The sequence below is a fragment of the Heloderma suspectum genome, chromosome 1 (genome assembly GCF_057233095.1).
Source record: "Heloderma suspectum isolate Gila_16-S chromosome 1, 16-S_ref, whole genome shotgun sequence".
In the NCBI taxonomy this organism is placed as follows: domain Eukaryota; kingdom Metazoa; phylum Chordata; class Lepidosauria; order Squamata; family Helodermatidae; genus Heloderma; species Heloderma suspectum.
Window position 1 is genome coordinate 288,083,634 of NC_139458.1, and position 144,179 is coordinate 288,227,812.

General features: G+C 44.1%; 1 protein-coding gene across 3 annotated transcripts; it reads right to left on the reverse strand.

Moving 5' to 3' along the window:
- Window positions 1-8,247: 8,247 nt before the first annotated feature.
- On the reverse strand, window positions 8,248-113,684 carry HMGCLL1 (3-hydroxy-3-methylglutaryl-CoA lyase like 1). Of its 3 annotated transcripts, none has more exons than XM_084830996.1 (9): window positions 113,266-113,684; window positions 92,488-92,565; window positions 86,739-86,846; window positions 82,654-82,749; window positions 77,766-77,914; window positions 63,202-63,265; window positions 58,335-58,523; window positions 16,892-17,017; window positions 8,248-9,053 (listed from the first exon to the last, which is right to left on the reverse strand). In XM_084830996.1, exons 1-9 carry the CDS (start codon window positions 113,383-113,385, stop codon window positions 8,952-8,954), a joined length of 1,032 nt encoding a protein of 343 aa, XP_084687122.1. In that variant the 5' UTR covers window positions 113,386-113,684; the 3' UTR covers window positions 8,248-8,951. The 3 variants fall into 3 exon arrangements, with proteins under 3 accessions (XP_084687122.1, XP_084687131.1, XP_084687140.1); XM_084831005.1 differs by lacking the exons at window positions 8,248-9,053; window positions 16,892-17,017 and adding exons at window positions 55,168-55,515; window positions 58,230-58,259; XM_084831014.1 differs by lacking the exons at window positions 8,248-9,053; window positions 16,892-17,017 and adding an exon at window positions 55,168-55,515.
- Between the last annotated feature and the right edge of the window lie 30,495 nt (window positions 113,685-144,179).

Here is a 144,179-nt window from a genome sequence, read left to right on the forward strand (position 1 = left end):
TGACATTATTTTTCCAGTGAAAATGCAGCATTGCTCATTCCAGCACCACAAGGTAATTCAAGGAGCCCATGAACACACATGTGGGATGTGGCAGAAACCCTTGCTGCAACTTCCCTCTGCTAACCCAGTTTCCCAAGAGCTGATGCTGGCATGTAGAGGAGACTCAGCATGGGCTCCTTCCTTGTGGCCTGGGTCATCTTCTCACATGGACCCCAGTGGCATAGGAAAGATTGGTACTACAATGGTTTCCAGCCTGCCAGGGTAATTTGAATATTGATCTTTAGCAGTTCATTTGATGTGTAATTTAAAGGACTCATAAGAAGAGCCATGCTGGATCAGACCAAGGGTTCAGCATTCTCTTCACACAATGGCCAACCAGCTGCTCTTGGGAAACCCACAAGCAGGACATGCATGCAACAGCACCCCCCTGTTATAATGTTGTATGAATTAATTTGATAAAGGCCTCTTGTGGGAGTGCTGGATCCTATCGAGTTGATGAATGGTAGATTAAGACAAGGACTAGAAAAAACACACCCTCTGTTGCTCCATTAGCTCAACACAACAAGGGAAAGCAGCATAAGGAGAGAAAAGCAGGGCAGCACCATGAAGTGAAAAAAAGCAATCATCTTATGGCGAAGCAGCCTTATGATCTTCCACAGATCATAGGAGGGCATAAGAGACTTTATAGTCTCTATCCTGATAACAGCAACTCGAAAAGTTTATTTGAAGGATTTTATAACGAAATAAGATCACATCAGACATAGACTCTTTTGTTCCCTGAGGAAAATAATTATCAAATTCTGTTGGGCATATCACATGTTCCATTTATTATTATTATTATTATTATTATTATTCCTGAGTAAAACCAGTCTGAGGTTTTTCTTCTCCTTTTTTGGAAACACACATGGGCCTCTAATAATTCACATGCACATTTTCCACTGCTGGGTTGGGATTCAGCATCAATTTAATATCAATTTCTCCCTCCCATTTAAATCAGCAATCACACAAACACAAATCAATATTTATCTGTTTATAGGCTCTGGCCCTGGGCAGGAATGCTGCTGTTTCCAGTTGACCCTCTTTTTTCCCCCAAGTTTAATTTCATTGCTCTTTACTGACAACTGAAACAAAGTCAAGAAGCATTTAAAGTGGAAAATATGTTGTCAGTTGTTCAGAATGTTATTTCAGATTTCTATCTATTCTGCACAACACTGCTTCCCCCCTCAACACTGCTTCCCCCCATCACACAGACAGTAGCCCGGATAATGATGCACTATTCTCGTAAATCAATGTATACACCTTAGAAAATGAATACATAAGAAACTTTATACTCTGCCCTTAAGAGTTTATAGGCTAAATAATCAAAGAGACAGACAAAATTTTCTAGAAAATAACTAACCATTGCATATTTAGTTCACTTGTCTGGATTTTCAAATTGTACATGGATCTCTGTTTTAATTGTCACCATTATTTAGCTGATTTGTGTGATTGCAGCAAAAATCAGTCACTGCTCTGAAGCAGGTAGTCAACCTGTTCTAGCAAAGTAGTCTAGAACCCTGTTAGCACTTGATGCAGACATAGTTACTATATGAGTAGGTTTCTCCATTCACTTCAGTTAGAAAGTGCACAGCTCTGAGTTTGCATCCATTTTTGTTCACACAGCTGCCCTGTCCACTGAAATAAATGGGGAAGTTACAGGCTGAAGTAGTCTGTGTTGCTGATTGAACTCCTGGTACCTGCAAGAGTTTGAAGGATCAAAATATATACAGTTTTTCTCTGTCACTTTAGTAGGATGGTCCATGAATAACTCTAGTATGTGGAAATCCAGGCCTCTGAAAAGTATGTGCAGCACCCATTTGGTTATAAGACTGAATCTATAAAAGTCAATTTCCCCCTTAATTTTAATTCACGTGTAATCCTATGTATGTTTACTCAGAAGTCTGTCTCAATTTATTTAATGGGATTTATTCACAGGTCAGTATGCATAAGATTTCAGCTCTAGAAATCTTGTTTCTAGTGATAAGTGTTATTGGTGGCTTTTGGGCAGATAAACCCGAGGTGGGAAAACAAATGTAAGAACTTGGAAGACTGCAAGTCTGAGCAGGCCCAGGCCAAAATGGACTTGGTGGAGCCCCTCCTACCTTGATGACACTGGGTGGGCAGCAGCAACAGACTGAGTCAGAGCTGACTGCCATTTTAACTCCCCACAATGCCTGGGCCTTATGTAGCATCCCTTCAGGGCATTGTGGGAAGTTAAAATGGTGTCTCCAAGCCACTGGCACAGGGGGATCAGGGCAGACATCAGCATAGTGGTGCCCCCTCACATGGTGCTATAGCCCCCGCAGTTGCCCAAAGATGCCAAGTCTGCTGCGAGCTTTTTCTAAAGCAGGTTTGGTTACCCTAACTTGAACAGACTAAGACAACAGAGAGAAGAAATCAGTCTCCGCTGTTACTCAAAAGAGATTGATCAATTATGAGCCATTACCAATAAAGGGCCAATTGGAACACTGATTTTTTTTTTACAGGAATCAGAGCTAAATGTGCCCACTCACTATGGATTGTTACAGCCCACTAATGTCAACACTGGATGAAAAGACAGCTGATAATTACTACTGCTTTATGTATAGATTGGTCACCTGTAGCACTCTGTGACATATCAGGCTCTATCCTTATGTTCTTTTTGATACTTAAGGTAAACACTACATACTGGTGACTGAAAGCAAATAACAGATGCATTCAATGAAACCAGATCAGTTATATGCTACAGTATTCCAGTGAATTATTCAAAGGATCATATTTATAATGGTTCATAGCTTCATTTTTTTGTTTTTGCACTGCTTCTTGTAACAAAGAAGTATGCAGGAGAAGGGAACAAAATACTTAAAAATCATAATTGAAATATTTAGTATTAATGAAGGTAAACTAATAACATGAAGATTCTGTTTTTATTTATATTTCATTATAAGATACACTAAAATTATAGACATTTCTAAAATAAGTGTTCTTTTTGACAATTTCAAAACATTCCACAGATCTTAACAACCTTTAGCTTTCTAGGCCTATTCCCACTACAGATGTAAAGTGACTTTAAACCATTTTACCTCTCATGGTTGTGTTGTCTGTTGAACCTTGACTATTAAATACAGGTTCCACACAGGTTTTGGTAATGTAAAAGGTTTATTAAACAGGATTATATAGATACAGCTCCATGATAGGGATCTAAGACACAGGACTGTAGCATTGTCCAAGAGAAGAGAGGGCAGGGATGTTTGACAAATTTGTTTCAGTTCATTTTTGAACAGGACTTACTGAGTTTGCACCTGGCCAGATACGGACCCGGCCGCCATCTGCAGCTAAAGTCTGTACATTTCCAAGTGACTGACTCTTGGACTGCCAAAACATTAACTAACAGCATGCATCCTTTTGAAAAATGTGCATGAAAAAATCTGTACTTTTCAAAAATGCACACAAATATACTTTAATCAATGGGAGAAGAATGAGTACATTACAAAGATATGCACAACTGATGGATACATTTGGGAAAATACGCACAGAAATACACATGGATTTTCATGTGAAAATCGAGATGGAATTCAGAGAACTTTGGCATGATCAAGTTTTGCTGATTCACACAGACTTGGGAAAGGGGGAGTCTGGGTTGTACTTAAGGGTTATACAGCTAATTCAGTAGGGCTGAACCAACTTTCCCTCAGTCTCCTTAGAGGTTGTTGGTGAGTGGGTTTTGGAGGCATTCAGGAAGGTGGTGAAGATCCACTAACTTTTGGGTGAGGACAGTAGTACTTACAGTTTAAATTATGAGATGTTACAACATGAGGAAGGCCATCTTTTCTCCATGTAATACTCTGGGAACAAGACAACGTCAGCATGGAGCATCTTCCCAGGGGCATTTGTGGCCCCATTTTGAAGCCATATGGGATCTATGATGCTGGCGGGCACTCGGCTGAACCATAGTTGTGTTTTTAAAGTACTACTGCCTCCCTCTGCCCATGAGCTTTGCCCCCTCATCTTTGGAAAGGTTTTTGCCCTTCATATGACCTCTCAAAATGTGGAAAAATGGGTGTGTGTGTCAGATTATTTGGATCAGCCCTACCCATGGTGCCTTTCCTTCTACTTATTGGTGGCTTCAAAAAACATATATTGAATTTGCACCATTGCACCATTCACCTTGGCAATTTCACGCATTAATTCCTTCTTAGTAGAAGCTAAGCCTGGTTACTTCACAATTCCACATTCTACACAGAGGTTTTCTCCATACCTTCTCGATCAAATTTACAGATGTGTACAGGTGCAATCACTTAATTTTTGTGAACCGCCCAGAGAGCTTTGGCTATTGGGTGGTATAGAAATGGAATGAATGAATGAATGAATGAATGAATGGGGTGGCCACTTATGCATCACCCCAAAAGAAGTAATGCATCACCAAATAAGAGGACACCAATTTGCATAACATGCGCACATGCAAATATATATATATATATATGCATAGGTACAAATTTAGAAAGAATTACTATTCTTAGATAGAAATACAAGACACCTCACCATAGCGTAGAAAACTGATGAGGTCTGTCTTGCTCAGTCTGCTGTCCACATGCTAAGTGTTGATGGGCAACTTCAAGGCCCCTGCTGCTCTCCCTCCTTAGAGAGCTTTGACTTTAAATCAAACTTGGACTAGACAGTCCATCAAATAGAGGAGGTCTTCAAATGAGGACTGTCCTCTGCTAGCTCTCCAGATTGGAGCACTGTCCTCTGTAAAGTGTGCAAATTCACGATTATGACAAAAAATAAAGATACAACCCCAAATCCACATTTCCAGGAGGAGGAAGTATTATGCACAACAGAATCAAAAGAGTTGATCCAGGAGGACTGTGAAGATAGCTGAAGTGATACGTGACAACACTGTTGGTCTGGACACACCTTTGGGCCACCAAGGAGGGAAGTGTGTGATTAAAGTTTATTTCACATGTTACTGGCAGCAGAATCTGGAGAAAGGCTGAACCTTGGCCCAGGGAACGTATTGCATGCGTTATGCTCATTGGCTTTAACATAAAGAAAATAAATATGGCCACAATGCAGACAAAAAAATAGCCATGATGACAAAGTCCTACTGAAAAGAATGGTACAGGTCAGCTGCCTTTCCATCCATGTTGCAAGCTTGACTGGAAACAAGGGATGGGCTCCTGAGGCTCAGAAAAGGCACCAATATCAATCAGGAACTCATGAGGGATGGCACCAACATTCCGGCAGCTAGAGGAAAGCGATAATCCAAAACCTCATGGATGACAAAACACATCCTGTTTGTTCCCACCTTCTATTTTCCTTCATGCCAGCCTTTTATTTCCTTTATCTCACTGGCTTAACTTCTCAGATTGCTCAGCGAAAGGAAGAAAACCAAAAAGTTCCATCCTCTGTTTTAGCATCCTGTTCACTGAAGGTTCTATGCTGTAAGGTACTACATGGCCATGGCACAGAGATTTCACATACCCATAGGGCAAATTTTGGCCTTGCACACCTTTCCCCCACTATGCACAAAGCTTTCATTGTGAATCTGCACCTACATGTATAAATGCCTATGCAAATAAGCCCCATTCACATGATCTGTCCACTCACTGCTTTTTCATAGCCAGTTAATCACCCACTCCACTGGTGCTTATGCAATAAGCCCCAATTCCCACTGAAAATTCTCCAGGCATCTGGAAGGGGTGAGAAAAGCTTGCCTCTGTACCCCATGGTGTATAAAACATGGACACTGTGTGTGAGCTGGACTTAACTTTCTGTGTTGAACAGATTGATTTCAGGGGTGGGGGGTGGGGACATTGAGAAAACACTTCTAGTGATTTGTGAACAAAAGTCTGCCCTGTAATAGTACTGGCATTTTGAACTTCAAAAGTATTAAAACATTTCCCATTGCTGATCTGACTAGGTTGTATAAATACAGAAGCTATAATTTCTTCAAACACGTTTTGCTGATTTAAACAGGACAGTGCCGCTGATTTGATTGCACTCACTGTAACCTTATCTGAAAACAATTCCATAAAAGGGAGATACCAGGAATACTTCCACTTCAGGTAGTTAAGAGGCACTTTCCTGACCCGCCATTGCAATGATAGGTGTATGTCAGGTAAAAAATTATAATGTGGATATACAGATTTATATGGGAGAATATTGTCCAAGTTTACTCATGTTACCCAAAAGCACTGCAGGGACATTGGGGGGAAGGGCTGATAAATAGCAGACGTGTGTGTGTGGGCAGGGGTGTGGGTGTGTGTGAAATCCAGATTAGGACCATGGTGGGAGGAAACTTTTTAGATCCCTTCCCACACATCACAGTCCCAATCCAGAGTGCGGCTGCTATTTACTAAGAAACAACAGCACAACAGCAACCCCAAAACACACAGTTACTAATTGCATGGATAAGGACACATCTAGTTTGACCTGAACTGTGTAAGGGAGTGATCCAAGAAACATTTCTACTGTGCATCTTTTGTTCTTTCAATAACTGCACAGCAGTCTTCCACTCCCTTACTGAAAAACATAGAAACTGTATAGCAGCAATGCTAAGTGGCATTTTCCCTAATGCTGCTGCTCAATTTTTGTTTTGTTTTGTTTTAAACAGATGGGATAAAAGTAGATTACAATGAATTTAATGTACGTAACAACTATAGGAGGGCGCCATAAGTTTGCAAAACATGGCAGGCTGCCATTTCTTACAAATTCTTGGAACAAGATAAAGTCATTCATATTCTTAACAGATGTCAACCATAGTAGGCCATTATAAAAATGCTACTCATAGCAAATCTTGGCTTGGCTTCCTTTTCATAGCATAATTGACTTGGCAAATGAAAAGAGGTAATCTGAAGTAATAAAACATAGAATAGCAAGGCCACACACAGTGATGGACCTCATAGACTGCTACAAATATTTATATGACACTAAAAGTCAGCTTGATTAAGAAATAACAATGTACTTACTGTCTTTAGAACTCTGCAGTCGATTGTGTTCAAACTGGCTTAAAATACCAGTTAAAGATATAGTCATAAGACCCCTTTGAACTAGACCCACAGAACTTGTGACCCACCAATCCAAATGCAACCAACCAACCTCCTTGTTTTTGCAGTACAAGGAAGGCAACAAAAATTAAGGTTATGTTCAACATGTGTCCAAAGTTATTTAAAATGTGTGGCCTACCACACATGGTTGGTGGGCTGGCATTCAGCTTTAGACTTATGGAGTACTAGGGATGTCAGAGAATTCTGCGACGGATCTCGGTGAGGCCAAATGCCAGCGCATTCGACCCCCCCAAAATCCATCGTGGAACAGCCTGCCCCCCCGCGGATCCCCCTGCGACGAGACTTACCTAGGGTGGATGTTCCGGATGGCGGCGGCTCCAGTGGCGGCTTCGGCGGCGGCTGGTCTTCCGACTGGCTGCTGCCGCCGCCATTTGCAGTCTGTGGTTTGTTTGTTTGTTTGTTTTCCATAGACGTGATAGGCTACGTTAAGACTTACGTAGCCTATCACGTCTGGGTAAAAAAAAAAAAAAACGCGTACACAAATGGCGTAAGATTAAGACGAAGAAAAGAAAGAGGAACGCAAATAGCTTCCACTACGCTATTTGCGTTCCCCTTTCTTTTCTTCGTCTTAGTCTACGTAAATATTGATGTAGACTAAGATGAAGAAAAATAAGGAACGCAAATGGCAGCGGCCGTAGCCGCCACCATCTGCGTACGCGTTTTTGTTTTTTGTTTTACCCAGAGCCCTCCACGGCCGGAAATCCGGCTGCGGACGGCCCTGGCCAGCTGCTCCGCGGAGCTGCCGCGGAGCACAGCCAGCTGTCGAGGATTCCGGGGGGGAGGACTGGATTGCCTCCCCCCCCTTCAGGGATTCCAGGGGGAGGGACGGAACACTTCCCCCCCCCACCATGAACAGAATCCACGGAAAGGTAAGTGACTTTCATACATCCCTATGGAGTACACACTTTTGCACAGAAGGTCATTCTGTTTCTTACTCGCTGTGATTTGGTGTGTCTCAACCCCGATTCTCAGATACAATTTCAACATAGCAAAGTCACCATAATGTGCCCCTTTCCCCATGTCACTTTAGTGTAGTAAATATTGATTCCGAAGTATGATCCTTACACCTTGAGAGCTGCGATTAATCATGTCTCAGAAAAGCTTTTGTAAATCTTGAGTGGAGACAGATTATGTTGTTTGTTTGTTTATTTATTTATTTCACGTTTGATACCAGGGTGGAGATTCTTTCTTGGTCAGGATCTATGTTTTATAAATAGGTCAGCAGACTGCACCAGAAAGCACACACATTCATGTTTCCAGAGGAGGAGCAGAAGGGAAGCAAAGTGCATCTTAAAAGACTAACAATTATATTATGACATAAGCTTTCATGGGCTACAGCCTACTTCAGCTGACGCATACGTACTTCTATGGCAAAATCTCATATTGAGGTATGTTCAGTTAAATACATGGGCATGGTGAGTACTTTCTCTGCCTGAAACATACATTTTCTTTCTCACACCGTAAGCAAGCATGCATGTACTCTTATCTGCACACTTAAACACAGCTACACTCCCTTGAAGAGTCCCATGGGCATAGTGTTTAGAATGAGATCAGAAGCCAGATGGGGCCCAGTTAACAGAGGCCATGGTTGGTTGCAGGATGGCAATCTCCACGGGCCCAGAGGAAAGGGGGAGAGAGTTTCATTTGGCAACCAGGCCCGAGGGTATCCACTCTGATTTTATAATACACTGCTGCCATTGGCATATCAAATATTGACTATGCTGCCACTTCCCCCTCTGCTGAAATGATTTCTTTTTTTCTTTTCTTTTTTGCAATAGGTTTGCCTTATGCAGCTATAAATAGGCAGAGCATATTGATGGACAAATATTTAACTTCTAAAAACAGCACTACTTGTCTTGCAGCTCAACCACTGAATGAAGCTTGCGCAACTTTAGAATTAGTTTTCTTGTTCAAGGCTGTGCAAATGAAGTTACCTGCTTCCATAACCTTGCAAATATTCACACCCTAAAATTGAAAGAAAGAGGGAAAGAGATGTTATTTTTATATCTCTTCAAATCATTCAAGTTATTCAATGTCAGACAGAAACTTCATTAGAATCCTGATCAACATACCCTGTAATCATTTAATATCTCCATATAATGTGTCACATTCATTCATTAATTCATTCATTTATTACATTTGTAATGTAATAATTTGTAATGTAATATTATATTTTAATATTATAAGAACATAAGAAGAGCCATGCTGGATCAGACCAAGGGTCCACCTAGTTCAGCATTCTGTTCACACAGTGGCTGACCAGCTGTTGATGGGAAACCCTTCGACAGGACATAAGTGCAACAGCACCCTCCATCCATGTTCCCCAGCAACTATGTACAACAGGTGTACATAGGCTTACTGCCTCTGGTACTGGCGGTAGCGCATAGCCATCAGGACTAGTAGCCATTGATAGCCTCCTCTTCCAGAAATTTGTCTAACCCCCTTATAAAGCCATCTAAATTGGTAGCCATCGCTACGTCTTGTGGTACCGAATTCCATGTTTGACTCTGTGCTGTGTGAAGAAGTATTTCCTTTTATCTGTCCAGAATATCCCACCAGTCCGCTTCATGGGATGACCCCAGGTTCTAGTATCATGAGAGAGGGAGAAAAATGTCGCCCTATCCAGTTTCTCCACACCATCCGTCTGTGAGTCTGCCTATCTCCCATATTTCCTGTGCTGTGGGGTCCCACAGTCTTACATTTTGTCCCCTGTGCTTTGTAACATCTACATGAAATTGCTGAGGTTATCCAGATGTTTGGAGTGAGTTGTCATCAATACTCAGCTAACATTCATGTCTATGTCTCTTGTTTATGCAATTAAGATGAGTTGGGGATAGTGCTAACCTAAGACCTGGGTACTGTAATGGACTGAATGAAGGCCAGTACACTGAAGTTCAATCCAGAAAAGATGGCAGTCTGGTTGGCGCATTGCTCATCGGCCTGAGTTACTGGTGTTCACATGGCGCTAAGCAGGATTAAACTCCCACTAGAGGAACACGTTTGCAGAGGGAGGCTGCTCACTAATTCATCTTTGCCATTGGAGACACAAGTTGCCTCTATGGCCTGTAGCATCTTCCGCCAGCTTAGGTTGTGTGTGAGTTGCAACCCCACCTACAGACAGATAGCCTGGCCTCGGTGTTCCAGCTTAGATTACTGCAATGTATTGTACATGGGGCTGCCTTTGAAGATGGTTTTTAAAATGAATTAGTCCAAAATACAGCTGCAAAGCTGTTAACTGGGGCTGGGCACTCTGATTACATTATGCCTGTGCTTTGCCAACTGCACTGCTTGACTTCCCAGTTTGTTTTGGGGCTTAATTCAAATTACTGGGTTTGAACTTAAAGGCTTTTCACTACTTCAGACCAGGATCCCTTGCCTCAGCGTGTGCCTGTCCATACACTAAAACAGCCTTCCCCAACCTGGTGCTCTCTGGTTGTTTTGGACTACAATTCTATCATCCCTGATTACTGGCCATATTGGCTGGGGCTGATAGGAAATATAGTCCAAAACTTCTAGAGGGCACCAAGTTGGGGAAGGTTGTCTTAGTGTATGGAAAGGCACATGTTGAGGACAGAGAAGTATTTTGCAGGGGAAGCAAGGTCCAAGGGAAGGGAAGCTGTGGCAGAACCCACTTGGAGCCTAGGCAAGGAAGAGGAAGCAAAGGCAGCAAGGCAGCAAGGCCTGAGAAAAATAGTCAAATGATACAGTAGACATATGCAAGTGAGTTAACAGAAGGAAGGCAACAGAAGAAACCAGCATAAGAGAATAGAACTAAAGGAAGCCATTAGATAGCTTTTAGCTATGATAGTTATAGGAATCTCCAGGATCAGAGGCATTAAGCCACTGCATGGAGATCAACAGTAGGAGAAGGCTATTCCATTCCAATCCTGCTTTGGGTTTCCCAGGGGCCTCTGGTAGGCCACTTCAGGAGGAAGTATGCTGGATGTGATGGACCTTTGGTCTGGTCCTGCAGTGGTCAAGGGAAAGGAACATGGGGGTCTGGGCTAGATGGGAACAAAAATGAGCATTTATTCAGCTATAGCCTATTTTATTGTGGCCACGTAATCTTGCCCATTTACTGGCCATCCCACTGGTTATGGAACCAAGGATGTTAGTTGTAAATGACCAAGATGTCTGATCCTAGAGGTGCCTTGCCCAACCTGGAGCCGTCTAGATGTTTTGGATTTAAACTCGCAGCATGTGACCATGCTCGCTGGCCCTGATGAGAGCTGAAGTTCAAAACATCTGGAAGGCACCAGGTTGCCTAGCCCTGTCCTAGAGAGTGAACTACGTGCTGAGAGAAACTGAATGGCATAAAGAAGGCTAGAGCATGACGGAAAGGGATGCTTCTTTTCAGGAAATATTTTCAGAGGGTAGCAGCAGAAAGTATTGGGACAGTGGGAGAAGGAAGGGAGGTTGACACTAAGTAGGAAACATACAGAAAAACTGAGAGACTTGCTGGTGATAGGAATGTATGGTGGAACTCTTGCACTAAGGCCAGTCTAATAGGCAGGAACTTTGTTCAATATCAGAATGCCTAGCATCAGGCATAAGAAGAGTCCTCCTACCACGCCACCACAGTTGGTGGCCCTGGGATTTAGATTTCTAATACTTCATCTCATCTTCTGTCTCTGGCGTTAGCAAAAGAAGATAGGATAATATAGAGCACATGCCCATAGTACTGCAGGAGCTTGTGAATAGTACTCCGAGGATTCCCTAAAATAGTCACTCCCAAACTCTGCATCAGAGAACCCAAACATGCCAAGCGCCTTGAGAAATAAATAATTAAAGCTCCAGTGAGACTGAAATATTCTGCTGTCCCTCTGCATGATTCACTGTGCTGCTTTTCCTCCTTCTAATCAGCCTTCAGTAAGGACAGGTCATTCTGCCCTATCTCTTCATCAAATTTCCAGACAAGCAATAGCTCAGTGGTAGATCACATGCTCTGCATGCAGAAGGTCACAGGTTCAATCCCAGGCAATCTCCAGTTAAAAGGGTCAGGTAGCTGATGATGGGAACCTGCCTGAGATCCCAGAGAACCAGTGCCCATCAGGGTAGATCATTCTGGGCAAGGTCAACAAATAGTCTGACCTGGTAGAAGGCAGCTTCCTATTTTACAAAGCATTCTTCAATTTTAATTTGGAAAAGTCCATTTAGGAAAAGCTGCCTTGAATCTAAGATGGATCAACTATTCAGAAAAGCCAAGTCAAGTACCTACCTACTTTGAATACAAGCTCAGATCTCATGCACATTTATGCTTGGAAGTAAATTTTATTGAATGTACACTGAGGCATGGGATACATTCTTTAGTAATCAGATGGAGATACTTCTAGGCAAATATGTTTGAGTCTGAAGTGTAACAGTACTGAATAGTTACTATTTTAGGATTCCAAAACCCCACTGATTTTGGCACACAAATTCTGTAAACAAACAACGACGACATATGCACTTTACACCCTATTCTTGTCTCTTGACAAACTTTCACAGTTGTTGTAGACCTGTGATACCAAGATGCCCTTTGCAGCACTGTATGCTATATCTGTAGATGGCTCAAGTTCAGCTTTCTTTCAGTTAATTAACAATTTGACTAACCATTCTGAACACTGTTTTCAAAGAGGCATTAAGAGCACAGCCCATCTGACAGATACTCAAAAACCATTTCATCCATTGTGTCCCCCTTTAAGCGACTTCAGTCAACAAAGCAAGAACATGAACTTGGAGCTGAAAGGAAGCCAGGAGACAGTTCAGACCAAATGTAAACATTAGGCAATGTTTAATGTTAGTAAGTGGTACCTGATATCAATAGAGAAACACTAGCAAACAGGAAAATAAACTCTAAGCCCTTTAATGGAGGGGGGCGGGTCTTGTTTTAAGCATGTATATTCCCATCCTGGGAGTACTGGTTCAGTGTATGTGCAAATTCACATCTTTATATGCATGAGAATTAAATACAATATTATTCATTAAAGAAATTAAATAATCCAACCATATGAGTAAGAGTTGCTTGCATATACACTTTTCCATGGAAATGGCACTACTCTGGGAGGAAGGTTCCATGAGAAAGACCCATGTGATTGGCCATGCCTGCACAGTTGAGTCATACCAGCTTTGAGATCAGTGGCCAAAGCTTTGACGCCTGCCAGTGAGAACAAACAGGCTGGCGAGCACTAAGGAGCTTTGTATAGTCTCCAGATAAAACTCTACAGGAAGAACAGGGAAGGACACTGTGACTATGTATGTTGAAGAGTATCAAACGAACTAGAAACTCAAATAGGGCAGGCACCTGTAGTGGAAACGCAGAAAACAACTGTTATTCAAGGAGTTCGTTGTGTACAACAATTGCTCCTTCTGTGCCTAGACTTCCGGTTGGTCTTTTGCTTTTAGTCGTTAGCTATGTTTCTTCTTCCTAGGGTCAGTTACTGTTTGAGACTGAACAACTTGAGAGACTAGTAGATATGCCTTAGGGATGGATGGGCTCATCCACACCTGGCTTTGTCAGGCGCTCACCGAGCCACTGCCGCCACCCTCTCCTGCTCGCGGTGCTGTGTGAGCTTCGTCACTGCCCAGCAAGCACCTGACAAAGCCAGAGGGCTGTCTGTCCTCCTAGCGACCTGCCATTGTGCACAGCAATGGCGGTTCAGGAGCTTCTGGGTAGGTAATGTTATGTAATTGGTGGCTGTAAAGGGCCAATTGATGCAACATTACAGGTGTGAATGCTCAATTCATGCTTATATTGTTGCGTAAATGGGCCTTTTACATCTGCCAATTATGCAACATTACTCACCCAGGAGTTCCCAAGCTGCCATTGTTGCGCACAATGGCAGCTCGCCAGGAGGACAGGGCAGCTGCTGGGTGCTCATCAAGCCACAGAGTGCTCACCGAACGGGTCCATGAGTGCCCCACGGTTCAGTGAGTGGGGTCTGGGAGGGCAGGCGAGGGGGACTCCATTGGATCCCCCCCCCCACAGACTCTCATGACATCTCTAATAAGCCTCTGGTGAGATCTCAAGGTTATCCACAGTAGATGGGATGGAGTTATCTATGCTGGCTTACTGCCAAACATTCCCCAAATCATTAGAGTATGGCCAGGACAGGAGATGGGTTAATATGAGAATAATAGTATATATGAATCCCTGAGACACTCCCAGGGTGGGATGTCAATGCAGGCCAATCCGGAAAAGGGCTGCTTAAGAGAAGGACATTACTGGAGTTACATCTGTTGCCATATTGCGATGGGATTCCTAGCAACTGTAGGGATATAAGCCTTACAATCTTGCTTTGTAGTTGCTTGATGCAATCATTGCATTGCAGTGCTCTTCTAGAATTACTCTGTTAATTTGTTCTTGCTTAATAAAATCCTTAGCCTTCACCCATTAGTGTATTTCCTATTTCTGAATCCTAAAAAGAACCATTGCCTCTTGGCAACACAGCACCTCCATATAAACTCGGTAGGTAACAATACCAGGTGCCCAAGATAATACTGGGACACATGCTGTTGTCCCTCCTGACCAAAATGCTCAGGGTGACCTTGAAATGGAGAATGAAAACAGGGAAGCATCCAAAGGAGAAAGTGTAACAGTAATGGGTGACTTCAATGACTGTCACAAAGTCTGGATAAATGCAGCCTACCTCGTACAGACTGGGTATGGCCAAAACAAAGAGGTAACATTTCTAGATATGCTAAATAATTTTGCCCTAGAACAGGAGCTAATCAGAATGGAGGTGACCCTGGACTTAACTGGAAGTGACTCCCAGGTCCTAGTGCAAGATGTAGGTGTTGCTGAACTGATTGGAAACAGTAGCCACCTTGCTATCAAATCCAGTGTATATATAATGGGAAATTGCCATTTGACTTCAAAAGAGGAATATATATAAAAATGAGGAGATTGGTAAAAAGAAAGCGAATGTCAAGAAGGTGAAATCTCTTCAGAATGCTTGGGATTACTCAAAGCCACAGTAACAGAAGCTCATCTAGCAGGTCAGGAAAGGTACCACCAAGGCTAAGAGGTCACCAGCATGGTTAACAAGCATGGTAAAGGAAGCTATTAGAGAAAAGCTATTAGAGGTTTCCTTCAAAAAATAGAAGTCTTGCCCGAATGAGAACAAAATAGAACACAAACTTGCACAAAGGAAATGCAAGCAGACAATAAGAGATGCAAAAAAAAGCATTTTGAGGAGCATATTGCTAATAACATCAAGGATAGCAATAAAGAATTCTTTAAATATATCAGGAACAGGAAACCAGCTAGGGAGGCAGTTGGACCATTGGATGACAACGGGGTTAAAAGAATTCTAGAGGAGGATAAGGAGATTGCAGAGAAGCTGAATGGCTGACCAAGACAGGGATCTTGGGGTTGTGGTGGGTAGCCCAATTAAAACACCTCCTCAGTGTGCAGCTACTGTGAAAATGGCAATTGCATGCTGGGAATCTTTCAGAAAGAACTAAAAAATAAAACTGCCAATATTATAATCCCTTTACATAACTCTTTGGTTTGACCATTTCAAACACAGTTTGAAATACGGTGTAAAGTTGTGGTCACCACAGCTCAAAAACAATATTGTAGAGCTGGAAACATGCAGAAAAGAGCAACCAAAGTTAGCAAGGAGCTGGAGGAACTCCTCTATGAGAAAAAGTTCAATGTTTGGGGCTTTTTAGCTTAAAGTCAAGTAAGGAGGGAGAAATTATAGAGGTGTACAAAATTATACATGGTGTGGAGAAAGTGATTAGGGAGAACTTTTTCTTCCTCTCTCATAATACTAAAACCCAGGGTCATCCATTGAAGCTGAATGGTCAGAAGTTCAGGACAAGCAAAGGGAAGCATTTCTTCACACTACACGTAATTAAATTATGTAATTCCCTGTCACAAGTTTAAGTGATGGTCACTAACTTGGATGGCTTTAAAAGGGGATTAGACAAATTCATGGAGGATAAGGCTATCCATGGCTACTAGTCATGATGGCTAGTAGCAGTAGCAGTATGCCTCTGAATACCACTTGATGGGAAACATGAGTGGGAGGTTGCTATTGCACTGCTTGTGGGCTTCCCACAGACAGCTGGTTGGCCCATGTGGCAACAGAATGCTGGAATACATAGGCCATCAGACTGATCCAGCAAGGCTTCTCTTATGTTCCTAATTATATGGGGACCAGATGAGGATCAGCCCCGTTAGCTATTGTTTTAGAAGCTACAGGGTGGCATGATTAATCTAGAATCAATTTCCCCTTTTCTCCTATAATGCCCAGTGCATGCAGGTAGCAGGACTCAGAAAGACATCTGCTTGAAACCTTACATTGCCAGATGAAACAGTCAATACAGAAATACATAAACCAGTATTATGGTTTTCCCCCATACATAGACATGTCCAATGGGGTTTTTCATGCACATGTCTTATGAATGTGAAGCCCAAATGGTCTGTGCACACCAATTGCTAGAATAGAGGGCATCAAACGACTTACAGACAGAATACAATTGTACAATTGCTCCTTGGAAAGTCTTCTGTTGGTAACAATGAATTTCCAATCAAGTTTATTTTTTTGTAACAAATGCCTACAAGGTCAGCCTTCTGACAAGATCAAGCATGCTAAATAGTCTAACACTTCCCCACAGTGTCCATCTAGAATGTATCAGTGTATAATGATTCATAGCTACATGTCTTGTTAGTTGCAATGAATTATATAGATACAGATATATGCATATTATGTATTTTATATCAACATTTTTTCGCCACTCTCTAATTTAATTTTAGGAAATGTGCAAAACCTGATAGGCACATTTTTTAAAAACAAAAACAAAAAACAGCTTACCGTATTGATTCCTAAGCCATTAAGCATGTATATCACATCTTCTGTGGCTACGTTTCCTGTGGCACCTTTTGCATAGGGGCAACCTCCTAAACCAGCAACTGCAGAATCCACAATATGAACTCCCATCTAGAAAGCAATCACAGCAAAGCCTAGTGTTTTTCATCAAAGTGACTATTCTCAGTTAAAATGCTCATTAGTGCAGGGCATATTTTTTTGAAAAAAGGCTAACATGAGCTGAGAACATTTTCTGTATTCTGTACAACTAGGCAAGTTTCTTTAAATTATTCAGATGTCATTTCTCTTCATCTGCTATTGTACCTTTAACCCCGTGCTTTGTGCGGCTTATTTTAAAATATCATTGACCATATTCAAAGCGGCATCTTAAAGTCTCACAAGTGCGGAAAAGCCACCCACTGAAATGGCTGGGACTTGAGCGTTCATAAACGTGTTCTGAATTGTGGCCACAGACACAACATAGGATTCTTGGTTTTGATCTTTTCAAGTGTTCCTAAAACAGCATCCTAATCAGCTGCATCTATCTGCTCATGCATTTGGCAAGTTTCTCCCACTTGTAATCAAAGGAAATTGATTTCTTGGCACTCACAATTGATTGTGTGGGCTCCTTCAAATGTCTGTAGACAGTACATTTGGCAGCTTCACTGGAAACTTACACTTATACACAAACTGTCTACCTGGGTCTCCACAGCTTACGACTCTGTATTGGCCTCCCATATGTTTAGTAACCTCCTTGTTTTCACAGTGGAATGAAGAAGAGTTAGGTGAAGTGCTTGCTCTTAAATAAAGATTAGAAACTTGAAAACTATTATTTCACTGGCCACTTGGTGGCACTAGTGCCTTAAAATGTGTCATTTTTTGTTTGATTGACCTAAATCTGAGAACAATCAAGGGCTTTTTATTCAAGATCTTCAAGTCTAGATGTTCGCGCTTGCAAAGAAAAAGGGTGCCACAAGCTGTGTGTTAATATGATACCTTCATAATATTTTACATATGCCTTCCATGCAAGCCGCTGCTGTTTACAAAACAGAATGTTGTGGTTGCATTAGCAAAAAGGTTGCTTTCATGAAATAGGCACAGAACTGATTCACAAGCATCAATGTTACACATTTTGAGATGTATGTCTACATCTAAAAATGTAAGTTGTGATGATTAAGTTAGTTTTTAAGTTAACATTAAGTTAGTTTTTAAGTCCCATGTTATATCTGCTCCAGAAAAATACCATGCAAGGCCAGAACCAGGTATACAGGGACCCTTGCCAAAGCGCCATCCTGTAGGCTCTTCTTCTGCAGGTGGCTCTGCCCCCTGATGCATTCCCTGGGCCCAGTTTCTTAAATAAAACCCCTTTTTTTCTGGCATGCCAATACTGACCAGCTATGGGCTGCCATCTTAAGTTTGACAACAATGTCCTGGATGTTAAGTTGTCTGGAGCCCTGAGGGGGTTGGGGGAGCAGTAGATGGCCATTACCATTTTTCTGTGGATAAAGATGGCCGCCACCCAAAAACATGGCTGCCTCTTTTTCTTTTTTCTTTTGCAGCAGTCATCTTTTCCCCTCAAAAACACAATGGTGTCAATCTCCCGCATGCACATTAACTTTAAGGGCATTGGGGGCAAATTCAAGATGGCAGCTGGAAGCTGCTTAGTGCCAGAGCACATACAAAAAACATTTTTAAACATTAAAAACGAGGACGTGGACAGTCATCAGGTGTTTCAGCCCTAACAGCTGCCCAAGTAAGGCTCACAGTGTGGCTAGGCTTGGTTTTTAGGATTCTTTCATTCCAGAATTCATTAAATTTATCCACTACAAGTGAGATGTGCAAGTTATCACTTCACATACTTCTTTTGCCACATGTATAGTGCCATGCCACTTTGGTTTGCTGTTGTACTGTTGATATACATATGTGATGCGGAGATACTCCTGGTTCCTTGAAGATAATGGCCCAAACTACATGTTGTGTGGGAGTTCTGTGATAGCCCTTTCCCCTGCACTGTGGCCTCCATCTAAATCAGATCCCCACAGATGCTTTTTGAGACAGAGAAAATGTGGGGGCTTTCATTTACAACCCCCCATGTGTAGTTTGGCCCTATCTACATTGCTAGGAATCTGTACAGGTTTCAAGGCCATCCAACATTAAGTTAGTTTTTAAGTCCCATTGTTTTCAGTGGGAGAAATTTAAGAATGAGATTAAAACCAATAGGGCTTGGAAGTGCTTAAACTTTGGCTAGATTTGGGAAAAAACTAGTTTTTTGGCCAAAAAGCAATGTATGTCCACATTTGCAAAATTGTCCATAGCTGAAAAAACCTGCAAAAGAGATATTATGCACTTCTAGTCTATTCAAATAAATATTAAACTGAAAGTGTGCAGACCAACCTTCACTCATATCTCATCTCAGATGAGGATTCATTAAATGGCCTAGGGTGGTACCCCATCTGTGAAATGGTAATAACTGTGGCTCACCTCATGGGGTTGTTATAAGCCCATTTAGGGTACAATCCTATGCAGATAGGCGGCCACCTCCAAATTCGGAAGCGACCGCCTATCCAATGCAGGGCAGGAGAAGCACAGAGGGGATCATTCCCTCCACGCTTCTCCTGCCCTGCATTTGCAGGTAGACAGCCGTTTTCGGCTGTCTAGCCACGGGAGGACAGAGCGGGGGAGGAGGCTGCCAGACGACACATAGGATGTGTCGTATCAGCATTTCCACCCTCCCCACTCCGGAACGCCCCATTTTGGCCACTCCATGCTCCATTTGCAAGCGCAGAGGACGGAGCTTTTCCACGCTGCCTGTGAGGCAGCACGGAAGCAGGGGAAGGTCGGTTCTCCGGGAACCAACCTCAGACCGCAGGCTCTGAGGTCGGTTCCCGGAAAACCAGATATCCTATGGCCATCTAGCTGCTGACTAGTGGCCATAGGATTGCTCCCTCCAATGCTTAAACAGTTCTAAAAATACAAAGGGAACAACTCTTCCAAAATTTAAGCTCATTTAAATCCCATTCAGTTCAAAGAGGGAGTTAAGGATGTGCTTAATCCCCACTGAAATCAGTGGGGCTTAAAGTGCTTAACTTCAGCTGGATAGTAACCCAGAACACTTTTAAAAGCCCAGCTTCTTCACAGCAAGGCCCGAAAAACAAAGCAAAACATAGGTGCAGCATCGTAACCACCCCCAATACTTGTTTACATGTTTTTCCTCTAAAGGCCAAAGTTTTACCCAAAACAATTCTCCCTAAAGGTAGGGATGTCAGAGAATTCTGCGACGGATCTCGGTGAGGCCAAATGCCAGTGCATTTGGCCCCCTGAAATACATTGCAGAATGGCCTGCCACCCCCCCACCCCCCGCGGATCCCCCCCGGGATTAGACTTACCTGGGGCGGATGTTCCGGACGGCGGCGGCTCCAGCGGCGGCTTCAGAAGTGGCGGCGGCTGGTCTCCCGAACGGCTGCCGCCGCTGCCATTTGCAGTCTGTGTCTCGCCCCCCCATAGACGTGATAGGCTTTACGTAAGGTGTAAAGACTTACGTAGCCTATCACGTCTGGGTTTAAAAAAAAAAATGCGTACGCAAATGGCGGCACCTACAGCCGCCGCCATTTGCATTTCTTATTTTTCGCCGTCTTAGTCTACGTCAATATTTACGTAGACTAAGACAAAGAAAAGAAAGGGGAACGCAAATAGCATAGTGGGCACTATTTGCGTTGCCCTTTTCTTCGTCTTAGTCTACGTAAATATTGACGTAGACTAAGACGGTGAAAAATAAGAAATGCAAATGGTGGCGGCCATAGCCGCTGCCATCTGCGTACACGTTTGTTGTTGTTGTTGTTGTTGTTAACCAGAGCCCTCCGCGGCTGGAAATCCGGCTGCGGACGGCCCTGGCCTGGGCCTGGCCAGCTGCTCCGCGGAGCCGCCGCGGAGCACAGCCGGCCATCAAGGATTCCGGGGGGGAGGACTAGATCACCTCCCCCCCCGTCGAGGATTCCGGGGGGAGGGACGGAATGCCTCCCCCCCACCATGAACAGAATCCGCGAAAAGGTAAGTCACTTTCGTACATCCCTACCTAAAGGCCAAAAGATAGGTATATTGTTGGCATTCGTTTTCTGAAGGCTCCTTTCCAATGCGTCAAGGCTATGGCTGAAAAGGCAGAAAAGCTGAAAATTCCTATTCTTAGGAATATCTGGATATGCAACATTTCCCAGAAGATTTTCCTGTCTCAGTTCCAGGTGTTTAGACAAGGCCACCTTCAAAAACACGATTTTAACATACTAAAAGTTTGGCTGTTTCTCAGGATTATTTGTCTTATATTAAAAAAAAAAAATGTGCCAAAGACTCTTCAAAACATTCTGGTAAAGCCTGCTGAAATATCCACTGTGGAACAGATGTTATAACAATACAAGATTGACCCTGAACATCCCAGCTAATCCATGAATTCATCATGTTCGCTTCTTTTCTATTTGCTTCTATTCTTCCTATTGGAAAGATGTCAACAAAATGCAAGCTGAATTTTATGATTTTCTTCTTTCCTTATCCCATGGTAGTATTCAGATCATTTTTATTCTGCATATTGTATGATTTGCAAATGCAATGTACGGTACAGACATTCAGGGGCGTGTACCAACTGGTGGCTTTGCCTTAGCAGAAAGCTCTTCTGCTCATGCAAGTCAGGGCACACAATTTTCATCAATTCATCCTTCCTTCTGCAGCCCTCCATGCCATATCCCATTCTTTTATGAGGGTCCCCAACCCTCTGGAGCTGCTTTTCAAATGAGTAGGGGGGTGGCAAAAATCAAGTGACCCAACTAGCATGAGTGGAAGCGCTTTCCACTATTAAGGCAAAGCCGCCATCAGATAAAACCCAAGGGAGTTTATCTAAGTGCTCTATCATTTCCATTTTCATTCAAGGCAAGGCTAAACAAAGAAAAGGATGATAAATGCCATTCCAGATAGTAAAGCATCAAACAGAAACCCTTCAACAAAACATCCTCCTGCCGCAGTTGTAATTACAACATCCTGCTGCTATAGTTGTTTACTATGCGCATTCAAAGTTTCCACCACCTCAAACCCCCAAGAACTTCTTCATTATATCAGTGAAGGAGGAACCCAGCCTACACATGCAAACTGAATAGAGCAGCCAACACATGCAAGAGATCTGTATTCAGGTCTGGCATACTGGGATCACTGGGCTGGTACATGCATTTGCACATGCATGTCTCTGTTGCTCCTTTCTATTTTAAATTTAAACATAATTAGGTGTTAATTTAAAAATGAAACATCACATTATTTGAAAAAATTGTTGTTTGGATGAATCCTTTCTATATTACCTAATAATCTTCTGTATAACTTATCCCCATTCCAACAGATAAGAGGATGACATCTTGCTTCCCTTTCATTTTTTAATGGAAGTGAAAATGGCTGGGATTTTTCTATAGTAGCATTTCCTTATTTGAGCTCCCTGTCGAGAAAGATCTGCCAGCCTACTTCCTTCCTCTGCTTTTGCCAGCAGGTGAACATTCTCCTATTTTCAAAACTCATTCTTAACGATGATCATTATCAGTCTAACTATTTAAAAATAAAGAACTTCCTCTGAGGGCAAAACAAGATTAAATGCAATTCATGAAATTGTCAAAGTAAACTGTGCATATCCCCCCCCCATATGGATTGGGACCCTAGCATGGGGGGGAGGGGCTTTAATCTATCCCCCCCCAAGGCAGTCTCAATCTGGATCAGGCCTTCCATGCCTATTTTCATGGGGGGGGGTTCCATTTAGTTCAATGGAAGTCCCCCCCCCCGGGAAATAGCAGCTATAAGGGAACAAAGAGTTAAAATCCTATCGACACACAAGCATCACTTTCTGAAACTGAGCCCCATACCTGTAATTTTCTTTTTAAAAAGCCATTCACTCAATTGAACAGCATCCAGTTTGGCCCTGAATCACTTTGTAGGCTTTATGTAGAGAAGTATAAAAGTCACGAATATCTGACTATGTAATTATAATTTTAAACCCTTCTCCAAATTTATATTTTATTTAACAACTCCTTGAATGGCTGCACCTGCAAAATATTACACATTCCAGCTTACCCATCCACTGAAATCCTCTATAGAGGCTGTCCTCCACATCCCACCAACATCTGAGTTGTTCTTGGTTGGGACATGGAAGAGGGCCTTCTCTGTGACCACACCTAGACTTTGGAAACCTCTGCCAAGGGAGGCCCACTTCTCTCCTTCTCTGATGGCCTTCCATGTCTCCGCAAAGTCATTTCTTTTCTGGCATTCAGCCTGCTGAGATGTTAATTTTAGTCTCCCAGAGGTGTGAATAGAAGTGCTTAGATTGTAAACCACCCTGACGATTAAAAAAAATAGAAACGCAAGGTTAAAATACTTCCAATCATTAACTAATTACACTGTAATCCTATTAATGGATACTCAAAAGTGAGTCCCAATGAGGCTTACTCCCAGCAAAGAGAGTATAGGATGGTGTCCTCAATCAATTCAATAATGTCGGTTCAGAAGACACAAACTTTTGCAAACAATATTATGCAATTTTCTTTTTTAAAAAAAGATAAATTAGTTGACCAAATATATCGTCAAATTAAAAGCATCTCCTGTCATTTATTACACCAGGAGAGTTACGCAGGTGCATGCCCATCTGCAGCTATATTTGGAAAATGGAGCCGGTATTCTTCTTTTCAGTGCCATTAACTTATTTACAGCTGGACTAGGGACATTCTATTTATCATCACAAAGTACAAAGCCAAATGTACTTTCCTCCCCCCCCCTTTTTTTTTTTCAGGAGCACCACAGATTAACAGGTTAGAATGTTTTCCACATGTCCATTTTTACTGTCAAGAGAATATTAAAAACGTTTTCCAGCTTCCGCAGCTGAGCCAGATGTCCGTGGATCCCACGGTGAGAGCAAAATTGGTAAAGTAGCCTTCTCATGACCCCAGCATTGTTTTATCAGGGATCGGTTTAAAAGCATAAAGGGCCATTGCTTGCTGAGATCTGTAATGTTTTTCAGCCCTTTCCCCTGCAATTACACAAAAGTGCTGACTTTGTTGAACTACTGATATGCAGTAGTATTTTTTAGGACTCCTCTCACACTGTGCCGTAATTGCTGTTTGTGTTGGCACAAGAAAGGCACCAGGTCTTGTTTCCACTGTACATTTCCGGACTCTGGTTTCAGTAACATCAGTGTAGGATATTGTACTGGGCATATGTTTTGTTGTGTAAACATTAGCCGGTCATTTACCCTGTCAATCTCCACAGAGTGGCCTCTAATTACTGGGAACCTCCGATGGACAATTTCTAAAATATTTTCTGTAGCTACCCCAGTTGGTGTTCCCTTCACTGATGTACTGTGTTCAGAAAGGGAGAGCTCCTAATGTATTTATGACAGAATTCTTTATTTAGATTTGGGCCACATTTTATTTTGATATTGAGCCCAGGGGGTGGGGGTCGGAACCCCGCTATTTCATAATATTCTGTGCTGCATTAAACTATTGACTCACAATACCTAGGTGGACTTTCATTGTGCTTCTTATTTTAAAATTACTCACTTGTTTCTCTTATACAATAATATAATTATGCCATCAGTGTACAATTGCATGCATAGAGACCTCTTTTTCAAGCTAGCACATCTGCTTTGATTTAGGATGTAACCAGGTTCAGAACTCCAAAACCCCACTGATTTCAGTGGGAGAGGGGAGAATCAATGTGAGTAATAGTGCAAACCAAACACGTCTGCTCAGAAGTAAGCTTTATTGAGTTCAGCTGGATCAACTCCTTGGTAAGTGTGCATGCGATTGCAGACTTAAAAGTGTAACCTTAAGTGTAATTGTAAAAGTGTAATTAAGTGTAATTAAAACCTTGGTTAATTGCTCCTTTTCAGAAGCACTCCCCTAAATATCTACTCAAGAAATAAGTCCCATTGAGTTTAATGGGGCTTACTCCCAAGTAAGTGGATATATGATTTCAACCTAAATAAGACTTTCTCTGTCATGGCTGAGGTTGAAGGCTGAAGGGGGTGAGACCCTGGCATAAGAAGGGGAAGAACTGGAAGCAGTGACAGATTTTATTTTCTTGAGCTCCAAGATCACCGCAGACGGTGACTGTAGCCATGAAATTAAAAGACGCTTGCTCCTTGGGAGGAAAGCTATGGCAAACCTAGACAGCATAGTAAGAAGCAGAGACATCACCTTGCCGACAAAGGTTCATATAATCAAAGCTATGGTTTTCCATAGCGACGTATTCCATAGCGATGTATGGCTGTGAGAGCTGGACTCTAAGGAAGGCTGAGCGCCGAAGAATCGATGCTTTCGAACTGTGGTGCTGGAGAAGACTCTTACGAGTCCCCTGGACTGCAAGGAGGTCAAATCAGTCCATCCTAAAGGAAATCAACCTTGACTGCTTATTGGAAGAACAGATACTGAAGCTGAAGCTCAAATATTTTGGCCACCTAATGCAAAGAGAAAACTCCCTGGAAAAGACCTTGATGCTGGGAAAGATTGAAGGCAAAAGGAGAAGGGGACAGCAGAGGATGAGATGGCTAGATAGCAATGAATATGAACTTGAGCACGCTCCAGGAGAGAGCGGAGGACAGGAAGGCCTGGCATGCTATGGTCCATGGGGTCACGAAGAGTCGGACGTGACTTAACGACTGAATAACAACAACAACAACAACAAAGTCTAACATAATGTAATGGGATTTTATTCTAGTATCCCAGGGCAGGGGGTGGTCTTTGTTATATACCCCATGCCTTTTGGGATGGGGTTGGTTATATAAACTTTAAAAACAATTAAATCAATTCAATATTTTTATGAACAACATTCTAATTATTTATTGCTCTGAATTATACTATCCTGAATTATCATTATAGTGCTGCAGCTCGGCAAATCATACATTTCTTTCAAATTTTAGTGAACACTACTCATGTATCTTATTCAGATTTGTTGAGGTGTGCTTTCCATTCGTTTGGGGAAGTTCTGAGTAGTAGCTCAAATGTTCTATAATGTTTTTTTGCCCCATGAAAGCCTATGGCAGCAACTGCTGGCAAAGTTATGTCAGGCATACTTGAGGTCGATCTACATCGCAATGAATTCAGTGTCCCGTCAGGTTAAATGCTCTCGCATTAAAACGTGATTATTCACACTCACCCATTTTCCCCGTTGCAGTGCTTCATCAAATGTGCGAGCTCGGTTCACACTCGAGTGCTGTGCTGTGTTCCTGCTGTTTTCCTGCACGCGCTTGTCTGATCTCGGATGCTAAGCGGGATCGGCCCCAGGCAGTAGTTGGATGCGCGACCACCTGGGAATCAGGCTTCCTGCATTGAGCAGGGGGTTGTTGTATCCCCTCAAAGGAGACTAAGTTTTACCCCCTCCTATCCCCCGCTCTGGATGTTTTTTTTAAAATTCAGGCATTATCCTCACAGAATCGGGGCTTCTCCGCAATTTTTTTTTTCTAATTGAGGCATGATCTTTGAAGCTTGGAAGTTGTGAAGCATGTTCTCTTGTCTTCTTCCCGCTACTAATTGCATAGCTTCCTCAGCAGCCTGTTTCCTCAGCAACAAGCAAAGGGCTGGATGTGCGTGTGCTTGTCTGATCTTGGCAGCTAAGCAGGGTCGGTCCTCGTCAGTGCTTGGATGGGCGACCTCCTGGCAATCAGGCTTCCTGCACTGAGCGCAGGGGGTTGTTGTATCCCTTCAAATGAGATTAAGTTTTACCCCCTCCTATCCCCCGCTCTGGATGTTTTTTAAAAAAAATTCAGGCATTATCCTCACTTTACAACTTTGAAGCTTCGAAGATCATACCTCAATTAGAAAAAAAAACATCGCAGAGAAGCCCCAATTCTGCAAAGATAACGCCTGAATTTTTTTTAAAAAAACATCCAGAGCGGGGGATAGGAGGGGATTTGAAGGGATACAACAACCCCCTGCTCAGTGCAGGAAGCCTGATTCCCAGGCAGTCTCCATCCAAGCACTGACGAGGACCGACCCTGCTTAGCTGCCAAGATCAGACAAGCACACGCACATCCAGCCCTTTGCTTGTTGCTGAGGAAACAGGCTGCTGAGGAAGCTATGCAATTAGTAGCGGGAAGAAGACAAGAGAACATGCTTCACAACTTCCAAGCTTCAAAGATCATGCCTCAATTAGAAAAAAAAAATTGCGGAGAAGCCCCGATTCTGTGAGGATAATGCCTGAATTTTAAAAAAAACATCCAGAAAAACACTGCTTAGCTTCCGAGATCAGACAAGCGCGTGCTTGTAGGGATGTATGAAAGTCACTTACTGTTTCGCGGATTCATTCGTGGGGGGGGAGGCGCTCTGTCCCTTCCCCCGGAATCCTCGACGGGGGGGGAGGCACTCTGGTCACCCCCCCGGAATCCTGCCCGGTCGACTCCACTCCGCAGTGATTCTGCGGAGCTGCCAGCAGGCTCCACCCGTGGCCGGACATCCAGCCACTGGGCAGCAGGGATGCAAATGGCAGCGGCCACAGCCACCGCCACTTGTGTCCCTGTAGTGAGCCATGATAGGCTATGTAAGTATTTATGTAGCCTATCACGGCAGGCTTAAAAAATAAAAAAAAAACACGTACGCAAATGGCAGCGGCTACGGGGGCCGCCATTTGCGTTCTGTATTTTTCGCCGTTTTAGCCTACGTAAATATTTACGTAGGCTATTACGGCGAAATAAAGGGGAACGCAAATGACGTAGTGGGTGCCATTTGCGTTCCTTTTTTGGCCATAATAGCCTACGTAAATATTTACGTAGGCTAAAACGGCAAAAAATACAGAACGCAAATGGTGGCTGCCGTAGCCGTCGCCATTTGCCTACGCCTTTTCTTTTTTTTTAAGCCTGCCGTGATAGGCTATGTAAATGCATACGTAGCCTATCACGGCCTCCGCAGGGACGCAAAAGGCATCCCTGCGTTAGCCATGATAGGCTACGTATGTATTTACATAGCCTATCACGGCCGTGAAGAAGCAAATGGCGGCCACAGGGCGGCCGCCATTCGCAAGTCGGCGCCAACAGGAGCAGGTAAGTGCTCCGTTTCGCGCAACTTTCGTGGGTTGGGGGGGTGGAGGCTTCGTTCCATGATGGATTTCGGGGGTGCATGATGGATTTCAGGGGTGCATGATGGATTTCGGGGGTGCAAGTGCATTCGGCCTCACCGAGATTCGTTGTGGAATTCTCTGACATCCCTATTTGCTTGTTGCTGAGGAAACAGGGGCTGCTGAGGAAGCTATGTGCTCAGTAGCTGGAAGAAGACATGGGGCCATCAAGAGCTGTGATTGGACAGGAAGGAAATACAAACACCGCCGCGTATGGACAGGCGGGGGAGGGGACTACGACTGGACATGGTAGCGAAGGCGGAAAACCAGAGCACATTAAGGGGAGATACCAGGATATTAGGGTATTGAAAGCAGGAGCACGGAAGTGGGAAATTCCGGTTCCAATTCGAGGCGGCTACTACATAGTGTGAAAGGCAGGCGGTGAAACCTCATTGGAATTGAAAAAAGGCAGTAAGTGTGGATCCAGCCATGATTACCATTAGTTAAGTTTTTATAATCCCATTTACCATATAGGTAAACTTGCAAGAAAGCATATTCAAATACATTGGGGAGAGAGTAGGATTGCCAACACTGTAATTATACATTTCCTTTTTAAAAAAAACAGGGAAAGGCAATGATTTTTTTTTAAAAAAATCCTGGTGGTTTAAGACCAGAGTTAAGGTTAACTCATGTTGGTTCAAACTCCACAAAGACAGGACATTGGAAGCTAAGGCTCATGCCTTAACTGACGTGCCCTATGATCAGTGATGATGTTGTGCAATGTCACAAATTGTGCTTGCTTACAGCTTGCCCTCCACGCACCCACACTCTTCCTTGGTCAGCAAAGATGCCCTACATTGTCTTAATCCTATATTGCCTTATGAAGCATCTAGCCTTCCTTCTAGAAGAGGGCTCCCTCTCACTGTTAACCCATCCTACCATGTAAGTAACAAACTGGCTGGGGTCAACACACAGGAAGATGCCTCTAGCAAAACAGTAAGGTTGAGATCCTTCATAAAGCACTTCAGAACAGGAGGCAGAATCCAACAGGGTAGTTATGCCCCTACCGATTCTCCTGTGCCCCACAGATTCTGTTGTGCAAGCAGTGGGCCCTGCCAATTCCGTCGCACAAGTGGGACCCACCACTTGCACAACAGAGATTTAGCTAGGGATGTACGAAAGTCACTTACCTTGAACGAAATTTGATTCGCGGTGGGGGAGAGGCGCTCCGTCCCTCCCCTGAAATTCTGGTGGGGGGGAGGCGCTCCGTCCCTCCCCCCTGAAATTCTGGCCGGAGGGGAGGCTCTCTGTCCCCCCCCCCAAAATTCTGGCTGGGGGGGAGGCGCTCCGTCCCTCCACCCCCGAATCCTGGCCGGCCGGGCCGCAAATGGCGGCAGCTGTAGCCACCGCCGTTTGCGTCCCTGCAGTCAGCCCTGATAGGCTATGTAAATGTTTACGTAGCCTATCACGGCTGAGTTAAAAAAACACAAAAATGCGCGTATGCAAATGGCAGCACCCATGGGCGCCGCCATTTGCATTCCTTATTTTGGCACGTCTAGTCTACGTAAACATTTACGTAGACTACGGCGAAAATAAGGGGAACGCAAATAGCATAGATGCTACGCTATTTGCGTTCCCCTTATTTTCGCCGTAGTCTACGTAAACGTTTACATAAACTAGACGTGCCAAAATAAGGAATGCAAATGGCGGCACCCATGGGCGCCGCCATTTGCGTACGCACGCTTTTTTTGTGTTTTTTTTACTCAGCCGTGATAGGCTACGTAAACATTTACGTAGCCTATCACAGTATTTTTTTAAAATCTAGCCGTGATAGGCTACGTAAATCTTTATGTAGCCTATCATGTTTTTTTGGTTTTGTTTTGTTTTTTACTGGAAATGGCGGCGGCGGCAGCCGGTCAGAAGACCGGCCGCCGCTGCCGAACCGCTGCCAGAGCCACCGCCGCCAGGAGGATTCACCCAAGGTAAGTCCCATCCCGGGGGGGGGGCGGGGGGGCAGACTGTTTCGCCACCAATTTCGGGGGCCGAATGCGCTGGCATTCGGCCCCCCCGAGATTCGTGGCGAAATTCTCTGACATCCCTAGATTTAGCAGTTCTCAGAGGAAGCACTGAAATGAGCAGAAATGCTTGTTTCTCTGTTGGGACTGGTCTGCAGAGCTCCCTCACGTGAACTCTGCCAACCTGCCCCCTTCCAGAAACAAGCATTTTCACTCATTTCCAGTCGCCCTGGAAAGGCAAAATCTTCATTCTGCAAGCGGTGGGTGCCACTTGCGATGGGAATTGGTGAGGTGCAGGAGAATCGGCAGAAGTGGAAGCGCCCCATTGGATTCTGCCCCAGGACAATGAGGGGCATCTTTGTTGGTCCCATCCACTCCATTCTCCCCATCTGGATTTGGGCCTGAAAAACCAAGGAGTGTTTCCTACCATATTTACTTACCTAGACTTTAAGGCAAGTGTGGGCAACTTGTGGCCCTCCAGATGTTGTAGGGCCCCCATCAGCCCTAGCCAGCATAGCCAGTAGTAATGGGTGAGGGGAGTTGCAGTCCAACAACATCTGGAGGGCTACAAGCTGCTCATCCCTACTTTAAGGGCTTTGTCTGAGGCCCTTCTCCCAAATCTCCCCTGCCAAATAAGGCTCCAAGAGAGAGGACCCTTTCACTGTTGGGGACCCGGCTTGTGGAATGCGCCTATGTTATGGTCTTTTTACCACCAGGTTTAAGTGCTTTCAGATCTTTGCAGTATCCATTCTTATTTTGCATTTTTTGTTTTTCATCTGTTTGTATACTGCCCAGATAACAAACAAATGTAGTAGGATGCCAACAAGCTTTCACTCAGTTCTGAAAGTACTGGTATTCCAGTTCTTTGCAGGTGCCCAGAGGATGGGGCTGCTGAAGCAATTTTGCAAAAAAAAAAAACAACCTTATTTATTCTGCATGTAATGCTTCATCTATTAGATGAGCAGAAGAGTGTCAGTTGACCACTACTGTTATTCACTGGCACCGACATTGTGAGGTTTTCTACACAAGGCTGTTAATCTGCCATAACTATTTCTAGTTTCATTGCAGAATTGAGACTTGAGCTCTACAAAAATCGCTTTTCCTTCTCTGCTTTGTTGCTACAGAACCCCTTGGCAGCGCTGTGCTATAGCAGAATAATGCTGTGATACAAGTAGGAAAATACATTTTCTTTTCCTTTCAGAAATAATACTCCATTTTCCCCACTCTAAAAAACCCCTCACAACAAGAAAAACAAAGCTGGAGGGTCACAATGTAAACAACCGTGAGTAAGGAACAATGAGCACACAATAAATGCTTCATGTAGAAAAGCTCTGTGAATAACTTTAAAAAACAAAAACGAATTGCAATTACCTTTTTAACTTAAAAGAAGCACCACAGAATGTGATCCTGTAAATCTATGAAAATATCAGAGAAAAGCTGTATTCTATTTACAGCATTTGGAAGCAATTTGCTTCTTGTCCAGTAAATGAATATCTGTTTCTGACACACACACACAAAGGCCTGGATTATTGCCCAGTCCACTTGAGAACTGGATGATACTGACTCTTAATATAGTCATTTAAATAGTCAAGTTAAACAAGGCACAGTTAGATGATAAAAGGAGATCTATAAAGAGGAGACTGCTGCGATTGTGTAGGAGTATGACTATTAAAATAGTGTCTAGGGGCCCTTTCCAGACAACAAAAACCCTTCCCCTTTCTTTCAGTGCTACAGTCACACTAGTGTGAATCCAGCATTAGTAGCATAAGGCTCCCACTTATCAGATAAGGTCAGCCTTGTAGGGGAAAGAGTCCTACTGCAGGAGTACCTCTTCTTGTTCTTGATATATAATAATCCAGCACTTGGAAACAAAAAGCCTTACAAGTAAAAGAGGAGTGCAAAGCTGCCACCATATGTGGAGACATTGCTAGGGGAAGAGAGTAGTCTTGCTGATGGTAGCCATTTGTTTGGTTGATTTTTAAAGGGCTCATTGAGCATTCCTGTATCGGAGTAGAAATGCAAGGGAGTGTCCCAGTCCTTAACAGTACAATCCTAGGCATGTCTACTCAGTCTGATTGAGTTCAATGGGTCTTACTTACACGTGAGTGAGTACAGGATTGCAGCCTAAAGTGTTTAAAATATATCTTGTAAAAAACACGTTAAAACTTTCAATAAAATCTTTAAATAAATGTGCAAGCTTTTGGGGATGCGGCTAGGTTTCAACACTCTTCACCAGTAATGTTGTAGGTGATACCTAATAGATGGTCATGACACTCACACAACCATATTTCACACAGCACTTTCAATATTAATGAATGTGCTGAAGAGGCTGGCAGGGATGGATGGGTGACCTGCATTTCCCCAGAAATAAGATTGTGACTGGAGCGCTCTAAAGTTTTGGTACTCTCCCTCAACTGGCGCTTTACCCTGGGAAAAGATATCTGGAGCCTGTGTCATGTAAGGATAACAACTGTATGTTCACTGTATATGCATACACACAAAATCATTCAGAAAGGTGCTAGGAGAAGAGCGAAGGAGAGTAAATTCACTGTAGCTGAATGTCATGTAAAAAGCATGGAGGAAGAGAGGCATCTGTTTGTTATATTTTCCACTTTCCCATGGAGCTACCAGCCTAATCCTCACTCCACTTATGTATTAAAGTAGTCAACATTAAGCAAAAGGGGGGATTTGAGGTGGGGGATTTGAAAGTAGAAAACATGATAATGCATGCATAAATGAAGGCTTAACAATTCATCCTGTATGGCACGGATCCTACTGAAAGATTTTCACAGCAGAGCTGTGGTTCAGCTTGATGGGGCACTGTATTAAGTTTTTATCACCATTTAAAAATATGTCTCAGGCAAACTGAAGAGAATCCAGAAGCAAACAGCTGAGAAGTAGTTTGCTGTTGTTTTTAAAGTGTGTGTGTGAGTTACGATGCATGACATGCGAGAATGAAGGCTTTAAAAAACGGGAATGCTTTCCCCATTTCCCATGGGAATGCGGCCCACAGTGAACATTACTGGCCTAAAATTAGGGAGTATATGCTAACCATTTCCAATCTCATGAACAAAAGCGGAAATAGCTATATAGCATGATAGCGGAGGGACTCCTCATTGAAGCAACTGTTTCAAGTCGCACTTGGGTTGGGCTATCAAATAATAAGATTTCCTCATTATCGCAGCAATTGTCCAAGATGCTCAGCCCAGGAAGATGTAGAATCTCCTTCCCTTGAGGTTTGTAAAGGAAGAGAAGGGATGAGAAACTTTCACAGACTTTTTACAAGGTGGGAATTTTGCCAATGCAGGCTTAGACTCGGGACGTTAAAAAAAAAAACTTATAAAACAGTGGGGAAATTCTACACACCACCCACCAGCTCTCATGAATTCCTCACCAGTAAAATGCTCTTTTCAATTTACTCCCACCTCTTTCTTCAACTGGAGACCCCGGGGCCCTTTCCTCCTAGGCCCATGTCAGACAGCCTGTGCCCCTTCTCAGTAAATGCAAATAAACTCCCCACACATACGATAACCGTTTTCACACTGCCGGGCCCCCTCCAAAATGTATTGTTCAGAGCACCACACAGACAGGGCTGTGATAATTGGGACACAGCAAGAAATAAAGCTGATTTTCCCATCTCTTTCCTAGCTTTGGGCAAAGTCTCTTTGCTCCTCTGCCTTTCTTGATTCTTGAATGTTGAATGTGATGAAAACCTGATGAAATATTAACTGCTGACTTGAATAAATTTCTATCTTAGAATAAGAAGTGTACAGAAAAATGTCTGGGAAAGCAGCAGTTCTACCTCCTGGTGGGTGACAGAGGGAAGAGTCCAACCCAACCTTGCTAAATACACAGCAAATAAGGGAGTAACTTGGAGGTCAAGGGGAAGAGAAGGAGAGAGTTTGCTTGCTTTCATCTACTTGGGGGAATTCCCATATATTGCACATCCCTTGAATCTTTGCCAACCCTCTTTTTTTCCTAGTCTACTAGGGTGGCCATGTGCCCTCTTTTACAGAGAACAGTCCTCTGTTTGAAGGGCTGCCAGAGGACAGTCCTCTATTTTGAAGGCTTCCTCTATTTCAAGGGCTGTCCAGTCCACATCAGGGGAGAGTCAGTTAAAGATAAAGAGCCATCAGAAAGAAGATCTGGGCCTTAAAGTTGTCCATCAGCCACACCTGAGCAAGGCACACAGCAGGTCACCAGGTCACAGTCTCCCATACTATGGTGAGATGGCCCATATGTACTTCTATTTAAATTATAATATTTATAAATTTGCATCAGTTACATATATATTAGCATATGCAAATTTTAAATCACTCTTTTGTCCTCTGTTTTAGTGATTCATAAGTGTCCACCCCATGTCTACAGCAGCTTTCTCCAACCTGGTGCTCTCCAGATGTTTTGGGCTACAGTTCCCAGGATCCATTACTATTAGCCCTGCTTGCTGGGTCTGAGAGCGGAAGTCCAAAACACCTGGCAGGGTACCAGCCAGGCTAAGGAAGGTTGGCCTACAGATTATGGAGTGGTCCAGTATGTATGCCAAACAGGTCTTAGCCCAGATCCCTTACTAAACAGGTTAGGCTGAAAGGTAAGGGTTTACTGGAATCCAAGAGCCAATCAGAGTGCAAGCAGGCAGGTCTCTGCACACTCTTCTAGTATCTGAGAGACAGGAAGGCCTAGGATGGAGTCTGAGTGGAAAGATTAAGTCTGTAGCTAAGCAGTCTAGGAGACCTCGATGAGGTATCTGCACAATGCTAAAAGAAAAGCCAAAAGGAAGCATATAGAAACACAACATGCTGCTGCAAATTGTCTTAAATTAACAAGTCTTTTTGCCAAGCCCTTTTCAGCTACTGTTGTTGCTACAACCATTGTTTTAGAAAAAGACAGTTTGGAAGTAAAAGAAGTTAAAAACAACAACAGGGGTCAGATGAAGTAGAGACTACTTGATCACAATGAGGACAAATCAGCCCCAACAAGAACTAGAATCACACAGCATCTGAAGAAAGATATATCAAAAACTCATTTGCAGCAGTGATGTACAAGAAAGGCAACCAATGCCATGTTAAGAATGGTGAAAAAGTTTGTACATGTTGCCTGTAAACTGTGTTGGGAATATATAGAAGCAGCAAAAAAAAAAAAAAAAGTACACAAGAGTGAATTGGACTGTTCCAGTTGCAAGTGGTGTAAGAACAGATGGAGAAGATTGTTTAAAAAACACAGTGAATCACCTTAAATCTGTTTCATAAAGCTGTGAAGATTCAAGAGAAAATGGAGTTGCAAAGGCAGTGATAAGCACGCATGGCTGAAAATACTGAATTCACAGCATGCAGAAAATGTCAAATTCCTGAGAACTTTGGCATATGATGCATGCAATGATTCTTTTGGAAATCTGGACATCTTAGTTAAGTGCTCAATTTCTTTAAAATACAATTGTCATAGTATTTTTTTACTATGTAAATTTTCTCTTTTTTAAGGTTAAAAGTGCCCCTTTTCATGGTTAAACTTTGAGTTCATCTTCCGCCCCACCAGTGAAAACTCCTTTTAAAAAACACTGTTTAGTATAGTTAACTCTCAAGATTTTCTTTGAATTCTGTGGCACAGGTGGCAGTCTATCAGAGGATATATTCTGGGGAAAGAGGGGCAAAAGTGTGTGTGGGGGTTCCCTTGAAATCAACAAGGTCATGTTGTACAAGTCTCATAACAGAAAGAAGGTAGGAAATCAGCAGCGAGTATAATGTACTGGTTAAGGGTATGAGCGATAACAAGAAGGCCCCTACCTTAAATATCAGCTCAGCCATTTACAAATTGAGTGGCTTTACACAGGTTAGCTGTCCTATTTTACATTGGACAGTCCTCTATTTGAAGGACTGCGACCAGGCTGCCTGCTCAGTCTGCAGTCCAGGTGCAAACTGTTCATGGGCAACTTCAAGGCCCCTTTCCTGCACTCCCTTCTTATGGTTCTTGATCTTTAAACCAGACTTGGACTGGACAGTCCTCTATTTGAAGGACTGTCCAGTCCAAGTCTGGTTTAAAGATCAAGAACCATAAGAAGGGAGTGCAGGAAAGGGGCCTTGAAGTTGCCCATGAACAGTTTGCACCTGGACTGCAGACTGAGCAGGCAGCCTGGTCGCAGTCTTCCCCCACTATGCTGAGATTGTTGCATTTCAATTTAAATTATAAGAAGTATGCCTAAATTTTAGGGCGGTCATGTGTCCTCTTTTGTAGAGGACAGATCTCTATTTAGAGGGCTGCCAGAGGACTGCCCTCTTTTGGGAAGGTGTCTTCTATTTGAAGCAGTGTCCAGCCCAAGTTCTGTTTCAAGATAAAGACCCATCAGAAGGAAGAACTGGGCCTTGATGCTGCCCATCAAGAGCACATTGACAGCAGACTGACCAAGGCACACTGGTCCCCTGGTCACAATCTTCCACATTATGGTGAGATGAACTGCATTTCTATTTAAATTATAACTATTTCTCAATTTGAATCTATACATATATATTAGTATATGCACATATTACACAACTTGGTGTCATTGTCTCTTTTTTGATAATGCATTTCCTCCTTTTTGGCAATACGCGAGTGGGCGCCCTGCAAATCACTCTCTCTTAGCATTCTCCATGACCCATAGCAATAATAGTGGCCTACCCTGCAGGTCTGTTTAAAATTGGGACACTAATGGCTTATGTTACAACCTTCATTGCTGTTTTTTTAATGTAGAAATGTGTCCTATTTTAGGAAAAGTGCTAAAGGGCCTTTCTTCCTTATGTCTTATCTAAGCAACCAGCTAGGTAGAAACCAAGGTGACTGATACAGTGCTGAGAGTTACAAATAAAACCTAATATATAAGACTATCGCTGACTACTTCTGAGGTATAAAATGCTCTCCCTCCCCCCAAAAAAACCTCCTGGGGCGGCTAAAGCAAACAATTATTTCTTATGCTAATGGAAAGCAGGCAATGATATATGTGACAGACGATGCCAGCTGGCTATTAGGAGCTGAAAAATGCACAGCAGAGGAGTTACATATTTAATTAGAAACTCTGAAATACAAATTACCTCCAGTAGAAAGCAATTTAACAAAGCCCAGAGGAAACCATGAGAGAAAGCGCCGTGTAAAGTGGTGGACCCAAATACACCCCTAGCATCAGCCCTTTTCCTTCAACAAAATTAAGGCTTCTGAACTTTAAACATTGTATAGATCTTATCCCAGGTTGACATGGCAACTCCCAATGGGGTATTTGATATATATTTGTGGAATTCTAAATTCCAAAAGAAAAAAACCCCTAAGGAAAGGCTGCTGAGTTTTTGAACTGAAGCCAGACTTCTTCCTAAAGCTCAAACCAAATGCTCGTAACTTAAGCAAGGCTTGGAATGCAGAATGATCTGTAGCTGCTGCCAGATCTCTGCAGCTGAATGGTATTGTGCTGAACTTAAGTATCTTGTCAGGACTGAGTTTAACTCTCTGCATAAATACCGCAACCCCTTTCCAGCTCATGCTTAGTGTCATACTATTGTCAAGTTCATACTACTTACCTGGTTTCCGTGCTCTGCCAACTTAGCCCTAAAAAGTGCCCTAATTTTAAAACAAACAAATGTTATTTGCCCTCTTATCAGATTATTATACCAGCATTTCCTTTCATTTAGGACTGTGCTGCCAGACCTTCTGAATCCATCTGCAAGGTACCAATCATGATCATAATAAAATTCACTTATCAATACTGGACTTGATATAGGGTTGGATCCAGAGTTTTTATTCCATCACTGGGCATCTCTGCAAGTAAAAGGACGGAGGAGCCCATTTTTGCCAATCTGCCCTCTCTCTGCAGCCCCTAAGGCCACCTTCCTCACAGATCTGGAATGTCCTGCAGAGACTGCAGGGAGAAGAGGGAGGGTATTGGTGAAGATCACCTCCTTCCCCTTTCAGCCAAGTGGAAAAGCTCAGCTGGATCAAAAGCCTCCTGTTGACCAAAGGATTCCTTCCATCCCCAGAAAGCTGCCTTTGCCTCCTCTTCTATTTCCTTTTGGTAATAAATCAATCAAAACTTCACAACATTGCCTATGTGTTGTGGAAATTGTTTAGCAAACAGTAGGAATAAATAATAGGGGAAACACTTTTTAAGGCGGAAGCAGCCCTAGAATCTAAGACTACAATCCTATGCACATCTGCTTGGGAGTTAGTCCCACTGAATTTAATGAGACATAATTCTCAGTAAACATGCATGGGATTGGGCTACTTAGGTATGCCTATTGGAAATTAGATACACTAAAATTAATGGGACTTTGTCCCACATATAGCCATAATCAAGAGAACTGCTTTACATGCAATACAAATGACTGTATGCATCAGAGCTTATCTGCCTATTTCCCTGAGATTAAAAAAAAAAAAAATGGTTTGGATGTCTGGCAAGGGAAACATCCCAGTAAGCACTACTAAGTACTGATCACTGGATTACAGATAAGAGCCTGAATCCATACAGGAGTCAGGCTGCATAAAAACAACGAAGAGTCTTGTGGCACCTTAAAGACTAACAAATGTATCCTGGATAAGCTTTCATGGAGACTGTCCACTTCATCAGATGCATGAAGTATTAACCTCAAATTGGCAGATTTATATACACATGCAGCAATGTGTATATAAATGTAAACCCTGCTAGTCAAGTGGAATGCAAAAAGGTCAGACTGTCATAATTACCTTAATAGTTGCCATTCACAAAACATTGCTGGGTCCTAACAGAAACATCACTGCAGTGGTAAGCAGATTTAACACGGTCATTGGCAGAATGTCTTGGGAGGTTGAAATGTTCCCACTCTGGTTTTTGAACATAGCCATTCCTGATGTCAGAATTTTGCTCATTTATTGTTTTGCACAGAGATTAGCCTGTTTGTCCTATGTAGAATGCAGTAGGGCATTGCTGGCAAATGGCATACATCACATTGGAAGATGAACAGATGTATGAGCCCCTGATGTTGTGGATGGCATTGTTAGGCCCTGTAATAGATAGGGGACAGAGTTGGCATTTGGGTCTGCCATAGCATCTGCTTCCTGTGTCTGTATCTGTTGTGAGATCTGTTGTTGCTGGTGAGTAACCTTTTTAGGTTGGGAGGCTGTAAGGAAGTACAGACCTACCACCCAAGCTTATGAGAGGGAAGTGTAATTGTCCAGGATGGGTTGTAGATCACTGATGATACCTTTGAATGGTCTTAGCTGGGAACTATATGTGACAAGAAGTGGCATTCTGTTGTTTTCTCTTCTGATTCTGTCCTTTAGTAGATTCTTCCTGGACAGATATTGTAGTCTCAAAAATGTCTAGTTTAGATCCTTAAACTGTGAATCTCTTTCTGATGAGTCTGAGCAGACATGGCTGTATCGTAGGGCTTGTCTGTCAATGATGGATTTTGTAATGTGTTCTGGGTGGAAGCATGTAAGCATGTGTAGTAGCCTGTAGGTTTCGGATATAGTGTGGTGCTTATATGTCCATTATGCAGTTGCACTGGCATGTCCAGAAAGTCAGCCTGTTGCATGGACTAGTCTAGGTGCCTGGTGGAACTCCTGTCCACAAGTCTAGATAATAAAGATGTCATCAAGGAATCTCAGGGAGGAGGCTTTTGGTGACAGGACCAGAGAAAGCATTGTTTCAAGTCAGCCATGAAGATGTTAGCATATTGTGGGGCATACGAGTACCCTTGGCAGTTCCATTGATCTGAAGATATATACTCTCTCCAAAGTTGAAGTAATTGTGAGTAAGTACAAAGTGGCAGTATGTAGTGGCTAGATGTGCTGTAGACTCATCTGGAATGATACTCCTGATGGCTTGTAGTCATGGACATGACTCTTGTTGTTTTTGCTGCAACAGACTAACATCGCTACCCCTCTGGAAACTTTTTTTTAAATGTTATTGACCTGGTTCGCATGACATGACAGCCCACCATGACTTAACTTACCTGCAGGGCTGTCCTGTTATGTTAGGTGCCTATGGGCGCCATTTTACATGGCGCCCAGCAGCAGGGGTTGTTTGAGGGTTAGACAACTCTCAGATAACCCTAAAACAATCCATGGGTTGTCTAACCCTCAAACGACCCCTGCTTCCTGGAGAGGTTATTAGGAACGTTAGAAGTAGGTCCTGTAGAATTGACATTATACCAGCCTAAGTATTCCAGGACAGTTTCTTTGAGTTTTGTACCTCAGGGCCAAACAACACATTGCATGGGAAATCCATGATTGGATCTCCTGACATTTTGATTTTTTCTTAAAAACTGCCTAAGGGGGGGGGGGACACACACCTCAAATTAGATCAGAGCAGCAGAGTTGTGGAAAGGGGTATCACATTTCCTCTTTGCCTGCGGGTCAGACCTCCATGCTCCAACAGTTTCTGCTTTCAAGTTAGTATTCGGCAGACACTAGTAGGGTTATGAACATCTTCCTTTTCATTAGGAACACCACATGGAAACCTATCCTCCTGGTAGCAAAACAAAGCAGCTTTTGAAGACTTCCACATACACCCCGAGAGATGGGACAAATGAGAGCCACTCTCAGTTGGATAAGGGTGGGCAACTTCTGGCCCTCCGGATGTTTTGCCTACACCTCCCATGATCCCTCACATTGACTATGCTGGCTAGGACTGATGGGAGTTGTAGGCCAAAACATCTGGAGGGCCACAAATTGCCCACCTCTGGACTAAACCGTATCAGGCAAGTATCAGAGGGGAAACCAGATTGTTCCATTACAGATACATTCAGTATACCATAAGGGCTGTTTAACCCTTTCCCTAGTGCCATTTTCCTGATTGAAATTACCCCAGTTGCTATTACCCTGATGGAGAAAAATAGACAGGTTCCCGAGCATGTGTGTGCCCCCCCCCCTAGAATTAATGAAAGAACTTCATGATTCATTTCTATACGTAGCATCATGCTAAGAACCATTGATATTGTTTTTCAGAAGGTGAACTACTGGGCTGAAAAACCTGTGTCTATTTATAAGACCTGTTACACTTACTGCTTTTTGCCAGAATTTGAGTTGCTTCCTGAAGTATATATTGGCCATATGAGTAATGGATATCCAGAAATATCTGGGCTCTATTGTTTCTTAGGCTATTCTACTTTCCCCTGTTAAGTAAATCGAGAACTGGAAATCTTGTCTTGAATTTCTACGGTTCTATAAGACATATGTTAAAGAAATAGAACCTGTGATCTGCAGACTGAATCTTCCACTACCTTGTTGGTATGATTTCCACAGCAGGATACATTCTTTTCCATTTGCAATTTCTATCTGTTTCAGCCACTCAGCAAAATTTGTGTCTGTTACTCATTTCGAAGCCTTAATATTAATTTCCAGCACAATGCTTTGAAAAATCAAAGTATATCATGTCCACAATGTAAGATGTATTTGGAAATGACTTCTCGGAAGGATAAAGACCAAGCCAGGTTGGATATTCATTCTGGATCTATGCTGATGTAACAATTTTTCATCTTAACCTTGACATCTGTAAACAACTCTTTTCCCTAAATTTGTTTTCTGAATGCTATTGAATCCCAAGCAATCAAGTTTTTATTTCATTATCAAATAATCCACTTCTATTTTATACATTAAATGCAACCTAAATTAAATTATAAATATGAATAAGATAGATTCTATTGCCTTGAGAAGACTGAGGGGAGATATGATGGCGCTCTTCAAGTACTTGAAAGGTTGTCACAGAGAAGAAGGCCAGGATCTCTTCTTGATCATCCCAGAGTGCAGGACACGGAATAATGGGCTCAAGTTACAGGAAACTGGATTCCGGCTGAACATCAGGAAAAACGTCCTGACTGTTAGAGCAATACGACAATGGAACCAATTACCTAGGGAGGTGGTGGGCTCTCCCACACTGGAGGCGTTCAAGACGAGGCTGGACAGCCATCTGTCAGGGATGCTCTGACTTGGATTCCTGCACTGAGCAGAGGGTTGGACTTGATGGCCTTGTAGGCCCCTTCCAACCCTACTACTATTCTACTATTCTATTAAAAGGTGTCAGGCATCACTCGACATGTATCCATTTTAGATATTTCTCTATAGATACATCTATATCTATATAGCTGTCTCAGTGTAGTGGTAAACTTTGAATTGCAGGAGCTCATTGTCACAGGGTAAACTTACACACACCAGAGAGCAGCAGTACATAGTATAATACTACAAACAACAGTAAAATCTGAAAACCTTCTTATCAGCTCATTCACTTGCCAGAGCATGGGGAGTCTGTCAATTACTTTGACACTTCAGCAGAAGGTGTCACTTAACAGTTGTAGGACTTCATAAAATCTTTTTTTCTGTCTAACTAAACATAGGATAGTGCCCTAAAAATGTTTAGCATCAGGGCAGCAGACGCAAATTCCATTTTATTCCTATAGTCATGAGGATGCTTTAAGCGAGTTTAAATGAAAATGCACGGGCTCGGAGTATTTATTTTTTTTATCAGGGTTAGCAAACAGTTTGCTTACTCTAATACATGAAGAATGTAGAAGCAGTTGGAAAGCATGGAATGGCAGGGGGGAGTGGAACAGAAATTATAGTTGTGTGCTTCACAACTGAGGTAATTCCATGGTAAAGTGTGTGGGGGTGGGGAGAGGGAAAGGGAAAGGGATGGGGGGAGAGGGAGAGGGAGACGTAAGACCATTAAGTCCAGGATCTAAACTGACCTAGCTGTACCACTGGTCAAAGCCAAATATAACGTTGAGTTGTGGTAGCAGTAGTACTTGTGGTGGCAGCAATAACTAGTATCAACAAAGCATCTTACTGATTCAGGCCAAACCAAGCCATAATGTACCCGCCCTAGCACAGGTTGTTAAAGAGCAGGTATTGCAGAAACCATGAGCATGTCTACACCAGGCTAAAATCTTGCAACTTTACCAGGGCTTTCTACTTCCATTTTAAATGCAGGATCACGACAGGCTCCCTTTATGTGTGCTTCCCTCCTCTCCTTTCCCCCTTATCTGCATGTTCTATATGTTTCATTATACAGCCACTAGATGGTACTGTGGTCTAGGTCCTCTTATAGCTAGATTTCATCTTTTCAGGAGGGAACTCAACGTGTGGCAATTTGATAGCTCATTATCTCCAGTCTTTTAAAAAAAACGGAATAAAGGTCATTTAGCACGGGAGACGCTCTGGAGGGTAATGATGTTATGTAAAGGACCCACAAACTTCTGTGAGTAGCCAATCTCAATAGAAGTATAAAAGCTCCATGTGAAGAAGCCACATGTTATGTAAATTGGATGAAGCTCTCATGTCGGAGGATGGAACACCGTTAGAGAAGTTCTGAATAGTCTGTCAAACATCAAAACAGCCTATAATCAAGAATATGTATTTCATATTCAAATATAACATTAGCATTAAAAAGTGTTAGTTGAATACACTACATTTTAAAAAAATGTGTTTTGCAGCCCTCTATAAAAAGCACTACCTGTTCTGTAAACTGAATTCTACTCCAAGCAATGTCAAGCTAAAATAAATCCCCAGCAGTTCATATTCTAACCTTGCAGAGACCGCCCCCCCCCCTTATATAAAAATTTCCTGATCAGCCTTTTCCTTCTTCTTTGGAGGTCTGTAACAGTTTCCTATAATGGTTTGTCATTTCTTTCAGCTAAATACAGCCTTTGTCATGCTATCCAGCCTACACAAGCAGTGTTACTCAAGACACTCTATTTACTTAAGCAGGCAGCCACGCCTCCTCCTTTTCTGCTGACTTTGTCACTTCTATAAATTCTATAGTCTGATATTTTAATATCCCCATTTGTGGGTTCAGCCAAGTTTCAATCACCAGGCAAACCCTCAGCCATTCTTCTGTTTAAAATCTTATTGTTTTGAAATATTACTTCATATGTTTCTTACATTTGCACCAAAACACACATTGTAGACAGAAATTATATTCCAACAATGTTCTATATTATTCCCTTCAATAGCATCAACAATTTGTTCGATCCTTAAACCGCCTACCCTGGAGGATTTTTTTTTTTCTGTTTATTTCAGCAAAGCCTCTTCAGAATAAATGGCTTGGGCCTTGTAATCTTAACCTTTGAATGTTTTCGCTAAGCAGTCTGCCATCTTTCACTACCTACTCTTTTGTTAAAATAACACATATAAAACCTAACTTCCTAGGTAATTTCTTAGGCAAATTTAGCTAGTTTGACCTATATTATTTTGGAAGTAGATATCCTAGCAGCATAAGGCACTACTGATAAATGGAAGGCTTTTCCCATCAAGTACAATCCGGATAGTTTGGGCTAGAAAGTGCTACCATTCAGGGAACACGTTCTGCTTGGAAAGTCAGCAGTAGTAAGCCCAGATTTGCCTGTTACAGATGCTGGAAGCAGACAATTTGGAAGTCATTCTTAGCAGTGTTCAAGTGAGGGAAATGGGAAAGGCATTAACTGTCCTTTCCATGAACTAGACTAGAGTAACAAGGGGAAGACAGGGGTGGGTGAGTATTGTTCCCCCCAATACAGAAAAAGTAATGGGTATAATTATGACATACTGTGCCCAGGGTACAAAAGATAGCAATCCAGAAAGCTCTGCAAGAAATTTACAGCCTACAATTAGCAAAAGAATAGGAGAGTATTCTTCAGTTATTTTAGTCATTCGTAAATCTTGCTTGCAGGGTTCTTCATACATCTTCTGAATGTCTTGCTAATGTATTTCTCCTGCTAAATAAGCTTATTTTCATTTCACTAACTTCCCGTGGCTTTACCCCTCTGCAAATGTGTGGGGCCTATGGAAATGGTCTTCCCCTATACACTAATGGATTCTCATGGATTCATGAGGACCCTTGGGGATTTTCTGGCTGGTATGGTTGGCCATTGTTCCTAAGCCCTAGATGCCCTCTGAAATGCAGACATAACTTGGGCAGTTGTCACAATCACTCCCAAGCACACTCTTCTACTAAGCAGATCCTGTGTGGCTCCTTGGTATACATCCAAGCAGAAGGCAGATGAAGAGGTAAAAAGATGGCAGGAGTGAAAGTGGAGAATAAAATTGCAACAAGTCCAATTGAATACGATTGAGAGCCCATTACTGGGTTGTGACTAGGGATGTCCATTGCTGGGAAATCTGGTTCTTTTTTGGCTCAACAGAGTTAAACAGCATGTATGACCCACTTTGCATCTGGGAGCCAAGCTGCAGGCTATCCCCTGAACTCTATGATTTTATTTTTATTTTTTTGGCACGGGGGGGGGGGGCTGGGAAGAAGTTCTGTAATTTGTGCCAATTTCTAAGCAATTCGCACAAATTATAGCTGAATTTTCACAAATTACACAAATTCAGCTGTAATGTGCACAAACTGCAGAACCTGCCCGCCCCCCGATGCACAAAATTCCCGGAAAATCCATGAAGCGGCCCAACTCACTGCAGCTCAAGCCAGGCACCACAGTAGGAACTGAATCAAAGCCCAGGAGGGCAAGCCTGGGAAAACTTGTCAAACTCCACCCCGAATGGATTTCTCTGACATCTCTAGCTGTGACAAAACCCCACGGCCTGATGTAGCTCAACTGCGCCCTCTAGAGTGTCTGGTACGTTGGCATCATGCCGAGCAGGCTTATCTCACCTGCTTGTTCTAAAATATGCATCCATGACTAGAGGAATCTAAAGCACAATCTAATCTAGTTTTCTTGGATGAGTTTCACTTATTGGAGCCTGAAGATATGTACAAGGTACTTGATCAAATCCAGCTGACCACCTGTATGCTCAGCCTTTGCCTTTGTAGCCTATTAAATCTAGCAGGAATGCGTTGGCCATCTGGGTACAGGAGATTGTAAATGCGAAAAGGAGCAGTTCCACCTTCTTCAAAACAGGCTATAATATGACCACTCCTGAAGAAACCTAGACTGGACCCAGATGACATTAACAACTATAGGCCAGTGGCTACCATACCATTTCTGGGCACGATAATCAATAGACTGGTGGCTGGGCAACCTGAGTCAATCTTGAATTAAATTGATTAACTGGATTCATTTCAATCAGGCTTCAGACTTGATTTTCAGAAAGAAGCTGCCTTGGTTCCCCTATGAGGTGAAATTTGTTGGGAGAAGAAGGGGAGTGCAATCCTTCTCCTGCTTCTCCATGCAATCCTTCTCCTGGTGCAATCCTTGCACCAGGTGGATCCTGAGCCTGAGCCTGCTTCTGCCCCTGCCCACAGGTACTTAAGGCGGGGCTGTCAGAGGCTGCTTGGGAAGGAGCCTGGGGGAAGGAGGACCAGCCAGCAGCTGCACCTGGTGGATCTTGAGCCTGAGCCTGCTTCTGCCCCCGCCCACAGGTACTTAAGGCGGGGCTGCCAGAGGCAGCGCCTCGGCATCGCGCCAAGTGCGACACTAAGTGCGCACTTAGCATCGCACTTGGAGTCGCGTAGGATCTGAAGACCTACCCACCTGCCTCTCCAGAGACACCAGCAGCCACAATACCAGCAACAAATAGCAGCAGCAGAGGGCAGCAGCTTTGAAGACAAGGGGAAAGGGGCAAACGTGGACTTTATCTGCTCCTTCTTAGCTGCTGTTTTCTTTTATCTCTTTTATCTTTTATATTCTTTTAAGCTGTTGTGCATGTTATATCCTAACATTTTAATATGTGCCTGGAAGGATTATTGGGCAACTCAGGGGGTCGGGGAGGTGCCACCATAACTGTGGTCATGGGCAGGAGGAGGTATGGCATTGGGGGATTAACAGGCCAGCTGAGGAGAAGAGGGACTAGACACCTTACAGCTGTCCCCTCTTCTGGTTCTTTCCCCAACCTGATGGTTCCTGGCAGCCTTACCAGTCTGCCCTCAGGTCTGGTGGTGCTGCTGCTGAATGCCAGGTCGGCCCAAAATAAAATCTCCCTCATCCATGATTTGATTGTGGATGAGGGGGCTGACGTGGCATGTATTACTGAGACCTGGGTGGGGGAACTGGGAGGGGTCACTCTCTCCCAGCTGTGCCCTCCTGGGTACTCGGTGCAGCACCAACACCATCTTGAGGGTCGGGGAGGGGGGGTTGCCGTGGTCTATAGGCATTTAATCTCCCTCTCCAGGCTTCCTGCTCATTCGAGTGCAGATCTTGAGTGTTTGTACCTTGTGTTGGGTACCCAGGACAGATTAGGGATTCTGTTGGTGTACCACCCACCCCGCTGCCCATCAGACTCCCTGCCTGAGCTGACGGAGGTGGTCTTGGACTTGGTGTTGAGGACCCCTAGGATGATGGTCCTGGGGGATCTCAACTTCCATGCCGAGGCCACTGTATCCGGGGCGGCTCAGGACTTCATGGCCGCCATGACAACCATGGGGCTGTCCCAACATGTCATCGGCCCAATGCATATAAAAGGACACACGCTTGATCTGGTTTTCTCGACTGGGCAGGAGGATGGTGATCTGAAAGTGGAGGAATTAACATCTGTCCCTTTGTCATGGTCAGATCACTTCCTGCTGAGGTTTAGACTCCTGGCGACCTTTCCCCTCTGCAAGGGTGGGGGACCTATTAAAATGGTCCGCCCCTGGAGATTAATGGATTCTGATGGATTCCAGAGGGCTCTGGGGGATTTTCCTGCTGGTATGGCTGGTGCTGCTGTCGAAGCCCAAGTCGCTCTGTGGAATGCAGAGATGACTCGGGTGGTTGACACAATTGCGCCCAAGCGCCCTCTCCCTCTGAGCAGACCCCGGCCAGCTCCTTGGTATACACCTGAGCTGAGGGCAATGAAGCAAGAGGGGAGACAGCTAGAATGCAGGTGGAGGAAAACTCATGCTGAGTCTGACCGAACACAGGTAAGAGCCCACTATCGAGCCTACTCTGTGGCGGTGAGGGTGGCAAAGAGACAGTTCTTTTCCACCAGCATTGCATCTTCTCAGTGTCGTCCAGCGGAGCTTTTCCGAGTGGTTCGCAGCCTGTTACATTCTGGGCCAGGGAGAGAGACGGTGGAACCCTTGGTAGCATGCTGTGACGAGTTTGCACGGCAATTTGAGGATAAAGTCGCTCAGATTCGTCATGAATTGGACACCACCATTAATGCAGTTCCATTGGTAGAGGCGTTCAGAGCACCGTCTGGTCCAGTTTTATTGGATGAGTTTCAGTTACTGAGGCCTGAGGATGCGGACAAGGTGCTTGGCCAAGTCCGATCGACCACTTGTGTGCTTGACCCTTGCCCTTCATGGCTTATTAAATCAAACAAGGAGGGGTTGTCCGGCTGGGTCCAGGAGGTTGTAAATTCCTCCTTGAGAGAGGGAGCGGTGCCTGCTGCTTTAAAAGAGGCAGTAATTAGACCACTCCTGAAAAAGCCTAACCTGGACCCAGAGGATGTTAACAATTATAGGCCAGTGGCCAACATCCCCTTCCTGGGCAAGGTGCTTGAGTGGGTGGTTGTAGGACAGCTCCAGGCACTCTTGAATGAAACGGATTATCTAGATCCATTTCAATCGGGCTTCAGACCTGGTTTTGGAACGGAAACTGCTTTGGTCGCCCTGTGGGATGACCTCTGCCGGGAGAGGGACAGGGGGAGTGCGACCCTGTTGATTCTCCTGGACCTCTTAGCGGCTTTCGATACCATCGACCATGGTATCCTTCTGGATAGGTTGTCTGGGTTAGGAGTTGGAGGCACTGCAGTATAGTGGTTCCGCTCCTACTTGGATGGCCGATTCCAGAAGGTGGTGCTGGGGGATTATTGCTCTGTGCCATGGCAATTGGGCCATGGGGTTCCACAGGGCTCTATTTTATCCCCCATGCTGTTTAACATCTACATGAAACCGCTGGGGGAGGTTATCCGGAGGTGTGGGCTGAGATGCCATCAGTATGCAGATGACACCCAGCTCTACCTCTCTTTCTCATCAAAACTAGGGACGGACGAAAGGGACTCACCTCGTCCTGCAGCTTGCTTCGCAGTGGGGGGGAGGCGCTTCGGTTCTCCCCCCAAAGTTCAGGTGAGAGGGGGAGTCGCCCCGCCCCGCTGAAATTCAGGCCGGGGGGGAGGCGCCCCATCCCTCGCCAGCGAAATTCAGGCCGGGTAGGAGCGCCCCATCTACCCGGCCACGAAAAAAAAGTAAAAACACACACACACACACCCGTGATAGGCTACGTAGGCTAGATAGGCTAGATAGGCTAGATTTCCAAAGTCAGCCGTGATAGGCTATGTAAATCATCACGTAGCCTATCACGGGTGACTTTGGGGGGAAAAAAAAGCGCGTACGCAAATGGCAGCGCCCATGGGGCGCCGCCATTTGCATTCCTTATTTGGGCACATCTAGTCTATGTAAACATTTACGTAGACTACGGCGAAAATAAGGGAACACTATTTGCGTTCCCCTTATTTTCGCCGTAGTCTATGTAAATCTTTACGTAGACTAGACGTGCCCAAATAAGGAATGCAAATGGCGGCGCCCCATGGGCGCTGCCATTTGCGTACGCGCTTTTTTTTTTCAAAGTCACCCGTGATAGGCTACGTGACGATTTATGTAGCCTATCACGGCTGACTTTGGGAATCTAGCCGTGATAGGCTACGTAAATTGTTACGTAGCCCATCACGGGTGTGTGTGTTTTTTTTTTACTTTACTTTTTTTTTTTGCAATGGCGGCGGTGGCAGCCGGTCGGGAGACCGGCCGCCGCCCCCAACGAAACGCCGCCGGGACCCGCCGCCGGGAGGGACATTCGCTGAAGGTAAGTCCCATCCCGGGGGGGGGCGGGGGGCCGGCAGAGAATTTCCCCAACACTTTCAGGGGGCTGAATGCGTCGGCACTCGGCCTCCCGAAGATTCATGGAGAAATTCTCCGCCAACCCTAAAAAACCAGGTGAGGCAGTGGCTGTTCTGAATCAGGGCCTGGGCACGGTAATGGACTGGATGAGAGCTAATAAACTGAAACTCAATCCAGAGAAGACAAGACGGAGGTACTGTTATTGGGTGGTTCGTCTGCCTGGCTAGGTGATATTCAACCTGTTCTGGAGGGGGTTGCACTCCCCCTAAAGGATCAGGTTCGTAGTTTGGGGGTGCTCTTGGATCCAGAACTGTCACTTGAGGCACAGGTGAACTCAGTGGCACGGAGCACTTTTTATCAGCTTAGGCTGGTATACCAACTACGCCCTTATCTGGACAGAGATAGCCTAGCTACAGTTATCCATGCTGATAACTTCTCGTCTGGATTACTGCAATGCGTTATACGTGGGGCTGCCTTTGAAAACGGTCCGGAAACTTCAGCTGGTCCAAAATAGGGCAGCAAGATTGTTAACAGGGACTGGCCTGCGAGCTCATATTACACCAGTACTTTTCCAGCTGCACTGGCTGCCAGTCCATTTCTGGGCCCGATTCAAAGTGCTGGTGTTAACATTCAAAGCCCTTAACAGCTTGGGGCCAGGTTACCTGAAGGATCGCCTCCTCCCATATGTGCCTGCCCGGACCTTAAGGTCATCAGCAGCAGCCCTTCTCCGTGAGCCCCTGCCAAAGGAAGTGAGGCGGGTGGCTACTAGGAGGGCTTTTTCTGCTGTGGCACCCCGGCTCTGGAATGAGCTCCCTAGTGAGGTTCGCCTGGCGCCTACATTGTATTCCTTTCGGCGCCAGGTGAAGACCTTTTTATTTTCCCAGGCATTTTAGCATTTTAGCTTTCTAAATTTTTATCTTTGCTGTTTTAAATCTGTATTTTAAACTCCTGCACTGCTGCTAGGTTTTATTGTGGTTGTATTGTTATATTGTGGTTTTAATGTTCTATATATTTTAAATTGTTTTATTGTGTGTTGTTTGGTTTTAATTTTTGTGAACCGCCCAGACAGCTTCGGCTATTGGGCGGTATAGAAATAAATAAATAAATAAATAAATAAATAAATAAATCCTGGTGATTCTCCTGGACTTCTCAGCAGCTTTCGACCATGCTAGACTTCTGGATAAGCTTTCTGCATTGGGTGTGGGAGGCTCCACTTGGTGGTTCTGCTCCTATTTAGATGGCCATTTCCAGAAGGTGATTACTGGGAGAGATTGCTGCTCAATCCCTTGGGAGTCATGCTTTGGAGTTCTGCAGGGTTCTAGCCTTTATCCCATGCTGTTTAAACACCTACATGAAACTGCAGGGAGCAGTCATCCAGGGATTTGGTTTGAGGTGTCATCTGTACATAGATGACATTGAGCTTTATCTCTCACTTTCATCAGATGCAGGTGAGGTCGTGGCTGTCCTGAACCAGTGCTTGAGCATGGTGATGGACTGAATGAGTGTGAATGAACAGACAAGATCCAGAAAAGACTGCAGTATTGTTGGTTGGTGATTCATCTACACAGGTCAATGGTGTTTAGCATGTTTTAGATGAGGTCACACTCCCCTAAAGAGTCAGGTTCACAGGCTGAGGATGCTTATTGATCCAACTCTATCATTGTGAGCTAAACCACGAGTCCCCAACATGCTGCCTGGGGGCACCCAATTTTTTAAATTTTTTTTCCCCATTTTAAAAATATGCATAAGTGCATGGATTAGTATGAAATGCATACAACATCCTTGCAATTATAAATGGGCTGCAACAAAAGTGGACCTAATATCCAAATAAGTATCCATTTGAAGGTGATGTCTATATGCCACCCATTCCAATTTTTAAAGTGTTGTAAGGTATATGCCTCAATCTGTTGCATTATAGGTCAGTATTTATCCTTCCAATGTTGTAATATTAGTATTTTAGCTGTCAAAAGGGTGCAGAGAATCCATTTATGCTGACCACTTGTTAATTTCCATGCAGCAGGTAATTAACTTCAAAGAGTGTGTACATCAGTGAATATTAAAGAATGTTCCAGTACAAAATTTACCTGTGTGATATCCACAAAAAGAAACAACTACTAGACAGTGCCAAAACATATGTTTAAAAGAAGCATTAGCTATATTGCACTGCTGGCAATTAGCCTAATTAGACAATCCCTTATTAAAGAGATGTTGCAGTGTCCACTAGACACAAAGCAAACGTTTTTGCTGAATAAGACAGAGCCTAAGATCCATAGCCGTGAAAGGTAGATGCCAAAGTGACAACCCACTGATTAGGCATTTTGTGGTGGTGCCCACAGCAGTATCTCAAATTCCCAAATGCACCCATGGGTCAAAAAGGTTGGGGACCCTTGGGCTAAAGGGACATCTTTGGCTCAGAACATCATCTCCCATACATTCCTACCTGAACCTTAAAATATTCCTCAGAGGCTCTATGATGACTGCCTCCACTGAATAAAGTGAGTGATCACTACAGAGAGGCATGTTTTGTAGTGGCTCCCCAGTTATGGAACAATCTTCCCAGAGAGGTACACCTGGCACCATTCCTGTGGTATTTTGAGCACCAGACCAAGAGCTTTCCATTTGCCCAGCCATTCAACTTAATTCATGTAGCTTCTCAGTATTGAAATATGTGGGTTAAATCCAATGCCAGGCCAGCAGGTCTCTGCTCATGCAATGATGCAAGAGGACTTCCCCTTCCTCTTCTCCCCCATGAAGCCCATGCACACACCCCAAATCTGCACTATCCTGTAGCTTGTGCTCATACTATAAACTAGTGCTGTGCTGAACATTTCAATTCTTCCATTTTCAGCATGGGGGGGGGGCAAAAACTCTGGCAAAAGAGTCTGGGAGAGGTGAGAATTTCAGAGAATTTTCTTCTTGGGGAGCGGGACAGGGTTTCCTTTTTAAGTGTATGTAATTCTTGAGGGGTCTTCTTTCAATATTTTTTTTTTAAATTAAGCACTGGCAGGAGCCCAGGACTCTTTTCCAGCCCAGCAGTTCTTTCAGAACTCCCAGGAGATCACGTGACCTCTCTAATGGGCATCCAGGGAGAACTCCTGGCTGGAGAAGAGTCCTGGGCTCCTGCAAGTGCAGGGTGTGCTTTAAACAAAAAAAAAAAAATAGAAAGAAGACCCCTCAAGAATTACACTTTAAAAAGTTATGTGGAAAACCTGTCCCTGTCCCCAAAGAGAAAATTCTCTCCCTCCTTGTAAAAGAGGTAGAAAAAACAATGCCTCTTTTGCAGAGAGAGAAAAAGTTCCCGAAAATAGGGGGCAGGATTCAGCACAGCGCTACTATAAGCACCAATGATATAACTGATGTGGGAGAATAAGTGGACTTCCAAAGGTCACAATTACAACCCTGTGCTTTGGTGTGTGGCACCTGGTCACGTTACAAATGCAGCACATACTGTGCTGTATTCATTAAGGTGTGCCCTCAAAGCTGAAATTGCATTTGAAAAACAAAATTGGCACAGCAGTGCCTCGCAAACAAAAGGGGCTCTAGGGTAGATGCAACCCATGTATAATTTTGCTGGGTCCTGTACAAATTTATATTACCCCCCCCACACACACACACACTCTGGTTCCCTTAATCCTTTGCCTGTTTTGAACAACTGGAAGATTGGCTGATGTCCTTTAGTTCATTTTTGTTCCCTTTGTTTAAGCTCTTTGCCTTTCTGGACACCTAATTTGTATTCATAGCCTTGACAATAAGGCATGCACGCACATTATTTATACATGAGTGACAAATGCACTTCAGGTGTTGTTTCCTTGTTCCTGGGATCTACTGTCAATTCTTCTATGCACTCTGGAGACCAGAAATCTAATTCATTTATTCACATATGTTCCCTGGCCCGTAAATCCTATCAGCAGAATTGGCTCCAATGTCCCTGGAATCCCAGTGTCCCTGATTTATGATGGTGTTTGTCCTTCACTCCTGTTGCCACACCCTGTTGGCTCTACCTGCACACAGGAAATGCCAACTGGGATTATGGAACTCTGGGACTTCTAGTTCATAAACCTTCTCCAGCACGTTCTATAATTTCGCCACAATTCCTCATCCCCCTCATGTTAATGGGCTTCTTTGCTCCATGATTCCAGATAGCTCATATGAGCTCCCATCTACTAGTACTGAAGTGTGTTTTATTTTCAACCTCTAATTTAGCTTGTCTGAATGTCTATGCCTGCAGCTGGAAGAAAGTAAGCAATATCTTATAATGAAGCAATATGATCATATACACACTTCTCAGTATCACAAAACAGATTACACAAATACATGTAATAACCAGATGCCTATAACTGTAATTATAATCTATCCATTGGTTATAGTCTTGTGAAAGAGAGATTTTGCAAACTTAGTTTGGGACTAGTTCACTCATTGCCTTTCCCACTCCTTTCTTCCTGATTTCTCTTATCTTTTCCTTCTTCAGACCTCCATCTCTTCTACTTACTCTTCTTTGAGGTTCCATTTCTTAGATAGCCTTCCCTCTACTTATATCCACCTTCCTCTGGGATCCTTGCTACTCATCTCCTGCTTTGTAGGAACTCCTCCCATTCAGCGTTTAACTAGTCCTCAGTTTCCCTAGCTGCACCCACAGCTCCTCCTGTCTCAAGGGTGTGTGTGAGGTTTTCCCCTCACAATCAATCATATTCACCTCCCACCCTCTCCAAAGCTAGATTGTTTTGGCCATGTACTTCGGAGTATTTCATTTCCTTGATATTTAGAATGGAAATGATCATTCTAAATTATCATTCTATGACATCACAGAAGCTCATCTAATTACTGGGTAGGATTCCCTGCAGCCACATTTTGACATTAAAATATAGAATAATAGAATAGTAGGGTTGGAAGGGGCCTATAAGACCATTGGGTCCAACCGCCTGCTCAGTGCAGGAATCTAAGTCAAAGCATCCCTGACAGCCCAGCTTCCTCTTGAATGCCTCCAATGTGGGAGAGCCCACGACCTCCCTATGTAATGGGTTCCATTGTCGTATTGCTCTAACAGTCAGGAAGATTTTCCTGGTGTTCAGCCGGAATCTGGCTTCCTGTAACTTGAGCCCATTATTCCGTGTCCCGCACTCTGAGATGATCGAGAAGAGATCCTGGCCTTCCTCTCTGTGACAACCTTTCAAGTACTTGAAGAGCGCTGTCATATCTCCCCTCAGTCTTCTGTTCTCAAGGCTAAACATGCCCAGTTCTTTCAGTCTCTCTTCATAGGGCTTTGTTTCCAGCCCCCTGCTCATCTTCATTGCCCTCCTCTGAACTTTGTCTCTCACACTTTTCATTTTCTCCCTTCCCCAATCTTTCATATACTAAGGAATCACCCATGACCACACTGCCAGAACACAATACATGTACTCTCTCACGTTTTTTTTTTAAATGTTGCTATGAAAAATTAGAAAATGTAGCTCAGCTCTGCAGAAATAAAAGCAGCTTTGTTAGGCAAAATGCTTGCCACTGGAGCATACCAGATAATGAATTCTACAGGCTTCATTTTTAAGGCTCTTTTATCCACAGGCAGATTAATTCCTGTCTTTCGTAGTTAACAAGACATGGCAAATGGGCACTTTCAACCTAGATAGTTTCCAACTGTGACTGTTGTTGTCAGTAACAAATGTAGGAATAAAATCCGTGTCTCCATTACTTCATTTGGAATTGTAATTTTACAGTCCTCTGCCTAAGAGGAAGCATGTCTAATATATTACTGAGTTTTTAAAGTTAAGCTTGATCAATTTATCATGCAGCAGGTTTTCCAATGTGACAATTCAGTAGTCAACAACTGAGGTCAATAAAAACTTGTTTTGCTGAGCATATATCCAATTTCCATTTTCTTTTTTTCTAAAGCACTGGAAAAGGACAGTGAAAATAGAAATAGAATATTATATGCCGCAGAAAATGTTATATTTCATGACAACTGGGTTCCTCTTGAACTATTAAGGTCTAATCTGTTCGCGTTGTTATGGGTGATAAAAACATTTTGCCCAAACATTTTGACCAGTGATGGGAGGGAGGTTGTTTCTGTTTTTCTAAACCTTCCTTAGGAGCATAAGGCATGGCCAGCTTTCCTGAGTCATCAGACTTCACCTGTAAACCAGCCTCAGCCTTGATTTGGCCTATAACATTATAACAAAGGTAGATTGGGAAGAATAAGTACTTCAGTCTTGCCCTCTCAAAACCCACTGAATCTAGCTAAAACCACTGCAGAGTTGGAAGAGATTCTACAAAGCTGACTCTCCCACATTCCATGTATAGCTGGACATTGTCTTGGGTACACAATCTTACTATTCCAATCACAATAGGCTGCAACATTTCTTCTTAATTGACCAACCTCTCTGGTATGGTAATGCCTCAATGTTGACTTATTTCTGCTTTGTGGCATGCTACTTAGGTTCTATTTTTGTAAGCCTGGGCCCCCATTCATTGCTTAGCCTGTTTGCACCTTGCATAGGATAGGGGCGACCCTACCATGCCTCTTGCAGTACGTCCGGTAGTCCCAGAGTGCAGTGGTGGGCTGGGAATAGGCCAGGACCAATCAGCGATGCTGTTTTCTCCCAGGGGCGGACCTGGAAGGGGACGTTCCTTCTCTGGTCTACTTCCAGGACATAAAAGGAGGCCCCACAAGTGGCACTAGCCATTGCTGGCGAGGACTTCTCCACCCACCCACCCAAGATGTATTGCACTGTCAGTTGCTATGGACATGTGTTGGCCAGGAAGGAATTTTGCCCACTGAAGTGGGGGGTTTGCCTTCCTCAGAGCAACTTGTGTGGTTCTAATTGTACAAGTTTGTATGTTTAATCAATTTCGTCACAACCTTCAGGTGGGAGCACTGGAGGCATTGGGCTGGAAGGAGAGGGAGTTGTGGGACCCTGCTCCCAGAAAGGTGGGGTCCCCATAAGGGACCTTGGGGATGGGGCTACAAGGTCTCCAGCCTAGCTTAGAAGCTGACATGACTGCCACACACCCACATGGTGGGAGGGACCCATAAGAGTGGTGCATGCTGTGGTGGGCTAACACTCTTGTCACTCCCAACATGGCCCCGGTCAGCAGTTGGGCTGGGGGTGGAGAATTGCCCAGCATTTCAGCTGCCCAGTGACTGGATCCAGCCCTACACCATGCCAAAAGCTACATATAAGCTGTAGCCAATTGTGGCCAATTTCACCCAAAGGGCTGTCTATGTGTGGTTATTGCCCCCTCTGCCTTGCCATAGTAGGTGCTGCTGGTGGAAAGTGTCTTGTGGGCCACTTGCCAGAAAGACAAGGTAGAAATTGAGTATTTAGAGCTTACACTGAATTCTTCTAGCAGAAGAAGATATAAACCTCCAGTCTGTGTTTTACTGATTGCCACCCCAGCTGCAAAGTTAAAGAGAAGGCTTGCTTGCGTGGGAAGCCCACTGTATAATTTGTCACCTACCAGGCTGATGCAACACAGAAATGTGTGACTCAAACGAAGCTATAGTATGCAGGTTAGATAACGCTCAACATTCATGATGTACATCTGGTCTGGTACCCAACCTGTTTCATACATCGCCAGCAGTAGTGTGGGAGTCACTGCAATATGGCTACACCCACACCTGCCTAGGTAACTTTTGAAGGAAGCTGATCATATGGATGGGCCAGCAATATGGCTGCTTATGAACATATGAGTGAGACCACTGGTACATCGAGCCCAGCACTGTACACTCCAATTGGTAGCAGCTGTCCACGATTGTGACAGAGGTCTTTTCCCCATTTTGACAGAGGTCTTTGCCTTGCTATCTGATCCTTTTAGTTAGAAATACTGGGGATTGAATGGGAAGCCTGCAAAATATATGTTCTCAGACCTCGTCCAATGTATCTTTGCCACTGCTGCTGTCCGCCCACCCACTCGCTTAGCAAGCCTACCCTCTTGGCTGGCTGGCTGCTTCCTTAGTTGCTTGACCAGCCAGCTTGTCACTGCTCTGGCTGAGCCACTCCTGCCTTCTGCCCCAGCCACAGGGCTCCCACAAGAGGTTGACCAAACTACTGCAAGAGGTCAGCCAAATTCCTGTGAGAGCAGTGCAGCTAGAGCACAAGGCGGGAGTGGCCGAGAGGGCTGAGCAAGTGAGGGAGCTGTAGGTAAGCCGGCTGAGCAGGTAATGTGGGCAGGTGGTGGTGGCAGTAGCTGCCCACAGTAAGAAGCGGTGGCTGGTGGTGCACCCAGCAGGTTGCTCTACAGAGCCCTTCCAGTTGCTTTCTTGCTGTGGCAAATGCCACAGCAGGAGAGCAGCTGACTGGGCTCTCCAGAGTACCCACTGGAGACAGCAGGGAGGGGGAGCGATGCAATTTGCCACCCTTCCTGCTCTGCCGCTTGATGCAGGCACATCAGCTGGTATAATGGTAGGGCCAGCCCTGTATGTTCTGCCACTGAGCTGTGGCCTTTCCTATTCCAGTGCCTCCCTAACACGGGGGCAGCCATGCCACAGGGTCTCCCAGATGCTCCTGGAAATCATACAAACCAGTTCTTAGTCCTGGGGAAAACTGCTAAATCCCTGCTAAAGCTGAATCAAATTAGTGACACATTTGAGAACTTAGCACATACATACCCGTGTTTGTTTTCTCCTCCTCTCTGCAACCTACATGAATATGAGAGTAAATGAGATAGGGAGTTGTAAAACTGGATTTGGACAAAACCAGAGGTTGGAAATTACCTGCATGGCTGTAAGGATATTGGCTAAAGCCTGGCCATAGGTGTCGTGACAATGTACTGCAATAGCGGTCACTGGGATTTCCAGCATAACAGATTCCAGCATCCTTTTCATACTGCCCGGTGTCCCCACGCCAATGGTATCTCCCAGAGATACCTCATAGCATCCCATACTATATAGCCTTTTGGAGACCTGGTTAGGGGAGGAAATGATAGTATCAAACGCGTACAAAAGAACTGACAGTGAAAATAGAAAATGGTTTATAATTATGCGTTATGAATTCACACGTGCTGATGAAGAATTCCTGAGGAACAGGAAAGACATCAGAACCCACACAATTGCTTTTTGTAATTTTTCCATATTAATCCTCAGGTACTTTGTTTCTGCCGTCTCCTTTTTGACTGTTATAGAACACCTAAACTCACAAAAACAGTCTTCTCCTCTGAAGTTGTGTTTTTGTTTTAGATTTGACCTCTCCATGTGGGGCTGTGTCCTTTTATGGTTTTAAGACCAAGTCCTTTGGCTGAAAATTAACTTATAGTGCCAGGTGTTTTCATTTGGTTAAACAAATTAATAGTGAAATCAACACCTGGCTTGGCATTACTTTGCCTGCTTAATATTTCCATGAAAATCAAAGTGACTTTCCACTGTGGGTGGATTAGATCCCCTATTTCTTTTTTCCAAGTGTAGATGGAAATCTGAAAAACTATATGTCTTTACAGAAAACAAAGGAAGGCAAACATGGGGAGAGGGGGGGCAAAAATCTATAATCTTCCAGGATATAAAATAGCATTCAGTTTTGCAAGGAGTAGCCAGTTATTCAGAGGGCTAATGCATAACCTGCTGATCATTGAACCATTATTAAGCAATCAGGAGCAGTCTGTGGTGTCACGCTTTCCCTCTGCCAACCCTCTTCCCTTCCTTCAAGACGATGTCAGTACAAAGGCAAAGGCACTAACAAAATATGTTTGGCCTGGTTCGCACGTAGCAGCAATCAGAGACTGATTTACCCACACAAAGCCAAAATCTAGCAGTGACAAGCAAGCATGCTGCTTCTGGCATGCTCCTCACTTCCATTTTTAATTAACTACCTACGATCACCCTGTTCATAGGTTAATTACATGAAATCCGAATCTGGACACTCTGGGTTATTTAGAGGTTAAACTAACCAGAGATAACCCAAGCACAAATTGTAGGTGAACTCGGGGTTGCTTAACCCCCTAAATAACCTAGAGAGCCTGGGTTTGGTTGTCATGCTAACAACCTATGAACAGAGCAATCATAGGTTAATTGAAAGCGGAAGTGAGAAACGTCCCAGAGGCAGCACACTTGCTTGATCCTGCTCGTGCATGACAACCCATGGTTTAAACAACCCATTGGTTGTTGTTACATGTGAACCTGCTCATTGCTTATCTGTGCATAGAATGTTACTCAGAATTTGCAACATATAAAGTTTTTCCAAATATTTTATATTCAACAGATTTCTTACTGCTTTTCCTATTGTGGATTAAGCCTGTGGAAAAGTATAGCCTACTGCAACACGGACCCAATATGCAGACTGGCTAAAAAGGGGCAAGAAATGGACTACAGAATAGAACTGGTAAAGGAATCCACAGGCTTTGAAATGGGACGTCTGTGGACAGGTGTAAGAAAGATTCACAGAGTGTGGACCTACTAGTCCCTGAAGTCCTGGAGTTAACCTATTATGTGTTTAATATGAAGAACAGATATCAAGGACACAAGGAAGGTTAAACTGTGTTGTCCAAAGTCTGCAAAGAGGATATGAATCCCATGGCTATGCTATGTAGTTTGATGTATGCTATGTTTGATGTGACAGTTCCATGACTTATTCAGGTAAATTTCAGGCATGTGGGCTAGGAGAGAGCATTCACAGTTTTTCTGTGAATCTTTGGAGTGGGGGACAGGGTGCTTTCCAAGGCCCACTATGACTTTCCAACGCCTGCTATGACAAAATGTGAAAACCCTCCTATAGAAGAAAGCATAAGATGGAAAAACAGGATATTTGTGAAAACAAAAAAGAGTTGCACTGAAATGCTGGAAGGGACTCCTGTAGATAAAAGGGAAAAAACTGGTCTGAGTATCACACTGAGGTCTTTCAGAGAACAGATTCCAGTATGTTATTGCAATAGGAAAACTGGGAACAGTACAACTAAACCTGTCATTACCCATAAGTTGAAAGATATGTCACACATAGTTTTACATGAAAACCACCTGAATCAGAAGATTGCTATCCTTAATAAATGTTACCAGTAAGATATATTGGTTCTGGGTGGCGTACTGTGATAAACTCCATGTGAACAGATACTCAGGCCAAGTATAGTTCAAGAAAGAAAACCATGGTAAGCAGAAACAAATTTCTAGTATTGTAATTGCAACAACAGTAAAGGAGAAGACATAGTTCCTGGGTGTAAGGCATTTGCTAGGAGATGCTTATTATTTTTTTCTGCCAAGATAAGTACCTATTGCCTTGATTACACACCTCTACCCCACTGCCTCATTGCCTTAGCCATTTTAGGGCAGATCTACAAAATGCTATACATCACTTGATAGTACTACAAAAAGTACTGAAAAGCATTGTGCTTTAAGTTCATGCCAGGAGAGATGAAAGCTCTGTAATGATGTATATCTGATCTTTGATGACGTTTCACACGTACAAGTCATCACTTGATGCTATGGTGAACTTATCTCAAATCAGCCAACTGTTTCTTAGATCTGACCCGTATATGTCTCACAAGTCACTGATTAAGCTCAACCGGGGTTGTGAAGAGCCTGCAGTCACATATCTGCTGGCAGATTTCCGGGAGATTCATATGTAGGCTCCATCCAGATGAGATGCATTGACTACCATGTAATAGCCATGGAATATCATAAGATTTAAAAATCAATGATGAAACACATGCTGTAGAAGTTGACTCACTTTGCTGTTGCACAGTCTACCTATTTTTCTACCAGAATCCCCATGGTCCACTGATTTTAAATTTACTAAGTACCAATAACTTATTTGATGGTTAAGACATCACAAAACTGTCTTAGGGAGCAATCCTAGGGCCGCTAGACACTATCTAGATGACTAAAGGATTTTTCAGTCATCTGGCCTCGGTTTCTAGACACCGTGCTCCCCACCCCCTCCCCCATCCCCTTGTGGTTCTTTCCGTGCCACCATCATCTCTGCATTCATAAATGGAGCATGGAGAGGGTGAAAAGGGGGCAGTCCCACAGGCAGGGCGGGGAAGAGACTGCGGAAGCCACTTTAGATAGCTTCCTATCAGGACTCTGGGCCCCTTCCCTCTCCAAAGCCACAGCTAGGTGTGCAAAAATGCGTGTCTAGCCATATGCAGGGTGCCTGGGACACAGAAGAGAGGATCCCCTCTGTGCTGCATTCACCCTGCACTGGATAGGCATCAGGCTCCAAGTTTGGAGGCTGATGTTTATCTCGATAGGATTGCGCCCTTAGGGTGCAATCTTACACATGTTTGGGCAGAAAAAGCCCTATAACTCCAAGCATTCCCCAACCAACATGGAGTTATAGGACTTGTTCTGTCTATAGGACTCGTTCTGTCTAACTCCATGTCTGTCTAACATGGAGATATAGGACTTGTTCTGTCATAGGACTGCACCCTTAACTGATCTTTCACACTCTTCCTTAAGAACATATGTTCCACCTTTCCAGATCAGAACAGGGTTCACCTAGTTCGGCTTCCTTTGCAAGCATCCCAGCAACCAGAAAGTGCTCAGCCAGAAAGTGAACAGTGATCCACCAGTGGACCATAAGCTATCTTTTCCCCACACCTCTTTTAGACTTCAGTGGATAAAACATGCTATCTGAACAAGTTATCTGGATGCCTCTCCAACATCTAAGCATATTTTCATTGGTCCTGCAGACCACCTATATCTTCTCAAATACAGAAAAAATAGGTAAATTTTTATCCTTCTTGGATTGAGAAGTGTTTCATGGTGTGTGCAGCTGGAATTGGGGTGTAATCAGAATGCTGTTGTGTGGCAACAAGTAAAGAAATTACCATCTTTTGTAACCTTGATAGTTTGTTGGTGGACAATGATGTTTCTAGAGCTACCTAGAGATGGTGGTTACTCAATATGTTCTAATTACTAGAAAATGTTTCTTTGATGGCTGGTGGGTACTAGCTATGGCAAATTCCATAGGCTTGGCTTGGAACTGGAGAGAGACAATGTATCACAGTGAAAGAGATGCTGCTTTACCAGTCAGAACTATCTCTCGAGGTACTTGCCTCTTCCTCATTCAGTGTGTATTATTTATGAATAAACAGACATCACAAACATGCTGTTACGTCTTCAGTGCTGTTTTTTCATAAGGAAATGGATCCTTGCCTATCCCTGGAACTTCCAAGTACTTGGGAAATGCAGAGCTGTGAAGAATATTTCAGGGCTGAACCACACGCTACATTAAATATGTAGCATGCAGTTGATCCTCACCATTTTGTTTATTTTAGTGTAAGCACCTAGGGGCCTGTTCTAGACTACCATGCACAGGTAGGGGAGGTTTAAACCTTTTCATCCAGCCATTTCCCCACCCCAAATTACCCCCCAAGGGAACTAAAAAGAAAAAAATTCCATTAGCATCTACAGAGTTTCTTCTTCTTTTAGTCCCCATGTGTGTGGGGATGGGGCTTTTTTGTGGGGGAGAAGTCGCTGGGTGGGAAGATTTAAACTTCCCCTAATCACAAGCAGTGGTCCTGATCCAGCATAGGCTTACACTAAGGTAAACAAAATGGTGAGGATTAGCTGCAAGCTATGCATTTAACATAATGCATAATTTTGCCCTCAGACCTATTTCTGGACTCTGCATTTTACTTAAATTAAATAGACTTACTTCTGCAACTTTCGCTGGTGCAATATTTCCTTCATAAGGGCATCCCAATGCACAAGACACGTATCTAAACAAAAAAAGAATAGAGATGCATTTGTAACATACATACACACACCAACTCATAACCAGAAATACTCTTCAAATACTCTCACTGACATATTGCCTGCAATGCTAGGATAAGATTAAGTTGAGGGATGTTGCTGTTCCTGTGTTCAACTCAGTCACTGATCTGTGAGTACAAGGTCTTGAATTAGCCTCCAAAAATACAAACTTACACTTAATAAGATGCTTCACAATGGTTTGCAATAGCTGAATCCAGCTGTGCCTAAAAATCATGTGATCAGCAGGCACCTTCCCACCTAGCTGAGTGCCAATCAAAGCTCATGCAATTGACTTCACCCAGGAAATGACATCGCTCCCAAACAGCCCACAACTCTGCAGGGTTGAAGACAGGGATGTCAGAGAATTTCGCCACGAATCTCAGGGAGGCCGAATGCCAGCGCATTTGGCCCCCCAAAATCGGTGGCGAAACGGTCTGTCCCCCCGGGACGGGACTTACCTTGGGCGAATCCTCCTGGCGGTGGCAGCGGCTGCGGTGGCCGGTCTTCCGACCGGCTGCCGCCACCGCCATTTCCAGTAAAAAAAAAAAAAAGTGATAGACTACGTAAAGATTTACGTAGCCTATCACGGCTAGATTTTTTAAAAATACCGTGATAGGCTACGTAAATTGCATTCCTTATTTGCGTTCCTTATTTTGGCACATCTAGTTTACGTTAACATTTACATAGACTACGGCGAAAATAAGGGGAACGCAAATAGCGTAGCATCTACGCTATTTGCGTTCCCCTTATTTTCGCCGTAGTCTACGTAAATGTTTACGTAGACTAGACGTGCCAAAATAAGGAACGCAAATGGCGGCACCCATGGGCGCCGCCATTTGCGTACGTGCAGGTTTTTTTTTACTCAGCCGTGATAGGCTGTGTAAACATTTACGTAGCCTATCACGGCTGACTGCAGGGACGCAAACGGCGGTGGCTATGGCCACTGCCATTTGCAGCCCGGCCGGCCAGGATTCAGGGGTGGAGGGACGGAGCGCCTCCCCCCCAGCCAGAATTTCGGGGGGGAGGGACGGAGCGCCTCCCCCCCACCGCAAATCAAATTTCGTTACAGGTAAGTGACTTTTGTACATCCCTAGTTGAAGAGGGCTTACGTGAATGCATATGTTTCATAAAAATCTATGGCAGCCTTTCCCAACCTTGTGCCCTCTAGATGTTTTGGACTACAATGTCCAGGTTGGGGAAGGCTGATCTATGCCTGATCACAACCAAATAAGCATGATTATTTCTGCAGTGTGTTGTCATGGATAGAGCATCAGAAATGTACGTCTGGAAGGACTGGGTTCAAAATCCCTGCTCAGCCTTGAAGCCAAACTCACTTTCTCTCAGCTTAAACTATCTCACAGTACTGCCGTAAGGATAAGATAGGGGAAAACCTTCTGCACACTGCTCTGAGCTCCTTTGAAGAAAGTGTGGGATATAAAGGTAAAAAAATAATAATGAAACATTATTACATCTTTCCCTCCTATCCCATTCCCCAGATCTGTTGAGCTACATTTTAAAATAGGTGTCTCTTATCAGCTGTACTTCTTATTACAGCTGCGGGGCCTATTTGTCGCACTCAGGCTGGGTCTGTCTCAGCATTAAGGCAATTATGGGGCAAATCCAATGGCAAGTCAATATGCAGGCAAAAGGTCAAGCACAAAGGTATCAGTCCAGCAAGAGGGCAGTTGAAGGCAGGACTACTCAGCAAACAGATAATAGTCAAAGGCACAGTATTACCACACAAGAGGGAGATTTCTAAAAGGAAGGTCTGAGGCACAAAGTTCAAACACAGGTAAGCAGTCAGATACAACCACAGTCCAAGAAGAGTCAAGTAGGTGTCCAAAGGTCATTAGCATGAAGGTTCAGTCACAAAGCAAGGTCAGAGAAACAAAGGTTCAAGGCGTTAAACGCTGAGGTAAGGTGCAGTTTCCAGCAGCTAGTAGGTTTAAACTGAAGGCTTAAATGCTGGCATTTCCAGAGCTCCCACCCAGGACTCAGCTGCATCCTATCAGAGGTTTTTGTAAGAATGCCTACTGACACTGGCAGACTCTAGGGCTGGGTGGATGTTTGGCCTCCTCCACAGACTCCAGAGGACCCAATGAAGCTTCCCTGGAAATGCCTGAGGTGTCCGTGTCAGGATGATGCACAGGCATGTTGGACTCTGTGGTCTCCAAATCATCATCCGACGAGTCATCCTGGATTGAGTCAGGCATGACAGCCAGGAACCTGATACTATTAAAACATGTATTGTACTTTAATGCTGCTGATGTTTTCTGTCCTAAATTAGCTGGATGCTGATTTCAAATCCTTTATTAAACTATACTATTGTAGGAGGCTTTGTGTTTTACAAAGAAAGTCAGATATAAATATTTGGAATGAATAAATACATACATCTCAATTAGGGTTGACTAGGGATGTTAGAGAAATCCGCCGCGGATTCAAATCAGGCCAGATTCTTTGGAATCCGGCCTCAGGAATCCTCGGCGGACCAGCCCCACTTACCTCTGCTCCTGGAGGATTCCGCGCAGGACGGCATGGCTGCTTGTTGCACCGGGAGCTGTTCGCCTCTGCGCCGATTGCCTTTTTTTAAAGAAAAAATGGCGATCGGCAGGATGTCCCCATAGACTATTTAGCAAAATAGAGCCATGAATCTTGCGTATAAGTCTATGTAGACAGCTCTATTTTGCATATAAGTCTATGGGGACATCCTGCCAATTACCTTTTTTTTAAAAAACCGGTGAAGGGCTCCGGTTGATTCAGGTAAGCAGCGGCTCTCGGCTCTGCAGAGCCGCTCCACAAGGATTCCGGGGGGGGGATCGCCCCCTCCCCCACAGATTCCCCACCGGAACGGACGGTGGGGAATCTGTACATCCCTAGGGATGACCAGCTTTTGTCAAAGCCATTCCATTTGTACATGGATTGTCAGGCATCTTTCATTCCGTCATCTGCTCATTGGCAGAATCAGACTTTTTCGACAAGAATTTCTTCTGTTTGCAAATGCACACTCGCACTAATGGACGTTAACTCAAATGTGCATTAATGCAAGTGTGCATTTGCAAATGAACGAAATTCCCCCCCAGTAAAAAATCGGTCCACAAGTCCTCACGACTCAGAAAAAGCTGGTCCACTGTGGAATCTGTGGGATCCACAGAAATATGAACTCATTTGAATCCAATGTGGATTTCTCCAACATCCCTAATCCCAACTAGCTCTTGGAAATGTCTTGCTAAATATCACTGGTGTTTTGTATTATTATGGTATGGGGCACACTGTTCTACTTGCAGTGCTTTAATGTGCCCTAATTCTGTGCTGACCATCATTCCTACACATAATACAAGGAAGCAGCACCATTGCTGAGCTTAGAAAATTACAATAATACTTATGCCCGCTCTTTAAAAGTTATGGGGCAGATTGTCACTTATTTTGCATGGCCACACTAAATAAACTAGTCTCTTTATACATGGTGGGGCAAATGCCAAGGTCTCATGAGGCCCACCAGAGCTGACTCCAGTTGCCCAACATCTCTTTTTCTTTATTTTGTAAACATTTCTACTCGGGTGGTGGGTAGGGTAGCCATGTGTCTTACTTTACAGAGGATGGTCCTCTATTTGTAAGCATCCTCTTTTTGAAGAGCTGTCCAGTCCAAGACTGGGTTTAAGATAAAGGACCATAAGAAGAGAGCCTTGAAGCTGCCCAGCAGCTGAACGGAAGATAGAGCAGGCATATAGGTCACCTGGTCAGTTTCCCCCAATATGATGAGATGTGTTGTATTTCTATTTAACTCATACTCATTTTTCTAAATTTACATCTATTTATATAAATTAAATATACCCAAATTTTATACAAATTTGTGTCCTCTTTTTTGTGTGATGTGTAAGTGGCCACCTTAGTGGTGGGCGTGCTGTGTGAAGCAAAATGCTAGCCAAGGCTGCAGCTGTCTACCATCTTCATTTCACACTATGTCAGGATCCAGATGCATTCTGGGAAAAAGATGGTGGGCAGCTGTGGCCTCAGCTGGCACTTTGCTTCACACCACGCCCTCCACCCTAGTAAAAATTTAAAAACAAAAAGGGACCCCTGTCCACCACCTCCTGGTAGACTTGACGGGGGTCACAAAGAAGACATGGCCCATCTGTCAAACCTGGCACAAATCCTGTCTAGGATAATTGGTAACAGTAGAGCTGTGCACCGCTTCCGCTCAAAGCCTGAGCTCTGAGTCGAAGGCCACTTCGGGCCACTTCAACCCACCTCCAAAGCAGCACAAAGCAAGTCGAGTCACTCCAAAGCACTTTGCACAATCCAGAAGCCCAGCTGCGCCACAGCCCAGCCCAGCCCCCAGCTCCTTACCTAGGTCCTCTGGATGAGTGCTGGCAGATGTCTTGTTGTTCCAGGGGGAGCCATTTTTAAATCGGTGACTCCCTGTATTTCTGGAAAATAATCCTGCAGGTGTTGGCTATAGCTTCCCTGGCAGTGGTGGCATATCCACCCCCAGCAGCTCCCCTGGCAGTGGTGGCACGGTGGCTGCAGCTCCCCCCTGGAACAAGACAGCTGGCGGTGTGCATCTAGAGGGCCCAGGTAAGGAGCTGGGGGCTGGGCAGCGCATGGGGGGCACAAAGTGAGATTCGGATGTCCGAATCCCACTTCAGCTCTGAAGGCTCCCAAATCAGCCCAAAGTGAACTGTGCCCGCCTCGGAAGCCCTGAAGTGGCCTCTGAGGCAGATTGGGGGGTCAATGCACAGCCCTAGATAACAGCACATGTGGGCCTTCCAAAATGGGACAGAGTGGTGTATCACAAGAGACATGCCCCTGGAAAACCGTGCCAGCACATCACATATTGAAAACATATTTTGATCTTATGAAAGTATTATAATGCACCAACAATATTCAATAGGAAATCTGTTTTCCTTGACAAAACTAGAAATGAATGGGATGTCAAAGAACTAACTTAGGATCTTGCTAACATCTGTATTATCTGTGTCTATTTTGTCTTCCACAAACGAAAGAAGAGATTAAAACAGATAAGGCTCCCTTTGATAAGTCAATCCAAGCAAGCCCCTTTCCGCCTTCCTCCAATTTCAAAGTGTACATCAGCTAAACTTGTGCATTAACAGGCAAATAAAATGTTCCTCTGCATTTTAAAGAAAGATATCTGATGCCCTGAAGAGAAGGGAGACAGAGTTGCTGCTCATCTTCAGAATGAAAAACAGAACCCGTACTATCATTCTCCAGCTGGAAAACGGCTGGGACTGAAAATTATACTGCACCATGGATGTGGGCCTTGTAAGGAGAACATGCATGGAGGATGTCAGTCACATATAGAGTAGCTGTGCAATTAATCACCCTCAGCATTCAGCAAAAGTAAAATCAATCCAAGTAGAAACTCAGTTCTGCACAGGAGTCGGCGTCTTGCTGGAATCTGTCTGAGATAGTTACAAAGCCATAGATATACACACAGCTGCTAGCACAGCTGAACACAGAGAGCCCCCTGAGAACCTTGTCATCATAGACACAGATGCCGCTGCTTCCTGTTTATTATTACATTGTACGTTTGCATATAATTTACACTGTTCATTGCAGAGATATTTATTTTCATTGGAAGTTCATTTTAGAAGAACAGACATCTATCCCAAGGCAAATTCTTAATGTGGCAGTTGATATATCCTTAGAAGAAGCCATATGTTATAAAGCAGCCAAATGTTTACTGCCAGAAAGCTGGAGGTTGGGGAAGGAGGGTGAAATAACTAGGGATGTACGAAAGTTCCGCCATGGATCTCGGGGAGGCCGAATGCCAGCGCATTCGGCCCCCCGAAATCGGTGGCGGAATGGCCCACCCCCTGCTCCCCCAGGACGGGACTTACCTTGGGCGGATCTTCCTGGTGGCGGCGGCTCCGGCAGCAGTTCAGCGGCAGCAGCGGCCAGTCTTCCGACCAGCTGCCGCCGCTGCCGCCATTTCCAGGTTAAAAAAAAAACAACGTGATAGGCTACGTAAAGTTTTATGTAGCCTATCACGGCTAGATGTAAAAAAAAACACTGATAGGCTACGTAAATGTTTACGTAGCTTATCATGGCTGACTTATAAAACAACAACAAAAATGCGCATATGCAAATGGCGGCGGCCATAGCCGCCATTTGCGTTCCTTATTTTGGCACATCTTAGTCTACATAAAAATTTACGTAGACTAAGACAGCAAAAATAAGGGGAACGCAAATAGCGAAGACACTACACTATTTGCATTCCCCTTATTTTTGCCGTCTTAGTCTACGTAAATGTTTACGTAGACTAAGACGTGCCAAAATAAGGAACGCAAATGGTGGCGGCCATGGCCGCCGCCATTTGCATACGCACGTTGTTGTTGTTGTTGTTTAAATCAGCCGTGATAGGCTACATAAATGTTTATGTAGCCTATCACGGCTGACTGCAGGGATGCAAATGGGAGCGGCTATGGCCGCCGCCATTTGTGTCCCTGCTAGCCAGCGGCCGGATGTCCAGCTGCTGGCGGAGCCGGCCAGCGGCTCCGCAGAATTGCTGCGGAGCACAGCCAGCCGACCAGGATTCCGGGGGGGGGGGAGGAATGGAGCGCCTCCCCCCCATCCAGGATTCCGGGGGGAGGGACGGAGCGCCTCCCCCCCCACCATCAACATAATCCCCGAAAGGTAAGTGATTTTCGTACATCCCTAGAAATAACAACATATAAAGGGGTAGAATATTCATGCAAAGTCTCCCAATCAAAGTCAAAATACAAATACAAAATATTCCAGATTGTAAAATCTCCCAATCTAGATTGTGAAGACTCCCAGTCTAGATTGTAAAGAGAGTCTCCCAGTCTAGATTGTAAAGCCTCCCAGTCTAGATTGTAAAGTCTCCCAAAGTCTTCCAATCAAAGTCAAAATACAAATACAAAATAGTCTAGATTGTTAACAGTCTATTTCAACACCTGTTCTTTGTAAAGAGCCAAGTACATGGATAATATGATACTGGTGATGATGTATTTTAAAACTTTAATCTATTTAAAAACTTTCTATAATATCTGAGTTTATAATGAACAAAGCTATAGATATGAAACAAAGCCCAATACACAAATTGCAACCCCCTCAAAAGAAATAAAAAATAAATACAAACATGAATACAGAGACTCATAGCACCATGTTCTGTAAGGACTAGATCATCTAGTCTGATCCCCTGCAACTGCACCTAGGGATGTACAGATCATGTAAAATCCATTCTTTCATTTTGTAGGTTGTAAGGCACCTTTTGTCCTGTCATCTATCCACTGACAGAATTGGATTTTTGTAGTTTCCACATTTGCGCAAATTGCACAAATGTGAATGTGCACAAACATGCACGTGAAAAATTGCACAAATTCCCATAAAATGTGCAGATTCCCTCCCCCTTGTGCATTTTCACACTTCAGCCTATGGGGGAAATGAGTATTTTCACCCGGTTTTTTTTAAATTTTGCATATTTTTTTCCAGGACGAAATTTGCACAAAATTCCTGAAGGTTATAAAAACGGTCCACAAGTCCGTGGAATCCACCCAACAGGGGAAAAGCTGGTCTGCTGTGGGTCGGATTCATAAACATCTGAACTCATTTGGTTCCACTGTGGAAAATATTTCTCCAACATCCCTACAATAAAACATGCAGACAGATTCCTAACACCCTTTGATTTCATTGCCATTCAAACATCAGTGAATGCGTGCTGTACTGGAACCAGTGTTTTTTAGCTTGTTAATAAGTAATTTGGAATTAGGTGTGAAAAGTGAGGTGGCCAAGTTTGCTGACAACACCAAATTATTTAGGGTGGTTAACAAAAAGCAATAGTGAAGAGCTCCAAATCCAAACTAGATGAGTGGCCATTAAAATGGCAAATGTGGTTCAGTGTAAGTAACTGTAGAGTGATACACATCGGGACTAAAAATCCTAAATTCACATATGCGCTGATGGGTTTTGAGCTGGTAGTGACTTACCATGAAAGGAGTCTTGGGGTTGTGCTGAAAGCTCAATAAAACCATCAACCCATTATGCAGCTGCTGTGAAAAAGGTAAACTCCAGGTTGGGAATCATTAGGAAAGGAATTGAAAATAAAACAGATAATATTGAAACATCTTCATAGAATCATAGAATAGTAGGGTTGGAAGGGGCCTACAAGGCCATCGAGTCCAACCCCCTGCTCAATGCCATAGATTTGTCTTCATACAAATCTATGGCATAAGCACACTTGGATACTGTGCACAGTTCTGGTCACCCCATGTCAAAAAGGATACTGTAGAGCTGGAAAAGGTGCAGAAACGGGCAACTAAAATGATCAAGGGTTTGGAGAAACTCTCCTATGAAGAAAGGTTTAAAATGCTCAGGCTTTTTAACTTAGAAAAGCAGGTGAGTAAGGGGAAACATCACAGGTGTGTATAAAATTGTACATCATATTTTGCAGAGAAAGTGGATAGGGAGAAGATCATCTTTCATAATACTGAGTAGATAGGGAGAAGATTTTCTTCCTCTTTCATGATACAAAAACCTGAAATTCAGGACAGACAAAAGGACATACTTCATACAATGCATTGTATGGAATTCACTACCAAAAGATGTAGTAATAGCCAATGCAGACAGCTTCAAATGGGGATTAGACAATTTCATGAAAGATAAGGCTATCAATGGCTACCAGTCAGGACGACTGTTCATTATTCCCAGTATCAGAGATAGTACGCCTCTGCACACCAGTTGCTGGGGAGCACATGCCCCCATGTCCTGCTTTTGGGCTTCCCATGGGCATCTAGTTGCTGGACTAGATAGGCCTCTAGTCTGATCCAGCATGGTTCTTAGGTTCTTAGGATCTTTAGTCCAGCATTAAGTGGCAATAACCCCCTCTTAGCTGCACACCCACCAGGTACACTAACAATTGCAATCTGGCTTTAGAAAGTCATCAGCCAACAGTTTCCCCTGTCTTGGGGAGCCATACCAGCATTCAGAAAGGACAGAGTCATTAGTAATATTATTTTGTGTGGGATGCAAATGTGAGCTAGAAAATGTGAGCTATCCAAAGGTGAACTTTTTTCCCCCTGCAACCTCCACCTCAGAAGCTATATACTTCTGGTTACCAGATGGGCCTTTGTCTGATTCAGTACAGCTCTTCTCACATTCTTATGCAAGGAGCTATGGGAAGCATCCTAGCAGACATTACAATATTTAGCAAAAAAATTAAAAATGATCTTTTACAACCCTTACTCCAATTTTTCTTACAATGGTGTGAGTGAAACCAATTATGCAGAGAGACAGAGTTACTTGCCAAGACCACCCAGTGAGCTTCTTAGCTAACCAAGCAATTGAACTTATCAAAATGTAACACTTTATCCACCTGCATGGTACTAGCCCTCGTCTAACTACAATGTATATTGCTTAACCTTTCCTCTATATATTAGGAAATGGCATTCACATTTCCTAATAATAATATTCAAGTGACTAGGTGCAAATTATATGCCATTTTCTACTGAGAACTACTCTTGTTAGTATTTAAATACTTGGATTTTCTGTGGAATCTAATTAGATTTCGGAACAGCAAGAGATGTCATTATTAATTTAATATGTACACATGACAAGAGATATTGAAAATGTCAATTTTGGCTGTAGTCTGATGCAATTTCCCTAGATCTTAAGAACATAAGAAGAGCCCTGCTGGATCAAATCCCACAATGGTCAATCAGATGTATGTATGGTATGTATGTATTCATTCACTTGATTTGTACCCTGCCTTTCTACAAGGAAAAATGGCACTCAAGGCAGCTTACAATCATAAACCAAGTTTGATTAAAACAATAAAACAAATGCATTAAAACACAATTAAAAACACAATAACAGAATAAAAACAACATCCAACCCAATACACCCGCTTACATGCCAAAGGCCTGCTTGAATAAAAAGGTCTTTGCCTGGTGGTGGAAGGACAGCAGAGAGTAAGCAAACCTAGCCAGCCTCCCTTGGCAAGGAGTTCCACAGCCTGGGAGTGACCACCAAGATGGCCCTCTTTCCCATCACCACTAAACATGCCTCTGAAGGAGGCAGTCTCAAAAGAACAGCCTCTCCCCCAAGATCTTAAGACCTCGGCAGGCTTACATGGGAGAAGGCAGTCTTTCAGGTAGCCTGGTCCCAAGCTGTATATAGCTTTATAGGTCATAACCAGGCCTTTTACTGTCTTATTATTGACCTTAGTGACTAATAGTCAAGAGGTATACTATTCTGAGGTCAACAGTGAGAGATTCAAAGTGCTAGTTATGACCTATAAAGCTCTATGCAAAGGCATCCTCCAAGTGCCCCCTCAGAGGGAGGTTCAGAGGATGGCAACAAAGGAGAGGGCCTTTTTGATGGTCCCCCCCCCCCCCCGTTGTGGAATGGTCTCTCCAGTGAAGTCTGCCTGGTGCCAACATTGTCATCCTTTCCGCACCAGGTTAAGACTTCCCTCTATGCCCAGGCATTTGACAGCATATGATGAGATTTTAACTGGTCCTAGCAACAACAAATTATTGTTGATTATTTTAAATTGTTTCTATATGTAAATGGCTTTTACCTTATACTTTATATTGTATTTTAAGGTTTTAATCTTTTGTAAACTGCCCAGAGAGCTTTGGCTACCAGGCCGTAGAGAAATGTTCATCATCATGCCTCTGAACCTGGAGAGTCTATGTAGCCCTCATGAATTAAAGCAAATGAATTCCATATGTTAATTCTGCATTATGGAAAGAAGAACTTGTTTAGTCTAATTTAAATCTACTGCTAATCAATTTCATTGGAAGTACTATTATGAAGTGCATAAGTTAGAAAGACTATAAAATGACCTTTATGAAAAGTATTTAGGCCACACAGTGTTTGTATTTCTTCTTTTAATAAGCACTTGAAATCTTTCAGTAAACACTTAAATATTTTGCACCGTTAGGCGTTCGGTGTGACAGCTGGCAACATAAATGTTCTATATGATGGTTTAGTAAATGTTGGTCCAGCTGTGGCAACATGACAACAGAGTGAAGTCCCGCTGAAGCTTTCAACTCCATTTTCCATTAAATTTGCCTATTGCCACTGATTTACACTTACTATATAAACTCTGGATTGCCAGGAAAAACAGAAAATAAAAACGGAAACTTCCACATTATTTCTGAAAGTAGATTTCTAGCACCATTCTCATTGGCCAGTCTGCAGCAAATGGGAACAAGGGCTGCAGCTCTGTCGCTGCCTGTAGTGGTGGCAAACTTCCACCACACCCCTTATTTAAGGAGAGAGAGAAAAAGGCCAAAAGCCTCTGCTGCCTCATCTTAAACGATATTAAATTTCCCCACACTAAAATAAAAGGATTTCGGTTTGGGCTTCATAACCCAACCTATTTTATGGAAATATTGGGAAAATAGGTTGAGTTTTCCAAGCCCAATTCTGAATTCAGGAACCCTGTTTCAATGGGGTTTTCTATTGCCCTCACGAGACCCCAAACACTCCCCCCACCCCTTCCCCCTTCACTTACCTGGCCTGGTGGAAGTGCCTACAAACTCAATGAAAAGCGAGGCCCTTCTGGCCTTCTCTCCCCACTCTTCCTTTTCTACTTCTGATATGGTTTAAGACAGCAGTTTTCAGCCTGGGCCATGTGACCTCCCAAAGGGCAATCTACAAATATTTGGGGGCATTTAGAACTCTAGGGAGGTAAACGGGGTGCATTTAGGATTTTAAGATTTTAGGAAGCCTTTCTATCCGCTTGCAATGGTTTCTGACAGCCAGCCTTTTACAGAGGACAGTCCTCTATTTGAAGGGTTGCGAGAGGACCATCCTTTATTTTAAGGTGTCCGCTATTTGAAGTGCTGTCCAGTCCAAGTCTAGTTTAAAGATAAAGGACTGTGAGAAGGGAGAGCAGGGGCCTTGAAGTTGCCCATCAACAGTGAGCACCTGGACAGCAGACTGAACAGGCAGGCACACAGGTCCCCTGGTCACAGTCTGCCCCACTATGAAATTGCATTTCTATTAAATTACAATAATAATTTCTAAATTTGCATTAATACAAGCGTGAAGATTTGAGGCCTACAGAGGAAAGGGGGAAAAGGTCAGGCCTGGAGGTTTTGGTTGGGAGGGAGTATCCCTGAGAGTAGTTTCATTTCCATGGTTAAGTTTCAGTTTCATTTCCCCAGTTAAGTTTCATTCCTTCAGGTTTGATACAGTACTTTCAGTTTTGAGGGAGGATATAAAAAGAGAGTCAGAAGGACCAGAGCAGTAAGAGCAGGGTTAGGAAGGGCAGAGCACGAAGAAGGAGCAGGAAGATGCAGCCTGAAGAAATCCAAGTACAGCTAGGGTAAAGGAACTTGATTTTGCAACTTTTATTTCCCCTTAATGCGTTTTGTATCACTCAGCTTTATTGTGTAAATACCTTTACTTGTGATTTGCTTGCTTTAACCCATCAGTAAAGTGTTGTGGTTAAACTTTGTCTAGAGTGTCAATCACCCCATGCCTACAGCCTAAACCCCACGTTATTGGAAAGCGGAAGGTAAAAGAAGGAAGGTGGGATTCTTAAGGAGGCAAGAGATCTTTAAGGAGTTGTTCAGGAGGTCCAGGTCATAAAGGGAACCCTGACAACAAGTATATTAGCATATGAAAATATATGCAAATCTATGTCCTCTTTTTTTGGTAAGGGATTTCCTCTTTTTTGGCAATCCATATGTGGCCACTCTAATAACATCCCAGATCTTCAGTTTCTTTTCCAGATCCTTAAAAAAGTGGCACACTTCAAAATGGAAGCACATGGGCATGCCCCTCCCCACTTGGCAATAATAATGATAGCAGCAGCAGCAGCAACATTTCATTTACAAAGGGACTAAGAATGTGTGATGAGCTTCCAGAAGAGGCACTGTATGACAAAGGTGAAACAGGTTCTCCCAAACAGTGCCAATTGGGCTCAAATAACACTACAGAGTTGGCTGATAGCCATCAGGTCCAAGGGTCTCACTGAATGTATGCCTAAAATTGGTTTATTGTAGGGATGTCAGAGAATTCCGCACGAATTTTAAATGGGATCGAATTCTGACAAATTCAGTACACGGAATCCTCCTCAGAATGGGGTGGCCTGGTCGACCCAGACCGGAGCTCATGTGGACCCTTTTTTTTTTTGTCCACCAAATGGCGGATTTTACAAAAATAATCACGAAAAGAAATCCATAAATCGGAAATGGAAGAAGAATGCGAACGGCTTTACCCTTTTTATAATATAAGCATTTTCCCTGTGACTTTCTTTCAAGGCTTTCTTTCACTGGGGCTGAGTCGCAAAGTCCACAGAAATCCTCCATCTTTTATGTTTATTGTCTGTGGAGGTGAGGTCAGGTGAGGTGAGGTCTGGTGAGGTCAGGTCAGGTGAGGGCAGGGCAGGTCCGGTGAGGTCAGGTGACTGGAAGTTACGTGGGGAATCCCCGCGAAGGGCTTTACCCTTTTTACGAAAATAAATAGGCATTTTCCCAATGACCTAAGGCTTACAGAGACGGATGGCGGGCGCACAAAAAGGATTTTTCGGCGGTACTTATGAAATTATTTATGTAAGTTTGGGGAGCCGAAAAAAATGGGGGAATCTGGGGCATGTGGACAGTGGAACGGGGCGGCCCTCGGCTCTGTGGAATCCTCACGGAGCGGAGCCACTCCGCGAGGATTCCAGGGGGGGAGGAACAGATCGCCTCCCCCTCCTGCAGATTCCCCACCGGAACGGACTGTGGGGAATCTGTACATACCTAGTTTATTATATACATATATCAAAAATATACCTATCAGAATAAAGTTGCCTTTCTGGAGTTATGCTGGTTTTACCTCTTAATTTTTTACTCATGGCTTGTTGGGGATGATCATTTAATGATAATGTTGAGTACATGGTAGGTGGCAGTAGCTAAAAGGTTAGGAACCATTGGTTTTAAGATGATACTGCTGGGCATGAGAGGTTAATTGACCCTTTTGGCACTTAGAATAAAGCAGCTGTGGCACAGTGATGAAGGGGTAAAGTGAAAGAACTATGGCTGAAATCCTAAACACACTTGGATAAGCCCCCTTCAGGACAGGGGGACTCTCTTCTCAGTAAACGTATGCAGAATTGCACTGTAAATCAGTAATCCTTCTGCATGTCATAGGTGACATAATCCACTTCTATTTCTCTACAACCTCTTATCATTGTGATAATCCTACTGCCCATCGCCTGGGCTTGGCAGGGATTAAGAGTGCTCCCTAAATCAGGGTTATGCAGAAAGTAGATCTCCAGATGCGTTGGACTTCACCTCCCAGCATTCCTGACCAATAGCCATGCAGGCTGGAGCTTTGGGGAGTTGAAGTCCAAAACAGTTAGAGATTACCTCCTTTCCACCTTTGCCCCCAGTGATACTGGATATCTGTAGTCCAGCTGTGACAAATACATTTAAGCAATTAGGGCTTAATTTCACAAATGGCCATATCGGTAAAATGTTTAATTATTACCCTCGCACTGGAATGTCCATCAGTCTTGCGAATTTAACAACATCCTCAAATCTTTCCATGCTTTCTTCTATGGTGCAATTAATATTTATTTTGCTGAAAGATTCAGATGCTGCACCAAACACTGATACTTCAGTCGCCCCAGCAGCAATCTAAAATAAAACAGGATAGAAAAACAGATTCCCCCCCCCCAGGTAAACAACATCACATATTTGCTTTTAACAGTAATTGTCCACCATTTGAAACATTAGTAACCAAAGGATAACCAACGCATTCCTAAGTCACATTTATGTAGAAGTAATTCCTATTGATATCAGTGAAAAATTTCTTCCAGCTAAGGTGTTCAAGCCCTAACTAGATATTACAGAGATGAGTGGCTGCTGCCAATCTATGCCTCCACAACAGTGTCTACTAACATACACCCCTCCTTGGGACAAGAGTTCAAGACCCATGGAACTAGTAAAAGAAAAGTGAGACATGATGTCATTATATTCATTGTTTCCCAATCCCTGCTTCAGTTCACTGGGTCCTACTTGAAAGGGGAGGGCAAAAAGCTGACATCATGTCACACACTTGACATTACTAGGGAGACATTGGTCCTCCATTAACATCTAGTTAGGTCCTGAAATCCCCAGCTTTTCTTCTGTTTATCTGCAGGATTGCATCACTTCCATAGAACCGAATTTCCTTTCCTTTTTTATTAACTGGATAAGTAAGGTCTTTCTTACCAAATGGAAATCTTCCCCTGCATCCATTTATATAAACATTTTAATAATAAGCCTAAGGAAGAAGCTATACAAAAAACCACTAAAGACTATAAAGCATGTATGGAGATATAGATTAGTTATACAATTCTTCTGTAAATTGCTTACACTCTACCACGTAGCTTTCTAATTGAGCACATTGGCCTTTAAGGACAGATTTTTCTTTGCTAAGATTTTAGATTATGTCAACAAGTGTTCTAAAGGGGTGTTTTTCTTAACCTAAATATCAATTCTATTTGTGTGTGTGTGTATATATACATATATAATTTGTATCCTGCTTTTTTTCCTCTCGCAAGAAAACCAAAGTGGCTTACATGGTCCCCCTCCTCTCCATTTTATCCTCACAATAACTCTGTGAGGTATGTTAGGCTATGTACAAGCTCAATAGATTTATTCCACTATATTGAATTACTTAAGCCTAAGTCTTCATATAATGATAGCAGATAATTTGTAAAACAAAACAAGAATAGAATTTTATTGGCCATATTGGGCTGGATCCAGACTAAATTCGTCATGACGCACTTTGGTCCCACTGATTTCAACAGAACTAAAGTGGGACTTATGTAGCCTGGATTCAACCCAAAGTGTAGAAGCTTTCTATGATTTGCATATTTTATCATACAATTCTTTGAATGCTTCAAAGGTTTCTTTTTTCTTTCTAGGTTATATCAGAATGAATGTGATGTTTTTATTTGGTAGTTGGTATTGCCATAATCAGTGTTTAACACAAATGCAATGCAATCTTATGCATGTTTACTCAGAAGCAAGTCTCCCTGTGTAAAAGGGGAGCTGCTGTCATGGAAGTATGCATAAGATTGCAGCCATAATAAACAAAACTAATTCATGCTGCTAGTTATTGACACCGTTATTCTAATTCTCACTCCAAGCAACAACACTAAATTTGCTTTTCACAAGGCCTCTCTCTCTACATAGGAGTTAGATCAGTAAAAGTGAGGCTTCAGCTCTGAAATTATCTGGAAGTCCTTTCAAGTGAACCTTTGTCATGGATATAAATGGGCCTCTTTCTGTTTATGATGAGTTTCCCACATGGAAACAAGCAAAGGTTTGGGGACAGAAAGTCATGCTCTTTCCACAGCCATTAAGATTCTCATAAAAAGGCCTCAACTGTCTGAGTGAATTAAATTCTCTGCATCAGAGTTTTAGAAGTAAGATGTTCTCTAAAGCTTCCACCCTGTGCCTAAATACTGAAATGCAATCAAATGCAGAGGGAAAGCAAAAAAAAAAAAGATATAACAAATTTCTTTTTTCCATTTCTTTTTTAGGTAGATTGAAACCATAAAATCAGCTTGAAAAACATTGTGCGACAGATATTATCCACTAATGTAAGTGTACAGAAGTTATCATAGATTTATGAATGTGCTTCATCTGGGTCACAGAAACTGACCTGGTTAAAGCTATGTCATCTGGAGTCAACAATAAATAGCTAGCAGAGCAGAGCAAGCCTATGTATTGGGGTGCCAGGAGGGTAGGTGGGGGGAGGTAGCAAGATCACCACCAGATCTAGAGACCTGCTGGCTCACAGCTGCCAATATAGAAGGTGACATTTTTGCCCTTCTTGTTCTGACGGTCCATTCCCACCCACCCCGCCCCGTCCCATTGAAGCCAAAGAGAGGGAAAATACCTCTGCCAGCTCAAGGTCCTGGGGCTTTATCTAGGGGTGTGCTGGCAGAGTCAAAGAGCTATAGATCCAGGGTGTCCCCACCCATGAAATTCCCCGTTTCAGGGCCTACTGCCAACAGAAATACCATCAGCAACAGAACTACACCCACAGAGCTTTCCACGGGCGTATCTGGGGCCTCCACAGTGGACATGGTGCCCCAGTGTCAGAGGTCCTCTCTGCTGATTGAGTGGCACTCCTGCCCTATGCTAATGCCTGGTCTTGAAAGGGGTTAGGATTGCTCCCTAAGTCAGGGGTGGGCAGAAAGTAGATTTCCAGATGTTTTGAACTTCAACTACTAGGATTCCTGACCATCGGCCATGCTGCCAGGGGCTTCTGAGAGCTGAAGTCCAAAACTTCTGGAGATCTACCTTCTTTTCAGCCTTGCCTTAAGTCATACTGCATGTATCTGCATCCTAGCTGTGACAAATACATTTAAGGTGATGACAGCAAAGCATCAGTAATCCTTAACAATATATACAATTGACAAAAACCAAAGTTAAGGTACAAAAATATACACAATTAAAATAGTTCAATGTTAGGAAGTGCAAATATTTAAAAAATGTATCCAAAATATGTGTCACAATATACAAAATAAAAACAGAATTGCAGAATCTAAAAATTGTGATGTTAAAATGTTATAATAATATAAAAGGACACATATGACAATGTGTGTGTGTGTGTGTGTGTGTGTATACACACATAAACTTTTAAAAACCACCAGTGGGCCAAACATGTTTCAACTTTTCATCTTCTTCAGTGGCCTATACAAAACACTATAGCTTGAGCTCTAATTAAAAATTCTTCATTGGGGGCATGAATATGTCCATTTGGCAGATGTTCATTCTAGGTATGCCATTACTTAGGGTGCAATCCTATGCATGTTTAGACAGAAAAAAGTCCTACAACTCCCAGCATGCCCCAGCCATGTGCTGGCTGGGGCATGCTGGGAGTTGTAGGACTCTTTTCTGTCTAAACATGCATAGGATTGCACCACTAATGACCATAGATCACTGCCAAAATAGGTTTAGAAAAGTCTAAATAATGAGTGGGCTTGTACATCATGCTAAGCCACCCTGCAAATAAGTCACCATGGGTTGGTTGTTTGCTGAGCAACCCACGGTACTCTCAACAACCAGCCTTCCTGTGGCTTTTTCTCCCCTCCAGTCCTCCCACTAGCTCCAGCACATATCCCAGGTGCCTTTGCAGCAGAACTTGTTGCCTCGGTCTCTATGTCAGCACCCTTTCTGCAACTGGTCCACTTGGCTTGCCAACTTCGGAGGGAAACTCCCCGCCCGCCCCACCCCCCGCATCAGCTCGCCAAACAGAATTCATTTTCTGAGCCTTTATGAACACAATAATGTGTTTGCCAGCTTGGGGGAGGGGGGGGCTTTTGCTGTTGTGCAAGTCCGCCTCTCCAATATTTAGCCAAGCATCCCCATATTCCATTCTCTACTTTGGCACTTCCCCTGCTAGCTAGCAAACAACCTTTTACACAAAGGCTGGTTCACATTACACTAAAGTAAGCACACCCACTCCCAAAGCACCTCCGCCACTCCAATATTTAGCCAAGCATACCCGTACTCCCTTTTTCCACTTTGGAACTTAGGCTGCTAGCTAACAAACACTTAAAAAAAAAAGGCTGCTTCATGTTACACTAAAGTAGCGCACCCATTCCCAAAGTAAGAACACTGGCTGGCAATTCACCTTCCAACAAGCTGCTTTCAGCTCCTCCTCCCCACCCCACATTCCTGTTGCTTCCCTCCATTGCTAGCTGTCACATCTTGATATGGATTACAGAGCAGTGAGCAGGAGCAGGAAATATACCCAGATGTCATGGTAAAACAGTAACACAGATGGGAAAATTATGGAAATGTTAAGGCAGCTGCCATTTGCTCCTGTGCACTTGCACGCCCTCCCCTTTTTAAAAAAAGTTGTGAATGCGTTTGGGACACTCTCCAGTGTCCTTCTTTCATGATTTTAGGGACACAGGGCAGAGGTGTTGAGAAGGATGGTGGCAGCACGAGCAAGACTGCGTGGAGCGGCAGGGGTGCTCTGGCCAAGTGGCTCTCTAGCCACATGGCCAGCAACCCATGATAAAATCGCCCTACCAGGTTCGGACGGCACAACAAGTCCACCATGGGTATGAACAACCCTAAAACAAGCCATGGGTTCTGATGGTGGGTGGTTCATGAAAAATAACCTACCCTGCAGAAACTGCACTGGGTTCACATGATGCGACAACCCACCATGGCTGATCACCCATGGTGGATTGTCATGTTATACAAACCAGGTCTGTGGATTGAACATAGAAACATTTCCTTCTCTGTTAGCCTACAGTAGTTTCAAGGCCATGTGTGTGTGTGATTAATTGTGTATATTTTTATACAAATATATTTAAGCAATTAGGGGTTAATTGATAGGCAGATAAAGCAAGCAATATACGTACAGCAGAATGGAAACCTTGAAGATTGGGGGTAAGTACTGGATAGCGGACTCCAGGATACCGCTCTATTCCTCGCATTACTTCTGTGTGGTCTGCCATCTTAAAGACAAAATATTGTTTAATTTCATATTAAAGTACGTGATGGTTATTAACAAATGTGTTCAGAATGATGCAATACTATTTTTATATTATACATAGAAACACACGAACTAGACAAAACTGAGTATCAATACAGTAAAAATACCATGTCCATTTTACAGAAAGTCACATACAAATCAAAATGACACTTAGCACACTTTCAAATAAGGCTCTTATCATGCCTTCTCCTTACTTCATTCACGGAATTTTACAGGGGTCCAGACGACATCATCTTCCCTTTAAAAACCCTCCTGTACTTTCCTACCACTTCTTCCATTCTTTTTCTTACCACAAAATATCTGATAAGGAGGGGAAGAAAGAATAGCTACAGAATGCCTTTTGATTGGTGGTGCTAGGAGCTGTCCACCTGGAAGAACCCTTTCACAAAATTCACTGTGCGTTGACTGTACTTTCTTGCCTATAGGATTATTATCCTATGGTTCACTCAGCACTTCTACTTGTGTAAATGCTTATTATGAAAGCAAGAGCATTAAAAAAAAAGGGGGGGCTAAAAATCTGGAGAAAATCGCATATTCAACTATGTCATCTTGTCATTTTCCATTTGAAAACCATTCCACTTGGACCAGGAAATATGATGCAAAGAGGTATTTTCACATCCTTGTTTTACCACTTAACATCTGTTAGCAATGGTGAATAGATGTAACAGTAGAAACCGATGTTATGTCAAACTGAATTCACTTAGTTCATCGTTAGAGACATTGGGCTAGATCCAGACTTACTCATAATTAGGGTAGACTCATTTAAATCAATGGGACATTGATTTCAATGAGTCTACTCTAAGTATGGCTAAGTCTGGATCTATACCTTTGAGTAATAGTCTTAAAAATGTCTCTCACCTCTGATTATGCTCTTTTAAAAAGATAGGGGTGCATTTATGTAACGTGACAGAGTGACAAATCTAAACAACTTCAAACTTTGCATTCACGTTTAAAATATATGGAAGCATTGGAGTGATAAAGGACCAAGACCCTGTTTTTGAGTATTTTAAAAGCGCACGTGCCAAATTTTATACAATTTATAGGAAGTATATATTTTGTACTTGGCTGTCTGTACCGAATTATTGGTACAAAATTCTGGATTGGTCTCAGTAGGCTTTTTTTTTTTTTAGTAAAAAGATAGCTGGCATTATAGCAAATATGCACCTATATTTAAGGGGCTGACTGGGTCTAAGGCAGAGGTAGGCAACCCGATGCCCTCCAGATGTTATGGACTACAACTCCCGTCAGACTCAACCCACATGGCCAATGGTCAAGGATGACAGAAATATAGTTGTATAGTTTATTTCATAGTTGATGTCTTTTAAAGTAGTGTGTGCTGCCTTAGGAATGCTTGCCTGAAAGCTGGCTTATGATTTAAAATATGCAGATCTGCTTAGGAGAGAAGAATACACCAGTGAATCCCATGTCTGGCCTTGAGGGATAGAAGCTTTCTTCACCACCTCAGCCACCAGAAGGAATGTCATCATACTACATCCATCCTAAAAAGCTACATTGGCTATATTCATCCACTGAGATGCACAATGTACTCCAGTGGTATACAATGCATAGTTTGCATTGGACTGCTTCAAGAATGCCATATTTTTAATGTAGTGCCATTTATCTTAAATGTGTCCCCTTTATTTTTATTTAAAGCTCATTATCATAGAAGTTATGACCATTTGAAGTTTGATTTTAATTACCCGGTACTGGAAAGAATCCATATCCCATCAATGCTAAGAGCTAAACTGTGATTGTTGATTCCACTCACATCCCATGTACATATTAATTTCTTTTTCACTGCATAAAAAAATACCTTATTATATTTAAGGGCAAAATGCAGCTTTTACAGTGCTATCCTATATAAGCGTATAGAAGAAAGACTTATTGTGACTAATAGAAGAAAGACCTATTGAGATCTATGGGACTTACTCCCAGGTAAGTATGTACAGTGATTTTTCATTATTTTTAATTTTTATAACAAAATCAAAGTCAATCAGTATAACCCTAACACATAATATTTTAGTACTGTTTTGAATGTTTTATGTATCATTTATTTTTATTGTATCATTGTTACATGCTTGTCTCTTTGCATGCTAAAAAATTATACATAAATAATCACATAACTGTGCCCTGCCTGGTGGATCTTATAGCTCCAAAACCTTTAATTCCTTAATTAAACAAAGAATGTCATCCATACTTCCTAGACTAAAGAAAACCTTTGAAACTAAATAGTTAATGTAATGCTAAACCAATGGGACAAAAGCATATGTCTTTAACCGTTACAGCATAACTGAAAATACAATTAACAGGCTAAACAGAAAGTGCAATTCAAGCTCCATGAAACTTAATCATTGCAAATAAGGTTTATATAATGTATTTGTCTCCTTGATATTTTTCTTGTAAGCAGAGTCTTACTTTAACATGTACTTTAACATTTCTGCAATTAACCTTCAAAGTGCAATAAGATCCTTAAGCAATAAGCATTTCAGTGGCACCCGTTTATCATTCTTGGCGATTTCAATTATAGGTGTGGGATCCTGTTTTATATGGCACCTTGCTACTGGAGAACCTTTTACTTCTTCTGGCTGTTTTGAGTCAGAAAATTTCTGCCAAACAAAACATTAGCAGGGAAATGGTAAAAGAGCTTTAAAATACTAGAAAGAAAGAAAGAAAGAAAGAAAGAAAGAAAGAGAGAGAGAGAGAGAGAGAGAGAGAGAAAGAAAGAAAGAAAGAAAGAAAGAAAGAAAGAAAGAAAGAAAGAAAGAAAGAAAATTATGGAAACATAACTAGCCACGCTATTCCCATGACCTAAGAAAATAAAGAAACGAGTACTAAGAAGACATAATCAATACTGCACTTCATCTCTGAGGAACATGGCCTTCACGTATAAACAGAATTTAATCTAAACATCAACTAAGCCATTAAAACAAAACATCCAGACTTGAAATGGGAATAAAAAAGTTCCCCCTATATCTGACAAGCATAGGCCAAATCTGCAACCCAAAAGGCCTCACAGGAAAAGGAAGGAATTCAAAACACATTTTAAAAAAAAAGTCAGGGGGAAAAAAAAGGATGGTATATGGTTGCTTTAGATATTAGATATTACAAGGAGGAAAAAAAATGTCCTTCAGTGCTGTAACTATCAAGAGTACAATGATACAGTGTATAATAACACGCCTTCTGTATGGGCTTTTAGCAAAACATGGGATGCACGAGATAGTGGCCTCTCTCCAGGTTTGGCTTGTTTCCCCCTTTTTCTATGGGCCAAACTACATGTTGAAGCAGAGAGGCGGGAATGCAGCTTTAAATATCTTTCAAAGGGCAGCTGTTGGGTGGGGTGACAGTGATCTGGATTGGGGTGACAGTGCAGGGTGGCAGCAGCAGGCGGCGGGAACAGGGGTTTTCTCTTTCCCCATGTCATTTTCCCAATGAAAATAATGTCCCATCTCCAGAACTGCCATTTGCCCTAGTAGGAAAAACATAATGGTTTGGATACAGACTTCTTGTGAGCAGAGGTCTGCTAATGGCATGCTCTTGCTGGAGGGTGTGGGAAGGTGATTTTTTGCCAATTCCTATTTCCCCCTGCAGCTGCTCTGGAGAGTTGGGGTGCCCTTCAGAACAGCATGGGAAGTGACAAGGGGGAAGGGGAAATCAGTTTTAAAAAATAGCCTCCCCCTTTCCTCCAGCACAAGGAACGATCCATGGTGGGAGGAAAGGGGGTGCAGCCAGGGGTGTAGGGCATGGCCATCTAGGGAGCCCTAAAAGGCCAGAATAGGAGATCAGGAGGGTTGGATTTGGCCTCCAGGCCTAAGGCTGCCCACCCCTGAGATGAAGGGAGGCTGGGTCAAGGGGTAGTTTTCCAGAAAGTTTTCATTCTGTGGAAAACACACATACTGCAATGGCACTGGATTGTTCTGAGTAATGCTTGGAACCGTCCGTTCTTTTACCTACCTGAGGTACCCATTTTGAAGAAACAAAGCTTGTCACTTCTATGACAGGCAAGCCTGATTTGGAAAGTCGATCAATTAATTCAATTTTGACATCTGTAGGGACTATAGCCTGTGAACAGGAGGGAAAATATGTATTGTTTCTTTTCAATGTATGCCATGTAATGAGAACATTTTGGACACACACAAAAATGATATTTATAATACTGTCAAATAAAAAAAAAAATCACCAGTGATATTTTAAGATATGTGGCCAGATGCTATTTTCTTAGGCAAAGAAAAACTGACACACATACTGGGAATGAGTTATGCATATCATACACAATTGCAAAAGTCTGCAAAAGGGCCTCCTGGTTTGTCTTGTCACTTGCAGAGTTACACCTGAGAGCAACCAGGGGGAGGGCCTTTTCTGTTATGGCACCCACCTCTGGAATTCTCTCCCACCTACAGTGTAACATGAGCCACCCTTGACGGTGTTAGGTGCTGTTGAAAACTTATCTGTATACTCAGTCATTTGCTGATTTTAATACATACCTTGGTAGATTTTCTTTGTTGTTGTCTTTATCTTTATTATTGTTTTAATGCTTTTTATACACTGCTCTGTGATTCAATCATGAAAGGCAGCATATAAATATTTTTTTAAAAATAATAATAAAAGCCATACAAGTGATGCACATGGGTGACATTGCCACTTATGCGCTACAGTTAGCGAATATGAATTTCTTTTTAATATTTCAATAATTTAAACTGCACTTTACAGACTAATAAAGGCAAAACAAAAGATAGAGCCCGGCCCCAAAGAGCCTACTAGTTAATTCCAGTGGCGTAGGAGTTGGCACAGGGACAGGAAGGTTAATAAACCAGATGACAGAACAGGAAAATGGGAGAATCAATGGGTAACAAAATATGAAAGAAAAAAGGAAGCTGTTGGGGCTTTATTTATTAATTCTAATTCTAATCCACCCAATAACCAGTGTTCTCCTTGGGGTTACATCCAAGGCTGTGTGAGTGGACTTCCGCTTGCGTAATGGGACTTTCCCTTCTCTTTATCCCCTCGGCATCCCCCGCCCCCCATGTGCCCCTCAAATCTGCCCCAGACCCTCCAGAACATATATGGGCAGGAGGATGGTGATCTGAAAGTGGAGGAATTAACATCTGTCCCTTTGTCATGGTCAGATCACTTCCTGCTGAGGTTTAGACTCCTGGCGGCCTTTCCCCTCTGCAAGGGTGGGGGACCTATTAAAATGGTCCGCCCCTGGAGATTAATGGATTCCGATGGATTCCAGAGGGCTCTGGGGGATTTTCCTGCTGGTATGGCTGGTGCTCCTGTCGAAGCCCAGGTCGCTCTGTGGAATGCAGAGATGACTCGGGTGGTTGACATGATCGCGCCCAAGCGCCCTCTCCCTCTGAGCGGAGCCCGGCCAGCTCTTTGGTATACACCTGAGCTGAGGGCAATGAAGCAAGAGGGGAGACGGCTAGAACGCAGGTGGAGGAAAACTCGTGCTGAGTCTGACCGAACACAGGTAAGAGCCCACTATCGAGCCTACTCTGTGGCGGTGAGGGTGGCAAAGAGACAGTTCTTTTCCACCAGCATTGCATCTTCTCAGTGTCATCCAGCGGAGCTTTTCCAAGTGGTTCGCGGCCTGTTACATTCTGGGCCAGGGAGAGAGACGGTGGAACCCTCGGTAGCACACTGTGATGAGTTTGCACGGCACTTTGAGGATAAAGTCGCTCAGATTCGTCATGAATTGGACACCACCATTAATGCAGTTCCATTGGTAGAGGCGTTCAGAGCACCGTCTGGTCCAGTTTTATTGGATGAGTTTCAGTTACTGAGGCCTGAGGATGCGGACAAGGTGCTTGGCCAAGTCCGATCGACCACTTGTGTGCTTGACCCTTGCCCTTCATGGCTTATTAAATCAAACAAGGAGGGGTTGTCCGGCTGGGTCCAGGAGGTTGTAAATTCCTCCTTGAGAGAGGGAGTGGTGCCTGCCGCTTAAAAAGAGGCAGTAATTAGACCACTCCTGAAAAAGCCTAACCTGGACCCAGAGGATGTTAACAATTATAGGCCAGTGGCCAACATCCCCTTCCTGGGCAAGGTGCTTGAGTGGGTGGTTGTAGGACAGCTCCAGGCACTGTTGAATGAAACGGATTATCTAGATCCATTTAAATCGGGCTTCAGGCCTGGTTTTGGAACGGAAACTGCTTTGGTCGCCCTGTGGGATGACCTCTGCCGGGAGAGGGACAGGGGGAGTGTGACCCTGTTGATTCTCCTGGACCTCTCAGCGGCTTTCGATACCATCGACCATGGTATCCTTCTGGATAGGTTGTCTGGGTTGGGAGTAGGAGGCACTGCACTACAGTGGTTCCGCTCCTACTTGGATGGCCGATTCCAGAAGGTGGTGCTGGGGGATTACTGCTCTGTGCCATGGCAATTGTGCCATGGGGTTCCACAGGGCTCTATTTTATCCCCCATGCTGTTTAACATCTACATGAAACCGCTGGGGGAGGTTATCCAGAGGTGTGGGCTGAGGTGCCATCAATATGCAGATGACACCCAGCTCTACCTCTCTTTTACATCAAAACCAGGTGAGGCAGTGACTGTTATGAATCAGTGCCTGGGCACGGTAATGGACTGGATGAGGGCTAATAAACTGAAACTCAATCCAGACAAGACGGAGGTACTGTTAGTGGGTGGTTTGTCTGCCCGGCTAGGTGATATTCAACCTGTTCTGGAGGGGGTTGCACTCCCCCTAAAGGATCAGGTTCGTAGTTTGGGGGTGCTCTTGGATCCAGAATTGTCACTTGAGGCACAGGTGAACTCAGTGGCACGGAGCACTTTTTATCAGCTTAGGCTGGTATACCAACTACGCCCTTATCTGGACAGAGATAGCCTTGCTACAGTTATCCATGCTCTGATAACTTCTCGTCTGGATTACTGCAATGCGTTATACGTGGGGCTGCCTTTGAAAACGGTCCGGAAACTTCAGCTGGTCCAAAATAGGGCAGCAAGATTGTTAACAGGGACTGGCCCGCGAGCTCATATTACGCCAGTACTTTTCCAACTGCACTGGCTGCCAGTCCATTTCCGGGCCCGATTCAAAGTGCTGGTGTTAACATTCAAAGCCCTTAACGGCTTGGGGCCAGGTTACCTGAAGGATCGCCTCCTCCCATATGTGCCTGCCCGGACCTTAAGATCATCATCAGCGGCCCTTCTCCGTGAGCCCCTGCCAAAGGAAGTGAGGTGGGTGGCTACTAGGAGGAGGGCTTTTTCTGCTGTGGCACCCCGGCTCTGGAATGAGCTCCCTAGTGAGGTTCGCCTGGCGCCTACATTGTATTCCTTTCAGCGCCAGGTGAAGACCTTTTTATTTTCCCAGGCATTTTAGCATTTTAGCTTTCTAAATTTTTATTTTTGCTGTTTTAAATCTGTATTTTAAACTCCTGCACTGCTGCTAGGTTTTATTGTGGTTGTATTGTTATATTGTGGTTTTAATGTTCTGTATATTTTAAATTGTTTTATTGTGTGTTGCTTGGATTTAATTTTTGTGAACCGCCCAGAGAGCTTCGGCTATTGGGCGGTATAGAAATGAAATGAAATGAAATGAAATGAATGAATGAATAAATAAATAAATAAATAAATAAATAAGAGAGGCATACAGGGGATTATATGAGGGAAGGGGAATTGTTGGATACAACCTTCATTCTATACAAGCCCTGTCCATGCAATGGAGGCTAATGATAGTAACACACACTCACACACACACTGCAGCCATGAAGGACAAAGGAGAAGTGGCTTCTATGCGGCTCAGGGCCCAACTAAATATTCTTCCAGTGGGGGCATTAAAAAGAAAACATGGAGGGATAGAATTTCAGAATGAAAATGGAGGGAGAGCGTAAAACCCCTCTCCAGAGCACCACAGTCGCGATCTGAATCGGGGCTGCACGAGCTTACTCTGGAGTAAATAAACCAATCACGCATAGCTCTGCTATGCATGATTAGAAGAACATTTAGTTTGGCCCTCAATGTCCTTGCAAAGGGGGTCAAGTCTTGCATGTTCTCCACAGCGAGTTTTCGGATTATGTCATAAGTCTGTCAGCATGGCTCAGAAGTCCTTTTTCTTAAGATAATGTTGGCCACCATGTATTTTTGACTCCTGTATCTGAAAACCTGATCCATTTCACACTGATTGCAGGAAAAAAGAGTACTCATATAAATCTGTCAGTTTGAAAGTTTCCAAAATGTTTTACTTTTATTTTTGCTAAACAGACCAATGTTTTTGTTGACCTTTTTAAAGAGGAAAGCCTCTAAAAACAAAGAAGTTTTACTGGGTCAGCTTGAATATTAGATGCTAAATACTGGAAAAGTGAACAAATGCCTAAATTGAGGCAATATAATAGTAAATTATGGGGTTTAGCAATCAGAAGTAAATTAACCTAGTCCATCTGGATTAGTCAAAGTATGTCGTATTAATATTTTTGAAGTAGGGTGGAAATGTTTTAACTTCATTGGGATACCAGACAAAATATGCTTTCATGGTTTTGTTTTAACCATTTACTTCATTGATATTTTAGTTTTTATGTTTTATTTATTCATGTAAGCTGCCTTGGGAGAGCTTTGCCCTTTATCATCTAGATCCATTTCAAACAGCTTTCAGACCTGGTTTTGGGTCAGAAACTGCCATGGTTGCCCTGCATGATGATGCTTGTCAAGAGGAAGACAGGGGGAATATGTTCCTGTTGATTCTCCTGGACCTCTCATGGGCTTTCATTGGCCATGGTATCCTTCCAGATAAGCTTTCCAGGTTGGGTGTGGAAGGCACCACTTGGAAGTGGTTCCACTCCTGCTTGGTTAGCCATTTCCAGGTGTTGCTGGGAAATTACTACTCAGCCCCTTATCATGCTTTGAGGTTCTACAGGGTTCTATGCTTTCTCCCATGCTGGTTAACGTCTACATCAAGCTGCAGGGAGAGGTCATCTGGAGATTTGGCTGGAGGTGTCACCACTATGCGAATGATACCCAGTTTTATTTCTCATTCTCATCAGATGCAGATGAGGCTATGGCTGTACTGAACCAGCACTTGATCAGAGTGATGGACTGAATGAGGATGAACAAATGGAGACTCAGTCCAGACAAGACAAAGGTATTGTTGGTTGGTAGTTCATCCGCCCAGGTGAGTGGTGTTCAGCCTGTCACTGCCAATCACCCATAAGTGAGCTAGGCAGCTTCAGTGGCCTGTCTAGCTGGTGCTTTTTTTTTTTCTTTTTTTTTTGAGGAAGAGGAGGAGGAAGAGAAGACTAAATCGCCTCCGTCCTCTTCCTCCCCTGCCTGGCCCTTGTCGGCAGGGCATAGGATAGACGGATTGGGAGCGAAATCCATAGAATTGCTCTCTAAATATATGTGTGTGAAACCAAAGCTCGTGCATGCATTTAAGCATTTTTACTGTGCAATCCTATACTTGTCTACTCAGAAATAACTGCTACTGAGTTAAATTGGGTTTACTCCCAGGTTAGTGGGTGTAGGACTGCAGCCTAAGCCTCACTGATTTCATTGGAACTTTGGCATATTTAACCATTATCTGGGTTGCACTTGTTATCTAGATCTTTTCATATCGTGCAGGAAACAGGGTGAAGAGTAAGAGAGATAGATGAAAAAGAAAAATTTAATAACATGAGCAACAAACTCCACTCTCAGGGTTCAATTAATATATGACATTGTCTTCCTCAGAGCACTGCAACCCTCACTGTTAAATTACCTTTTCATTCTGCAGTCCATCTCTTGGACCAACTTCTACTATTTTAACAAACTCAGGAAATCCACTTGTGAGCAATTCCTGTAACATAATATGAAAGATTTGTTAACACAGAAAGATCAGGCTTTAATTTGTGCTAAGGCTCCTTCCCTAGGGCTTAGCTCAGAGTTTGTTTTCAGTACTAGGGACCAGTAGTCCAAGTAGTAAAAAAGAAAATTAACTTAGAATCTGTGCAGGCTGCCTTTCCATCAACACAGAATAACCACAAGCTCCCTCCCCCCACCCGAATTAGGATCAAAGAGCACGGGACTCAAAAGCAGAGAGCAACACATGAGCCTGGCATGGCCCTTTTGAGAAGTTAAGAATGGTTGTTCTGGGATTCATCAGCTGGATGATGGATACTAGCTCCTTACGAAATAAAGATTGCACAGTCAAGACATAGATCTCTTTGTGGGCTTTTAATAAAAAAAAATATCTAAAACCAACTTAGGAAAACCTTATGTCAGGGGCCACTAGCAGCACCTGGGCCAAATCTGCTCCCCTGTCACCAATCCAGAGGTGAAAGAAGAGGGTGGAAGATGTATGGCTATGGTAATTGGTCTTACTGGCAGGCTATTTTGGGAAGGGGACTGTGGCTATCCAAAGTCCCATCCCAAGATAGCCTGCCAGCAAGGAGATGCCCAGCCCATCTCCTTCTTAAAATGCCCCTCCAGCAAAATTAGTTGCTGACCAAGGGCTTAGATAGAAGCCAGTTTTTTGGTTAACCAAAACTTGGGAGCTGGGCAAAGACAACAAAAATGGGCATACAACAACTCAAGTTGCAGGCATAACATAACAACTCTAAGTCATAAGATGGTATGAAGTTGATGTGAAATAGCTGTTGTTGTTGTTCAGTCATTAAGTCGTGTCCGACTCTTCGTGACCCCATGGACCATAGCACGCCAGGCCTTCCTGTTGTCCGCTCTCTCCCAGAGTGTGCTCAAGTTCATATTCATTGCATCGGTGATGCTTTCTAGTCATCTCATCCTCTGACGTCCCCTTCTCCTTTTGCCTTCAAGCTTTCCCAGCGTCAGGGTCTTTTCCAGGGAGTTTTCTCTTCGCACTACGTGGCCAAAATATTTGAGCTTCAGCTTCAGTATCTGTCCTTCCAATGAGCACTCAAGGTTGATTTCCTTTAGGATGGACTGATTTGACCTCCTTGCAGTCCAGGGGACTCGTAAGAGTCTTCTCCAGCACCACAGTTCGAAAGCATCAATTCTTCGGCGCTCAGCCTTCCTTATAGTCCAGCTCTCACAGCCATACGTTGCTACTGGGAAAACCATAGCTTTGATTATATGAACCTTTGTCGGCAAGGTGATGTCTCTGCTTCTTACTATGCTGTCTAGGTTTGCCATAGCTTTCCTCCCAAGGAGCAAGCATCTTTTAATTTCATGGCTACAGTCACTGTCTGCGGTGATCTGGGAGCCCAAGAAAGTAAAATCTGTCACTGCTTCCATTTCTTCCCCTTCTATATGCCACGAAGTGATGGGGCCAGATGCCATGATCTTAGTTTTTTTTAATGTTGAGTTTCAAACCAGCTTTTGCACTCTCCACTTCCACCCTCAACAAGAGGCTCTTTAGATCCTCTTCGCTTTCTGCCATTAGGGTGGTATCGTCTGCGTATCTGAGGTTGTTGATAATTCTCCCGGCAATCTTAATTCCGACCTGTGATTCATCCAACCTGGCGTTTCCAACCCATAAAATAGGTACGATGACTAATAAAAAATAATTCAGGATGCAAAGCCAATAAGCGGAATTCAAACACATTGTCACTGGCTTGTCCTAGTCAGAAGAGTGTGAGCAATCACACAGTAATGACAGGCACAGAAGCAAGAGTCAGATCCAAGGTCCTTGCTTCAACAGCTGAAGCACTCCCTGGGAAAGGCTCTGGCTATTTGACTGGCCTCTCCCTTCACAACCATGACCTTCACTTCACTAAGTTCCAATGGAACAATGAAACTGACAGTGAACTGGGGGAAGATTTGTGCATAGAGAAGATAGGACTTGCACAGATGTCAAGGTCAGAGCCAAAATTTAACTTCTGTAGGAACACCCACTGACTAGGAACCCTGGGATCTCTACAGCGAATTGCCAAATCCATTTCTCATCCAAGGAACAACTCTTCTGACACTGCACAACTTGCAGGGGGGAGGGAGAAATTTCCATTCTTTGTCTCTAGAACCTGAAGGTAAATGAGCATCACAGTACCTGTGCTTTTGTAATACTATGCTTCTCTCCCATTTACTGCCCTGGGTGTCACCCGCCGCAAACTCCTACACACATTAAATTAAGTCCCATGTAGTAACATCCTTCAACGATTGCTAAGGTACAGTAAAACTATTCCAGTACATTTACTATGCATTTATGTGAACACTGTAAAAAGAAATGGGAAACAGCTGTACAATATCTCCGATCACATGCAACATCTGGCACGCTAAACCTTTCTTGGACCAAGCTGGGCCCACACTTGCTGAGAGAATATAAACCTATTTAAATGTAAAGGCAAAACTATCCCATCTGCTGCATAACCCACCCCCCCTTTGAAAGCACTTTTATTATAAATGGAAGACCTCCTCACAGAGGGCATACATTTGAGGTTTTCCGTGATTATCAGATAATTGCTCTTACAAGACAAATGCCACATTCAAACAAGAGGATCTAAAGTGTGCTAAACATATCATGTCTTAAACAGAATGCATTCAAAATGTGCATAAAACTTTTATTGTGATAATAATTTTCAGCAATATGAGCCAATCTTGTAACGCTGACTGAGTACAGGCTGTTCTACAGCACATACCCATAACCCTGCATGTGCAAGCGGAGTCAAAGGCCAGTAATGAGTTATTGTATATTGTGCGTTATCTTTTGTGAAACATCTTAATGTGATGTTTCAATCACACACACTTGGCTAGAAGGTGGCTTGATTATTTGTAGTTACCACACAAGTAATCTACACAGCTTTCTCTCCTGCAGTTATCTATGGGTCAAACTACACATTGGCACCAATGGGGACTTCATGCTTTTACCATTAGTAACTCCAGGTGGGAAGGGGCAAGTGTGTATGGGGGGAATTATGGCTGGGAAGGGAAGGATTAAACCTCCCCATGTGCTGTGGTCCCAATCTGGATAGGGGGCTCCACACCTATGTTTGAGTAAAAGAAAAACAGAAAGAGTGCTGTATGTTCCACATTTAATGTAACATGTAGTTTGACTCTGTGACAAACATCTACTGCTTTCTTTAGTAAAGATAATATCTGTTCTCAAAGACATGGGAGGCCCTTCTCTCTGCACCATCGGCTTTACAGGTGCATTTGGTGGCAACAAAAGACAGGGTCTTCTCTGTGGATGCTCCCAGGCTGTGGAACTGCCTGTGGAGGAAGGCTAGGCTTGCTCCTTCTCTGCTGTCCTTTACCTTCCAAAGAGGTAAAGAGCTTTTTATTCAAGCAGGCCTTTGGCGTGTAAGCGGGTCTGTTGAGTTGGGTGCTGTTTTCATTCTGTTATTGTGTGTTTTAACTGTGTTTTTAATGTCTTTGTTTTAGCCAGGTTTTTATTTTATTTTTACTTTTTTTAGTTCCTACAATTGTTAGCTGCCTTGAGTGCTATTTTCTTGCAATTTCTTGGTGGAAAGGCAGGGTATAAATTGAATGAATAAATAAGTAAGTAAATGAAGAAGGAGAAGAAGAAAGTTATTTTAACATGATGTTTTATTCTTTTATTCAATTTTGTATTTTTATTGTTCACTGCTCCAGAATCTGTCTAGATGTGGAGTAGCATACAAATGTAGGTAGGTAGGTAGGAAGGAAGGAAGGTCTGGACCTCTATACAGACATCAGGATGTAGGTTTCAAGGTATATGTGTACGGGGCTCTTCTTCCAGAGCTTCCTAGTCACTGCAGTCTCGTAAACAGAGTTAAAGTGGCAGCAATTTCAAAAAACTGGTGGCAGTGAAAATAACACAGGGGCTGTGGATGTGGTAGGCTATTATTGTTAGAAGAGTGTTAGTATAAGTAAATCAGCCAGCCCCCCATGCAGTAGATTTGCACTTTTCTAATCATTTTACTTCAACCATAGAATGACTTCAGCAGAAGAACAGGAAGTCAAATAGGAAGTTGCTTGGAACGGAACAGGAAACAGGGAAAAGACAAGTTCTTGCCAGCTAACAAGCTACAGTTCCATCTACTGTTGGGGGAGATCATTTACACAGTTAGTCAGTATACTTTAACCTAGCACAGAGGGGCAGTGTCTTGATCCATCACAAGTTCTATTACCACAGGGAGGCAATGGCTCAGGTGAGATGGCAAGAAGGAAGGCTGTAAGCTGGAGCTGACTTGGAGTTGAAGCATAGTCAGGACCCTGGGTAAGACTGGAAGTTCTGTTCAAGAGACCTGTGGCTAGGTTTCAGAACCACAGCTACAAATTGTGCAGCTACAACAAAGATAAATTATCTCATTACTGGTCTGGAGCAACTGCCAAGTTTTTATGGTCCAGCCAAGAGAGGCACTCTGAAGCTCCACCCCTTCGAGTGCTGCATCTGGCCATCTTAAGGGGCCAGTGCCTTTTTACACAGTCCTTGGGTCCTTCTAACAGATGAGGTTTGGAGTTGTGTTTGGGGGATGCTCTTCAGGGCCTTCCTGCTTGTTGGAGGAGTTTGAGGTTCACTCCTCAGAGTCTGATCGCAGCAGCACTTTCCCAGAATTCAGTGAATAAGATGCTGGATATAGAGCAGGGGGCGTACTTGACGAGGGCTGAGGAGCGAGTCTAACTTCTCCTTGGAGCTGCTGCTCCTCGAAAGCTCTTTGATCCAGCAGAAATGCTTGCCTAATCATTAAAGATAATGAGTGGTTATTGAGTTAGATATTAGCTTTGTGAAGTGGTGGATGGGTAGGTACTATGGGTAAATTGTGTGGAATATCAGCAAGGAAACAGTTTACATTAAAAGCTAAGAGCCTGGAGCGCTTTCCATTTATCAGGTGTTGCCAAAGAAGAACAAATAGCATGTAACACCAACCAACCCTCCCCAAAAGGGCTTTGAAAGCAACATTGGATCCCCCCACCCCACTCTTTCTCTGCTACCCATTTGAGCAAGAGACAAAAGCACTACCAAGGCTTGAAATGTTGTCTGCCAAATATCTTCATGGAAACATTCCATTCCCCCCACCCACCCAGGTTATAAATGGATGAAAACAGAGGTTTATAATAGAAAATGCTACTAACCTTTAATCATGGAATTACAGCCTTCTTAAATTTGCCCCAACTGTAAGCAAATCAAGCAAACAAACCTGGCTCGCTCACACACACAGCTGCTCATAACTTCCTGGCATGTGGGATCCGAACACTCAAAGACATTAGCAAAGGACCTACCTCTCTCCTGATTACAGAAATGCCAGCCTGCTTGCTGGTCAAGCCATAACCCAATAAAGCCGATCCAGTGCCAGACAGAAAGCCCTGTGTGCCTGTGGTGGGGCCACTCATCCGCTGCACAGGCAGCAGTGACAGCCCCAGAATGCAAAGGGTTCTGGGCAAGGCTCATGGTCATTGCCTTCTGCTGGCCATATGGCACTAGATACCACAAGAATACTCTTTGGGCTTTCTTAGCCATAACTCAAATACAGGTGTCAGCAGTGAGAAACCAGTCCCATAGCTATAAGCAGCACATTTCTGATCAGTCATCAAGTCTTGGCTTCGAACCCAGTTGTATACCAACCTGCAGCACATGCTTGAGAAAGAGATCACACATGCATGCTCATCCCTCTATGATGCATGACTGCAACATCAAGAGTTGACTATTGTATGTGAATACACCACAAATAGAACACCACAAACAAAGCCTTTATATTCAGCAGTGAGTCAAGTAATGTGCTATCAAGGAACATATCTGCAAATGCGAATCAGCCCTAAGGCAGGCTCAGCTCTATGCTGAGGCTGGTGTACATAGGTTCACAACAGTCAGAGCACTGCAAACCATCAGAGGTCACATACGGACAAATCAATGTCCCTCAGCCTACTTCACAGGGTTGTTGTGAGACTAAAATGGGATAATCCTTGCATGCCGAGCAAAATATTGGAAGCTGCTTTATACCTAATAAGTCAGGCCACTAGCTCATCTAGCCTGTTGTCTACATCAGCCTTCCCCAACCTGGTGCCCTCCAGATGTATTGGACTAGAGATCGGAGATAACAGAACAGGGATTCCTCCGGGGGTGGAATTTGGAGGCCAAGCCTCAGCCCCTGAAGGAATCTATGAACTCTGTGAGCCAGATGGGGAACTTCTGTGGGCTAAAGGTTCCCCACCCTCGACTGTGGAATTTGTAGTAACTAACGTTCATCTCCCATAATAAACACATCTGAATATAGTCTCCTTTTAAAATGCTTTATCCTCAAAATCCCCATACTCAAAGCCCATACAGATTACCATTTCACCCTATATTCTACTACACATCTGCACTGGATATGTGGACATGTGTAGTGAAGAATTGCCTAGTGGTAATTTTCCTTACCACTAGGTAACATAGCACAAACAAGATATCCCAGTGTGAGAGCACTAATCTCAAGATCATTGGGTCATCTATGGACTCTTCTTGTGTAATAGTGTGTGATGGAAACCACATTTTCTTAGCATGAAGTGTGCATTGGGAGCAAACCAAAGAGAATTGGGTAGTTCATTCTCAATAGAAATGAATGTGGAATATTAAAGACGAGCAATATGCAATGACGGAACAACCACCGAAGTACACTTGGGAGCAACCTTGAAAGAAGAAAAAAGTAAGGAAAAGTGTAGCCTAAACACCATGGTTAAGAGAATTCAATGTAAGATGAAATTGTCAAAAATCTATAACCTTGAAAATGCAATGTGAACAGACAGCAAGTTGTGAGCCTGAGAATGAGAACATGATGGAAAATATATGGCAATAAAATGGTCTGAAAGATCCAAGTCTTTTAGCAACCTAAAATTAAAACCATACATTTTAGGACGTCTAATACTAATAAACTGATTACCAGAAGTAATAATGGCTTCTAAGATCTATTAGAACAAAACACTTCCAAAAGAACAGAATGCTCCAAGGGCTGTTTGCCGATCTGAATACTACCTAATTTGGAAAATTAAAGTAATAAAGTCCTCCAAGGACTGAAACTCATCAGGAATGTGTACATAACAAGAAGCAGACTTTCCTGTGGTGTTCAGGGCTTATCATTGTTTCACCTCCCTATGTACCAAAGAAAACCTTCTGCAGATCTTCTAAGGGTGGGTTCACACATCATCATCATGTTCATCTAAAATGTTTTAAGCGTAATCTAAAAAAGTAAAGAGTGAATGTGATGGATGTGTGTGTTACGCAGGTACACTTTATCAGAGAGTAAGGATTGGTTTCAGATACTGTCAAATATACACTGTTGTGTAAGATATCCCTGTTGTGTAATATTTAAAATACAATCTTATTTTTTACAATGCAGTCACTTGCATCATAAGCATAAAGCATGGGTATGCAAATGGTAGAGGGGCTGTGGCTCTGTGGCAGAGTACCTGCTTTGCATGAAGAAGGTCCCAGGTTCAATTCCTGAAGTCTCCAGGTATGGTTAGGAAAGACTCCTGTCTGAAACCCTGGACAGCCACTGCCAGTTAGTGTTGACAAACTGGGCTGGATGAGTCAATGGTCTGACTCAGTATAAGCCAGCTTCCTATGTTCCTAAATGGTTATTTATGTGGTTACACATAGCAAGAAAGAATTGCATGCAAGCAGGAAAGCTTTGGTAAAAAAGTAGCAGATCACTTTTTTTTTCCTTCAGTCCATTGATGGACTACATGTATGTAGGCCTGTAACTTCTATGGACCTGTATATAAGGTAATATTGCTTTTGATCCCCATCACCCAAGCATTGGCAGCAGTCCAAGAAACTGAGGTAAGGATGTAACTGAGGTAAGAATGTAACTGAGGTAATTACGATGTAACTGAGGTTTCTGTGCAACAGCTAGTCCCATGCATCATTGTTTTAAACTTCGGCTAAAAGCCACTTCACCTGTTACCATTTCAGATATGGAAAGGCATGCTTGTGCATGAAGTTGTGTGCATTATGCAAAAGTAGAACTTTTATTAAAAATTATTTTTAGCTTCCTTTTAAAACTTGCCCCAAGTTATAACCTATAGTAGATTCAAACATATTTTATGAACACACTTAAAGTAACAGCATTATTTCAGTACACTGAGCTCCTACAGCATAGAATATAATAATTCATGAATCCCCAATATAAAAGCTGTGATTATTCATAATCCCCTTATGGTACAAGTCATAGTTCTCTCCAGATATACCCATCCAATATCTATATAGCACTCGTGTTTACTCAAATTCCATTCTATCCAAATATTTGGATGTTCCTTTAGCGCCCAGCACTTCTAGTGGTTACTTCTTGGTAAATCACATCCTTATCATTGTGAAACTTCATGTCTACATGAAAAAATATGTAGACATATGTAGAAACCTCATGTCTACAACCACTGAAATACTTTTAAGGGTGCAACGCTAAGCATGTTTAGACAGAAAAATGTCCTACAACTAGGGATGTTGGAGAATTCCGCCACGGATTCCAGGGAGGCCAAATTCCAGTGAATTTGGCCCCCCAGAATCCATGGTGAAACAAAGCAACCCCCCCTGCCACCTCGCGAAATGGGCCCAGAATGGAGCCTACCTGGTGTTGGCCGTCTGCGGCCACCATTCGCCTTCCTTCGAATGGCCGTGATAGGCTACGTAAGTATTTATACATAAATATATACGTAGCCTATCACGGCAAAAGGCAGGAACGCAAATGGCGGCCGCTACACCATTTGCGTCCCTGCCTTTTCTTTTGCCGTGATAGGCTACGTATATATTTACGTAGCCTATCATGGCAAAAGACAGGGACGCAAATGGCATAGCGGCCACCGTTTGCGTCCCCGCTTTTGCCGTGATAGGCCACGTAAATATTTACATAGCCTATCATGGCCCAGTGAAGGGACGCAAATGGCAGCCCCTACGCTGGCTGCCATTTGCAGCCACAGACCTGCCGCAGCTGGATGCCCAGCTGTGGATGCACCCGGCCAGTGGCTCCGTGGAGTCGCCACGGAGCGCAGCCAGCCAGAGAGGATTTCGGGGAGAAGGATGGAGTGCCTCCCCCCCACCGTGGATGCCACTTATGAAACAGGTAAGTGGTTTTGTACATCCCTACCTACAACTGCCAGCATTCCCCAGCCAGGAATGGTGGGAGCTATAGGACTTTTTTCTGTCTAAACATGCCTAGCGTTGCACCCTAAAATCTTTAAATTAAAGCTTAAATCACAGGCAGCCATACACAAAACCAGTGTTTTAGTTGTCCGGTGATAGAAGAAGCCTCTCCCTTTCTGTAGATGTTGGCTATACCCCTTGGCTTGGCCTGTCTCTTCTTTCACCTCTGTTTAATTAAGCTGCTGTTTGTGTTTGTCTGTCATTTTGCTTTTTTGCGTACCTTCATTCTCATCTTTCAGAAAATTAATCCCTAAAGCCTCCTTGGAACTAGTTACAAGTCATTTTAAAATAGGGCTTTCATATCCCATGTGTATGTAGCAACTGAATGTGCAACTGGCAGCAAAATGTGTATACTTAATTATGCTTTAGCTAGAGTATGTTGGGAGCAGCAGCTCCTCACACTCTGGGGCAAAAAGCAGTATCTTTTTCCCCAGGATGCTGAAGCACCTGTGGAAAACCAGCCGTGTGAAGTTCCAGTCCTTCACAGGAGGAAGGGGTGTTGTCCCATTACCCTGGAAGCATTTCCAGTGGCTTTAACGTTTTAATTAGCCTTTATTTATTTATTTATTTATTTACAATATTTGTATACCACTCTGTATCTAGAACAGATTTCAGAGTGGTGAACACAAGAGATAAAAGAGTAAAAGGATAAAAAGATTAAAAAGATTAAAACACCAGATTAAAATTATGCTATTTTTAAAAACAGAATTCCAAAGCTACATTCCGATTGCATCCTTCTATAACAAGGATGCTGAACCTCTTTCATCAAGGGCCAAACTCAATTTTGGAGAAAATCTCAGGGGCCGCATTCCCATGGTGGGTGGGGCCAAAGACAAAAGGGGTGTGGCCACAATACAGACAATACCAGCATATTTTAGCCTACAGCTCTTGCTGTTGGTAATTAAGCCTTAGGAGAGGAATGTCAAACTTTTAAAAGGGTGGGGGGAGAGACTGCGCAAAAGCCATGAAACCACCAATGATCAGTGGTCGGGGAAGGGGGTGTGGCCATCTGGGGAAATCTTGGAGTGCCAGATTGGGACCCCAAGCAAACCAGATTTGGCCCAGATGTGGTTCAACACCTCTGCTGTACAAGCTGTTTCAGCAAAAGAGGTGAACACTAATTCTGGCAACTACCTTCATTTGCACTATGTGCCACAGATAAGCACTGACTGTGTGGACAGCAGGAGATGGAGAACATCTCTACACCAGCCTAAAATCCTGCATTTAAAAGGGGGCTTTCTGCCTCCATTTTAAATGCAGGATCACAACGGACTCCCTTCACATGTGCTTCCTTCTCTCCCTCTCCTTTTCCCCTCCTTCTCCCCCTTATCTGAGTCTTTCACGTGTTTCATTGGTCTAGCTCCGCTTCTTGCTACTTTCCTTTTTCACAGAGGGAACTCAAGCAGAACACAAGCAGGGTAATTTGATAGCTCATTATCTCTGATCTTTTTAAAAACGGAATAAAGGCCATTTAGTGCAGGAGACACCCTGGAGGTTCACGGCGTTATCTAAAGGGGCTCCAAACTTCTGCGAGTGAGCAATCTCAATAGCAGGATAAAAGCTCTATGTGAAGAAGCCCATACAGAGCATGGATACGACACATCCCCTGACCAAAAAGTTTATAATCTAAAAGAGAAAGACAGCACAAGTATGAAAGGAGAGCAGCTTGACAAAAAAGAATCTAGGGTGGGTGTGGGAGAAAGGTATATGATCACAGACTGAGGTTAGGTAAAGTTGTAGCAATCCTCAAAATGGGAAAAGCAAGATCCAGAGAAGAATCTAAGGACACTTGTCTTGACTGAGAGAGAGAGAGGGAGAGGGAGAGGGAGAGGGAGGGAGAGAGGTAGACAATCTTTTTCCAAGCAGACACATGAAAGCCCAAGTGGGAAGGAAATGAAATAGAAAAAGCAAATGCATTGGATAGGGAACTAAACTAACTATATCAAGAATTGAAAGCTTTGAAATTCCAGAAATTTCAGAGAGATCTGGGACTAGAAAGAAAATAAGTTACACAAGTGGTATAAACCAAACATGATACCTTATGTTCGTCACTCTGTTTTCTTCAACAGACCAATAGATAGAGAGTGATGGGTTACAATGAAATTCAGCCGATGCCTCTTTGTCAGAACCCTCTATATATATAGATCTTTTCAAACTTCAAACCAAGGAAGAGGTTATTGGAAGACACATAGACCCACAGAAAACAGAACATACTGGAGGAAGATTCTAAAAACTGCCTATCTAATAGTAGCGAAATTATCTAGCAGCACACTTACTGCTAGTGAGCACAGAGTCTTCCAGAAAGGTCTCTATTTTGTTCCTATGCATAGCCATGACTTGTTTAAATTCATGTTTGAACTCCAATACCTTTTTCAGAAAATCAGTCTGGCCAGCTTTTTTGAGGATGAGACCAGGGTAGAGGAGGTATCACTACGATTCAAGACTTTTAATCCTGTCTTGTGGAATCTGACGATCCAGGTTTTTTAAGGTTTGGTAACTAGAGACATTCAGAACATTTTTTAAAAAGGAATTATTTTTGTGTGGCATAATTTGACTAGGGAAGAAAATGTAGTCTGGAGGAATTTACAACAATGTCAAGACGTTATTTCTAAACCAGCAGACAAATGCAAGGCAGTTGTGGCTATGGACAAAAGGGATTATTCTAAGGAGGCCAACAGATAATTGGGCAATGTTATGCACTATGGGAAGTATAGGGAAAACCCCATGGATAGCTTAAAAAGAAAATTGTGAGCATTCTTGATGCATTTGTTGAAAAGCCAGAAATCTAGATTGACATATGATAGGAGGATTCCCCAATGTTACCTTTTACCTAAAACTCATGAGAACAATTCCCCTATACTAGGTCACCCTATTACATTATCGTGTGGTTCTAATCTTGAACCTCTCTTTATATATATCGACTGTTTTCTCAAACATCTCCTTTAATCAACACTTATTTGAAGAATATTGTGCATTTTTTGCTCTATATCTATAATATTGATTTAGCTTGTGAGAATGTTTGGCCAGTCACAATAGATGTAGTGTACTTATATACACTACCCAAGAATAGGCCATGCAGGTCATTGAATATACAATCAGTAAGAGGGAAGTAGGATCTTCTGCATCTACAGGTTTCAGATGCTCTCTAGCTGAACTATATTTAAAGAAAAAAATCAATTTGAATAAAATTACTATTGGCAGATGTTAGGTACAGCTATGGGCTGTGGGACTGGTTAGAACAGTTACACATTTCAGCAGCTAATGATCAATTCCTACAATATATCTGGATAAACAAGAGATATTTTGATGATATCTTCATTATTCAGAGAGGATCTGAGAAGGAATTAAAAGAGGCTTTGATAGTTTTCACCCTGGTCACTTAAAAATAAATCTACCATATTCCCAAGTGTTAAGATTGCACAGGAATTATAGTAATATAAAAGGTTTTCCTAGAAAAACACAGATTCTATTGGAACAACTTAAACAAAGGGGATATACTCACAGAATTCTTTCAAAAGCAATGTATAAAGGTAAAAACAGAGACAGGAAAATTGTAGCAGATTGACAATACCGATTACATCTGATGGCTTAACCACACAAGTAACACATGCATCTCCTGTCTGATATTCCATGATGTAGGGACAACCAAATATTTGCATTCAGACACTCACTGAATCTGAAAGACATAGTGGTTCATAGTACACTGAAGGTCTTCTGGTATCTTCTACAATGAGTGGTGAAAAGGCAGTTGGCAACTTCCCATGTAGCCACTTAAGTGTCTCTTGAATTATATTAAGATGAAGCAATTTGTCAATCCAATTGATTATAGTTGCTATTATATCAAGGAATTTGTTAACTCTAACACCAAGGTTGTCATTTATGATGCACAATGTCCACTGCAATATTGTTTATGTCAGCATGACCACAAGAGTAGTGAAGATTAGAATTTGTGAACACAACAATTTCACCCGATCTGGATAGACTCAGACTCCTAGGGTTAAACATTTTAGTGACTTTGGACATGATGAAAAAAGATTTAAGGTTTTGGATAACAGAGAAAATCGAAGGACATGGAACAACATTACACCATCTATTAAGAAGAAGAGAAGCTTTTTGAACAGAGAAGCACTCTATTCTCTAAGAGAGCAATCCTATGGAGATAGGCAGCCCCGAACTCGGAGGCAACCGCCTATCCAATGCAGGGCAGGAGAAGCACGGAGGGGATTGTTCCCTGCCATGCATTTGCAGCTAGACAGCCGATTTCCGCTGTCTAGCTGCAGCAAGGCGGAGTGGGGGAGGAGGCTGCCAGACAACACCTAGGATATGTTGTACCAGCATTTCCGCCTTCCCCACCCCGGAATGCCCCATTTTGGCCACTCCTCACTCTTCCTGTAAGCCCGGGGCTGTTCCACACTGCCTGTGAGGCAATGCGGAAGGATGGGGAAGGTTGGTTGTCTGGGAACTGACCTCGGAACGCAGGCTCCAAGGTTGGCTCCTGGAAAATCAGATATCCTATGGCCATCTAGCCACTGACTAGCAACCACAGGATTGCTCCCTCCAGGTATTATTTCCTAGTGAAGACTGCAACTGTATGACTGCTCCTGTAATCCATGTTTTTTTTAAATGTATTCAGTTGTAAGCATTATATCTAGGGATGGCGGAGAATTCTGCCACAGATTTCAGTGAGGCCAAATGCACTGGCATTCGGCTCCCCAAAATCTGTGGCGGAATGGCCCGCCCTCCCATGGATTCCCCCTGGGACAGCACTTACCTGGGGTGGATGCGGCGGATTCGGTGGCGGCAGCAGCTCCGGCGGCTGGTCTCCTGGCCAGCTACGGCTGGGCTGCTGCCACTGCCATTGCCATCCTTGCAGCCGTGATAGGCTACGTAAGAATTTACGTAGCCTATCACGGCTAACCCCTCCCCCCAAAAAACCCAGCATACGCAAATGGCGGCAGCTACGGCAGCCGCCATCTGCGTTCCCTATTTTTCGCCGATTTATCTTACGTAAATATTTACGTAAGATAAAACGGCGAAAAAATGGGGAATGCAAATAGCGTAGTGGGTGCTATTTGTGTCCCTTTATTTTTTGCCGTTCTAGCCTACGTAAATATTTACATAGGCTAGAACAGCGAAAAATAAAGGGGCGCAAATAGCGCCTACTATGCTATTTGCATTCCCCTTTTTCTCGCCGTTTTATCTTATGTAAATATTTACGTAAGATAAATCGGCAAAAAATAGGGAACGCGAATGGTGGCCGCTGTAGCCGCTGCCATTTGCGTACGCTGGGTTTTTGGGGGCGGGGTTAGCCGTGATAGGCTACGTAAATTCTTACATAGCCTATCACGGCTGCCTGGCTGGATGCAAATGGCGGCCACTACGGCAGCCGCCATTTGCGTCCGTAGCAGCCCGTCCGCAGCCGGAAATCCAGCTGCGGATGGCCCTGGCCGGCTGCTCCACGGCCTGGCTGTGGAGTGGAGATGGCCGTCGAGGATTCCAGGGAGAAGGACCGGATCGCCTCCCCCCCATCCCCCCCATCACGAAAGATTCCGCAAAAAGGTGAGTTTCGTACATCCCTAATTGTACCTCTGTTTGCCTTTTAGGTCTGCTTTGCTCTTGCCATTGTTTATATTTGATGTTTTTAACATGGTGTCTATCATTTATCAACAAGCAGTAGATAACAGAAATGTACCTGACACTATTACAATATATTATCAGTACGAGCAACATATCAATAACCTAAATGTTTCATCCTCAACAGGGCTTCAATGGAAAATATGCATAGATCTAAAAAGACAAGACGTCCCCAACAGTCATGGCTTTGGTATAGCAGTGCCATGGCAGGGTCAACTCTGGAGCAAGAGGATGGGGTGTTTTTCTTAGTCCAGTGTTAAGAACCCAATGCCCAACCCTGGGTTTTGCTGGTGCTGCACAAGAGAGCATTTTATGGTGCTCTAAAGTGTGCCAGCTACTATAAGCCATGCTTATAAAGTAGAATTCCCAGGGCTGGCATTAAGGACAGGCATTGTTGGGCACCTGCCAAGGGCCCACACCCCAGCAGGGGCCCACTGACAAGCCCCCTGGAGTTGCTTCTCCTCTTCACCACTGCAATTTGTTGTTCATCTGCCCCTCGCTCTGGCTCAGACGACTGTAGTGGTGGTGGTGGTGGTGAGAAAGAGGAGCAGTAGATGCCACTGCCAACTTGCTCATTGGCTCTCTGCCCATCAAGCAAACAAGTGGCAGCTATGATAAGGAAGAAGATGGGGAGCAAGAGCAGCTGGTCACAGCAGTGATGAGAAGGTGGACCAACTGAGGGAGTGGGGCCATTGAGGGTGCGTTGCCCAAGGGCCCTCAGAAACCTGGAGCCAGCACTGGGAATTCCCTAAGTATTTTTATCAGATTTTTAAAAAAACCATCAACAGATGTTCCCTGTGTACATCAGTGAACCCTTCAAAAGTTTAGGGATAGTCAGAATTTTGTTCTGAATTTATCCCACGACAAATGCTTGCATTTCATACATAATTTGCTAAAATGTTCAGCAACCCTCCATAGAGCTGGTGCCTAAAGAACCAGAGCTTGTAACTAAGGGAGCAATCCGAACGAGATAGATGGCCGCCTCTAAACTCGGAGGTGACTGCCTATCCAAAGCAAGGCAGGAGAGGCATGGAGGGGATCGTTCCCTCTCTGCCTCTCCTGCCTTGCTGTTTTTCGCTAGACAGATCTTTTCGGCTGTCTAGAGGTGGGGGGGGGGCGACTGGGAGAGGAAGCTGCCGTACGACACATTGGATGTGTCATATGTGCAGCTCCACTCTCCCCGCCCCAGAACGCCCCCCCCCGAACGCCCCTTTGCAGTCGCTCCGTGCTCCTCTTCCGAGTACAGAGGACAGGGCTTCTCCATGCTGCCTTGGAGGCAGCACAGACAAGGGGGGAGGTCAATTTTCCAGGAACCGACCTCAGAGCATGGGCTCCAAGGTCGGTTCCCGGAAAAGAGCATATCCTATGTCCCTCTAGACAGTATCTAGCGGCCATAGGATTTCTCCCTAAGAGTTTTAAATCCATAAACCAGCCCTGCATTTGAAATCATTTTCATTTCTTGCGATCATCATACACATTTCTAACCCTCACTGCACACACTCCTTAACTGGAAGTGGAGGACAAATGAAGTTCCAATACTCTTTTTGCAAAAACAAAACAAAACCCTGACAACAAAAGTAGTCCCTCTTCAGGGAGATTGTCAAACAAACCCAATCATGGACCCACTGAGTTCCCTTTAAAAAATTGCATGTATTACTTCCTAGGTAAGCCTACAACTCTTAAAATCTGAAGGGGCTGTCCCCAAGATACAGCTAGGGACGTACGGACCGTGTAAAATCCGCTCCGTCTGTGTTTCGTGGACTGTCAGGCACCTTTCATTCCGTCATCCACCCACAGACAGATGCAAATATTTTTTTCGTCATGTACACAAATAATTACATAAATATTGATGTATTTACATAATTTACCTCAGTACGGAACATTTAGTGTATTGTCCCCCATTCTATTCAGTGTTACCACAGCAGAAACTTACATATTTTTCTACAGATTTATATGCATAAATTCCGGGAATGTAAAAAAATCATCCAAAAAAAAATCATCAACAGACTCTGCGCGGCCTGAGGGGGTCGCTCCACAGCAGATTCCACAGGTCAGATTCTTAGAAATCCGAGCTCATTTTAATCCGTCTCGAATTTCTCCAGCATCCCTAGGTACAGCTAAGGAAGTAATGAGCTGTCCTCTGAAACCCTCCAATGTTCAGCTCTTGTATATTACTCAGCCAGGAGGCAAAAGTTGCTAACAGTGCAAACCAAGAGGCTGCGTTCATTGTGCCCCCCCCACTTCGCATGCAGTTTGGCCATGCTGGAGGGAGGGCGGTGCGGCAGCTGAATATTTTCCATGGGCTAAAGCTTATTTCTTGCATATCTAAATCTTCCCCCTTGGGAAATCTAAGGCGTTCCATGGTCCTGTGCTATGTGGCAGCCAACTGCCATCTCTCTCTTTTGTGTTGTTCATTCCAACCCTCACAATCTTGGATTAGAATGACTGTGGCCACCTAATCCTTTCTGTTTACACAACAAACCACAGAACAAGACTTTTTCATGATTTATGGTGTTGGGGGCTTGTTATTGGTACTGTGACCAAGTTTGAGAACCTCAGGAAAGGCAGCCTGATTAGCCAGCAAGATCTACAGTCGCAGGGGTCACGCTGTATACATCAAACATTGCTCTCATACTTGTCTCAAATGCCCACTTCTATTTTTAGAAATAATAGAAATTCAAACATAGATTTTTTTTTTTTAAGGCAAAGTTTTTTTATTCAGCAGTCCTTTGGCATATAAACTGGTCTGCTGCTGAACAGGGTTTTGATTGGTTGGTACTGTTTATTTTTTTACTGTTTCCATATGTTGTGTTTTTATGTTGTGTTTTAATTAAGATTTTGCTTTTAATCTGAATTTCAATGATAGCCACCTTCAGCACCATTTCTGGGCAGAAAGGTAGGATATTAATTAAGTAAGTAAGTAAATAATCAATATATATATATATACACACACACACACACACACACACACATGCAATTCAGCTTCATTATCCAGGTGGAAACCCCAACAAATTAATATTTATCCTTCCCTCTCTCTGCCCACAACATAGTAAAAAGATGGCCAAAAGTGGAAGGCCCAATTCTGGCAAAGGTTGGTGAGAAATGCTGCATCTGCTGAAATTCCTTGTATTCCACAACTATTAAAAACACAGGAGTCCAAATTGCATTTGTCTAGGGATTTCCTCATTCTGGCAGTTTTATCACAACCACTTTCTCCACTTCTAATCACTCAGATCTGTCCACACTACCGTGTTTAGTACACAAGCTGAGACGAGAGAGCTCAACCCTTTCCTCTAGTTAATATTCCCTTCCTCCCAGCTAGCTCAGCTAGCTGTGTCAATGCCCGACTCAAAGTTCCAGGTTTTGTGGGGTCTTTTGGCAACACACTCTTGGTGGGACCCCAACATCCTCCTCCACCTAATGCCCCACATACAGGGCCACTGGCTCACCTGGGAGAGAAGATAGGGTCTTTCCAGCACCATTGTCACTTGCTACCGGCGCTTGCAAACAAGCAGCAGAGATGGCCTCAAGAAGCAGCCACTACATCCGTTCCTACACCTGTGCTCCTTGTCTCTGGGCAACACAGTGGATGCTCTTTTTGAGAGCACTGTGGCTTCATATGGCACCACCCAGAGGGAGGCCACGCCATGCAGCCACCACAGCCTTCACTCCCTTGCACCTCTCTCTCTTGGTAGGGCAGCGGTGAGCCTCGGGACTCAGCAGGCCCAATCCTCACTGCCCAGAGTGAAAAGGCAAGCGAGGGAGCAGAGGTGGCTGGAAGGCGTTAGCTCAGGTGTGCACAGGTTCTCTCTGTCTCTCTCGGGGTGGCATGGTGGTTCAGTTTGTCCTTGCTGGGCCCAGTCCTAATTGACGCACTACCTAGAAGGAGAGAGCAGGCACACACAAGTGAGTGGATGCAGGGTGGCTCCTGCTCCTGCCTCTGCTTGCTTGCTTCATCCTCCACTTGCTCGGCTTACTGCCCTCTCTCTCTCTGGGTGGCACAGCAGTGAGGACTAGGCCTGCAGGGCCCAAATCCCAGTCATCCCACCACACCCCAAGGCTGAGCGGGTGAGGAATGAGCAGAGGCAGAAAGCGCCACCTCCAACACCACTCACTCCTTCTGGGTGGCGCAGCAAGAAGCTGCCACGCTGCCTGGAGAAGGCCCTTCCACCTGCCGCACCGCCCAGAGCAAGAGTGCAGATGAGCGAGTTCAACTGGTGGCAGCCTCCTCTCACTTGTCCACCTTCCCTTGGGGGGCAGTGATGGATACTGGGAGAGAGCGGGTGAGCAATTGAGGGAAGTGTGGTAACTGGAGGTATGTCCCCGTGGGCCCAGCTGCTGCAGAGGGAGAGGCCAGGTGATGGACCTAGGGGAGGCAGCAGATGCTCTTTGTCGCCATCACTCACTTGTACCCACAACTGGCAAGGAGCCGCCACCGACGCCACTCGCCTGCCCGCTTCCTCTGGATGGCAGTGCTGGGCTAGGGCTGGATCTAGGAGCCAAAGTCCCCCCCGCCCCCCTCCTATGAGCACCTAGAGAGCAGAGAGTGATGGGAACATCAGGACAGCAGGCACAAAGGCCCATTGTACTCCAGTAGCTGATGGTGCTAAGGCTTAAGGGGGTTTAAAACGCAAACCGGCAGGCGCTCAGGATATCTGTCTTAAAAACAAAAATCAGGATTGGGGATCGGTGTGGTTGTTGTTCTAACCTATCAGGAACGCAGAAGCAGTTGTAAGGCGTGGAATGGGGTTGTGGGGCAACAGGATGTTAGTCGTGTGCTTCACGCCCAATGGAATACACACAGCCATCTAGTCAGGCCCAGGGCCTAAAATTTCCTACCTACACCACTGGCCATACTCCCGCTGGAGGAAGCAGCTTCCTGCCATACTTCCTGGAGGAAGAGGGCAGTGAGCAAGCAGAGGCGGCTGGCTTGACAGGTAAGCGAGGAAGCGGCACGTGGGCTGCCTCCCTCTTACTCTAGGCAGGAGGCAACCAAGAGGAGTTGTTGTTGTTGTTGTTGTTCAGTCGTGTTCGACTCTTCGTGACCCCATGGACCATAGCACGCCAGGCCTTCCTGTCCTGCGCTCTCTCCCGGAGCGTGCTCAAGTTCATATTCATTGCATCCGTGATGCTATCTAGCCATCTCATACTCTGCCGTCCCCTTCTCCTTTTGCCTTCAGTCTTTCCCAGCATCAGGGTCTTTTCCAGGGAGTTTTCTCTTCGCATTAGGTGGCCAAAATATTGGAGCTTCAGCTTCATTATCTGTCCTTCCAATGAGCAGTCAGGGTTGATTTCCTTTAGGATGGACTGATTTGACCTCCTTGCAGTCCAGGGGACTCGTAAGAGTCTTCTCCAGCACCACAGTTCGAAAGCATCAATTCTTCGGCGCTCAGCCTTCCTTCTAGTCCAGCTCTCACAGCCAAACCAAGAGGAGGTATTGCCTCAAAGGTACAAAGAGAAGGGCGCGCGCGCACACACACACACATACACACACAAGCCGCGCGCGCAGACCTGAAGAGGCTCCTAGCGCGCGCACGCAGCCCGTGCCCGTGGTGGCAGGTGCACCCGATGAGCAGCCGGTCGGGCATCAGTTCCTGCCCCCCCCCTGCCCGCGGTGCTGGGGCCTTCATAAGAACCTACGAAGAGACTGCTGGATCAGACCGAGGGCCCGTCTAGCCCAGCGTTCTGCTCACGCAGTGGCCGACCAGCTGCCCGCGGGAGCGCCGCAAGCACGGCCTGGGTGCAACGGCAGCACCCCCCCACCCCTGTCCCCCAGCAGCCGGCGTGCGCGTCTCCCTGCCTCTGAGACCGGCCCCAGTGCCACCCGCTGGCTCCGGCCCCTGGGCCCTCGGGTACCTGGCCAGGCTGCTGCAGAGCGCCGGGCTGCGGCGGGGCCGCTTCGCCGATCCACAGCTGCTCCTTGAGGAGATGCTGGTAGCTGAGGCAGTGCTTCAGCGCGGACGGCACGTTGCCCATGGCCCAGCGGATGCGCGCCGCTCGCCTCCTCCGCAAGGTCGCCGCCGCCGCCGGAGCCGGGGGCAGCGGGGGCCTGGCGTCCGCCTCAGCCAGTCGGGGGAGACCTCGGGAGCGGGGGGCGCCTCTGATTGGATGAGAGGGCTGCTGCGAGTGCGCCGCGCCGGCATCCCTGTCCGCGGCCGGCGCGCGATGCGGCAGCGCGGCAGCCTCCGCGGCAGGGACGCGCGTAGGGAAGGGCGCGGGCCTGGCGGCGGAGCGGCCGCGCGTAGCATCACGGGCGCCGCGGCGCGCCTCGTTCCGCGGGCGGCTGAAGGCGGAGGACCGTGGCGGGTGCCCCCCCCCCCCGCACGCGTCCCTATCCCCGTCCCCGCATTTATTTCCTTGGATTCGTTTTGCGCTGCAGCGTCTTTCGGCAATATCGGCTCCTTCATCCAGCAGGCGGCGGTCGCGGAGCCTCTTTTGGCTGGGCGGCTGGCTGCGCCACGGCAGAAGGAGAAGGAAGGCAAGGAGTCGAGAAGAAATCCGCGTGACGTTGCGGGCCAAGCGGCTTGGCCTCGCGGCCTTTCCTCAAGGCCAGAGGCCAGGCCTGGGGCATGACGTCAAAGAAGAGAGTGCTTCCGAGAATGTGAAGAGTGCCCATGCGCATCACTACTGAGTATGCAGGACGCTGGGTTATATCCGGATATAACCCAGACCATGGTCCCATCCAGCTCAGTAGTGTCTACGGCTGAATCTACACATAGCGGATATACCGTTATTTATTTATTTATTGCATTTATACCCCGCCTTTTTTCCTCTTGCAAGGAACCCAAGGCGGCTTACATTATCCTCCTCCTCTCCATTTTATCCTCACAACAACAACCCTTTGAGGTGGGTTGGGCTGAGAGTGTGTGACTGGCCCAAAGTCACCCAGTGAGCTTCCATGGCCGAGTGGGGACTAGAACCCGGATCTCCCAGCTCCTAGTCCAACACTCTTGCCGCTACACCACACTGGCTCTCACACCGTTATACCGTTATCATAACTATTGGTGCCCATTGGTGTCATGTGTACCAACAGTTATGATAGCGGTATGATAACGGTATAACTGTTATGTGTAGATTCAGCCCATACTGACAGGCAGGCGCTATCCAGGGTTTCAGACAGGGTCTTTCCCAGCCCCACCAGGATTGAACCTGGGACCCTCTGCATGCGGAGTGTATGCTCTACCACTGAGTTGCAGCCCTTCTCCCTGACTGAGATGGCAGCTGATCTCCACACCTTGGACTAATTGGGTAGGGGAACATGGAATGTGATTTCTAGGGAAGTTTAAGACTGGCAATTCTCAGCGCTGCAAAAAGTTCAAGTGCTAATACCCCAGTCAGTGGTTTTCAAACTTTGTTCCAGAACACAATGGGATTCCTCAGAAGCTTATCCGGCATTAGTCATTGAGACTGACCATACACGCTAACACCAGCTAACTATAGATTACATTATAGCTTTTTCATCCCAGTTGCAAATGTCATCTTCAGGAATTGACATTACATATACTCCTCAATATATACTGGGGCCAAAGTCCAGGGTCCAACAGCCCAGCCCCTCCTCCCCCCCGCCCCATGGCTACCCAGAGAGCAGCAGGTGATGCCAGCATCAGTGCAACAGAAGGAAATTCCGTGTTATTCCGTAGTCAGTGGAGGCTGGTGGCTCCGGTTTCACTGGGGTCATAATTCCATTCTTGGTTTTAGTCAGAACCAGACAGAACTCTAAAAGAGCTATCCAAGGTGCTGAACCCTATCCCCAAAATAGGTTCAGTGCCTCTGATAGCTCTAGCTGGTTCTGACTAAAACCCAAAATGGAATCATAGCCCAACTGAAATTGGAGCCACCAGCCTCCACTGACATAGTCATGATGGTGCTATGATTTGAGTTTAAAATGCAAAACTACACATGCTCAGAGTTTTGTTTTGTTTTTAATCAGGACTGGCAAACATTTTTGTTGTTGTTCTAACATATCCAGAATGTAGAAGCAGTTGTAAAGCATGGAACGGCAGATGGGGAAGCAAGAAGAGAAATATTAGTTGTGTACTTCTCCACTGAAGTAATACACATGGCCATCTAATGTGGGCCCCAATGAGATCAGTAAGGGTGCCTTCCTATGCATGTTTAGACAGAAAGAAGTCCTACAACTACCAGCGTTCCCCAGCAAGCTACGCTGGCTGAGGAATGCGGGGAGTTGTAGGACTTTTTTCTGTCTAAATATGCATAGGAAGGCACCCTGAGTCCAGGGTCTAAAACTACCTAGATGCACACCACTGACTGTCTTGTCCATGCTTTTATTGACATGGTGTCTCTGTTATTTGAAACAGCTTCTCTCTATGACGCCATTATTCTCACCTTCTCATCCCTCTTTAAAACACATTTCTCCAGCAATTTCCTAAACCACCATTCTTGATATCATGGATTATTTGACAATAATAAGCGGTCAGTTGACTGGTCATTGATCATCTCTGATTAGTCAATTGGCCAGCATCGCAACCTAGTTTTTACAGAATCATGAAATATGTGGAGAATATTATAGCATGTTATAACTGGCAACAGAAGGATGAGAAAATTCTGTCCAGATGTGGACAGAGCATACCCCAGGTAGGGTTATTAATTAATATTTTCATGGCAAAAAAAAAAAAAAAGATATCTAGGACTGAACTTCTGAAAAAAAAACAGCCCTGAGTGAGAAGGCCTGGCACACTGAGCTAGTGAAAACCTTTTACCATTTCTTGATAGGTCCATATGGGCTTCATGTGATCTAGCTGTTTATTACTGTAATGCTGTTCCTTGCTTAGATTCTACATAATTTATTAGTTAGCAATTCCATTTTGAAATAAACTTAATGTACCAAAACACATGAGAGGACTTGGATGTTTTCAGTGATATACCAGGATTGTGAGAATCTAAGTGTTTGGGATTTTGATATATCTCTGGAACACTTTTTGGTATTTGGCACATGTTCTTGTCAATGATTTTAAGATGTGGTGGAAAATAATAGCAAGGGTGTGTCTGTGTTATACACTGTAGTGCAACAAGATCTCCTGAACTATTCTAGATAGCATGATGTTTTTCTGTACAGTTAAGTATTTCTTAAGCTAGACATGGAAGTTTGTCAGGCAATCATTGTAAACAGGACAATCAAAACAGAGAGGGTTTTTACTCTCTGTGTTACAAATCTCTAGCCAAGAACAGCAGGGTAAAAAATTGATATATTGTTTGCAAGCAGCATTACATCCAAAGGGGAGGGGGTGAGGGGGGATTGATGACAGTGAGAAAAGAATCAAGTAAGGGAGTTAGATGCCAATACTGGCAAGTGGCCAAGATGCCTACTAAGCAGGGATCAAAGCTACATATGGTCAGTCTCAAGCAACAAAAATAAGCCATAGAATTTGGCAAGCATTCTTGAGGGTAACACAGTCCAACCTCAAAGAAAAAGAGAAAACAATGGGACTTGCTTTCCAGTGCTGCCTGAGACCTCTGTGGAAAGCAGAGTTATCATTATCATCATCACCATCATGTCTGCTTTATTGAAGGGGGAAAATGTAAATAATTTCTCACATATGTTCATCTGGCTGATCTAAATTGACTAGAAGATGCAGCATGATCACATGATTCTGCAAGGCATGCCAGTAAGTCGATGCTCTTCTGTTAGCTACAGTGTGATGCAGAGACAGGATTCTTCTAAGGGAGACTAAAAGCTGAAGCTGCCAGACTCAGGCTCCACCCTGTGCCTGATAGACACCTGGCTGGCATTCAAATCTGACTGTGGCTGAAGATATCTCAAGTGAACCTTCCAAGTGTTGAAACTTCTTTCACTTGAGTGTGTGTGTGTGCGGGCGCGTGTGTGTTACCTCTAGCACCACCTGGTGGCCTCCGCCATTATAGAAAAATGGCTTTCCACAATGCTTCCTCCTTTGATGGGGATCACCACACACAGAAAAGGAGCAGGTCAAGGAGAAGCAGGTTGTGCGCTAGAACCTTTGTCTTTCACATCTGGTTTTCTATGAGGAGCGAGTGTTTTGTTTCTTTGTTTCTCCACCTTTGTGCCACATGCTGGCTGCCAGTAGGTTAAGGAAACCCATTACGTGCGGATGTTGCAGTGCATCATGCCTGCTCATATTCCTTGTCAGAGAGGCTGAAGCTCATCAGGGGTCTGGGGATGGGCAATTGAGCACTCACCCGCTTGGAGGCCAGTTCATTCAAGGGAAGAAGATGGAAGTACCCAGGAGTCAGTGGAGGCTGGTGGCTCTGATTTTGGTGGGGCTGTAAATCCATTCCGGGTTTCAGACAGAACCACCCAGAACTCAAGGAGTTATCCAATGTGCTGAACCATATCCCCAACATAGGTTCAGCACCTTGGACAGCTCCTTTAGAGTTCTGGCTGGTTGTGACTGAAACCTGGAATGGATTTACAGCCCTACCAAAACCAGAGCTGATCTCGGAAGCTAAGCAGGGTCAGCCGTGGTTAGTACTTGGATGAGAGACCACCTGGTAATCAGGTTTCCTGCACTGAGCAGGGGGTTGGACTTGATGGTCTTGTGGGCCCCTTCCAACCCTATGATTCTATGAGTCTATGGTTAGGTCCCCTTTCACAACCTACGAAGGGAGGGGCTGGCATCTCCAGGCAGGGCTGAGAAATGCTCCTGTCTGGAACCATGGAGAGCCACTGCCCATCAGTGCAGAGTTTATTCTGGTTTGTAGACCAGCCTTCCCCAACGTGAAGCATGTGTGGAGCTACACCTTCCAGCATTCCTCACCATTGGCCATGCTGGCTGGGGCTGATTGGAGTTGGAGTCCAAAAGATCTGGAGAGTACCAGGTTAGATAAGGCTGCTAACTATAGACAATACTGGGCTAGATGGACTAATGTCTGATGGGGTATAAAGCTGCTTTCTCTGTTCTGAGAATTCAAAAATGGTTGGTGGAATCTGGCCATCCCAGGCTTGGGGGAAGAGGCTGTTGCTAGAGGAAGAGGAAAAAAGATAAGGCTATCTATGGGTTTCTACACAAGGCATTTAATGAGCACTGATTCCCTACTCATCAACTCATGGTTGTTTACGGGTTCTGTAAACAACGACGTGACCCTCCAGTTTTGCTTCTGTGTCTAACAAACACTTTTGACATTGAATTGTGAACATGAAAGAAACTGCTTTTTTCACTTGTGTATTTGAGTTATTCCACTATACCACATCACCACTTAGAGGCTACGTAGCAGAAAAAGCAGGAAATGAAACACTTTTCATGTAGTGCTCACATCTCAGTTCTGCAATGAAACCGAAAGGAGACACAGCAGATTAACAGCAGATTAACATCCTCATGTAGAAAAGCTCCCAGAGGCATCTGGTTGGCTATTGTAGACACAGGGTGGACTAGATAGGCCTTTGGTCTAATCCAGCAGGGCTCTTTTTATGTTAAGAATGCAATCCTATGCATGTTTAGACAGAAAAGAAGTCTCCAACTTCCAGCATGGCTGGCTGTGGCATGCTGAGAGTTGTGGGCCTTTTTTTCTGTCTAAACATGCATAGGATTGTGCCTTAATTGTGTTCCCCAGCACAGAACCAATGTACTGCTGCCCGGAATGCCAGAGTTCTTAGGAGCCATACAGAATATATTGTGTGTACATGAAAAGAAATGTATTTAAAGAATGAAGTCATGTTTATGGAATCTCTAGAATATCAACTGTATTTGTGGAACAGCAGTGATTTGTACTTTTCACGAATCAGAAAGGGAGCACTTATGTGTAATTCTAGCATTGAAATACATGGCACATTGTATCTCAAGCCAATGGAGAATAGGGTGCTTTTAAGACAGCATCTTCATGAGACAATTAGTATGACTTGTTAAAATAAGTCGTGTGGTTAGTCTGAGAGGAAAGGGGTGGGAGATAATTGAAAACACATTTCCTAACAATATCTGAAAACAGTGATTCAGCTTTTGAAAACAAACTGCAAATTATATTCTCATACAGTTAACAAAGCAAGTAATTCCTTTGATTCCTAACACATGGAATCATGACAAATAAGTAAAATATGAGTGTGTTGTTGTTTTAAAAAAATATAGTGTTCAAATTAAGCATACCAGTTTTTCATACAACTGCACTTAATTTAATTTGTTGTGCACAATGTATAATTCACCTGAAGACAGTTGAGGGTGGGAGGGAGAGGTTTGCATTATATAGAAGAATAGGATTCAGGGAAAAGTTACCCATTATGTAAATAATGAAAATATCTAGGGGTATATTGTATCGGATTTAAAATAAATAGAAGGGATATGAACTTCCATGCTTCAGGAAATAAAACAATCACTAGCTGACAGAGCTTAGAGGAACTCATGTTATGGGCAAATTATTTCATTTTTGCTACAGGAAGGGGGGGTGCATGAAACATCTGGTTATTGAATACTGTCATAAACAAAATGTAAGATAACAGGACCAAGACTTTATTTAATTATCTGTTCATGCTTTAAATTCCTGTTTTGGGAGTCAAACATATTTTCTGTGCTCTGTAAGATCTAGTGGAGGAACTGGTCCATGTTGCTATGAGTTTAGTTAGCATCTTTGATGACGATGATGATAAATATTCATACATACACATTCTAATTAGAACTTAACTAGCAAATAATTATACTTGATTTAAGATCAAGTTTAACCGGTTAGATTTAAATCAATGTGTACATTACCAAAACCTCATTTTGGAGATATGGAAAGAAATATAAGATAAGTTAAGAAAAACAGCCACTCCTTATTTGAATGAGATCACTGCCTTGTTGTGGCGAAGGGGCTTGTGTAACTCAGTGAAGCCATAAGCTTCATGCAGAGCCACCCAAGACGGACAGGTCATGGTGGAGAGTTCTGACAAAATGTGGTCCACTGGAGAAGGAAATGGCAACCCACTCCAGTATTCCTGCCAAGAAAACCCCATGGAACGTATCACAAGGCTAAAAGATATGATGCCGGAAGATGAGCCCCTCAGGTTGGAAGGTGTCCAATATACTACTGGGGAAGAGCAGAGGGAATTTCCAAATAGTGCCAGAAAGAGTGAAGTGGCTGGGCCAAAGCTGAAAGGACACTCAGCTGTGGATGTGTCTGGTGGTGAAAAGAAAATCCGATGCTGTAAAGAACAATATTGTTTAGGAACCTGGAATGTAAGGTCGATGAATCAAGGTAAGCTGGAGGTGGTCAAACATGAGATGGCAAGATTGAACATCGACATCTTGGGAATCAGCGAACTAAAATGGACAAGCATGGGCGAATTTAATTCAGGTGACCATCATATCTACTACTGTGGGCAAGAATCCCTTAGAAAAAATGGAGTAGCACTCATAGACAACAAAAGGGTGGGAAAAGCAGTACTGGGGTACAATCTCAAAAATGACAGAATGATCCCAGTACGAATCCAAGGCAAACCATTCAACATCACAGTAATTCAAGTCTATGCCCCAACCACTGAGGCCGAAGAAGCTGAGGTTGATCGGTTCTATGAAGACCTGCAACACCTTCTAGAACTAACACCAAAAAAAGATGTCCTCTTCATCATAGGGGATTGGAATGCTAAAGGAGGAAGTCCAGAAATCACCGGGATAACAGGCAAGCATGGCCTTGGTGTACAAAATGAAGCAGGACAAAGGCTAATCAAGTTTTGCCAAGAGAACACGCTGATCATAGCAAACACTCTTTTCCAACAGCACAAGAGACGACTCTACACATGGACATCACCAGATGGTCAATATCGAAATCAGATTGATTATGTCCTTTGCAGCCAAAGATGGAGAAGCTCCATACAGTCAGTAAAAACAAGACCTGGAGCTGACTGTGGCTCAGATCATGAGCTTCTTGTTGCAAAATTTCGGCTTAAATTGAAGAACGTAGGGAAAACCACTAAACCATTCAGGTATGACCTAAATCATATCCCTTATGAATATACAGTGGAGGTGACGAATAGATTTAAGGGATTAGAGACCTGTTAGACAGAGTGCCTGAGGAACTATGGACAGAGGTCCGTAACATTGTTCAGGAGGCAGCAACTCAATCGATCTCAAAGAAAAAGAAATACAAGAAAGCAAAGTGGCTGTCTGATGAGGCTTTACAAGTAGCTGAGGAAAGAAGGGAAGCGAAAAGCAAGGGAGAAAGGGGAAGATATATCCAACTCAATGCAGAGTTGCAGAGAATAGCAAGGAGAGACAAGAAGGCCTTCTTCAATGAACAATGCAAAGAAATCGAGGAAAACAATAGAATGGGAAAGACTAGAGATCTTTTCAAGAAAATTGGAGATATCAGGGGAACGTTTTGTGCAAAGATGGGCATGATAAAGGACAAAGAAGGCAGGGACCTAACAGAAGCAGATGAGATTAAGAAGAGTTGGAAAGAATGCACAGAAGAACTATATAGGAAAGATCTGAATGTCCCTGATAAGTTTACATTCCAATTCCAAAGAAGGGCAATGCCAAAGAGTGTTCAAATTACTGCACAATTGAGCTCATTTCACATGCCAGCAAGGTTATGCTCAAAATCCTACAAGCTAGGCTTCAGCAGCATGTGAACTGAGAACTACCGGAAGTACAAGCTGGGTTTCAAAGAGGGAGAGGAACTAGAGATCAAATCGCCAACATTCGCTGGATCATGGAGAAAACAAGAGAATTCCAGAAAAAACATCTATTTCAGCTTCATTGACTACGCTAAAGCCTTTGATTGTGTGGATCACAACAAAGAAAAACTTTTGTGGATCACAACAAAGAAAAAAAAAGAGCAATACGACAATGGAACCAATTACCTGGGGAGGTGGTGGGCTCTCCCACACTGGAGGCCTTCAAGACAAGGCTGGACAGCCATTTGTCAGGGATGCTCTGACTTGGATTCCTGCATTGAGCAGGGGGTTGGACTCGATGGCCTTGTAGGCCCCTTCCAACCCTACTATTCTATGATTCTATGATTAAACTGTGGCAAATTCTTAAAGAGATGGGAGTACCAAACCACCTTACCTGTCTCCTGAGAAACCTGTACGAGGGTCAAGAAGCAACAGTAAGAACCGGACATGGAACGACTGATTGGTTCAAAATTGGGAAAGGAGTACGACAAGGCTGTATATTGTCGCCCTGCTTATTTAATTTATATGCAGAGTACATCATGAGAAATGCCGGGTTGGATGAAACACAGGTCAGAATTAAGATTGCCAAGAGAATTATCAACAACCTCAGATATGCAGATGATACCACCCTAATGGCAGAAAGCGAAGAGGATCTAAAGAGCCTCTTGTTGAGGGTGAAAGTGGAGAGTGCAAAAGCTGGTTTGAAACTCAGCATTAAAAAAGCTAAGATCATGGCATCTGGCCCCATCACTTCCTGGCATATAGAAGGGGAAGAAATGGAAGCAGTGACAGATTTTACTTTCTTGGGCTCCAAGATCACCGCAGATGGTGACTGTAGCCTTAGGGAAGGCGGAGAATTTCTCCCCGAATCTTCGGGAGGCCGAGCGCCGACGCATTCGGCCCCCCAAAGTTGGTTGGGAAATTCTCTGCCGGCCCCCCGCTCCCCCCAGAATGGGACTTTTACCGTCGGCGAATGTCCCTCTCGGCGGCGGGTCCCGGCGGCTGTTCGGCGCGGGCGGGGGCGGTGGCTGGTCTCCCGACCGGCTGCCGCCACCACCATTGCAAAAAAAAAAAACTAAAGTAAAAAAACAAACACACACCCGTGATAGGCTATGTAACGATTTACGTAGCCTACACGGCTAGATTTCCAAAGTCAGCTGTGATAGGCTACGTAAATCGTCACGTAGCCTATCACGGGTGACTTTGGAAAAAAAAAAAAGCATGTCCGCAAATGGTGGCGCCCACGGGGCGCCGCCATTTGCGTTCCTTATTTTGGCACGTCTAGTAGGGGTGCACAAAAGTCACTTACCTGGTCTCGCAGCTTTTCGCGGTGGGGGGGAGGCGCTTTGCTGCTCCCCCCGCGAAGTTCAGGCCGGGGGGGGATGCTTCCCACCTCGCCCGGCCGAAATTCAGGCCGGGGGGGAGGCTTCCCGCCTTGCCCGGCCGAAATTCAGGCCCGGGAGGAGGCGCCTCGCCTCGCCCGGCCGCGAAATTAAAAGTTTAAAAAAAAAAACGCCCCCGTGATAGGCTACGTGACGATTAACGTAGCCTATCACGGCTAGATCTGCAAAGTCAGCCATGATAGGCTACGTAAATTGTCACGTAGCCTATCACGGGTGACTTTAAAAGCGCGTACGCAAATGGCGGCCCCCATAGGGAGCCGCCATTTGCGTTCCTTATTTGGTCGCTGTAGTCTACGTAAATCTTTACGTAGACTACGGCGAAAATAAGGGCAACACAAATAGTGTTGCCGTTATTTTCGCCGTAGTCTACGTAATCTTTACGTAGATTACAGCGACCAAATAAGGAACGGGAATGGCAGCTCCCTATGGGGGCCGCCATTATCCGTACGCGCTTTTTTTTTTAAGTCACCCGTGATAGGCTACGTGACGATTTACGTAGCCTATCACGGCTGACTTTGCAAACCTAGGGTGGGGGGGTGCGGAGAATTTCTCCCTGAAACTTGTTCGGGGGGCCGAACACGTTGGCATTCGGCCCCCCGAAGTTTCAGGGAGAAATTCTCCACCATCCCTAACGTCTAGTCTACGTAAAGATTTACGTAGACTACGGCGAAAATAAGGGCACGCTATTTGCATTGCCCTTATTTTCGCCGTAGTCTACGTAAATCTTTACGTAGACTAGACATGCCAAAATAAGGAACGCATATGGCGGCACCCCATGGGCGCCGCCATTTGCGTACGCACTTTTTGTTTTCCCCCAAACTTACCCGTGATAGGCTACGTGACAATTTACGTAGCCTATCACGGCTGACTTTGGAAATCTAGCCGTGATAGGCTACGTAAATCGTCACGTAGCCTATCACGGGGTCTTTTTTTTTTTAATTTTTGTTTCGCAGCCGGGGAGACGGGGCGCTTCTCCCCGGCCTGAATTTTGGCTGGGCGAGGTGGGACGCCTCCCCCCCTCGCCTGAACTTCGGGGGGAGAAGCGAAGCGCCTCCCCCCCACCGCGAAGCCAAGCTGCGAAAAGGTAAGTGACTTTCGTACATCCCTAGTAGCCATGAAATTAAAAGACGCTTGCTCCTTGGGAGGAAAGCTATGGCACACCTAGACAGCATAGTAAGAAGCAGAGACATCACCTTGCCAACAAAGGTTCGGATAATCAAAGCTATGGTTTTCCCAGTAGCAATGTATGGCTGTGAGAGCTGGACTATAAGGAACGCTGAGCGCCGAAGAATTGATGCTTTCGAACTGTGGTGCTGGAGAAGACTCTTATGAGTCCCCTGGACTGCAAGGAGGTCAAATCAGTCCATCTTAAAGGAAATCAACCCTGAGTGCTCATTGGAAGGACAGATACTGAAGCTGAAGCTCAAATATTTTGGCCACCTAATGTGAAGAGAAAACTGCCTGGAAAAGACCCTGATGCTGGGAAAGTTTGAAGGCAAAAGGAGAAGGGGACGTCAGAGGATGAGATGGCTAGATAGCATCACCGATGCAATGAATAGGAACTTGAGCACGCTCTGGGAGAGAGCGGAGGACAGGAAGGCCTGGCGTGCTATGGTCCATGGGGTCACGAAGAGTCGGACATGACTTAATGACTGAACAACAACAACATCTTTAATACTTGTTTTTCATTCCCTATTCTAGTAACATAATAGAGCCAATGTAGATTTTTTTAAAGCTATGTGCTTAATTTGTTTGCATCTCTTAGGCTGCAGTCCTATGCACACTTTCCTGGGAGTAAGTCTCATTGAAGTTAATGATACTTACTTCTGAATAACTATCAGAAGGGAAGCCATGTTGGTCTGTTACAGCAAAAATAACGACGACTGTGATGGCATCTTAAAAACTAACAAATTTATTCTGGCGTGTCCATGAAAGCTTATGCCAGAATACATTTGTTAGCCTTTAAGGTGCCACAAGACATAGGGTGCAATCCTATGCATCTTTAGATGGAAAAAAGTCCCATAACTTCCATGCTGGCTGGGGAATGCTGGGAGCTATAGGCTTTTTTTCTGTCTAAACATGCATAGGATTGCATCCTTTGGTGTTTTTACTTCTGAATAGATATGCATGGGATTGCATTGTTAATTTGCGTTCCCTCAGTAAGTAGAATTGCCGCCTAGTTAGTTATTTTATCTATTAATTAGCAGTCCGATCCTATGCATGTCTACTCAGAAAAAGTAAGTCCGATTATATTCAAAGGACTTACTACCAGGTAAGTGTAAATAAGATTGCAGCTCATACTTTTAAGGGCACAATTCTATGCATGTTTAGACAGAAAAGGGTCCTACAACTCCCAGCATGCTCCAGCCAGCCATGCTGGCAGAGGTATGCTAGGAATTGTAGGACTTTTTTTCTGTATAAACATGAATAGGATTGCACCCTAAGTTGTTTTAAATTGTTGTATACCACCTTGATTGCTTTTTCGAAGATAAAGCAGTATGTAAATGTTAGTAATAACTAAATATTATGGAGAAAGCCCTATTGAGCTTAATAGGGCATGCTGTTTCTGAGTAGACATGCATAACATTGTACTGTAAAGTCACAGCCTTAATTATAACATGTTTGTTGTACTGGTATTGTGCATATATTGCCCACCATTACTTTGTTCTGTTCTTTTTAGGTAGCATCTCATATCCATTCCAGTAGTTCACAAACTTTCTTTCTTTCTTTCTTTCTTTCTTTCTTTCTTTCTTTCTTTCTTTCTTTCTTTACTAAATGAAGCTACCAAGCAATGCTATTCTTAATAGTGTGTCTGACAGATATATCCAGTTCCTGAGTAGCTATCTTCCGATCCAATTATTTCCTTATGCTCCATTATCAGTGGCCTTTGCTGACAGCACCAGGAACATCCACCCACATCTTCTGCAGTGTACAAAATTGGATTCTGACTTCTAGCCTTGCCTTCCAAGTTCTTATAACTTATTCCCATGGTTGAAATACTAATGTGAGATGGATTTATACATGTCTAATGAATATTCTGAAGCATTCCCAAATTCTTGGCATAGCTATGTCTGATTCATAGTTAGGCATGTGTATCAAGTCTTCCCACATTTTGAGTTTAGTCATGGGAATGACTTGTGGGAACCTTCTTCAGTTTGAAATTTTATCATGCCAAATTTTGGCCCTGTGGCCACAGTGTTCGGTGCATTTGTTTAAAAGTGACAGCTCATTCACGTAGCATAAAATCAGCCCTGAGCACATGGCAAATTCAAGGGGCCCTACGTATAGTTGTGTGGCAAAGCTGGTGTCTGATTGTCCCATCTTGTGGTCAAATCAGTTCTCAGCATATGGTGAGTTTCACAATCTCTCTCCTCCTCCCTTCATTTTCCACTGAAAATTGATGTGCCCATGAGATTGAGCAATGAGCTATGCAGCCAGCTGTAACATCCTTTGAATTTACTACATATTCAAGGCCAATTTAGATCATGTGCCTGTTGATCTAAACCCCATTGTAATCAACAGAACCATTTTCCATGTCAGTTTCTCAAGGCTTGAGGTCCCAGACTCATATGGAAGAGCTCTGCATTTCCCCTCCCTATTGGACCATCAGTTTTAAGGTATCTAGCCCATCGAATGCACTGAAAAATATGGATAAAAATAATGTCATTGTCACAAGGTGTAATCTCCTGAAAACATACATCAGCAAAAAGAGGGAGGGGGAGAGACACCTCACGTTGCACAGTATCTCTCACCACACAGTTCAGTCATAGTAGCAGGATGAATCCTGGTAACAGGATCTAATAAAACTGAAAGATTTGTGTCAAGTCTAAAACAAATAACTCTCCCAAGCAGTTGCCAAGGAGGACTAAAGGAGTATTCCAAAGAGCAACAAATAACAATGTGAGTATTCTGAACCTTGTTTGTGCCCCTCCTCCTAAAACCCATGCAAGGACACAAGAAGAGCCCTGCTGGATCAGACCAACAACCTATCTAAGTTCAGCATCATGTTTCCTACAGTGTCCAACCAGATTCCTACAGGAAGCCCACATGCAGGACACAGTCAGTAGCCTACTCTTGCTGCTGTTTCCCAGTAACTTGTAAGGATATAGCAGGTTGCCATCATAGCTACAGTAGTAGCCATTGATAGCCTTGCTTTCCATGAATTTGTCCAGTTTCCTTTTAAAGCTATCTAAGTTGGTGGCCATCACCACATGTTGTGGTAGCAAATTCTATAGTCTATGTATGTGTGGTGTGAAGAAGTTGTTCCTTTTGTCTGTCCTGAATCTCCCGCCATTTGGCTTCATCGGCCAAGGCCCCCAAGTAGTTACAAAGTAGTTTGAATTCCATTTATTAAAATGTAGTTAGCTAGTTGTTAAAATGATTTTGAGGCAGTAGTTAGCAGTGGTAGTTCAACTGCTTTTAAAGCGTTTGTGCAGGCTCTCCTCTCTCGCCAGTATTACCTGTTCTTAGTTTGGATATAACTTCATCCAAGCAGGCTGCATGTATTTCAGGATTAAAGTTAAGTGTGCTTTATGGACTTTCCCAGCTGGTCTTGTAAGCTGAAGTTGTTAAATTCAATTGGAAGCTAAATACTTCATGATCTTGTGTAAGGATTCATATTTCCAAGCCTTCAGCCATAAGATGTTGCCTGTGGGGATGGTTTTTAAAACAACACATGACTAATCCATCTGCTGAGAATGTGAGTAAAAGAGGGGCCACAGATCTACATTAGGTCCCCAAAGCATTTTTCTCATTGCTCTTGCAGACAAAACAGTATCATTTAAAAAAAAATCAGTGCAATAACAGAGAAGAAAGCTTGGGAAGCAACTTGATTAACTCCTCAACAAATTTAATAAAAAGAAACATGGCTGCAAGACAAAGAAGGTTGACAGGATTTGTCCCGGTGTCATTATTCTTCTTTGACAGACCCACCTGCTGGGGAAGGAGATAACAAGGAACTTCCCTGCAGAGATGTAAACTTTGAAAGCCCTGTCCAGCAGGGTCTATCAACAGCTGAAACAATGCTGGCAACAAGACTGCTGTGCTGCTAAAATGGCAACTATGATGCACAGAACAATCCCAGCATCATGTGGATATTTATATTTATTAAGTGGGAGAATCCCATTTATTTGAAGGGCCAGAGCAGCCTCCCCTAGCCTGGTCTCCTGCAGCGGGTTGGACCACACTACCCATCATCCCCATGGGATGGTGGGAATTGTAGTCCAACATGACTACAGGGCTTGGGGTTGGTAAAGGCGTGATATCCAGAATGCTTGTTTCACTAGAATCCAGGGCAGACTCCCCCCACCTGTTGCCCGCCAGATGGCTTGGCCCACAACTCCCATCACCCCAGCCAGGTCATGCCGGGTGAGGATGATGGGAGTTGCAGTCCAACATGTCTGGAAGGCACCAGGTTGGAGAAGGTTGGTCTAGGACAAAAATGACATGGAGCTGAACAGCTGGCATGGAATGAATTGAGATATTGGGGAAATTCAGTTTCAGAAAGGAGAAGAAAACCAGAAAAATGCTCACACCTTCTGCCCTTCTGGTGTGTGCTGGGGGGATGTGTGTCTCCATAAGCAATTTACTCTGAGCTGGCTGCATCTGGAGGTTGTTAGGGATACATGACGTCGTGGCATCCTGCATCCACCCCAGAGCTTATCGCAGAAAAAAATGGTTCTTCTGAGACGACTTCTAGTCCAATTGTTTTCCTTAATTCGGCGTGTCTGTGGTTCTGTTTTGGTGTGCATCACCCTCCGCATTTACCCTGGTATGATAGCCCTGCCCAGAGGTATGTCTTTCACCTGGCCATGACCTCACTGACCCTGGTCAAGGGGTGCTTCCCCAGTGTTTTCCCCACCTGTGTTTCCCCAATCTTTCCACCATTTCATGGTTGGCCATCAGAGTTCTGAGCTACCTCATGGCATTTACTTCACCTTGCCTACCACTAAGCTCCAGTGGCCATCCCTGCAAAGTATAGGTGTGCTCCAGGCAGCCTGTAACTTTTTGAAAAAAGTAAAGCATTAAAGCGAAATAGCATTTTTGTCCACAATACCTACACCCTCCCCAACTGACTATCTCACTTAGGGATGTACGAATCCTACTCACCCGTCCGTTCCGGGGCATCGGCGGTGGAGGGGAGGTGCCCTCTGACCCGTCCCTCCCCCCAGAATCCTCCCCAGACCAGCTCTGCGGAGCTGCCGGGCTGCTGCAGCCGCAGATGGCAGCCATCATAGCAGCCGCCATTTGCGTGCTTGCAGTCAGCCGTGATAGGCTACGTAAGTATTTACGTAGCCTATCAGGGCAAAGAGCAGGGACGCAAATGGCAGCCACTATGCCATTTGCGCCCCTGCTCTTTGCCGTGATAGGCTACGTAAGTATTTATGTAGCCTATCATGGTAAAGGCAGTCACGCAAATGGCGGCCGCTATGCCATTTGCATAGTGGCCGCCATTTGCATCCCTGCTCTTTGCCGTGATAGGCTACGTAAGTATTTATGTAGCCTATCATGGTAAAGGCAGTCACGCAAATGGCGGCCGCTATGCCATTTGCGCCCCTGCTCTTTGCTGTGATAGGCTACGTAAGTATTTATGTAGCCTATCATGGTAAAGGCAGTCACGCAAATGGCTGCCGCTATGCCATTTGCATAGTGGCCGCCATTTGCATCCCTGCTAATATAGCCTATCACTATCCCTGCAAATAGTTACGTAGCCTATCACGGCTGACTGCAAGCACGCAAATGGCAGCCGCTACGGAGACCAGCGCAACAGCCCGGCCAGGAGACCAGCCGGAGCCACCGCCGCCGCATCCGCCGCCACCACCGCATCCACCGCCAGGTATGGTCCGTCCCGGGGGGATTCTGTGGGGTGGCGGGGGGGAGGCCTTTCCGCCACGGGGTCTATACCTCTAACACGCAATTGCTCTATCATACAATTGCATGATAATGGCAAAGCGAGATAGGGGGTGTAGGTGTTGCAATGTGCGCTAGTGACAAAGTGAGATAGTGCTTTTAGAGGGGAAGAAAAAAATAAAGAAATTGGCAGAATCGGGCATAGTTTGGGGAAGCAGGTGTTTCCTCAGAAATAACTCCCATTGTGGTTAATGAGGCTTGTTCCCTAAATATCCATGCTGCATGTCTTTAGTGGGTCTGGGTCCAGGAGGTTGTAAATTCCTCCTTGAGAGAGGGAGTGGTGCCTGCCGCTTTAAAAGAGGCAGTAATTAGACCACTCCTGAAAAAGCCTAACCTGGACCCAGAGGATGTTAACAATTATAGGCCAGTGGCCAACATCCCCTTCCTGGGCAAGGTGCTTGAGCGGGTGGTTGTAGGACAGCTCCAGGCACTCTTGAATGAAACGGATTATCTAGATCCATTTCAATCAGGCTTCAGGCCTGGTTTTGGAACGGAAACTGCCTTGGTCGCCCTGTGGGATGACCTCTGCCGGGAGAGGGACAGGGGGAGTGCGACCCTGTTGATTCTCCTGGACCTCTCAGCGGCTTTCGATACCATCGACCATGGTATCCTTCTGGATAGGTTGTCTGGGTTGGGAGTTGGAGGCACTGCACTACAGTGGTTCCGCTCCTACTTGGATGGCCAATTCCAGAAGGTGGTGCTGGGGGATTATTGCTCTGTGCCATGGCAATTGTGCCATGGGGTTCCACAGGGCTCTATTCTATCCCCCATGCTGTTTAACATCTACATGAAACCGCTGGGGGAGGTTATCTGGAGGTGTGGGCTGAGGTGCCATCAATATGCGGATGACACCCAGCTCTACCTCTCTTTCTCATCAAAACCAGGTGAGGCAGTGGCTGTTCTGAACCAGTGCCTGGGCACGGTAATGGACTGGATGACGGCTAATAAACTGAAACTCAATCCAGACAAGACAGAGGTACTGTTAGTGGGTGGTTCGTCTGCCCGGCTAGGTGATAATCAACCTGTTCTGGAGGGGGTTGCACTCCCCCTAAAGGATCAGGTTCGTAGTTTGGGGGTGCTCTTGGATCCAGAACTGTCACTTGAGGCACAGGTGAACTCAGTGGCATGGAGCACTTTTTATCAGCTTAGGCTGGTATACCAACTACACCCTTATCTGGACAGAGATAGCCTAGCTACAGTTATCCATGCTCTGATAACTTCTCGTCTGGATTACTGCAATGCGTTATACATGGGGCTGCCTTTGAAAACGGTCCGGAAACTTCAGCTGGTCCAAAATAGGGCAGCAAGATTGTTAACAGGGACTGGCCTGCAAGCTCATATTACGCCAGTACTTTTCCAGCTGCACTGGCTGCCAGTCCATTTCCAGGCCCGATTCAAAGTGCTGGTGTTAACATTCAAAGCCCTTAACGGCTTGGGGCCAGGTTACCTGAAGGATCGCCTCCTCCCATATGTGCCTGCCCGGACCTTAAGATCATCATCAGCGGCCCTTCTCCGTGAGCCCCTGCCAAAGGAAGTGAGGTGGGTGGCTACTAGGAGGAGGGCTTTTTCTGCTGTGGCACCCCGGCTCTGGAATGAGCTCCCTAGTGAGGTTCGCCTGGCGCCTACATTGTACTCCTTTCGGCGCCAGGTGAAGACCTTTTTATTTTCCCAGGCATTTTAGCTTTCTAAATTTTTATCTTTGCTGTTTTAAATCTGTATTTTAAACTCCTGTACTGCTGCTAGGTTTTATTGTGGTTGTATTGTTATATTGTGGTTTTAATGTTCTATATATTTTAAATTGTTTTATTGTGTGTTGTTTGGTTTTAGTTTTTGTGAACCGCCCAGAGAGCTTCAGCTATTGGGCGGTATAGAAATAAATAAATAAATAAATAAATAAAATAGTGTTTGCTCTGTTGAAAGGAAGTAATTAATGTGTGGGGGGGAGATTAATCAAGACCACTTCATGGGAGGAAACCTCACAGGATTTTATCACGTAACAAAGGATCTGCAGCTGTGTTTCCTTACTGTTTGCTTTGTTGGTGTAAGGAAGTAATTAGTTCTAAGCTTTGACCCATCACATTACAGGAGGATCAGTGGAAGGAGAAAGGACAGCCTGGATGGATGGGAAGCTCTCTTATTGGTTGAGCAGCCCCCCCCACCCAGAAGTCTCTTCCATGAAGCGACTTATACTGCTGTGGTGCACTCGCTCGGGGAGCCCTGTGCAGACCAAAGCACACTAAATCTGATTCCTTGAAAAAAATGGGTAATCCTTCATTCGATTCTCCTTCTGTCGTCGTGGAGAAAACCACCCTGGTGTGGATTTGCCTTGGATCCTCTCTCTCCTGCCCCCATTGGATTACCTTGCCTGTGGATCAGGTGACTATGATGTCAGAAGGTATTCCATGTATTATAATATATTTTTATTAATGCTTTTGTTATTGGAAACACCAAGCAAACTCTGCAAAATTCTGGATTAGTTGTGTGAAAACTTGTGAAACCTACCTATTATGCCAAGTCTTCATGGTGAAAGCCTTAGCAATTATGGTTATTTAGTTTCTTTATTTTATTAAATTACAGTAACTGCATTTAACAAGAGGGGTTATCTCAATACAGTTAACAAAGTCATCATAGTGACTCCTCATCTAAGTAACCTTTAGATAATAGGTTAAATTTATACTTAAACCTTCCTTTTTCTTAAAAAGAAAAAAGTTACTAAAATGCTTCTGAGATGGACTGAAGTGCACCATTCCAGTGAAAAAGCATATTTTACATAAATTACAGCCTTAAAGTGCTTGTTATGCATAATTTGTTATGCATGTTTAGTTATGCATAAATTGCAGCCATGATTTGCCCAAGATATGCAAATTGCTTATGCAAGTTACATATCTTGCCATTTTTAAAGGGAAAAACGTAGAGGAAATCTGCCAGCCAGGATGGGTGCTCTGGGGAAATCCATAGGGCCCTAAGAGGGCAGGATTTCCCCTCAATGGACATCCCCCAGACTGGGCTCGCATATCCCTACTCACATAACTTTAGATTTACCCCATTATTATTGTTATTGTTTATTTTCTTTCTTTCTTTGTTACATTTATATCCTGCCCTTCTTCCAAGGAGCCAAAGGTCCTCCTCCTCCTCTCCATTTTATCCTCACAATAACCTTGAGAGGTAGGTTAGGTTGAGAGTCAGTGACTGGCTCAAAGTCACCCAGTGAGCTTTATGACCAAGTGGGGACTACTAGAATAAAGATCTCCCGAGTCCCAGTTCAACACTCTAACCACTCCACCACACAGTTGCTCATCTGACACAGGAACCCACGGCTCATCTTTCAACGTAGAAATAGTACTCCACAGTGCAATTAAATTCTTTTAGAAAGAACTCATCCATCTTTGAATTTCAGTTGAAATGAAAGCAGGAGGTAGAAGTGGAATAAACGGGAGAGGGAGAGAGAGAGAGAGAGAGAGATGTCACCATAAACTGAGCTTCTTCTGACCTTTGACTGGTCTTTGAACAACTTGGAAGTGCACAATACTTTAATTATTCTACATAAATATTATTCATGCTTCAAAAAGGGATATTCCTGTTTTGGAAAACCTGGAAACAACACAAAACATGCAAGAAGCGACAACAAAACATGCAGTGAATATGGTCATGTCGTTCACGCTGATATTTCCACACAAAAAATATGGGCAAGATGTCAATTTCTGCATTGATAGCAGTGTTTTAACAGTGTAATAACAACCTAAGGCAAAGTTCAATGCTTTTATTATATCCTGTTTATTTCAGTGGGAGAGGTTTAAGCCGGCCCTTGACTCTCATATTAAAATAACTCTGTGTTAAAAGTACTTAAGTTGTCTGGCTCATGCCTTTAATATTCAACCAAATATGTTCTGGTTTCGTATGACAAATGAGGACAAATTATGAAAGAATCACCCTGTATCCCTGATCAGCATCCTTTCTCATGGTTTAGAGATGAAGAGTTTGGGTCGATTGTGGCCAACAGCTTAGCCCTCCCTCCCAAGACATGCTTGGCTAAAGCTGCAATCCTAAACACACTTACCAAGGAGTGTAACCTACTGAGACATTTAAAAGAGGCTTTATTTTTCAACCATGTTTGATCTGATATGTATTTTGATGCAATGAGACCATAGTGGGCATGCGGTATATTCTATCGGACATGTTTTCAGCGCTGCTCACTTAGATCATCTCTGCAGGTTCTGCTCCATATTCTGAGTGTGGTTGGTGACTGCAGAAGACATGGCCTTCTTGTTAGTGGCACCTAGCAGCATATGGACCTCCCTCGTGAGTGACATTCAACAGGCCCTCACACTTTCAGGTGGTAAGTTAAGCGCCATGTTTTTTCAGGAGGCATTGGCGATTTAAAATAACTCCTTGTCTTTAGGCACACATTCAGCTCTGTTCCTATTATTGCTGCCAGTGCTATGATTATGTTGTTGTTTTCTTATAGCTTAATAAGTTTCAGGGTTTTTTTTATCGGTGTTAAGCTACCTCACAGAGCCTTTTGGGTGGAAAGATAGAATATGAATATTGTAAATAACTAAGTAAATAAATATTCAATGCTTATTCTCTAGAAAAAGGGCCAAGCTAAATATGACATTAATGGTATAAATGCAATTAACATGCATGTATTTTAGAAGTGCAAATAGAAGCCACTGGACTAAATATGACATTAATTGCATGATTGCAGTTAAAGTGCATGTTTTTTAAAGTGTAAGTAGAAGCCACGGGGGAGGGGGGGAACAAGGGGCACCAAGACTACTGAGGGTGGGAGGGAGAGTTTAAGCCTTCCCCTGCAGTTGTCCCAATGAAAATTACACACACACACACACACATATACATATACTATTTGCATCCAGAAGGAAGCCTCCGCTGGTGCCACACACAGCATTCATGTGGACATGCAGTTCCTCTCCAACCTAGGAGGTAGAAATGCCTAATGCCAAATGTGAATTCCCCTAGTTAGATCAGGAATTGTTATTTTCTGTGTGTGGATGGATGGATGGATGGATGGGCAGGCAGGCAGGCAGGCAGGCAGGCAGGCAGGCAGGCAGGCAGATTTTAGCCAGCTTGGGCCTCCAGACTGAAATGAAAACTGGATTAAAATTCTCCAAATAACTTTAAAAAAACATTTATCCACCATTTTATTTAATGCTACTGTAGAAAGGCTGCAGAGTGGTGATATAAATACATACATGAACAAAAGATATACGGGAAAATACAAGGAATTTATACAGCAATGGCCTCCCTACCCACCCCTACCCCCATCAAAGCCCTTGCTTTCCTTTTAAAAACCAAATATGAGCAAGAGATCTAGTACACTCAGAATCTACTTCTTCTCAGCTCCACTTCCTGACATTTCCTTGGAATCTGCTGGGTGTTATGTGGATCTTAGGATCACATTCATGCTGGTTCATGAATTGAGCATGTGCGTGCACACATGCAGACATGGCACACCCACTGACCCCCCCACCTACCCCCACACACACACATCAGTGTGCCAATGCAACTACTTTTTGAGAACTACACTTATATCCACCAAACGGAGAGAGACTCTCCACTGTTTCCTCATTGTTTGCCAATAGATTAACCAGGAAGGTACTGCAGCTTTTTAAAGAGATGTTTTATAGTTCTGCTGAAAGTAGTTCTGAATTAATCATACAACAGGTCATTTTTAATTTAATCATTTTCCTGACCAGCCCCCCTCCCCCTGCCATACTTCATCACAGTCTGTTGTGCTAATTCAAGTAAACAAATATTAGCAAACACCCAGCCACATAAATCACAATTTGTCAGAATATATCGGGGGTGGGGTGGGGTGCAGAGAATTAGAAAGGGAAAGCATAACGCTCCAGGCACTTTGCTTTTCTTGTACCCCCTCAGCATAAGATTGCAAAATTTTTAAAGAGTGCCCCTTCTCCAACATTCGCTAATTTCTTTACTGTGTAATGGGATACCTTGAAATCACAGAAAAATTACAGGAGACTTGAAGGCGGAAAATACCTCTCATATTGGCACAGAACGGATGTCTGTGCCACAACTTGAAAGCCCCGCTAGCTTCATAGGATTTTTATTTGTAGGAAAAGTCACAGAATTTCCCCAGTCCCCCACACCTCAATTTCCTTCCTCCAAGTCTACCTCCATTCCAATGCTTTTTCAGGCTGTGCTGCTTACATGAACAGCGTGGCATATTTGCATTCCATCTGTCCCTCGCCCCTGCCTCAAAACCAGTATTTCTGACTGGCTGTTATGATCTCATCTGGAAGTGTTTTAGCAGTATATCATAGTGTCTCCTTTTATTAGTCACATTTCTCTGCTTACTGAAAATAGTAGTCAAAAATCAAATCGAAGCCTTCCCTCAGTTTCCCCCTACCCCTCCCATTTCACTGTGTATGTTATGTATATGGAGACCTATAGAGCAAGAGAAAAAAATTACCTGAGTTCAACATTCCACTGTCTTTAAGAACACACTTTGCACTGTTCATGGTTGCTTCTGCTAATGAAGAAGAGAGCAAAACAGCTGGAAAATTTACACCTAAATTCTTGTTTTTAAATAAATAATTTGACATCTTTAATGAGAACAGTCTGCTTCACAGGCCTGGGAAATAACCCTTACGGCTGTAATATTTTCAATGTCTTGAGTTGTCAGACCTTGCTTTGAAGACTGTAGAACATTTTCCTTTCTACGGAAACTTTGCTCAGCCATTTTTCCTGTTATATAACAAGGGACCACACTCTCTGTAGAGTGGGAAGGTAAGAGGAAGGAAAAAATTAGACATGCATCTCAATCCCATGCGTATTCAAGTTAGCGAAGACTAATTACAGTTTCTCTGGCTTCAAAAACCAGTTTGGCTGAAGTCTTGTACCAACCTAACGCATTTAGTACAAGTTAGGTTGAAAAGCTTCAGGTGGAAAATCCGCATTCTGGCTCAGATTGTCAACCCTCACAAGGTGAGGGCGATATAAGTGACAAGGGAGAGAGGCAGGGCTTGAGTGCTCCTCCTCATGCATTTGCCCTATTCAGGTTCAGAACACCTGAATAGGGCTAATGATACAGTGATATCCTTGAAGTTTATAACTACGTGAATCAAAACACAAATCTGTCCAGCTCATAATGATAAGCGGCATTCCAAGCTGAGGGCAGTTTCCCTCCAACGTCCTGTTTGAAGGCATCCTCTATTTGAAGGACTGTCCAGTCCAAATCTGATTTAAAGATACATAAGAAGGGAATGCAGGGGCATTGAAATGGCCATTGACAGCACCTGGACAGCAGAATGAGCAGGCACACAGGTCATCTGGTCATAGCCTTCACTGTGGTGAGATGTACTATATTTCTGTTTGTAGTCATTATTTCTACATTTGCATCTCTACATATGAATTAGTATATGTAAATATTGTGCAAACCTATGGCCTCTTTTGTCCTCTTTTTTGGTGGTGCATTTCCTCCTTTGGGGCAATGGATAAGTGGCCACCGTGGTGACAACTACTGGCAATGAATTGTAATGTGGGCCAAGTCCCTATGGTCATCCACCTCGTCACAAGAAGTTTAGTGGAAGAGATCTGGGGCAGGATTTCAAGCCCTATTTCAGCGCAGCACTTAACCAACCATAGCCTCAAACATTTCTTGAAGAGTTCCTCTCCTTCACAAAGGTAACATTTGGAAGCCTTCAGTGTTACACACACAGAGAGATTTTAAGAAGTATGCTCACAAGACACAAACAATGTGTACAGGAGTGGGGTTTTGCCAATAAAGAAAAATGACTTGCTGAACAATGCTAATAACTTCCCTTTTTATGTAAGCAAAAGTACATAAATCCAAATGGTTTCCATATGCAGAGGGGGAAATGGCACAGCATTGCTTTTACATTTACTTGGGACTTATTTATTAGTTGATATACTTGGACATAACAGCAGTCGCTACACATTTTAATAGCGAATCCATGCAGCATTCTCTAAGAAACAAATTATCTTCCATATTACAGTTGAATTGACTTACAACATCTAGGAGCTTGAGCTTTCTGTACAAAGAGCAGAACTTCAGCTGGTGGCCCAAGCTATGGGCCTTTGCACATGGTGTAGGGTGGCCACTTCTGAATTACACACTCACACCCTGCCCTGAGGAAATGCATCACCAAAAAGAGGATAAAAGAGGACAACATTTTGCATTAACATTTGCATATGCTAATTTATATATGCAAATTTAGAGATTATTATTATAATTTAAATAGAAATACAGGCCATCTCACCATAGTGTGGAAGACTGTGACCCAGATGACCAGTGTGCCTTGGTCAATCTGCTGTCCAGGTGCTGTTGATGGGCAATTTCAAGACCCGGCTCTCCCTTCTGATGGGTCTTATCTTTCAACTGGACTTGGACTGGACAGCCCTTCAAACAGAGGACACCTTCAAAATAGACAACAGTCCTCTGGCAGCCCTTCAAATGGAGGACTGTCCTCTGTAAAAGAGGGCACATGGCCACCCTATGTCCTGCCCTAGCTTAATGTAGAGTTCATGCTAATACTCTGCACTTGCATAGAGGAAGGGTGATAGCTCAGTGGTGGAGCACATGCCTTCCATGCCAAAGGTCCTAGGTTCAAGCCTCCCATCTCCAACTAGAGCTGGAAAGACCCCCTGTTGGAAGCCCTGGAGAGTGGCTGCCAGTCAGTGAGTAGCCAATACTGAGCTAGCTAGGTGGACCAAGGGTCTGACTAGGTATCAGACCGTTTGTACATACCTGGTTTCATTGTTCCAGTTGCCTGCTACTTTCACATCAAGTTGGGCCCTTGTGAAGCCTGCAGGCCTCCCTTCATCATGCTATTGGCAAAAGCCTGAACATTCTGTGTTTGTCTGGAGTGGCACCGAGAGCAACTTCCAGTCTGACTTCTATTATCTTCACTAGGATTCAGATGGGAAGCGCTATCTTTCCGGGGAAGGGAGGGGGAGAGGGATGGGTTGTTTTAATGCTCTTAGGCAAGAATGGGGTTTTTTTTTAAATCTTAATCTAGCCTTTTATAAAAGTATTTCCTCCTCTTTGATGCAGCACAAATTCAGTGAAAACATCATCATTCAGCCACAGAAATGGAACCGGCAATTTTTCTGTGTGCTGCCACCGACGTGAGCTGGGGAGAGGATGGCCTGCATGACTGGAAGGTATCCATGATATTAAACAGTTCATGGGGCTGTGAAGTGCTGAGAGTGATCATGCGGAGCAACAGGCCACAGGAATGCAAATCATCTGAAACGCCAAGAGTGGAGCTAGCAGGTGGCCTCCCTTATGCATCGGATATCAACACACTGCTCAGAGCAAGCCCTTTTAACATCTGCGTGGGCCCACCATTGCCTTTAATTAAAGATAAATGCAGTCATTCTGTGGGCTGACATACAAAGTAACCACATTAATATACTAAAGAATATTTTTCTGCTCATGGAGAATGGCCACTAATATACATGTAAGTCATCATAGTCATGTAAGGTAGAATATAATTTTCCTTCCCCCACCCCCACCCCCAAATGCTTTCTGTATGCTGTTCAATATTGTGCAGACTGTTTCCTTAGTACTGCAGCTTCCATCCTCCCCAGCCAGCACAGCCAATGAGCACCAAGTTGGGGAAGGCTGCTTCAGAGGTTTATGTTTCTTTTCTTTTTTTAGCATAAGTTTTCCACAGACTTAAATCCTCAGAAGTCATGGAAACAGTCATAATATCTAGTGACATTTCCCCCCTCACCCCTCTTTACATGCCAGTCAATAGCAAAAACCATCTGTGAGTGTAATACTACTACCCCAAAATTCATAATTGAATCTGTTCCATAATGGATAACAAAACATTGCAAAATGTATCTATTAGAGCTGCCACCTCTTTGAGAAATGGAATGCCTCAAAAGTCCTTTTTTCAAGTATAATAAATCCTGAAATGAAGCAAGAGTAATGCAACCACCAGCAGCGACATTCTTCAAACATTATCATTAGGATTTTATTTCAATGCATTTAAATATATATAAAAGTTAGCTTTCCCCTTTGAAACATCCTTGAAAAAGTAACTCTTCACCGAGACCAGGAATCAGAAAAGGCATATTAAGGTGCAATCCTATGCATGTTTAGACAGAAAAAAGTCCTACAACTCCCAGCATGGCCCCGGGAGTTGTAGGACTTTTTTCTTTCTAAACATGCATAGGATTGCACCTTAAGGATGCAATCCTACAAGGATAGGCGGCCACCTCCGAACTCGGAAGCGACTGCCTATCCAATGCAGGGCAGGAGAAGCATGGAGGGGATTGTGCCCTCCATGCTTCAGCCACGCTGCATTTGTGGCTAGACAGCCAATTTCAGCTCTCTAGCTGCGGCCTGGGGAAAGCAGAGAGGAGGAAGTGGCTGCCAGATGACACATAGGATGTGTTGTACCAGCATTTCCCCCTTCCCCACCCTGGAACACCCCGTGGAAAGGCCCATTTTTGCCACTCCACACTCCTCTTCCAAGCGCGGAGCACAGGGCCGTTCCGAGCTGCCTGCAAGGCAGTGTGGGAATGGGGGAAGGTCAGCTCTCAGGGGACCCACCTCGGAGCACGGGCTCCAAGGTTGGTTCCCAGAAACTCACCTATCCTGTGGCCATCTAGCTGATGACTAGCGGCCATAGGATTGCTCCCTTAATGTCTTAGGTCTAATTGACCACTTTTGATATAATACAAGTTTTGCGATTTTGATATTAGAATTTTTAAAAATGTGATCTCTTAAACAAATGGCATTGGATTGAGACTAAGGATGCAATCCTAAACTCACTTACTAGGGAGTAAGTCCCATTGAACAAAGTGGGACTTGCTTCTGGTAAAGCTGCATAGGATTGCTCTGCATATCAGCTGCCTTTTAGTTCCTGTTGAAATCAGTGGGACTGAAGACACAACTAACTTGCCCCATTGAGTTCAGTGGGACCTAGTTCAACTAACTTACATAGCAATCCTACCATTCATTTATGGCAGCAGTGGAGGGGTGGGCAGAGAAGGATTCATGGACAGAGCTACAGCTATATCTATTGCCTGCCATTGTGTTATGGGAAGGGCAGGAGGAGGAGTAGAACGGTGGGATGTAAATTTTTAAATAAAATGAAACACCAAAGTTCACCAGGAAAAAGTGGATAGTGAGGCACTGATTCAAACGGTATGTGTTGTTCACCCTGCTGTTGAGCTGAGAAAGAGTCCCAGAATGGCTCTTTCTTTCTTTCTTTCTTTCTTTCAACATTTCTTGGCTGCCTTTCAGGGCAGAAGCACGTAAATGTTTACGTAGACTACACGTGCCCAAATAAGGAACGCAAATGGCGGCGCCCATGGGCGCCGCCATTTGCATACGCGCTTTTTTTTTTTCCCCCAAAGTCAGCCGTGATAGGCTAAGTAAGGATTTATGTAGCCTATCACGGCTGACTGCAGGGATGCAAACGGCAGCGGCTACGGCCGCCACATTTGCATCCCTGCCAGCCAGGAGGATTCGCGGCCGGAGGGACGGGGCGCCTCCCCCCTGGCCAGAATTTCGGCGGGGAGGAACAGAGCACCTCCCCCCCACTGCAAAGCAAGTTGCAGGACCAGGTAAGTGACTTTCGTCCATCCCTACTTGGAGCACTCTCATACAAGTAGCACAGAATCAAATGACAAAGTATGGAGAACCTAAAATGCTTGGTGGCCTAGTTCCCATGTCCTGGCAGATCTGGGAAATTAACGATGCCAGCCTCAGGGCTAGCTTAGAGTCCCGCCCTTCCTATGGGCATGCTGGGGAAAAGGAAGGGGCTTTGGGTGTGGTATCTTCATGCCTGTTGTTGACATGCTGTCACTTCTTCCAGCTGAGGTTATGATTTCTTCACTAGTTTGGACCCAAATGAGCTCCCTGGCCTCATTCATGGGCCAGGGGACCAAGGGCCACTGGGAGGTTGCACCCCCTGCCTCCACAGAAGAACATCAGGGCAAGAAGGAGACCAATCTGGCCCCATCCAGTGGCCACAGCAGAAGCCACTGTGGGGAGCTTGCTTCAAAATTCCCTGCCAGAAAGCTTTGTAACTAAGAACCAGTGCCCCATTTGCTTTTCTTTCTCTCTCTCTCTTCCCTTCCAATCCCTTTTCATTTTTGCCATGTCTCTCAAATGGTAAGCCTGAGGGCATGGACTGTCATATCATTAATCTTTATTATTAGAGGTCTGCCATCAGAAGTCTGCCATGGTCCATCATTGCAGGGTTTTAAGAAGGCCTTGAAAATGTTTTTTTTTTTTACCTTGGCCTTCTCTTGATATGACTGCTATTGTTACTGTTATTGCTGTTATCATTGTGGCTGGTTTTATTGTTGGCTTTTATGGTTGTTTTTGTTGTTTTTATGTTTTTATCACTTTTAATATTTTAAGTGTGTTTATGTATTTTATTGCTGTAAGCTGCCTTGGGAGGGCTTCTGCCCTGAAAGGCAGCCAAGAAATGTTGAAAGAAAGAAAGAAAGAAAGAAAGAGCCATTCTGGGACTCTTTCTCAGCTCAACAGCAGGGTGAACAACACATACCGTTTGAATCAGTGCCTCACTATCCACTTTTTCCTGGTGAACTTTGGTGTTTCATTTTATTTAAAAATTTACATCCCACCGTTCTACGAAACTGTTCCAGGTCGTATGACAAGAATAAAAACAAAAAACCCCATAAAACAATAACAGCAGAGAACAGAGATGGCAGATACGTCTCTTGAAAACGACCTTTCCACAGTGGGCCATTGTGGGCCAAGATCTGAGAAGGTGCTGGACGCGGTGCAAGAGGGCTGCCGCCACCGCCTTGCTGCAACAGGAAAGACAGCGTTCCAACGGCAGCCTGGAGGCTGGCGGGGAGCAGCGACAGCGACAAGCCACAGGTCAGGCGCTGCAGTGCTGTCTGCTGCAGATAGGGGGCCAAGCAGGAAGAAGCAGGGAATGGCAGTGGAAGAAGAAGCTGGGGTCAGAGGGGGAGGAAGCCATGGGGGAAAGAGCCCTGCAGGCTGGATATTATGTTAAACCAAAGTAGCAATATGCTGGCTGGGGGGTGCTGGGAGTTGTAGTCCCAACAGGTCTAGAGGGCATCAGGTTGGGGAAGACTGAATGAGGTGCAGTTTTCTGCAGTCTATAAGGCAGGGCTGGGCAACTCTGGGAAATCCGGAGGCCACTTTTGCCCCCTGCCCCCCCTGGACCCATTCGTGGGCTGCACTCCATTGCATAGTCCACAGGGCACCCCAAAAAAAGAAAGGAAAGAAAGGGGGGGAATTGCCGGTCCAAGGCACTAGAGAGAGCTACAACCATTACATTTAGCTTGTTTTCAAGCTAAATTTAATCTATTAACCTATTAAATTTGTCCTTTTGGGCACTCTGTAGCTGCTACGGATGATTTGTTTTTATTAAAAACAAAAGCAGGGGGCAGAGGGTGGAGGGGGCTGTACTGTGTATGTGTGTGTGTGTGTGTCTGTGTTGCCCACACCTGCTATAGGCAGTAATACAAACTGTGATTATCATGGTGGGCTCCCCCTCTTCCTTCCTTCCTTCCTTCCTTAATTAACTCAGTGTTGTGTAACAGATTCACCAAAGGTGCAAAGGTGCTGCTTGGGGAAAGCGTCTTACTAATAGGGCTACCACCATTTTAGTTGTCTTGCTCTTTTGTCTTGAACAACATAGAAATTCAAGAAGTGAAGCGCCTTGCTTGGAACCACAAAAAGCGTCACCTGCAGAAATCATTGTTTGAAGTTGACAAAGACTAATCACACTTCCTCTGGGTTTAGACATCATGACAAACCCCAGTTTGGCTGCAGTCTTGCACCAACTTAAATGCATTCAGTACACATTAGATTGGAAAGCTTTAGCACATCTCACTAGGTAAAGAATTGCAGCCAC

Coding starts and splice junctions, on each gene's coding strand:
- HMGCLL1 (XM_084830996.1), bottom strand. CDS start 113,385: ATGGGCAACGTGCCGTCCGCGCTGAAGCACTGCCTCAGCTACCAGCAT. Junction 86,847..92,487: donor ATGGACTGCAGAATGAAAAG/GTAATTTAACAG, acceptor TCCTGTTCACAG/GCTATAGTCCCTACAGATGT. Junction 17,018..58,334: donor ATATCCTTACAGCCATGCAG/GTAATTTCCAAC, acceptor ATTGCTTTCTAG/ATGGGAGTTCATATTGTGGA.